Source organism: Gymnoscopelus braueri (genome assembly GCF_963280865.1).
Source record: "Gymnoscopelus braueri genome assembly, chromosome: 9".
Classification (NCBI taxonomy): Eukaryota; Metazoa; Chordata; class Actinopteri; order Myctophiformes; family Myctophidae; genus Gymnoscopelus; species Gymnoscopelus braueri.
In genome coordinates, this window is record NC_137610.1 from 19,243,994 (window position 1) to 19,365,889 (window position 121,896).

At 41.9% G+C, this 121,896-nt stretch overlaps 5 protein-coding genes across 9 annotated transcripts in view; all 5 read right to left on the minus strand.

The window, feature by feature from the left end:
• LOC308092562 (inositol 1,4,5-trisphosphate-gated calcium channel ITPR2-like) overlaps nucleotides 1-19,218 on the minus strand; it is a 79,663-nt gene extending 60,445 nt beyond the window's left edge. Inside the window, exons 1-17 of the mRNA XM_080438528.1 lie at nucleotides 19,031-19,218; nucleotides 11,234-11,304; nucleotides 10,455-10,570; nucleotides 10,267-10,359; nucleotides 8,854-9,012; nucleotides 7,813-7,911; nucleotides 7,603-7,686; nucleotides 7,280-7,438; nucleotides 6,977-7,072; nucleotides 4,240-4,394; nucleotides 3,013-3,115; nucleotides 2,744-2,895; nucleotides 2,497-2,647; nucleotides 1,823-1,981; nucleotides 1,427-1,602; nucleotides 520-639; nucleotides 86-238 (exon numbers count right to left, since the gene is read on the minus strand). Of these exons, the coding sequence (XP_080294654.1) occupies nucleotides 86-238; nucleotides 520-639; nucleotides 1,427-1,602; nucleotides 1,823-1,981; nucleotides 2,497-2,647; nucleotides 2,744-2,895; nucleotides 3,013-3,115; nucleotides 4,240-4,394; nucleotides 6,977-7,072; nucleotides 7,280-7,438; nucleotides 7,603-7,686; nucleotides 7,813-7,911; nucleotides 8,854-9,012; nucleotides 10,267-10,359; nucleotides 10,455-10,570; nucleotides 11,234-11,304; nucleotides 19,031-19,122 (2,138 nt within the window). The 5' untranslated portion in view covers nucleotides 19,123-19,218. The remainder of the gene's footprint in view (nucleotides 1-85; nucleotides 239-519; nucleotides 640-1,426; nucleotides 1,603-1,822; nucleotides 1,982-2,496; nucleotides 2,648-2,743; nucleotides 2,896-3,012; nucleotides 3,116-4,239; nucleotides 4,395-6,976; nucleotides 7,073-7,279; nucleotides 7,439-7,602; nucleotides 7,687-7,812; nucleotides 7,912-8,853; nucleotides 9,013-10,266; nucleotides 10,360-10,454; nucleotides 10,571-11,233; nucleotides 11,305-19,030) is intronic.
• A 12,961-nt stretch (nucleotides 19,219-32,179) lies between these two features.
• Nucleotides 32,180-40,605, minus strand: LOC308092560 (cocaine esterase-like). 4 transcript variants are annotated; one of them, XR_013933796.1, is made up of 14 exons: nucleotides 40,437-40,605; nucleotides 37,991-38,180; nucleotides 37,417-37,570; nucleotides 37,197-37,330; nucleotides 36,940-37,093; nucleotides 36,721-36,825; nucleotides 36,160-36,258; nucleotides 35,149-35,292; nucleotides 34,939-35,016; nucleotides 34,699-34,846; nucleotides 34,443-34,592; nucleotides 34,119-34,191; nucleotides 32,709-33,802; nucleotides 32,180-32,670 (listed from the first exon to the last, which is right to left on the minus strand). XR_013933796.1 is itself a non-coding variant. In XM_080438524.1 (13 exons), the coding sequence occupies exons 1-13, from the start codon at nucleotides 40,516-40,518 to the stop codon at nucleotides 33,625-33,627; spliced, it is 1,689 nt and encodes a 562-aa protein (XP_080294650.1). In that variant the 5' UTR covers nucleotides 40,519-40,605; the 3' UTR covers nucleotides 32,180-33,624. The 4 variants fall into 4 exon arrangements, 3 of the variants coding, with proteins under 3 accessions (XP_080294650.1, XP_080294651.1, XP_080294652.1); XM_080438524.1 differs by having other exon boundaries at nucleotides 32,180-33,802; XM_080438525.1 differs by lacking the exon at nucleotides 40,437-40,605 and adding an exon at nucleotides 39,948-40,012 and having other exon boundaries at nucleotides 32,180-33,802.
• A 6,067-nt stretch (nucleotides 40,606-46,672) lies between these two features.
• ces2b (carboxylesterase 2b) lies at nucleotides 46,673-121,662 on the minus strand. Of its 2 annotated transcripts, XM_080438522.1 has the most exons (61): nucleotides 121,572-121,662; nucleotides 119,516-119,705; nucleotides 119,252-119,390; nucleotides 118,679-118,812; nucleotides 118,442-118,595; nucleotides 118,011-118,115; nucleotides 117,391-117,492; nucleotides 117,006-117,149; nucleotides 115,905-115,985; nucleotides 114,504-114,651; nucleotides 113,505-113,654; nucleotides 113,354-113,426; nucleotides 111,801-111,974; nucleotides 111,516-111,716; nucleotides 99,622-99,760; nucleotides 98,998-99,131; nucleotides 98,755-98,908; nucleotides 98,392-98,496; nucleotides 98,077-98,178; nucleotides 97,627-97,773; nucleotides 96,352-96,432; nucleotides 95,694-95,841; nucleotides 94,572-94,721; nucleotides 94,419-94,491; nucleotides 87,144-87,317; nucleotides 85,164-85,364; nucleotides 75,174-75,303; nucleotides 73,838-73,971; nucleotides 73,600-73,753; nucleotides 70,937-71,041; nucleotides 70,753-70,854; nucleotides 70,483-70,629; nucleotides 69,996-70,076; nucleotides 66,840-66,987; nucleotides 59,128-59,277; nucleotides 58,963-59,035; nucleotides 58,116-58,295; nucleotides 57,822-58,022; nucleotides 57,561-57,690; nucleotides 56,897-57,030; nucleotides 56,569-56,722; nucleotides 56,181-56,285; nucleotides 55,989-56,090; nucleotides 55,735-55,875; nucleotides 55,525-55,602; nucleotides 53,607-53,754; nucleotides 53,040-53,189; nucleotides 52,872-52,944; nucleotides 51,203-51,382; nucleotides 50,902-51,102; nucleotides 50,675-50,816; nucleotides 50,455-50,588; nucleotides 50,200-50,353; nucleotides 49,948-50,055; nucleotides 49,434-49,532; nucleotides 49,116-49,259; nucleotides 48,917-49,000; nucleotides 48,700-48,832; nucleotides 48,451-48,600; nucleotides 48,198-48,270; nucleotides 46,673-48,080 (listed from the first exon to the last, which is right to left on the minus strand). In XM_080438522.1, exons 1-61 carry the CDS (start codon nucleotides 121,648-121,650, stop codon nucleotides 47,897-47,899), a joined length of 8,088 nt encoding a protein of 2,695 aa, XP_080294648.1. In that variant the 5' UTR covers nucleotides 121,651-121,662; the 3' UTR covers nucleotides 46,673-47,896. The 2 variants fall into 2 exon arrangements, with proteins under 2 accessions (XP_080294648.1, XP_080294649.1); XM_080438523.1 differs by lacking the exons at nucleotides 111,516-111,716; nucleotides 111,801-111,974; nucleotides 113,354-113,426; ... (9 more) ...; nucleotides 119,516-119,705; nucleotides 121,572-121,662 and adding exons at nucleotides 99,886-100,075; nucleotides 101,576-101,710 and having other exon boundaries at nucleotides 55,525-55,598; nucleotides 55,731-55,875.
• LOC308092561 (carboxylesterase 5A-like) lies at nucleotides 80,582-84,085 on the minus strand. The gene is made up of 7 exons (XM_080438527.1): nucleotides 83,988-84,085; nucleotides 83,682-83,868; nucleotides 83,208-83,285; nucleotides 82,834-82,981; nucleotides 82,588-82,737; nucleotides 82,403-82,475; nucleotides 80,582-82,213 (listed from the first exon to the last, which is right to left on the minus strand). Exons 2-7 carry the CDS (start codon nucleotides 83,829-83,831, stop codon nucleotides 82,030-82,032), a joined length of 783 nt encoding a protein of 260 aa, XP_080294653.1. The 5' UTR covers nucleotides 83,832-83,868; nucleotides 83,988-84,085; the 3' UTR covers nucleotides 80,582-82,029.
• On the minus strand, nucleotides 108,310-111,144 carry LOC308091558 (carboxylesterase 5A-like; the record flags this gene model as incomplete). The annotated part of the gene is made up of 7 exons (XM_080437223.1): nucleotides 108,310-108,591; nucleotides 108,719-108,791; nucleotides 108,903-109,052; nucleotides 109,159-109,228; nucleotides 109,530-109,607; nucleotides 110,747-110,900; nucleotides 111,014-111,144. 7 exons carry the CDS (start codon nucleotides 111,142-111,144, stop codon nucleotides 108,408-108,410), a joined length of 840 nt encoding a protein of 279 aa, XP_080293349.1. The 3' UTR covers nucleotides 108,310-108,407.
• Nucleotides 121,663-121,896: the final 234 nt, after the last annotated feature.

Below are 121,896 nucleotides of genomic sequence, written 5' to 3' on the forward strand. Positions count from 1 at the left end.
ATGTATGCAATGTTTAGGTCGTAGGATTTGAACGTGTACTGCTACATTGAAGACACACAGGAAATAATAGAAAACCTCCACACACCTGTAGTAGGTAATGTTCTCATCATCCATGTTGCGGATGGATTTGCCATGGGTCTTATTGTTGCTGTCAGTCCAGGAAAGCCAAACCTCCTTCTCATCCAACTCCTCCTGCAGCACGGACGACTCCTGGGTGTTCTCCATATTGGAGTTTACTCTGGAGAAGTGACAGAGAGAGCATGATGGGGAGATAGAGAGAGAGATTTAGCATTAATTCCTAAAATCCTTACTCAAAAGAGAATATATATTTTGTGATGCACAGAAAATATATAGGAGAATACAGTCACAGATTATATACACAAGCTTTTAACAAGCTGGAACATTTAATAAAATATGACCAGCTTCCTATGGGTGACACAAAATAAAAAAACAATTAAAAAGGGGAGGGGGTAGGATTAATCATGTTTTAAAATGTGTAAATAATACTATATGACTCACCTGGTCTGTATGAGGATGTCTGCGTTGGTGGGATTGAGCATGATTTTACAGATGAGCTCCTGAGTGACTTTGATGGCCGTGTTGTTGGACACACAGAGATCAGAAAGGTAGCCCAGGATTCTGAGAGGGTACATTCACCACATTAAATAAATCCATCACCAAATCGTCATGCAGTACCATCATCAGTGTTTGTGTATGGGTGGGTGCGTATTTATCCTCCTGTGTTTAGGTTCTGTACCCATCTCTTCACATGATCTATACAGTATGTGTGCTGTTCTTTGCTTTTTCCATTTAATTTAAACACCGGACAAATTATACAGCTTGACTTTACAAAATTACATAATCTAATCTAAAATGTGATACATATTTTATGCTTATACTTGAAATATTTGTAATCATCATGTGAATGTATATAAATCCATGATATGAATTCAGATGACAAATGCATACAAGATTGGATATATAGTATATATACATATATATAGTACATATGATTTAAAAAAAGTTAAAGCTCTATATTTTTATGGTAAACTTTTTCTATAGAGTGTTCAATAACAGGGTCTCCCCTTCTCTCCAGCTCTTTAATAAACAGAAAATATTTGTTCAGGTGGGTTGCCGATTTTACAGAGAGAGTACCCAATGTATGAGCTTTTATGAGCAATTTTGTAGAGTTACAATTCCAATTTTGACTGCTCACTTCTTTGTGTCATCACTTCCAATTTCACTTGTCATCCTGTAACCTGTATGAGTTCTCCTGATTGGATAAAATTGGTATCCTGACCTGATACTGCTTTTTCTGCTTACTAAAGAGCTAAAGAGATAGTCACTTACTGCACCTTTAATATCTTGCTTTCAAATATTATATAAATTAATATTAATAATTGCAATGTTTCCATTCCAGTCTGACCTGTGCTCTCTGTTCCGTCTGAGCAGGCTGACAAAGGTCTCTATCTCCACATTGGTGATGTGTTCCTCCAACAGCTTGCGGTTGTTGTGCAGCAAGGCTGTGAAGGTGTCCTCAGCAAAGATACCAAAGCCAATCTGTTTCAGTATTTTGGCTATATACGTTTTGGCTATATACTCCTGTGAAGCGCAACGATGACATGTGGTTATGAACAGTTCAGGTGTTAACTGCACAAGAGGAATAACTTAAGAGTTTGAACCTTAAATATTTGTTGACTTTCACCACCACCTATATACATTCTGGGTTTCCAAATCAGAAACCATCAAAAACCCACTGGTGACAACTGTTGACCAGGTCTTGTGTATGGATGAATATGGATGGTTATACGCTTGTACATGCCTGGTTCTTACGGTAGTCCTGTTGGGAATGCCGTAGCACCCTGTAGCAGAGACTCAGCATGTACTTGAAGTGAGCATTGCGCTGGTCCTTCAGGTCCTCTAGCTTAAGCATAGGACCCTTCCCATGGTCTTTGAATGGGGCCTCTAGGATGTCAAATATCTGCAACGACACAGCAGGCCCACAGACGGAAATAAGAAACCACATTACCCTGTAAGGTAGGCAGCCATGGCCTACCTTACAGGGTACGGTCACTGGTAATCAGAAGCTCGCTGGTTAGCCCCCCACTAGCCCAATCTATGTGTCGAAGTGTCCCTGAGCGGTTACCCCTAACTGCCCCCCGGGTGCTGTATTAAAATGGCACTTCCCCCACTCCTCCTAAAAGTTAGGATGGGTAAAATGCAGAAGATAAATCTCATACCGGTATATACAGTAAAAACAAAAACAAAAGGTTATTTTAATTTTCTGTAGACATATGCAGAAACCAGAAATGTTACCAATTACAATTCCTAAAATAAGTGTGCGGTACAATACCTAATACCGCCCTAATAGTAACATTACTGTTCAATCGATTCACCTGCGTTTGTCCTTGCATGATGTAAGTAAAAAACAATAAGCTGAGAGAAAATATTATGTGCATGTGTGCAGGCACAAACATATACCACATGTGTACTGGCCTGGTCAAGGACGTCCTGCTCTCTCATGAGTTTCTGCCTATCTCTGTGGGGATTGGAGGTTTCCACCTTTAGAACATCTTGACCAGTGTTTGTTACTGCACACACAAAGAAAAGCAGGTCTTCCAGGACCTTGGTCAGAATGGTCACACACCTGTCAAAATATGAAGGGGGCAAATAAATCATACTTTAGTTTTGTCCATGCTTCTATTCACGTAAACATGTACTATATCCACACTCTGTACCGTACCTCGTCTCTTTCTGACCATCTTGTAGCTTTTGCACAGAATACTCTAGAGCCTTGCTGGCATCAGTAGCAAAGTCCAAGTCCCTGACCTCAGACAGGGGAACGGATAGGATAGCAAATGCCTCTTTGTCCTCTTTTTTGTCGCAGGTGACAATCTGTAATGAATACCACATAATAACATATATTTAGTCTAGTTTATATCAACCCATCTTTAGCTGGTGTTCAGTAACTGCGAGTGTGTGTATGTATGCGTGTAATGTGTATACATTCACCTTGACCATGACAGGTCGCTCCTCCTCTTTGTCAATGAATTGAATGTTGGTGCTGGTCACCCAAGTACCTGTGGACTTGTGTTTCAGCCTCACATAGGAGTTTCTGAGGAAGCATGCCACATTGCTATTTATTACTTACAGCACAAACACAGTGCAAAATTTAACTGCAATCATATTACTTTAATGTTTAAGCCCAATTCATTATCTCTGCCAGGCCAGAGACGGAGATCTTAACTACTATACCGATCAGCGCAAAATATTTTGTTCATGCTGCCAGTAGGCCAAGGAACTCACAAATTTGTCAAATTATATCAATTCAAAATAAAAAAATGATCAATGGATCATGACGCAACTCCCTATATAGGCAACGCCCATTAATATCTTGCATTTTCTTCACAACACTCTTTAGCTACTCAAATTGCTAAACGTTAGCTCTGGAGTCATGTGATAAATATCTATCATACAGATTTTTGATATTTCATACTGATAGACAACAAATGGCTTCCAAAGGTTGTGGCAGGAAACTATTTTATAAAAAGATTCAGACATGGGAAAGCATTGTCCAATCAATCCAAAATGTTAATCACATATTGAGGGGCCTCTAGAATGCAGAGCCAAAAGCCATTAGACCTATATGGGGCCCCACAAATTCAACACAAGTCACTGTTTGGTTCATAAACATGATTTTCTTTTTTACCAATATTCACAAAATTAGATGAAAATGATCTCAATGTGACAATGAGTGTCAGCTTTTAGATATTGTAAACTGTTTGTCTATAATTGGCTTCCAAAACTGGGAGGGGCTTTTTTTACCCAACATATAATACAACATCCAATCAACCCTGAATTGGAATCGGATATTGAGGGGTTTCTGTAGAGAGCACCTCCAAATAAGCTTTCACTACTGATCATAGGATGCGCCACAAATGCGAGAAAAAATTGTGATTCATTGAATTTACCAACAAGGTGGAATTTCAAGCATAAAACTGTAGCTCTTCCTCAGTCTGAGGAACAGATCTGCACGCCTGCCAGGCTGCCACAGACATGCAACTTGAACCTTAGTAGCTTGCTGTGTTTTAGAGTCATTTTATGTTTTTCATGATTGTATGTTCGGGAGCCCCTGACCAAAGACAATTTTCTATCACTACGTGATGGATTTCTTTACATCTCGAATCTTGAAACTAGATGTCAAAGTGTTAAAGTGTTGTCCTGATGTGACTGACTGACCTGGGGACCAAGCCGTCATCTCTCTGCAGAGTGGTGGCATCCAGTTCAAACAGAGAGGAGTCATCTCCAAAGGGAACAGACACCAGGGTGTGAGCAATCTTCTGTGATGCTTGAGGGTTCATGTTGGAGTGGCCAGTGTCCTCATTCTGCAGCAACTACACATGCACAGCAAATGTACAGGTACACATTTGGAACAAAGGTCTAACATTGTATATCCTATACTAAAATTTGGTCAAGGGAGGACCGGCCGGCGGACCATGTCATCACGCTCATGTCACTCTGACTAAGCTATAAGGAGTTCCCAAAGCAGCTACAGTACGCCCAAATATGTTGTGTGTTATCTAACAGTTAATATAGCTCCATATATGGGCACAAAAGGGGACATGCCATATGGGCATATACAGATGACATCAGCGATCTCCATATATGGGCATAAAAGGGACAAGGACTGACAGATAGAGATCTCCACATATGGGCATATTGGTCGGATCAGCGGTGCGAAGTAGGGTGTGAGGGCCGCATAGCGGCCCTCACACCCAATCTCTAGTATATGCCTAGATTCTGCAGTACGTATATTGTTTTAGCCTATGCAGATGAGGCAGATAATTGCCAAGCACACAGAGGGTTAATTTCTCCCATTGTTTTCTGCATGTCAACAGGAGACTCCCCAGGCAGGGCTGCTTCCACGGCTGAGTCTCTCTCTCTCTCTCTTCCCACTCTCCTCTCTTCTTCTCGTCTGGTGACTCACCCCACCAGCTTAGCACAGCCGAGCAGACAGCACGTCTGCCCCCCCTCCCTCCCCTCATGCCACACACACACACACACACACACACACACACACACACACACACGCACACACGCACACACACGCGCACACACGCACGCACGCACGCACGCACGTTATGTAAGGGGCCCCCTGTGTGTCTGTGATACGGCATTGTGTGCGAGCGCTCGCGTTGAGAGGAGTTTGCGTGTGTTCGTTGCAGAGGCAGAATACAAATGTGGAAGGTAGCTAGGAGCTGCGAGAAATGTCTGGATATAGACTCGGGAGTTGAAAGAGTTTGGTAGAACTGTTTGTGAGTGTGCTCGTGTACGGTGTGTTACGTGTGCGTGTGTGTGTGTGCGTGAGTGTGTGTGTGTGTGTGTGTGTGTATGCGTTCATGCGTGCGTTCGTGTGCATGTGTGCGTGTGTGTGTGTGTGTGTGTGAAAGATGGGATTGCATAACCATAGCAGAGGGAGAGAAAAAGGGGCCCAGAACTGAACTCAGACAAGAGTACAGAAACTCTTTCAACTGCTCACTCATGCACTCTTTCATGTCTAACACTTTCTCTCCCTCAATCTAGAGAGATCATGATTAGTCAGTTAAGTCAGTTAAAGGTAGGGTAAGTGATTTGCGTTGGTTAAAATAATTGTTAAATAGCTCTATATTCTGATAGTACTCATTGCTATAGAGTGTTTGTTCAGTAAAAGGAGTCTCCTTGTCTCTCCACCTCTTTATTAAACAGAAAATGCATTTTCGTTTCAGTTTCAGTTTCATTTCCAATTTTATCCAACCAGGATAGAGAACTCAATCAGGATACAGATTAAACAAGTGAAATTGGAAGTGATGACACTAAGAAATGAGCATGCAAAATTGGAACTGGAACACTATACAAATTAAGCTTAAAAATGGGTACTTTCTCCTGATTGGCTGAGATTTCGACACCTACCGAAAAATGTATTTTCTGTTTATTAAAGAGCTGGAGAGACAGGGAGACATCTGTTACTGAAAAAACACTCTATATCAATGATTACTATCAGAATATAGTATTTTAACCTTTTAACAAAATACTTTTTGTTTTAACCAAAAAATATCACTTACCCTACCTTTAAGGGAGTACAACAAAATGTTGTACTCCCCAGAGCAGCAGACGTTTCAAATTATAGACACCAGATATATGACAAGTTCACAACATACAACACTAACATGTCTATAAACAGTTGCAACTGTTGTGTACTGTGTATTGTATAAGATAAGATAAGATAAGAGTCAAGAACCAAACCAAGATAAATAAGAATCAAAATAAATCTCCTTTAGATTCCACAATAACGTCACTGGAATCAGGGATAGCCTAAAGGAGAATGAAATGGTCAATGATTTGAAATACAGGTTAACCTACAGGAGGTTGAAATGGTCAGTGATTTGAAATCAGGCTTAGACTACACGAGAATTAAATTATCAGTGATTCTAAATCAGGGTTAGTCTACAGGAGAATGAAGGGGTCAGTAAGCCAGTTTACTCTTTGATTGCTACAAAAGGTAAATGATATTTGGTCCTGTCATGTCCTCTAATACAAAAAGATGGGTGATGATGTTCATATCAGTGGGAATGCTGCCACCTACAGCATATCAAGTGAAACTCTCCTTCAAATAATTGCAATTGATGTTTTGTTGTTGTTTTGTTAAAGTTATTTACTGTAAACCCCTATTCAACACTAACGTAATGACCCTGCATTGAGTTGAGTGTGCTCAAATCTTTAAAACCTATGATCAACTAAGGAAAATTGGGTAGTTTTATAAGTTCTAGTTTGGGTACACATAATTTTATGACCAGTCAGCCACCAGTTATAAACCTCAACAGAGTGTTGTAAGTAGCACACCACACAATTTCCAATGATCCTCTTGCACAAAATGTATCTCCATTCACCGACCACATAAAAATAAGAAGCATGACAGAGTTTAAAGAGTTATATATACCTCAACAGCCAGGTAGTTCCCTGTAGCTAGGTGTTTAAAGCGAAACGTACTGTTCCATTGTCCAGCACCTCCTCTAAAGGGATCTTCATACACAACCTGGTGTAAAAAAAATTGTTGTAGAATTGTATAATTTTGTCCACATGCCCTTCAGCCAATGTGTTTGCAACTCAGCCTAATTTATGCTTTGTCGGTGACACATTGCTCAACAAAGGTAACATAAAAAATTATGAAACAATAAAAAAAAGAAATCGTTATCAGTGAGAGGCAGTTTGGGTCCCCTTTGTTTTACATCATATGTTGTACCTGGACCTCCCACAGTGCTTTGGGGCTGGTAGCATGCTTAGCACACTGGCGCAGGGTGCTCCTGAGGAATACATGCTGGCGCTGCTGCTCCTTGTTCTTGTTCGGAACACTGGTCAGGTACTTCTCCTGCTCGGCGTGAAACAGCCTCACCACATCTCCCTGGCAGAGGACACGCATTAAACTGCTATGCTAAATGTAAGCTGCTTGGCCTAGAAATATGCAGCAATACACACCCAAAACACACAGAATTGTATGAGTTGTATTATAAGTAATAATAATAAAAAAAGGACAGCAAACCATTTAAACACTGCATGTTCACATACCTCTTTCAGTACATCTTTTCTGTAGTCACTATACATCATGAATAAGATGACCTTCCAGCTGGTCTTGCAGTTGACAGCATTGACCTACAGCACCAACCACAGATGGTTGATACAATATGGTTATGAAGACAAGTACTTAAGTCATGCAAAGTGTTCTTCCCAATGAATTCAACATAAGATGAAAGGCACTAATGAGCTAGGGAGCCCCACCTCCTTGCAGCCTGGTTTGTCGGAAAGCTCAGTGGTACTGGCGTGAAGAGGCTGCCCTGCATTCACTGGCATCAGGACCACCTTGTCTCCAGTCACCACCTAGAAGCCAGAGAGAAATGCAAACACTTACACTCTGGGAGGAGATGCAGGCTCAGACATGGCGTGAGAGTAGCTGGAAAGGCAAGAGTCTTCAAAAACTGCAAGGAGTTCAGCATACATAACTTCGTAGAAAAAAACCTCTAAACTCTAAACTAAATTGTGTACTACTGAACTGTATGTGCAACAACAGTAGGGTGGGACACACTATGTATGTATGTTTACATCAGTGCTTGAGATTGCTTAAAGCAAAAAAGGTTTATTCAAAGAACGTGTATTAGCAATCCAGTTAGTAGTGATAAATCTAACACTTTAATTGCCCTTTGCAAATTCCATTCTCTCCAATGCAGTGTGTGTAAATAAAGAAAAACTACTACATCTCCTGTATAACATTACACATCAACCATATGTACACAAGCACACTGCAATTTCTTTAAAGGTTGTCCGATACAGTTAGAGCACTGCTCTAATCTGACAGAAACCTTTAACTAACTGCAGTTACTATCACAGAGATGTATATTCAAATTAACAACTGACTGTACATGCACTGGAAAAGGCTTTTCAGTCTTCAGTGTCTAATATAAAAACACACAAACATGCACAATCAAGAGTAATACATTCAACCAAAGGACACTAAAGTACGAGGGGGTAAGGACAAAACCAGAGCCATTACATAAGTAGAAAAAACATAAATGTAAATGATGTCAAACCAAAATGTGGCCTACAAACCAAATGCTAAACATAACAAAGGTATATTAGGTACACGATGAAAAGTGTTGCATGAAGCAACTTTAGGCTTCTTTGTAGCACTTAATTGTTTTGCACGCTATTTACATGACCATTTACCCTATCTTTGTTGCCAATTACTGCGATTTTGCATTTTGTAAATTTCTCTGGGTAAGAGGGTCTGCTAAATGCGTGAATTTAGATTGTACGTTATCTTACGTTATCTCCTTCACTACGGAGCTTCCAGAAGGGCAGAATGTAGAACCAGGATCCCTCATTCCCATCCTGGTCCAGAGACACCTGCATCGCATTCTTCTCAAGCAAGGCAGGAAGACGCTTGTTCACAGTCAAGTACTTGTTGCTCTTTATGTGCAGAAGCTGAAACAAGAGCAGTTGGGCCATTTCAGTACTAGCAAGAGTGTAGATAGAGTCTGTTCACCTGAAAAAGACTCTATCATGGTTATGATTAGTTACTGTGTCCAGGTGTTTTTTTTTAGATACATTCAAAGTTGATCTATATTGATAAATAGACTAAGTTTGTTACAATTGTATAATCTGAAAGCAACTACTTAACTCAAATACCTTGTGTACTAAAGTTGTATGAGTGACTTTAGCAGTGGCAAGCACAGTCCTTAAACATAACGTATTCTCCAACATATCCCACCCTGGGTGCCATCTCTCTACCTTCTCTGGCACTTATTGATTATACTTGTGAATGCTCACAGTGCAGCATGAAAAGGCCCTGAATGACGTCTACACAAGAATGCTACGAAGAGCACTTGATGAGAAAACATCAGAAAAGCCTCTACAGGGGCCTTTCGCGGGTCACGGAAAAGGTCAGGGAGAGATGGATGAAGCTGGCTAGGTACTGTGTCAGGCACCCAACTGTGACTGTAACGTTTTAATCATGTCTGTACAATTATACTTACAGCATAAGCAATAATCATAACACATTATATGTAAAGCAATTTATAATTACATAAGGTCAATATCATAATACTTCATAATTGCTGAACACTCATGGAACATTTTTGCAAGGACCATAATGTATTATAATTCCAATAGTTGCATTACATTATGATACTTGTATAATGCATTAAAGTGTGATCATAAATCATTTTAAGTGGCCATTGTGTGCTTTAAGTAATGTCATTCATTCCAAGTATACTGTAGGTAGACACATTTTGTGTTGTTTTAATGAGATTTACAGCTGTGTACTGTACAGTAACACCCCCGGGTCATATGGGACACAATTGCAAAGTTTGAGGCTGTACGTACGGTCGGACGGACGGACGGAGCCAGCGTTATGCCCTGGATACACAGACATATGGTACATACACATCCAGGTTTTGTGAAATAATAGATAGATTATGATACTTGACCTTATATGTAATTATAAATTGCTTTATAATGTGTTATGATTACTGTTATAAAGTATTATAAGTACATATGAGTACTTTAACAGTGTTGTAATGCATTAAAGACATGGGCTTCATATGCGTGCTATTCATTCAGTCTGTAAAGCTGCACACCAACCTCAGGTACTGAAGGACAGCACTGCAACCGTGGCATGAAAACATGAGCAATGCTCTGGAGGCAAGAAAATCTAATAGCAACTGAGTACCGTTGTACCTGGATGACTTGACTCTCACTGTATTTGACAACTTCTCCCAGGAGCTTATTGTTCTCTGACTCGTTCTGCTTCTGCTCCTGTATTGCTGCATGCTGGGTGATACATTAAAAACATTGTGAGACACTGGTATGAATTAAAGAATGCATCACAAGTGGTGTAAGGTCATCAGCTATGCGACAGATTCTACCTGTAACTTCTTGAACAGCTCTCCCTGTGTGTTATTTCCTTGTTTGCCCTGTTTTGCTTTCCAGAACTGCTTCTGGGCTGAGTATGCATTCTTGGGACACACCTTGAAGAGGCAGTCTAAGGAGATAAGAGTCACTTTAGATGTCTTTATTCACAAATACGGTATGTTTGTGGAGAAGCTGGTTAGACACATTAAAACCATTCCAAACCTACAGTGTGGTTAAATCAACTCTGGTCAACCATGGGATTATCCAAATGAGTGTCTGTGGATTGTGGAACCAGATACCAGTATTGCCTAATATATACTTTGTAGCAAGATATAGTCGCTCGCCAAAAATAACAGATTTTTAAGCTAAAATCGTGTGGCATCTATCTATACATTCACGGAATCTGTGTGTGTGTGTGTGTGTGTGTGTGTGTGTGTGTGTGTGTGTGTGTGTGTGTGTGTGTGTGTGTGTGTGTGTGTGTGTGTGTGTGTGTGTGTGTGTGTGTTTGTCCTGGGCAAAATGTTGATGCCGTCCGACTGATTGACCTCAAACTTGGCATGTGTGTCCCGGGTGACCAGTGCAGTGCAGAGCGGCACCAACTGTTTCCGGGAACTGAAAAACCACGGATATCTGTGTCTGATTGCCAGTGGGTATGTCGAGGACGCAGCAAATCTCTGTGTGTTTGGGGGGTTGGGCACCGACTTAGCTGACTGGCCAACCCAACCCATTGGCTCCACTGACGGGAACTGGCCTAGTTGTATGAATTAGGCTTAACTGCCATTGTCACTCTCACCTCTGAACTTTGTGGGTGGAGTGGACAGGCCCCCTTTGTCGGGGTGCACAACACACCGGTCATCAACAAGCCTAGGGAGAGAAAAATATGTTTTTTTAATCTTTTTGGCATTTTTATGATGTATTAAGAGAGTGTAGAGAGCCAGGAAACCTAGAGCAGAGGGAGGGAAGACATGACGGGGATCGGATTCAAACTCAGACTTCTTGCGAGTCCTCACAACTCGGAAGGTGCTTACTGTATGGGCACATTGGTTGATGCACTAACTGGCTGAGCTACCACGCACCGTGAGCAGAGTAACATTTAAATGAAAATACTTCTACTTATGTCAGTACTTGGTGTGCGTACGTCATGTTGAAATTCTGGTGACCTATGTGCATACTGTGAGTTGATCTTGAAATCTCATTCACTAGTGTTGGAAAGCACTGAGAGTGAGTGTTTTGTATCAGAACATGAAAGCTCCCACCGACCTTTAGGCACAGTGCTGGGCATGGGCACAGCAGCAGCCTAATGTCTCTCTAGGAAAGCATGTGGCTTTTAGGTGTGTTTGATAAGACGTTGGATCCGCTGTCATCTTGTTTTCCACACACACATTGTCTTGGACCTTTATGGATCAATTTGCACACTTCAGAGTTACATTAGCACTCAGAGTTAAAGGGGTATTTCACTTCTTTTTTTTAATTGGGACATTTTATTGTCTACTCAGGCTTTTGTGAGCCCCCCAGACAGTTTTTAAGTTGCTTGATTCAGTATTTAGATATTTGATATTCATTTTATCAGACACGCCGCCAAACCCATTATAACTTCAAACTCCATTTTTAACATGTTAGATCCATCAAAAACACCCGTCCTTGGTCCTGGTGACTCATCCTGCCCTCCTAATACGTGAGGGGCCGTGTTTTGTTTATTACTTTTTTCATTTATTTAATTTCTTTTTTTTATTGTATGTAACTTTTTTAATTTTCCCCCAAAAATATTAAAAATAAATGAAACCAGTAATTTCACGTTTTAGAAGGACAATATGAGTCACCAGAACCAAGGACGGTTGTTTCTGATGAATCTATCATGGTTAAAATTGAGTTTGAAGTTACAATGGGTTTGTATAGGAAGGGGGCGTGTCTGATAAAATGAATATCAAATATCTAAATACTGAATCAAGCAACTTAAAAACTGTCCGGGGTGCTCCCAAAAGCCTGAGTAGACGATAAAATTATCCAAATTTGTTTTGAAAGTGAAATATCCTTTTAAGTGCTAGAAGGATAATTATACTGTAAGACTCCACTTTATCATCAGCTCCATTTGACACAGTGTGCATTTATCTACAAAGCCAGTCAGTTTACACTATGCCATCTGGAACTATTCAAAAGCATCAGTTCTGCAACATCTGTGAGCCTGAATGAATATTGGTATAAGAAGTGACAATATCTGAGATCACTTTTTGAGTTGACAAAGACCTTCATTATTGCCTTACAGTTATTACTGCTGATTTTATACCATACACATTACCATAACATTTTTGGACAATATTGCTCTGACCAGTGGATTGGAGATTCAAATGAATCTCAGACAGGCATTGCTACGAAGATACGTGTCTAACTACGTCTTAAGGTTTAGCTGTGCAGAGATATAGAGTGTTTCGGATTACAGAGCGGTGGTGTAGTAGTTGAGGGTAAAAGAAGGTTCTTCTTTTTCAGTGGGCATTGCTCAACAAAAAGGTTTTAGTGTTGTCACACCGTTGACAAGTGAGAGACAGCCCTGTATCTCACTTACAGTGCTGTACTCAGCTCTCCTCACTTCACTTGTCTTGTTTACTCCACAAATTAGCTGTGTGTAACAGTGTTATAGTTTGCGGGTGTTAACTTGTTAAAGATGACAAGTGTACAGAGCCTCTGCAAATGCTTTTGAGTGACAAATATAAGGCGCTCCGGACAAAAGTCATATGATCTCTCCCTAACATGATATATGGCTTAATTTGTGTTCAGAACACCCACAAAACAGCATGAGTGCTGTATGGAAATACAAATGAACAAGGAAAGCCTGCTAACATAACAAATGTAGCACATTTGTTGGTGTACCATTTTGAACCAAGAGTATGATCACGATGATGACGATGATGATAGGCCTGCTAAAAAAACATCGGGCAGTGAGGAGGAATTGTGGTAGAATTATACCGTATGTTGTTATATTGTTTGCCTTATATGTTCTGACCATCTGAATATCAAGTCAAGACTGCATGGCACAGGCCTGGTATCTGTTGTTTAGGGCAGGGGTCTTCAACAGGGGGTCCTGGGACCCCTAGGGCGTCCTCAGAGTTACTAAAGGGGGGGCGCCAAATCTTTGTGTGACAGGACTTTTTTTTCTACATTAACCACTTGAACCCCAGCATCCCTATTCTGAGGAGAACTTTAGCCAAAAATAGCCGATCTACAAGCTCGTAGATCGGCTATTTTTGGCAAAGAGGTTTGGTGAAGTGGGAAAAAAAGAGTGAAAGTCAACTTAATAGTGTTGACTGTTTAAGTGGTTAAATGTATGAAAATACACATTAGCATCAAGCCAACACTATGATAGTGCTGTCTAACAAGTCTATAAAACTATCTATGAAATCTATGAAAAGGTTTAATCTGCAACACAGACACAGTTTTATACAATATATGTAGTGGGGGTCCCTGCTTCATCTGTCTCTCAGCTAAGGGGTCCTTGGCCTGAAAAACTTTGAAGACCCCTGGTTTAGGGTACAGCTTATTCCCGTGACGCAAGCAGTTGGACTCTCTTACCTTTGTATATACAGTAGATAACTAGGCTCTCTCTCCCTACTTTCCCCGAGAACTACTGTACACCACCACCCTATGTTTAATGTACTTCTCCCAGGAGCTCATGTATTAAACTTCTATCCTAACGTGAAGTGTCCGATTCCGTTTTGCCTCAACAATCAGTATCATCATCATGCCTCAAGACAACTATGCAATACTTTATTTCCTGTAATGATATATCAGACATACCTATTAGTGCTAATTCGCACATTTTTGGCTGTTCTGAACAAAAGTTAAGCCAAATCATGCTAGGGAGAGATGGAAAGAGGAAGTACATATTTCGCTTCATATTTGTCACTCAAAAGCTTTGCTGAGGCTCTTCGCACTTATCATCTTTAGCAAGCAACAGTAACAGCCGCAAACTATAACGCTGTGACAGCTATTTGCACAATATGAGAAGAGCTGAGTACAACACTGTGAGTGAGAGGTGGGGCTGCTAGCCTGCTACAGTACATGTGGGCAACAGTGTGTGTGTGTGTGTGTGTGTGTGTGGATGCGTGCGTGCGTGTGGTCTATGAGAAAATGCAGATTGTTTTCTTGCATTTTCCACTAGGCAGAAACAAGAAGAGAATGCCAGTACTGAAACGGCTTCTCTCACTCTCACACACACACACACACACACACACACACACACACACACACACACACACACACACACACACACACACACACACACACACACACACACACACACACACACACACACACACACACACACACACACACACACACACACACACACACACACACACACACACACACACACACACACTAGCCCCGCCTCTCATTCACAGTGTTGCACTCTTTAATCACTTGACTCATCTCCTTTGCTCCACTTGAAAATAGATGTAACAGCGTTATAGTTTGCGGGTGTTACTGTAGCTTGCTAAAGATGACAAGTGCGAAGAGCCTCAGCAAATGCTTCAAAGTTTATCTTGTAGATTACACAAGGTAGTCATAATGTGGCTAGTCCAACAACATGTGAATCAATGCTAACGTTAAAAACAAACAATAAAGTTACGATGTGTAAGTGTAGCTGAACTGCTTGGATGGGACACATACAGCTGGTGAAACATTAGTGAGAACAGTTTTAATATTTTTTAATAATTCAAAGGAAATGTAGGTAGAGTAATCCACCATTATTAGTTTGTTAAATTGTACTCTGGGCTATGACCAATTTATTCTCTTCTTACAATTAGTTGTCCTTGTTTATTATTGCTGCAATTTTTTTCTTTCTTTATACAGTTGCTGCTACAAAGTTGAGTTGAGGAACCAATAACTAAAACATTTTGAAGCTGTGAAGTCAGACACACCCTCAACAGTAATATAAAAACAGTTAAACTATAATAATTGAGGGGGCACGGTGGCACAGTCGGTAGTGCTGTCGCCTCACAGCTAGAAGGTCCTGGGTTCGATTCCCGCAGGGGACGCTGTGGGCGCTGGGGGCGTGTTCTCTCCTCCGTGTCATCAGTGCCCATACCCTAGGTGGGGTTGGCGAAAGGGCCTTTCTGTGTGGAGTTTGCATGTTCTCCCCGTGTCTCCTAGGGTAGGTACCCTCACAAAAACATGCAGTAATCCTGGTCACTATACTGCCTCCCCCTGGCCAGCCGGGGCGCCTGATGGAGGGGAAGGGAACTGGTTGGAATAACGTGTTCCTTCCACGCGCTACGTCCAACCAGGGAAACTCTCCCCTGTCAGGTGACAAGAAGGTCAGTTGGCTCTCATGCATTGAAGGAGGCATGAGCTCGGCCCTGGCCTCCCTAGGTTGGCAGAGGGAAGGTAGTGCCCAGGATTACATAGACAATTGGCACTGGGTGTAAAAAAATAGGGTTACAAAATCGCGGGATAAAAAAAAAAAAAAAAAAAAAAAACTATAATAATTGTGCTAATGTATTATTCTTTTCTTTTTTTTAAATGAAACATAATTAAAAATTTACCAATACCATGTATAATTTTGCGCAAGTGAAAATGGCAAGTAGAACATGATCAAAGGGCAAGTGCATTTAAGACCTTGACACTCGGCCGAGTCATATCAAAGACTATTCAAAAAGAAATGGAACCCTGCTTGGCACTCAGCATCAAGGGTTGGATTGGGGGTAAGTGTAGTAAGTCCCTGTCACATACTACAGGTAGTGTGATATGTCCAGGAGGTGTACTTGTACATCAAGCTGCCTCACACTACAGAAACAGGAGGTAGGCTGGGCTCGGGAGCAATTTGGTTCCCAAAGGCTACTTATAATCACACTATAATGCATTAGAACAGTGTTTATGATGTATTATTAAATTATATTGTAAATACTCTGATCCTGGCCAAAGACAAAGTCTGTGAGTGTCTTTACATCAAGGGTAACAAACAAACAACTCCAACTCATTTCAACATTACTGAGCTTTCTTACCAGGTGCACGGTCTGGAAAAGTTACTTTACAATAAATCTCTAAAAGAGAATACCAGCACTCACGGAACTGTCCTTTAGGCACTTTTTATTTATATATATATATATAAGTTGGCATGGTATACTGCAGAGCAGACAGAACAACGAACGCGTTTCAGCGCCAATCCTTCATCAGCGTTGGTATTCTCTTTTTGAGATTTATTGTAAAGTCTGTGAGTGACCAGCAATTATTAAGTATTACGACCATATAAGTCATTATACAATTATTTATAATGTTATGATTGTTTTAAAGCATTACGAATATTTATGAGTACTATAATTATTGTATATACAGTGTTGTAATTTGATTATAATGCATTATAGACATGCCTCACAGAAAGCATAATTGTATTGCTGCGTGTGGACAGTGTGAGAAATGTGTCCTTTGTACCAATTCCCAATCAACACCAAACTACTGGAAGTAGTTCAACCTGCAGTTTAACAAACAAAGGTAAGGATGGGGAACAATATGTAGGCATATGGTCACTGGTTTCTTGCACACCAGTGTTAATTTTGTCGACTAAGACTAAGACTAAAAAACTAAGACTTAAGGTTTTTATATTCGACTAGACTAGACTAAGACTAAACAATTTTCAGAAGACTAAAATAGGACTAAAACTAAATGGTGTGTTATTCAAAAGACTAAGACTAAAGGCGGTTACACACCGGCGAATATGCGAATATACGCAAAATTTGGACTCGTTCCGAATAATTAAAAGACGCTTTTTTCGCTCCGCGAAACTGGTGTGGAAGCTTGCATAAGGTTTAAAAAAAACGTATTATTCGCATGAAAAAAATCGCCCCGGTGTGTAAGGACCTTTAGACTAAACAATTTTCAGAAGACTAAAATAGGACTAAAACTAAATGGTGTGTTATTCAAAAGACTAAAGGTCCTTACACACGGGGCGATTTTTTCGTGCGAATAATACGCTTTTTTTTAAAACCTTATAAAGTCAATGCAAGCGTACATGGCGCGAAAAAGCGGAAAAGCGAAGCGAAAAAGCGTCTATTAATTATTCGGAACGAGTCCGAATTTTGCGTATATTCGCCACATTCGCCGGTGTGTAAGGACCTTAAGACTATGACTAAATCAGAATATGCTGCAGTGTAATTGTTTTTGACTAAGACTAAAGGTCCTTACACACCGGGGCGATTTTTTTCATGCGAATAATACGTTTTTTTTTAAAACCTTATAAAGTCAATGCAAGCTTCCACACCAGTTTCGCGGAGCGAAAAAAGCGTCTTTTAATTATTCGGAACGAGTCCGAATTTTGCGTATATTCGCATATTCGCCGGTGTGTAACCGCCTTTAGACTAAAAGACTTAAGGTCCTTACACACCGGGGCGATTTTTTTCATGCGAATAATACGTTTTTTTTTTAAACCTTATAAAGTCAATGCAAGCTTCCACACCAGTTTCACGGAGCGAAAAAGGCGTCTTTTAATTATTCGGAACGAGTCCGAATTTTGCGTATATTCGCCGGTGTGTAACCGCCTTTAGACTAAAAGACTTAAGGTCCTTACACACCGGGGCGATTTTTTTCATGCGAATAATACGTTTTTTTTTAAAACCTTATAAAGTCAATGCAAGCTTCCACACCAGTTTCGCGGAGCGAAAAAGGCGTCTTTTAATTATTCGGAACGAGTCAGAATTTTGCGTATATTCGCATATTCGCCGGTGTGTAACCGCCTTTAAGGTTTTGATATTTAGTCGACTAGACTAGACTAAGACTAAACAATTTTCAGAAGACTAAAATAGGACTAAAACTAAATGGTGTGTTATTCAAAAGACTAAGACTAAACCATTTTCAGAAGACTAAAATAGGACTAAAACTAAATGGTGTGTTATTCAAAAGACTAAGATAAGACTAAATCAAATTTGCTGTCAAAATTAACACTGTTGCACACTGGTTTCTGATTTTGTGAGACAGATGTTACCTGTATGATTAATCCAATTTAAACTGTAATATACTTTACAGAAATGTTAATAATCTGATTAAGGCAGTGATCACATACATTAATTTAACAAGGATTTTGACAGCTTAAAACTTTGCCATTTTATATGATACAAGTTTGTCAGTGTTTTGGAAATTGGATTATCTGCTGCAACATTCCTTCTGTGATCAGTGAATGAGAGTACATGATAATATAGATAAAGATAGAAGATAGATAAAGATAATAAAGAAAGAACAAACCAATCATAATAGCAGCTGCACATTATGCACCTCATAAAACGTATGCTAGAATTTATAGTTTTAAAATCTAAGTCTTTGAATATTATGTCAAATGTTATGCAGATGTCATCACTTATACGCCAACATCTGTATTCTCGAAAACTTTCGCAGAAAAAAGCAGATCGACAACTTAAGCTCACGTGTCAAGAGTGAAAACAGAAAATACACTAGTATAGAGCCCTGAGGGACTCCGCTCAACAATGTGAAACTTAAACACTTGATGGGGTTTAAGTGGTTAAGTTATGGTGTTAATGACAATGTATACGAAACCATTCAATTCAAATAAACTTCCCAGATAGCACCTAAGACAGGACGAGGAACATACCCCAAAGTGCTGATGAAGCCATGAACCGAGCCTTCCGCGTAAAGAGACACAATGTCTCCAATGTGAAGGAAACTGGATCTGTGTTCTGACATTTCTCTGAAAGCTCAGTAATCGTTTCCCATTTGAAAGACTGGTGGTTCTTTGATGAAGTAATCCACACGTTACAGTGTATCCGTCTTGGCAACTATCTTAAGATTCACTCTGCCTCCAACTGTGAAAAACAGTGTAAGCACACAGACAACGACATCCTTCTTTTATTGCAGATCGGTTAAGAAAAAATGAAATCTAAGCAACAAAACTGATGGTGTTTCAAAAAAGAGATGTGTTTTACACTTAGTCAACTTCTTCCTGTGTCATATTGCTCCTCACATCTACTTTGAGGGAAGGGACTAGGGCTGTCAGGGTTAATTCCTTTCAATGACATTATGTTTTTGTATAGGGACTGCCATTGTTGGTTATACTTATACCTCACCACCTACATTATGAAACTAATTTAATAAAATAATTATAGGGTTAGGGTTAACTATTAACCATTGGTTACTTGTGTAGATCATGTAATGTTTTGCAGGCTTTGTTTGCGTGTGTGTGTGTGTGTGTGTGTGTGTGTGTGTGTGTGTGTGTGTGTGTGTGTGTGTGTGTGTGTGTGTGTGTGTGTGTGTGTGTAACAAAGAAAGGGGAGGGAGCTGTGCATGCTTGTTGACTGAATTTGTGTATGCCATCTGAAGGGTATATTCAATTGCATATTTGTTTCTGACTGCAGATAATACACACTTTTTTTTAAAAGCACTTAATGAGCTGAGGGCCAACAAGGCAATTTGAAAAGCCAAAATGCTCTTTCATATTTAATCTAGGCCTACAAATTAATAGGAAGAGACAGGCAGACAGATAGCTGAATAGTGTGGGGGCGAACACGAGCACAATTTCTAGGGCCTTGAGAAAGTGCACGCGGTAGAGATGAGAAAAGGGAAGCTAGAGACGGTCCAAACAGATGTGGGACATCAGATAACAGATAATAAGCAGAATACAGTAGGCCAAGGGTTAGAAACAATAGGAAAGAATGAAGGCACCAGGGCCTAAGAATCTCAGGGGAGACAGGACAACATGTGTTGGGGATGAAGGGGAGAAGTGAGATAACAATAAGGTGAGGTAAGGTGAGGGTCCCTCGACACGATTACGACATGGTTACGGGAAAGAGTACAGGAAAGAGTACAGGAAGTGTAATCAAGCAGGTTGTGTTCTCCTATGTGTACGTGAGAACACAACACAGTGACCACCGTAAACTAAATCCAGGTGAGAGGTGAGACATGAGGTCACCTAAAGGAAGAAGGGGGATCACAAGGGGAATCACAAATTAGATTTTGAGGGAGAGCTCAGGGAGATTTTGAGGGAGAGCTCAGGGAGATTTGAGGGAGAGGGGACATTGTAGGGAGAGAGAGTTGAGAGATATTCACGTCGACATTGCTGTAACGCTTACGCTGGCTGACTTGCTGTAATAAACCATTTCTGATATAACCTACTTCAGGTTTGAGAGTGCTTCATTCTACCAGTCCATCCTAAGTTAAGGACCACACGTAGTTTCCTCACATAGTTGGCGTCACGTTGTACAGGAGTTTTTTACAAAGGTTTTGTGGTTTTGACCTACGCCTCGGGCGGCGCTGCTGGAGCAACCGGGGACCGGACCAGGCTCGGGCTTCGCCTATCGACAGAACTCAAGGCGGCCGCCAGATAAAAGGTAAAAACTTGAGCGTTTGTTCAGTGCCTTTTGTGGGGTTCTCTCGCTGGGGGGAGACGGAGGGGGTTCGGCCCGGGGCTGTGGGGCGCTGGACGGGCGGGGGGAGAAATCACGTAACTGAAAAACAAAAGGATTCTGTGCGAGGAAAGGGGAAAAAGTTAATGTGGTTAAAGAGGATTGGAGGGTGAATGCACGATTAAGCCTAAAAAACTAACAAATAGAAGAAGCATGTTAACATTTTCAGCTTGAAAAGCCTTGCAAAGCAATTTGGGGAAAATCAAATTGAAGTGACCAGATTTGGAATACATGGTCAAGAGACGAACCGGTTCAAGAGACAGGCAGGCTAAATACCAAATGTCTGCCATAAATGTTACTGAGTACATTCAATTACAAAAGAGATTTAAAGGGATGAAATCTGAATAAATTCAGGTTAAAGATTGCAACGTAGGAAACGCTGTAATAAAGATTGAATAAAAGAGAGATTATCTATACAGCAAAAGCACCATACGGCCAGAGCTGTAAAAGAGATTTAAGAATCTGACAAAGTCAGAGAAATGCAGTCCAGATAGAGACAATATAAAAGAAAAGAGAGAAAGAGATAAAGCACAAAGCCAATCTGACGATAAAGTCATAGAGGAATTGATGTAAAAGAGATTTAAGAATCTGACAAAGTCAGAGAAATGCAGTCCAGATAGAGACAATATAAAAGAAAAGAGAGAAAGAGATAAAGCACAAAGCCAATCTGACGATAAAGTCAAAGAGGAATTGATGTAAAAGAGATTTAAGAATCTGACAAAGTCAGAGAAAAGCAGTCCAGATAGAGACAATATAAAAGAAAAGAGAGAAAGAGATAAAGCACGAAGCCAATCTGACGATAAAGTCAGAGAGGAATTGATGTAAAAGAGACCAAAGAGAAAATAAAGAGACAAAAGCGGCGCAAGAGAGATTTATCTGAATTCAGTCAACAAATAAAAGAGGGAGAGGAAAAGAGACGAGAGTAACAGTTACATAGAAAGAGTGTGAATGGTGGGCCCCACATGACAGTTTAAAGGAAAAGACAAGAGATTTAACCAGAAAAACAAAGACTAAAAATATTCTGAAATGTGACTGTGAAAGCATCCTTTTCCTGGTAAGAAACTGAAAGCATCTAAGAACCACTGCATTCAAGCAGAAGGCATAATGATAGATATATATATATAACAACCACTGCCATCAAAATTTGGATGGTTTTAGAGAGCTGTAATGAATTAAGGGTTACCTCCGTAACCCCGGTTTTGTGAATTGAGAACGAGTGTGCACATACAGCCACTGCCATCAAAATTTGGATGGTTTTAGAAGGCATTAATGAACCGTAATAACCACTGGTATCAAAATCTAGACGATTTAGAAGAACGGTAATGAAACATTTAGAAACCAGTGCAGTTAATTTAATAGTATAAATAGGAACAGTGGATATAAGAGAGCAATGGCAGTGTGTGGATTACATGGCTGGTTTAATCACAGGTTGAGATAACTAGGTGCAATGTTGGTGAGTGTGATGACCGTGATTGATGGTAAAGATGGGTTAAATGGGACAATTTTACAGTGATTGAAAGAAGTATGTAGAATGCATAGAAATAGAGTCATTTGGATGGTTTGCAATGTGGATTTGAAATAGCGCATGATGGCTTAAATGGGACAATTTTACAGTGATTGAAAGAAGAATTTAGAATGCATAGAAATAGAGTCATTTGGATGGTTTGAATGTGTGGATTTGAAATAGCGCATGATGGGTTAAATGGGACAATTGTACAGTGATTGAAAGAAGTAAGGCCTGCATGCAAATAGAGGATTTGAACGCGGTAAATTAATGAAAATTAATAAGCACCTAGTTGTAATTAAAACCGAGGAAAATAAGAAAATAATAAATATAGCTGCAAGCAGCAATAAGCGGTTTCGAGGGATAAGACAGAGGCAGGCAGAGAGAGAGAGATAAGAGAGAGGCAGAGAGATAAGAGAGAGGCAGAGAGAGAGAGAGAGAGAGGCAGAGAGAGAGAGAGAGAGGCAGAGAGAGAGAGAGAGAGAGGCAGAGAGAGAGAGAGAGAGAGGCAGAGAGAGAGAGAGAGAGAGAGAGAGAGAGAGAGAGAGAGAGAGAGAGAGAGGCAGTAAGAGAGAAAGAGAAGCAGTGAGAGAGAGAGAGAGACAGACAGACAGAGAGACAGGGGCAGAGAGATAGACAGAGACAGAGTGAGAGAGAGGCAGACAGGCAGGCAGACAGACAGACAGAAGTGGACAGACAGACAGACAGACAGACATTGAAGATAAACGGAACAATAAGGATAAATGCATGCAGTAGACAGCACTAGTTGAAAGAGAATCAGTCTTACATTAAGGAATTGCATGAAAAAGTGAAGGGCGAGTAATGATTGAGATACATAATGTCTACAACGGACTTAACTAACTCAAAGAGCCCAAAATACTGTAACACATAACACACACACACACACACACACATTACACACTCTGCTAAAACGGAGACATGACACACACACACACACACATTACACACTCTGCTAAAACAGAGACATGACACACACACACACACACTACACACTATCTGCTAAAACAGAGACATGACACACACACACACACATTACACACTATCTGCTAAAACAGAGACATGACACACACACACACACACACACACACACACACACACACACACACACACACACACACACACACACACACACACACACACACACACACACACACACACACACACACACACACACACACACACACACACTTTAGAGAAGAAGAGAAAAACACACACACACACACCCTTGTAAGAGATGGATTTCTATCCCTCCGAAGTTGTAAGGGACCATTTAGGGCCCAGGATGCAAAAAGGGGGCGGGATTATCACCAGAGGCATTTGTTTTGTTTTTGTATTTGCCCCTCAGAAATGCAGGTCCCACATAGAGTTTCCAGACTAAAATGTGTGCAGTGCCAGTGATATTAGTCTGGCCATGCTATGCCGTAATAGCTAGGAAGAATAGACATGATATTGTAATGCATGGACGTATTTAAGCCCAAACTCACCTTAGCAGGTGAAGGGGAGAGCACAGTGTTGGCTCAATGCCAAAAGGTGGGGGCAGACTTGGCACAGTGCCAAAGTATCGATTATTTCTTGGCACCCAGCCAAATAAATATTGGCTCAATGCCAAAGGGAGATAGGTCGGGCATCAGGGGTGGCCATCAAACTGGTACATTTTAGGGGATAGAATATTGGGGGCATGATTATGATAAGTACGGGACGTGTAACTGTGAATAAGGAAAAATAATAATAATAATAATAATAAATCTAATCTACCGCAAATATTAGAAATGCTGCTAACACACACACAACCACACACAACCACACACACACACACACACATTACACACTCTGCTAAAACAGAGACATGACACACACACACACACACACACCAAACCACAACACAAACTATCACCAGAATCGAACTGGTTAAGTGTGATAGGGAAGGTTGAGAAAAATAGATAACACACATACACGCACAAAGACACTTTACCCAGGTACCTGCAAAAGATACATACACTGCTGCTAAAGAAAATGGCAGAAAAAATACAGGGAAAATGTTAAAAAAAAAAAAAAAGTTGACATAACCCTAAAACGTTGTTTTTTTTTGTGTCCACATGGCCGAGGTCAAAGATCAGGAGGGCAAGGACGAATCCAGAAGGAGAAACAGGCATGATGCAGAGCAACAGAGAGGGACAGACCAGGGAAAAAAAGGTTTGGGCTATGAATGATGTGAAAATGAGGGGGTACGGGAATGAATGAAGTGTATTTTAATCTTGATAGAATGAATGAGAGACTGGAGAAGATAGGGGAAGACAGGAGAAGAAAAGGAGAGGGCAGGCAGAGAAGGGGACATGGCATACGTTTATTTTTACGATTTTTGGGAAAAACTAGAGACATGGGAGATGTTTATTTTCACGCTTTTTGGGAAAAGCTAAAGACATGGCATACGTTTATTTTTACGATTTTTGGGAAAAACTAGAGACATGGGAGATGTTTATTTTCACGCTTTTTGGGAAAAGCTAAAGACATGGCATACGTTTATTTTTACGATTTTTGGGAAAAACTAGAGACATGGGAGATGTTTATTTTCACGCTTTTTGGGAAAAGTTAGAGACATGGCATACGTTTATTTTTACGTATTCACGATTTTTCTCTTTTTGAATTTTGTTTTATTTTTTAATATTGTTTTTTTAAGAGAATGGACAAGCAACCAGAGAAAAAGAAGTTAGCATGGTCATTAAAGACAAAGAAGAAAACAAGTTTGGAGAACAAGAAAAATGGTTCCGTGATTAAAGGCAAAGAAGATGGGTCAGTGGTCCAGAGAACGGCTCAGGCAATACTGACAGGAGACTAATAACAAATGGGCGAAGAGAACAAAATAAAAGGCCACAATCTGGCCACCAGAGGGAACGTTTGACAACAATGTGTGCAAACAAATGCACACGTTAATCAGAAATCACAAGATGGAAAAGAACGGGAAGAAAAGAGAAGAGAAGAGGGTGAAAGAACTTGCGATCCTTAAAATATACCAGAAGAAAGGACAGGAGCTCGCTGACAATCTCCTAGCGTGCAGAAGAACGGCCATGAAGGAAAATGCAAGCGCACCACCGGAATATCAAGTTCAAGCTCCAGTCTTTGAGAAAATCACAATGTACGGAAACTATGAATATGAGAGGGAGGATGAAGAATCAAATGCTCCATCAAGAAGAACACTGAGATCAGGCACGCTGTATCCAGACACGGATACAAGCCCAAAGAAAAGGAAGCAAGGAGGATTTGAACAGGCTGTGATGGAGAAACTCAGACAAGCAGAAGGAGCCGAAGATGAGGATACCGGTCGGCAGAAGATGGAGAGGATGTCACTAGAACACAACAGAGGGGGTGCGGCCAGAAAACACCATCAAGAGGGCAGAGACATGACATCACCACAAAGAGAAAACCACCATGACAATATGAGGACAGCACTCCAAAAATTCAGACAGTTTGAGAAACAGCATCAAGGGAAGCCCAGAGCCCCAAGACAGGAACAGCATCGAAGGGAGTCCAGAAGCCAAGGTACGGAAGACCACAGAGGGACAGTTTTTGTGTTAGAGAGCAGCACAGATGTCAGCCTCAATGAACCAAACCAAGGAGACCAGCAACCCCCATTCATCATACCAATAGCAACGATGGAAATATCAGGAAGGATGGAAAAGAGAGATAACATCACCCAAAAAGCAGCGATGGTACAACCAGACCCAACCAAGCCACAACAAGGGAGCCAGATGATGGGACCAGTGATAATCAAAGGAGAGCGTTTCGATTACACACCATTTTCCGCTGGAGACATGGACAGTCTGCTATCAAAAATCCCAAACATATTCGAAGGAGCCCACAAATTCATACAAGAATTTGAGGAACGGACCGTACAATACATCTTGAGTGTCGGCGACATAAAATGTGTTCTTTGTCGCGCTCTAGGACGGCATGAGATGGAAGATTTACTTCAGGAGACGACGATGTGTCACACGATTGATACACAAGCAAGAGACGCAGATCTGTTCAACAACTATCGACACTCTCTGTGGCAAGAAATGAAGAGAAGATACCCTGCTCGGATAAGACCAGGAATGCTGGCAGGACAAAAGATAAAGGATGAAGAGACAGCAGGGGTCTACATCCAGAGAATACAGAAAGACTGGAGACTGTAGAAACCTTTCGAAGATATTCACATTCCAATAAGTCCAAGTCAAATGAAGAGTGAAGAACAGGAGTTCAACGAAATATTTGGGCAACTCAACAGTGTCCACAGTCAGTTCCCTGGGAGGAAGAGAAAAAAAAGTGGAGAAAGAAGAGCATATGACACAAGAGAGTAAAGCCACAGACGAAGGAGAAACACCAGGGAGCAGTCAAGGAGAAAGCAACAGATGCAACGACACTACCGAGGGAAGAACAACAATCGATGAGACTCCAGATAAGCAACCATCGATGACCAGTGTTCCAGAGAATCCAACCATGTCCCAGGCGCCATGGAGAGGGAGAGGCGGAAGCAGAACCAGAGGGGCCAGAGACCACGAGGACAGGAGAGGCGGAAGCAGAACCAGAGGGGCCAGAGATCACGAGGACAGGAGAGGCAGACCCAGGGGGGCCAGAGACCAATATCACATAAAATGGTAAGAAAGGAGGAAGAGAGATATATAAAACACACATGCAATAAAAATAAATAAAAATAATAATAAACATAAAACAATAAACAATAAACATAATAATACAAAGACTGTTGAATGATTCTTTTGGAGCATAGGTGATTCCCAACTCAGACTGCTTGGTCAGCTGTTTCAACAGGAATTTGTTGTTTTGTGTTTGTTATTTTAGTTTTTTGTGGGGTCCGAATCCTGGGAGAGACCGCTTGTGGTTTGAGCCAGAAAGGACTCTGAAGACAGATTAGGGGACCGGAAATAGAGAAAGAATCAGAATGTAGAATCAGAATGTGTTTAAATAAAAGACAGATAGAAAATGTTGTAACACAATATGTAAGGTGTTCCAAACATATTACTAAGACATGTTATTTCTCTCTTTTCATGTCCATGATGGCGGAGTTCCGGCTGGAACCATCTCCCGCAGAAAATGGACAACTTGGCTGTGTGTTTTCTAAGCACAATTGGACAGTGACAGTGCCAAAGCAGGCTGTGTGTTTTCTAAGCACAATTGGACAGTGACAGTGCCAAAGCAGGAAATTGCAACTTATAGAGTTGCAGAGGAAGGATTTGGGTACGATCGGTACCAGAAAGAACTGTCACTGTGAAAGTTTTCGAACTATCGCGCTTTTTGCATTATGATTTTTGAAATGGAGTATGGAAGACCACGCAGCATTGCAAGCCACAGAAAATGTGTTTAATGTGAAAAATTGGTATTCATTGTTTTATTATACATGATATTAACCATTACAGTCATTATACAGGCAGTATACAGTTATTACACAAAATAATAATCACAGGATATATTACATTAGTGATTACAGTAGAATTGGTTACAAGAAGACAACCATGATTAGCTCACAGTGTGGAAGAATTGATAATTGCAATGGTAACGGAATTAATTGATAGAAATGTTTAGAAATGTTTAGAACTAACTTAGAGCTAAGTCCTTCCTGGATACCTTATACAGTAGCAGGGAAAGTAATAGTATAAAAACTTATGACAGCAATTGTGAATGTTCAATGTAACAAGAAATGGAGTATGCATGAATTGTGACATGAACTGTGACCACATGGCGGTCAGAGGAAGGATTATGTGGGGGCAAACACGAGCACAATTGCTAGGGCCTTGAGAAAGTGCACGCGGCAGAGATGAGAAAAGGGAAGCTAGAGACGGTCCAAACAGATGTGGGACATCAGATAACAGATAATAAGCAGAATACAGTAGGCCAAGGGTTAGAAACAAGAGGAAGAATTAGGGCACCAGGGCCTAAGAATCTCAGGGGAGACAGGACAACATGTGTTGGGGATGATACAGATAAGAGAAGGGAGATAATAAGGTGAGGTAAGGTGAGGGTCCCTCGACACGATTACGACATGGTTACGGGAAAGAGTACAGAAAAGAGTACAGGAAGTGTAATCAAGCAGGTTGTGTTCTCCTATGTGTACGTGAGAACACAACACAGTGACCACCGTAAACTAAATCAAGGTGAGAGGTGAGACATGAGGTCACCTAAAGGAAGCAGGGAGAATCACAAGGGGGTCACAAATTATATATACGGGGGGGAAAGAGAGAAGAGGTCAGAGATTTTGAGGGAGAGCTCAGGGAGATTGTAGGGAGAGAGAGCTGAGAGATATTCACGTTGACATTGCTGTAACGCTTACGCTGGCTGACTTGCTGTAATAAACCATTTCTGATATAACCTACTTCAGGTTTGAGAGTGCTTCATTCTACCAGTCCATCCTAAGTTAAGGACCACACGTAATTTCCTCACAAGCGCCAATCCTTCATCAGCGTTGGTATTCTCTTTTTGAGATTTATTGTAAAGTCTGCGAGTGACCAGCAATTATTAAGTATTACGACCATATAAGTCATTATACAATTATTTATAATGTTATGATTGTTTTAAAGCATTATGAATATTTATGAGTACTATAATTATTGTATATACAGTGTTGTAATTTGATTATAATGCATTATAGACATGCCTCACAGAAAGCATAATTGTATTGCTGCGTGTGGACAGTGTGGGAAATGTGTCCTTTGTACCAATTACCAATCAACACCAAACTACTGGAAGTAGTTCAACCAGCAGTTTAACAAACAAAGGTAAGGATGGGGAACAATATGTAGGCATATGGTCACTGGTTTCTTGCACACTGGTTTCTGATTTTGTGAGACAGATGTTACCTGTATGATTATTCCAATTTAAACTGCAATATACTTTACAGAAATGTTAATCTGATTAAGGCTGATTGATCACATACATTAATTAATAAGGATTTTGACAGCTTAAAACTTTGCCATCTTATATGATACATGAAGTTTGTCAGTGTTTTGGAAATTGGATTATCTGCTGCAACATTCCTTCTGTGATCAGTGAATGAGAGTACATGATAATATAGATAAAGATAGAAGATAGATAAAGATAATAAAGAAAGAACAAACCAATCATAATAGCAGCTGCACATTTTGCACCTCATAAAACGTATGCTAGAATTTATAGTTTTAAAATCTAAGTCTTTGAATATTATGTCAAATGTTATGCAGATGTCATCACTTAAACGCCAACATCTGTATTCTCGAAAACTTTCGCAGAAAAAAGCAGATCGACAACTTAAGCTCACAACGTGTCACGAGTGAAAACAGAAAATACACTAGTATAGAGCCCTGAGGGACTCTGCTCAACAATGTGAAACTTAAACACTTGATGGGGTTTAAGTGGTTAAGTTATGGTGTTAATGACAATGTATACGAAACCATTCAATTCAAATAAACTTCCCAGATAGCACTTAAGACAGGACGAGGAACATACCCCAAAGTACTGATGAAGCCCTGAAGCGAGCCTTCCGCGTAAAGAGACACAATGTCTCCAATGTGAAGGAAACTGGATCTGTGGTCTGACATTTCTCTAGAAAGCTCAGTAATCGTTTCCCATTTGAAAGACTGGTGGTTCACCGGAAGTAATCCACACGTTACAGTGTATCCGTCTTGGCAACTATCTTAAGATTCACTCTGCCTCCAACTGTGAAAAACAGTGTAAGCACACAGACAACGACATCCTTCTTTTATTGCAGATCGGTTAAGAAAAAATAAAATCTAAGCAACAAAACTGATGGTTTTTCAAAAAAGAGATGTGTTTTACACTTAGTCATTCTTCCTGTGTCATATTGCTCCTCACATCTACTTTGAGGGAAGGGACTAGTGGTGCTGTCAGGGTTAATTCCTTTCAATGACATTATGTTTTTGTATAGGGACTGCCACTGTTGGTTATACTTATACCTCACCACCTACATTATGAAACTAATTTAATAAAACAATTATAGGGTTAGGGTTAACTATTAACCATTGGTTACTTGTGTAGATCATGTAATGTTTTGCAGGCTTTGTTTGCGTGCGCGTGTGTGTGTGCGTGCGTGTAACAAAGAAAGGGGGAGGGAGAGCTGTGCATGCTTGTTGACTGAATTTGTGTATGCCATTTGAAGGGTATATTCAATTGCATATTTGTTTCTGACTGCAGATAATACACACTTTATTTTTAAAGCACTTAATGAGCTGAGGGCCAACAAGGCAATTTGAAAAGCCAAAATGCTCTTTCATATTTAATCTAGGCCTACAAATTAATAGGAAGAGACAGGCAGACAGATAGCTGAATAGCCAATACAGTGGTGTGATAAAGTAATCAAGTCAAAGATAATAGCCGCCTCAACACTGTTACACTGGCTCTCACTACACAAGATCAATGTTTTGATCACCTACTGTATCTTCATCAGCATAAACTTTAGTTTTATGTGTGTCTTTGCCTTTGTCTCTTTTAGGCTTTTGGAAACCTAAATCTCATTTCAAGACTAGTGATCGTTAAATATGACAGTGTAAAATTATGCTTGGGCATGACTTTTCCAACACAAAGTAAGAAAAACATAATTTCCTTACAGTACAGTATATGTATGGAAAAAGTAACTATGCATTCCTAGCACCCTGTTTCTACTGTTGAAGCAGGTGCACCAACTGGTCCACCATGCAAATGACTGGAGCATCATTAAAGGATGTAACGTGGATGTCCCTGGCCACTGGAAATCTCTTCAGGCTGTCTGACCAAGTTCAACCCAAGTGCTGACAAGTGCTTAGACAAGTCTCTAAGAATGCTACGAAACATAAAATGAGCTGTATCTCTTTATTCCACATCCAACCTGAGTGTGGACTAAACGTTTTTGTTTTGGCCAAGGGCCTTTTTCAAGACAGAGTAAGGAATCACATATTATACCGTAACAGGCCTTTTTCAAGAGAGAGTAAAGGCTTGGGAACCCCTGGTTAGACTTATGATCACTTGATGTTTCTGTGGGTACCAAGTGCTGTAAAGATGTTTATGATGATGACAGTAATGATGTTAAAGATGATGATTATGATTAACACCATTTGTAATACCTTGTGCAGACACCAGATGCTATCTGAAAGGAGGCACAGGGACAGATCATGCAAATGGCTGTCTGCTTCTATATGATTAATGGGAAAACTTTAAAACAGAGGGCTGGCCCAAATTCCTGCATAAGTCTTAAGGAGGAGGAAGTTATTGTTGATGCTGGTGATGATCATGACAACGACAACATTATGTAATTATACAATGTAAGAACACAAGACACCATTGGAGGAAGCGCTATGACATGCAGTTCAACTGCACTGTCATCATTCGCTGTACAATCTTCCAATCTCTGGCCTATACCGCCATCTAGTGCCAAAATGCTTTAAAGCTGAGGTCCGGGACATATAATGATAAAACGTCTGCATGGTACAGTATTGTGGTAATACAATATAACTAACACATCTGCAGTGGTTGGAGGTGGTCTCCCATACTCTTATTGAGACATTTCTACCCCAGTGTTGGGGTAGAAAGTGAGGTCAACAAAACACAATGTGGACTATATTCTCTCACACACACAAAGCTGTCCAGATCTGACCTGCAGTTTCAGATGTTCAGGAGGATATGTCCCTAGATTTTGTCCTGCTGGGCCTCCTCTTCTTCTCTTTTAACTGGTGTGGTAAAGCGTCCTGATGAGATAAAACATTTATCCAGCTATACTGTATATGCAGAGTTGATCACATTACGCTTTCATTTTTTTCCCAGTAGCTATGTGAGACAATATACTGTAGCTACAATGGTCAAACATCCAATTATTTTTATTAGAAGTTTCACAGTTTATTCACATTTCTCATTACTTATCTGCAGTGATAAACAATGATGATCCTGAATAGTCAATATACATCTCCTCAGATGTACTGTTTATTTTACTAAAGCTGGACATATTAACATTAATTAAATCATCCAGCAATTTCAGCATCAATTGTTTCAGATCAGATGAGGAGCACAAAGGGATCTTTGATATCAATGGTAGATATCAAAGAAAAAAGGTCCCATTGGAACTGATGTTTGTCCTAGTAAAGGTGTATGACCAAAACGTAAACTGAATAAAGTTTTTGCAAGTTCCAGACAGTGTGCAGGACGTTTTTCTTTTATATTATATCTATCATAAAAGGTCTCTTTGTGAACATTTGGACCTTCCTTTTTGTCCTACGCACCTGTGACCTGTCATTAACCTTTGAGGTGTACATCAGCCTTCTTTTCAAGATCAGATGGAGGAAAATATTGTTGATGCTGGTGATGATGATGATCATGACAACATTATGTAATACAGTATAGTTAATCATCAGATTTGTTTTGTTCATGTACACTTGTCAAAGCCTAAGTCCCTCTGTCTCTATCTGTGTCCTATCATTTGGAGAAGGCACATTTAGTCTTAACTCAGGATATTTGTGTGTTCAAAATCTGCCCTTCAGTTGGTATAACAAACATTTAATACAGTGCTCTACATTCAGTGAAATACTCATATTGTCACATTCTCAGTTTTAAAAATGTATTCAACAAACCCAGAACATTTTAAAATCTGTTGCTTTATGTTCATTTACTATGTCCTATGTTTGGAGTGTGTTTACGTGTGCCTGCATGCAACTTAAGCAAGTGCATGTCACTGTCAGCACGTATATTCTGATTCTATTGGTATAACTATACAGGGCTTTTCATTAGGGCCAGAGCACTGCACCAGTGCAAAGCCCTATTGAAATGCAATGAATTATTATTCAAAGTAAGTCACATTTTGAAGGCCTAAACATACTCAAAAAGATGCACAACTTTGCACACACAATACAAGTGGTGAAAGATTACCATTAGACCATAGCAACCACCTGTTTTACAATAGCAACTGCATATTAGACCCTAGCAACTGCCTATTAGTCCTTAGCAACCACCTTGCAACCACCTTGCAACCACCTTTTTACCCAGTAACCACGTGTGTTAAGCTCTAAACCCTGTTTTACCCTAGCAACAACCTATTAGACCATAGCAACCACTGATTTACCTTAGCGACCATCTGTTTTAATCATGGTTATTAACTGAAATATTTGTGACAACATTCAACTACTGGGATTTTCCCTTCCAGCCTTTTCTTATTAATCATATCACTCTGATAATAATGTGCCTGTACTTGCGGTTGATTGTAACCTGCAAGTCATTTTATAGGCGAGTGGAATGGAGAGAGGAGTGCTGTCCATCCTACAGTTCACTGTGCTCTACATTCTCTTGGTGAATCTTCTCAGGAACGGTTTGAGTCAGGAAGGTGTAGCGGTCCTTCTTCAGGTGCTGAGCAGGTACCTGTTCCAGCCCAATGGACAGGTAGTGTTCATCAGCACCGTACTGGGGCCAATGTACCAGGCCGGCTCCATTAGGTGACCTATATACACAGTTGTTTGTTTTTTATTAGGAAGATTAATGAGAGTATGTTTATAGAGACTAAAAGGTCAATACATGCTCCTTCCTACGTTGGAAAGATCAGTTTCGGACGGGCTTTCCAAACTAGTTTGGACAGTCAGGAGGACACCTGGGGTGCAGGAGCGTCGGAAAAAAAATGATATCAGCAGTTCTGAATGACTGTTGACCTCACTTTCCGGAAAAAACATTTCTGACGTCGGCAGGTGCATGTATTGCGCTTTACACTTGTATCATCTATTATAAGATACCGGTACTGTGTATTGTGAGTTTAATCCTACCCCGTCCGAGCAAAGTTGCCCCAATAGCTCATCATGGTTCTGCTAAGCTGTTCCTCTTCTTCTGTGCATGATACTGTAGAGTGATTAAGAAAAATGGTTTAGTAAAGCTTCTGATATACACTTTCAAAAAGGTATTAATTATTGGAAAGCCAGAGACAAATGAATATGTATTATGTTCCATTCATTAATTATTTTTGAATATTGCCCCCAGAGCCAAATTTATATTTATTATGTTCCATTCATTAATTATTTTTGAATATTGCACCCAGAGCCAAATGTATATTTATTATGTTCCATTCATTAACATTTTTCTTTTGCACTTACTCCCAAATTCAGCATAGGAAGTGATGAAGCAGAATCCCAATACAGTGATGATTTCATCACCATGGTCTGCTCCAACCAAGCTTGGTCTTCTCTCCTGAAGGAATTTGGGTGGATACTGGTACTCATACAGGTATACAGGGGCATCTGCATCTGGTTGTAGACAAAATGAGGTATGCGAGTTTCAACTCCAATGTTCAAGGCAAAACAGGATAAGAATTACCATTCGTGAGATTACATTATTTTATCCTACAGTTACCTCTGTGGGAATTTGCAGTCTTAATGGCTGGAATGAAAAAGAGAGTGTCCCCAAGCAGCTCTGTAAATCCATCTCTAATTTTCAGTCGATCTCCAGAGGTTCCTAGATATTCATCTGCCACAAGCTCTTTCACTGGGCCATCTTTCAGCTTGAGGAAGAGAGAAATCATAAAGACTATAATAAAAGAAAAACATGGGAAGATCAGGCCATGAAATGAATGCAAAACAGCGTTTGTCTTACACTGGGAAAGAACATGGATAGAAGAGGCATGACATGTTCCCGGTCCATTCCCTCTGTCCAGTTAGGAGGAGCTAAGAACTAAAAAAGCAAGAAGGTTTTTGTTTTGAACAACAAAAACAGAATCAAAACAATATATTTCAGAAAGACCTATGAGTAAAGTAAGTACACTTATCAAAATAATCAAAGATAATGTCACATTATACTACTTACCATAGGGAGTAGCCAGCCCCCTTCATGATTATTAATGCCAGTTAAGAAAGGTATTTTAAGAAGTTCATGGTTTTGGTACAGTTCATCCACATGTTTTGTCAAGAAATGTCCATCAACGTTGACAGGGTATCTTATCATGTTGTCCTTGAGGGAAAAGCAAACGAGATTTTTGAAGGAAGAGTTATTGAAATGAAAATCATTGTCAAACATCAGCACAACAAAAAACATTCACTGAAATCTAATCAAATATTCTATATATGATCAACTTGATGTCAGCAGATGATATCTAATACATCAGTTATGCAAGGGATAATGTACGGGGAGGTGGTCATTATTGAAAATTGAAGCCCGACAGGGTGATAATCACGTGAAAGGGGGTCCATTATCCCGCTTATTACACAGCTAATTAATAAATAAATAAATAAATACATTGACCCAAAAGTAACAACAAAACGATTTCCTTGCTTACGGTAATGAAAGTATTCCATAAGTATTGGGCTGGGCGGAGAAGTTCGCCTCGAAAAACAAATGACAGTAGTCCATAAGGTAACCGGAAGACTCGCCCCAAAACACACATGCCCCCAGTCTACATACCGCCGGATTTGCCTATAATACCGCCGGATTTGCCCCGGGCGACTGCGTTTTGGGACGAGTGTTTTGGTATTCTTGCGTTGTTGCGCCACGATAAACAAGGAAGTGTAGTGGATCAAATAGAATCACTTTTTTGTTATTGCATCGTCTATTTCTCACTTCAAATGTTTTCAAAAACATTCCTGAGAGCAATGTTTAGTGGTAAATTACATTGTTTGTTTGTTTACATGGCTGTCATGTTGGATTACAGCATAAAACCAAGCAGCCCAGGTTAACATGAGCAAGTGCTCTGAGTCTTTGATTAGACAGCGGCCTGTTATAGAGCTCATCGGTCATTATCAAGAAATAGCAGGCTGCTGAATTCAGTGATTGACCAATCAGAATCAAGCATTCAACCAAGCCGTGTAATAAATGTCTAACCTTTTCAAAAGTCAGCATAGCATCAATGTCCATGGATCTCAAGCAGTCAGCAGTCATTTTTGTGCTTGTGATGTCACAGCCTGATACATTGGCTAAAAGCTGGCAATAAGAAATATACAATTTTAAAGAAGAACATATAGAACTCTTGTTGGCATCATGTACTACATATTGTGTATTTTACGGTATTCATTTTTAACACAAACATTTAATCTCAGGATCCATTTGGGAATGACGTGGCTCCAATGCGGATATCGGAGTTCATGTGGCCAGCCTGTGGCATTAGTTATTTATGACATGTCTATGGTGTATGACAACTCATTTGGGCAAGATTTCAGCCCAATCAGAGCCTCATTGACTTCAAATATAAAACTTAAAGGTAAGTGAATATTGCAAAAAGTATAAGTAGGAAAATGTTTGTTTTTTCTGTGGCCTACTGATATTGTGCACAAGAAATCTGGCACTGATGGGTCCAGTGGTTTACAAGATCAGCTACGGACACACAGAGTTAGACTTCTGCACTTTAATGCATGCCATAAAAATTAAGTAAAACCGCTAAATAACCTGTGCTATAGGCAAAGGATTTTCCGTGAATAGATAATCCATTGCAGCAGTGCCACTCTCAGCAATTCCACGGTGAAACAGGCCATCAGACAATGGAGACAGAGCCTGATAATTCAAGAAACAAAAAACATGGAATAAATGAAAATATTCCTCTATGAATTAATTCTTTGTCTCTGTCATTGAGTTTCAGAGAATACTTTTGTGTGGATTGTACTGTACCAGGAGGGACACGCTCACTCCACCAGCGGACTCCCCAAATATGGTGACTGAACCTGGATCTCCTCCAAAGTTATGGATGTGCTCCTGGACCCATCGCAAAGCTGCCACCTGGTCCAGGAAACCAAAGTTTCCTGAAATCTGTTCATCTCCAGTACTGAAAAGAGCACACGATCAGGAATCGCTAAAACAAGTTAGGCACAGTTCTTCCTCAAAAGTTCCAGGACATCATCATTATGCTCATCATACTTCATCCTCACCTGAGAAATCCCAGTCCTCCTAAGCGATATTGGACCAGAACCACAACTACGTTCTGGTAAGCAGCTAGGGCGGAACCATCGTATATTGAGGCGGAGCCCATTGATAGCCCTCCACCATGGATCCAGACCATGACCTAGGGAGTAGAACAATGATTATCTTTATCTTTTAAAATTTACTAATTGCACTCACCAATTCTATGAGGAAAAACAGGGATCTTACTGGGAGTTTGACATCTTGAGCATCTATTGCTGGAGTGTAAATGTTGAGGTAAAGACAGTCTTCTGAGATGTCAGGGATATCTACTGTCTTATCTTCCGTCTTCACGAATAACATATTTATCAGATCCATGAGAAGCTGTCTATTTTGGACACAGCTGTGAAAACAAACCAAAAAATAATTGCATTTAATATATATATATATCCTCCTATAATTCTACAAACCTCTGTCTGTCTGTACTGTGTGCACAAAAACGCTTGGTTCTCCTCAGTGGCTGGCGCAATTGATCTGAAATTGCACACAGCCATTGACCAATACTATGTGTACGGAACTGTGAAGCCCGTTTTTCGATTTCCCCAACTGTCAGCTGTTTATTTGCGTTTTTATGTAAAAAGAATGTCGCCATGGTTACGGCTGCCCAGCTGTGAGATGGCCCTGCGAACTATGGGATGAATGGCTCCAGGGTTGCCAGATCATGTGCGCATATCCCCCCACGGATGCGTCGACCGGGTATGGACTAGTGGAATAAAACTCTCTCAATCCAATAGATACCTACTGGACTGCATTAATGACTTACATGAATGGTTGTTGGGTGGCATCCCTCACACCTTCCCATCTCTCTGCAGGCTGCGGTGGGGTCAGTCTCAGAGGCCCAACAGGAGGCTTGGCAAAGGGCACTCCCAGGTAGGCATGGACTCCTGTATCTTTCCCCTTTACGCCCAGATACCTGCCTCTCACACTCCCCAGTTTTGTGTGGACTACTGGTGCTATTAACACAGTGAGGCAGAGGCATGTGAGAACTGGACAGACAGGAACCTGCATGATCATTTTTAAAGATAATTCTGTTTGTAGCCCTACTTGTATTTTCCATTCTCATTTCTAGTATTGTTTTACAATACATTACTAAGTTGCTACCAGTAGGCTACTGAGCTAAAAAGCACAGACTGATGGACATGCATGTGGAAAGCTTCTACACTAGCAAGTAGCAACACGAACACAACTTCCCTGTTTGCTTGCCAATGTTGCTTAACCATGACCAGTATGATATTTTGTCTGCGTGTGCGGGGAAATAATTCCTCATGTTTACCATTGCGGGATATTTCACTTTTAAACATGTTTGGGGCCATTTTAATGTCTACTCAGGCTTTTGTGAGCACCCCAGACAGTTTTTAAGTTGCTTGATTCAGTATTTATACATTTGATATTAATTTTATCAGACACGCCCCCTTCCTATACAAACCCATTGCAACTTCAAACTCTATTTTAACCATGATAGATTCATCAAAACACCTCTGTTCTGGTGACTAATATTGTACTTTTAAAACGTGAGGGGTCGTGTTTTTTCAATTCATATTTTCATTTATTTATTTTAGGAAAATTAAAACATTTTTTTATTACATAAAATAAATGAAAAAAGTTAATGAAAAAACAGTCACCCCACGCATTAGAAGGACAATATCAGTCACCAGAACCAAGGACAGGTGTTTTCGATTAATCTATCATGGTTAAAATGGAGTTTGAAGTTACAGTTGGGTTTGTATAGGAAGGGGGCGTGTCAGATAAAATGAATATCAAATATCTGAATACTGAATCAAGCAACTTAAAAACTGTTTGGGGTGCTCACAAAAGCCTGTCAAACACGTTTGAAACCAGGTGGACTGGTCCAAAAACAAACGTATCAGGGAGTGATACCTAGTTTACAGTGATTTACAGATTTGGCACGGCTTCTTGCACGGCCAATCACAACACGGCTGTTGGAAACTACGACCTTTTATTGAGGTAAAGGGTCGTAAATGTTGTTGAATGAGCCCACCGTACGGCTGAACAAAACAGCAGGCCTGCACAATCTTAACAGTAACTTAATAATAGGCAACATATTAATAATGTGAAGGCACAAATGGGGGTTTTGCTATTCCAGGCTTAGCCCAAATTGGAACCTCACCCACCGAGATGAGGTCCCACTGTAGCGGGTACCGGCAGAGGTAGAGTTCATCCAAACGTAGTGTGGATCACCTTTTTCGCCACATCGTATCCAAAAAGTAAAGGTAGTCTCAGACACCTACAGATGTTTGAGGCTTTTCCGGAAAGTAAACTTTTTAGGACGGGGTTGAAAAAAAAAACGCAAATCGCTTATTTAGTAAGCCTGTGCCATGTTTTCCCATTCAACCCGGAAGAACCCCCTACGGCAGGCGCCAGCTACTGCTCCCGTCGGCTACAATGGGAAAACATGGCATAGAGTAGACTGACTAGATAAGCGATTTAAACGTTTTTTGCAACCCCGTCCTAAAAAGTTTACTTTCCAGAAAAGCCTCAAACATCTGTAGGTGTCTGGGACTACCTTTACTTTTTGGATACGATGTGGCGAAAAAGTGTGTGTGTAGCTCCGAGATGAGGTTCCTCGTTTATCTCTGCCGTTTGAGCAGGACATTGTCGCACATTTTCCACTTTACATGTTTCTTACCCCTTTCTGCACATCGTATCCAAAAAGTAAAGCATTTCCGCCATTCTCTCAGATGTTTTAAGTTTTAACGCACCATAAAAGCTATCCAACGAGTTGAAGAAAGTATTTAATTTGCCTCGGTCCTCCTCATCCGGTTACATGTTTTTAAGACATTGCGCAAGAGTTGCGCCCGTAGAGATAACATTACTGATTCCCCTACTGGTCAAATGTTGAATTGTATCTTCTAATGCAAAATATTATGGAACCGGCTGAGGACCGAGGCAAATTAAATACTTTCTTCAACTCGTTGGAAAGCTTTTATGGTGCGTTAAAACTTAAAACATCTGAGAGAATGGCGGAAATGCTTTACTTTTTGGATACCATGTGCAGAAAGGGGTAAGAAACATGTAAAGTGGAAAATGTGCGACAATGTCCTGCTCAAACGGCAGAGATAAACGAGGAACCTCATCTCGGAGCTACACAGCGGAGGGAGAGGTTCCGTCGGAGCTAGGTATGCCTCAAATGTCCATGCCGGGGTCGCAAAGAAAATCACAGCCAAAAATATGAAAGATCGTCTACTTACCATCCAGGTCTGCAGCACACAGAAACCATGTGCATGTTGCTAAGAGGAGCGTGGCGGTGGCTGTCTTTGCAGGACACTTCATGTTTACTTGTGTGTGTGCTGCGATTAGTCTGGGGCCAACAACACCCTCGGAAGTGGTGAACTGCACTTTGGATTTGAACGACTAACCAAGCCCCAACTGCTCCAGACCAGACCTGAAGAATATGGGTTGGGCTAGTGCGACCTCCCCAATTGCTGTCCAGAACTTAACTGTCACAACATAGCATAGCAGTGGTGTAAAGTATAAGTCTACTGAAGTACTGTACTTTTGTAAGTAAAAGAGGTATTTTTTTTACTTTACTGGAGTATTTCCAATTTTCAGTACTTTTACATCTACTCCACTACATCTCGGAGGCAAATGTTATACTTTTACTCCACTACAATTATTTGAAAACTTTAGATACTAGTTACTTTGTAGATTTTGATTATTGTTACAAAACATACATTACCCACTTCAGCCATATAAACATTTCGGACATCACAATCAATGCATCACTATGCATTGATTGTGAGCTTGCAAATCGGCTATTTTCAAAAGATTTTTATACATTTGAAAACTTGTGAAATGAGATATTCTGCATAATGAGTACTTTTGGTACTTTTTTGTACTTTTACTCAAGTAATTTTTGAATTCCGGACTTTTACTTGTAACAGTGCATCTCAACAGTGCAGTATTGATACTTTTACTTAAGTAAAAAAGGTGAGTACTTCTTCCACCACTGCAACATAGCACTGCTGTCAGTGAAATATAAAATTTATTTTATTAAATGTATTTACGAATTTCCGGACATTTATAAAGAAAATGTAGGTAGTCACAGTTCCTAATGATGTCTTTAGTAAGGACAAATGACATTCTGCTGAAACTAACTGTTTTAGCAGAAGATTCACAGTTTATTCACATTTCTATATAGGGAGACAACTGCAGCATTAAACAATAAAACACGTTGAAATCACAAACATCTGTATGATTTTGAATAGCCTTGATGTTATTTCAAAGCTGGACACATTACAGTAAATATCCAGCAAATTCAGCATTAGCCTAATTGTTTAAATTGGATTTGTTTTGTGTTTATCATGTAAATATTGTGTTGGGAGGATTAAGGTTTGTTGGTGTATGTTGGCAAGGTCCCCCTTGATGACATTAAAAGTAAACCAAGAATAGAATGCATGTGCGACTGATATTAGACTTTGTTACCAACCGCTGCCAAATGGTGAGAATGAGCAACATGTGCTGAGTCCTTTACTCCCTGTACACATAGCCACGCACAGCTACCAACGTGCTCAGTACGCTGGCGAGTGGCGACACGACAGTGATATAAGCCGGATCATCAACAACGACGAGTCTGCCTACAGGGATGAGGTGAGAAGAGAACAATCTCGCCCTCAACGTCAACAAGACCAATGAAAGGAAATTCTATAGGGCTGTCAGAATCATATATATATATATTTACACTGCTTTGAGCTCAGCTATCCTGTTCAATTGAGCAAACAGGCTCTGTGTAGCATTAGGAGATGAGGTCATCACCTTTGAGGCCCCTTTTATCTCTCTCACTCCCTTTTAAAGGAATGTCTCACTGAAAATACAGGCACTAGTTGTGCCTCAAAATTAATATTAGGTCATAAAGATAGTAATGTTTTTTGGCCTAAACGATCGTATACTATTATTGTAATACTAACTAGTAATATACTAAAAGCTTTAAATGGATATCAAAATGCCATAAAATTACACAGCAGAATTCAGGGTGTTAGTTCCCAGGAAATAGAAACTCAAAAATGCTAAATGCTTTGGCCAACTTATTTTAGACAATAGTCTCATAGAAGCTTATCAGCACCCAAAAGTTAGGGAGTATAGCCATCCAGATGCCTTTGACGGGAGGCTGTTAAAGCCAAGGCTACGGTCCAGCGTGAGAACAGTAGGAAGCCTGATCAACCATCCTCTGCAACCAACAGCGACATCTATTGATAATGTTTTATGAGAATGTATCGCTGGGATAGGGTGAGGATGCTTTAGTGCAAAAATATCGCCTTGTCTGGAGCATCTACTCTGTGATAGGGAGAGATTTTTGTATCCAGCGCGCTGATTGATGTATTATTGATTGGTATTGTATCTTTTATGTTTGTTTGATAATTCATTCTGATAGTTTCTTAGGCTCATAAATAATTGTAAACTTAGATTAAAGGGTAATAAAATGATTGGATTCAACAATTGTAATTCACCTGTGTAGAGACTTTCATTTAAGGGTGTTTAACGTCTTCCCATTCTACAGAACTTGAACCATGTACCTTGCTTATCTATGATTTACTAAACCTTATCTTTATGCTGTGAAGGTGCTGGAGATTCTAACACCAAGAAGCTGATCATGGACTCCAAGAAGTAGAGGAGAGAGCACACCCCTCTCTTCATCGATGGCGTTGCTATAGACCATATTCACACGGCGGCCATATTGCCATTAAGTCAATGAAATGCCACCCCAGTTGCCACAGCAACGCAATGTTAAATTCCAAAATGGCCGCCGTGTGAATATGGAGTGTGGAAAGGGTAAGAGTCATGTTCCATAGGCGAGCACATTGAGGAGGAGCTCAAGTGGGACACACACACCACTCATGTGAGGAAAGAAGCTCAGCAGAGACTTTACTGGTTTCGTCGCCTGAAGTTATAGAGCGAGCCCCCACATGGCCACATCCTCAGGCTGTACTACTACACCTCCATTGAAACCGCTATGTCAGGCTGTATCATAGCCTGGTATGGGAACTGCACCACTCGCGAACGGAAAAACCTATACATTGGGTGGAGTGGACGGGGGAACACATAATGGGAGGTGCGCTACCTTCACACCAGGAGCTGTACGAGAAACGATGCGTAGTCAATAGCGCACTGAATCATCGAGGACAGTCACCACCCCAGCCACAACCTGTTCATCTCGCTTCTATGATCGTGGCCAGGCAAGGAGGTCTACCACTGATGAGTCTGAGAGGGCCGTGCTCTCTCCTCTGCTTCTTGGTTGACGTTGGTCGTTCTCCTCTCACCTCATCCCTGTAGGCAGACTCATCAGTGGTAATAAGTACCACAGTATCACAGGCAAGACCACCAGATTTCCGAACAGCTTCCACCCGGCTACCATCAGACTGCTGAACAAGGCCTGAACTCCGCCTGTCACCAGGCTGGCTTGGCACTCTGTAACACTTTCCTTTGACGGACTGTTTTTCCTGTGTTGAATTACCTCCTTTGTGTGGATTGTTCCCCTATGAGAACTGCATTATTTACCTGAAGCTTTTTCCTCATGCAGCTACCTTCTTATGTGGACCTGCCTTTGTGTTACCTTTTGCTTTTCTTTCTTCCATGGAAAACAACAAACCTGCTCCCCAACAGGATGCTGCTGCAATACACACACACACACACACACACACACACACACACACACACACACACACACACACACACACACACACACACACACACACACACACACACACACACACACACACACACACACACACACACACACACACACACAGTGTACTGGGTCATTACAAAATCACAGGGGTGTTCAAGAAAGAGGAACTTGACTGTGATGATGCACAGAGTTGCAGATCTAACGCTGGACATGATGAAACTTAGAATGATATGAATAATGTAATTTAATTGGTCATGTATTGATCATGCTGAAGTATGAAATGGACTAAATGATATGTGTACAATATCTGTGATTAAATAGGATATGTATATTTGGTTGTTGTTCGGTTAAATTAATTGGGTCAAGAGTCATTTGGAAATGGGGTCCGGCCAAAAGGTATGACAAACAACAAATGCAGAAGTAACTAGGTTCACTCAGCAGTGATGGGGAAAATGAATCCACCCAATAACGCAATAGTTTGACAAACCGTCACTTCAGTAGGGACATTGGGCTCTCTACCCCAGCGGTCACCCGCCAAAAGGCCTCTTGCACTAATCTTATAAGCAACATTATGAAATGTACAACCATTAAGATCTGCTTCACTCAAATATAACTGTGTTTAACCTATAAATCTAAAGGTGGCCTAACTAGTTGGGGTATTGATTAAAAGGGTTTAGTTAATATTCAAAAAACACCTCCTTTTAACTAATTATCCTGGATACAAAATAAATACTCTGATACCACACCAACAGTCAAATCCAGCAGTGAGCTATAGTTAATCTCAGGTGATCAGGTCTTACTGCATTGGGTCATAGGCAGAGGTCTACATTTAAATTAGGAGGGACTGACGAGAAGGATGTAGTTAGATTTCAGAGCGAGTTGTTGCAAATATACGCTTACAGTTGTCTATGGTTATGCCACAAACTTCTAAAACCTAATAAAATGGATAGCGTAACACAATAGGATCATGTAGGATTAATAACACGAGACATAACTTAATATATACGCAATACGCATTAAGTATTCAAAATGTTACGTTTTAAGGCACATTGTGGGCCATATCTTGCACCCGGAACAAATCACACAAAGTGCAGCGTAGTTGTCATTGATTGAGTGATTGAAGTTTTCACCTGGGGTGACAGGGCCTTCTCAGTGGCCACTGGCCGCCCCCTCACTGTGGAACTCACTCGCAGCTCACATCAGAGCTGCCCTCACCCTCGCCACGTTTAAAACCACACTCAAAACCCACCTTTTCAGACTTGCATTCCCTACATAAATCCCAACACCACTTTGTTTCCTTTCTTTTATTGTTTTTTAACCTTAACTAGTTTTTCCTAATAAAGTAGTTGTCTCCGCCAGGCCGAAAGGCATGGCGAGAGAGTATGTTTTACCCCCTGTCCGTCCGTCCGTCCGTGTGTGTGTCTGTCCGTGTGTGTGTCCGTCTGTGAACAACTAATCTCCCGCACCGTTGGCTTGATCGCAGCGAAACTGTGCACACACACTCCCTGGATGCCAACTCAGAACCTCTGCCCCAATTTTTTCACATGGGCCTGTTATAGCGCCACCAGGAGGCCGATTTGTGCAAAACTTCTTTTTTGACAGTACTCCTACAGATTTTATCCAAACATCACGCAAATCGGTACACAGTATCTCTATAGTCATGTGATCAACACAGATCTGTCTGATTTTCCATATTCCATCCTGATTGGCTAAGGTTGGCTTCCAAAGTTTGCAGGGTTGGTCCGTTTTGAACTAAATGCCTCAAATCATGAACGCAGCTTGCGATTTCCGTGAAATTTCACACGCACATTCCCACTAGGCCGAGGAAGAAATGCCACTTGAAAATGTTCAAATCAGCCTCATGGTGGCGCTATAAAAGGCCGATTTGCGTTTTTAACTATAACTACACCGATCTGCGTGAAACTTTGCACGCATACTCCCTAGAGGCCAAGGAAAAACAACTGCCCTGCATTTTTCACATTAGCCTTTTATAGCGCCACCAGGAGGCCGACTTATGTAAAACTTTTTTTTTATTAAGCCTTCAAATTTAATCCAAATTTCACGCAAATCGGTACACATGATCTCTATAGTCATGTGATCAAGATGGATCTGTTTGATTTTTCATATTCCATCCTGATTGGCTAACATTGACAAGTTTGCAGAAGTAGCCCGTTTTGAACAAAATGCCCCAAATCATGAACGCAGCATCCGATTGCGGTGGAACTTTGCACACACATTCGCGTTGAAGTACAAACGCCACCCTATTAACATTGCCCTATTATAGCGCCACCAGGAGGCTGATGTTTCTTTTTTATATTACTCCTACAAATTCTGTCCAAACATCATGCAAATCAGTACACATTATCTCTATAGTCAAGTGATCCAGATGATTTATATTCCATCCTGATTGGCGAATTCCGAACATTGCTGGCCCACAATAACCTACCTGACCTGGCGGAGACCTGTGCTCCGAGGAGCACTTTTTCTAGTTTTTATTTTGTTTCTGTAAAGCGACTTTGAGTGCCTAGAAAAGCGCTATATAAATTGTAGTATTATTATTATTATTAGTATTATTTATTGACAAGGAGCATAATAGTACATGACCATAATATTTGTACAGATCTGTCAAAAGGATGAACACAAAAAGCTCGAGAGCTTATCTCCATTTTATTCCTGAGTGCCATGTGCTGGGGGTAGGTTTAGCGGAGAAATAGGCCACAGAAACATATAGTCCATATAAGCACAACTCATACAATTTAAACAAGCCTACTAGACAAGTAAATTATCAAAGAACAAGGGTACTGTAAAAGGAACCTGTTACAACTCAACTAATTGATGGTTACAGTAGGCCCAGCTGCTATTTAGCCAGCTCTTTATGGAGGACTTTATGGAGGTCCAACCAATCAACTTCGAACTTGGCGTGTGTGTTGTCAAGAAACCATGGGAGTACAGTCCCCGATGTGAAGTCGGTCGGATCAGAGGTTCTCCAATAATCGTAATGTATTACTTCAAACTCGGCGGGTGTATCACTGAGGACCTGAGGCGCCTAGTGTGAATTTGGTCGGATATGCGGTTCTCCACAAATATCAATAAATAAATACACAAATCCCCATAAATGGAGATCCCTCCATATATAGTACTGAGGGTTTTTTTTTTTTACAGAAACGTGGTCCCACTGTACACCCTTTTTGGTAGCACCTTATGTTGTCTCACTATGGATCATTAAAGAATAATATGTACACAACCTCTGTGGAAATGCCCTTTGTTATGGTGGTGTGCAAGTATTCCTTTTGTCTTGGTCTTTTGTTTGGCTTACACACCTGACTGGAATACACTTTTTGGACAATACAATAAGGGCGATTAGAGCGCAAACCTTTCTCTCATCTTTTTCATAGTACTGACGTCATACACTGGCCTCCAAGTACTATGATAATGAGTAAGTACTTTGACAACGGCTATAGCATTTTTCTTTTCTTAACATAAGTGCTTAATAGCTCTATATTCCTATTGCAAGCATTGCTATAGTTTGTTCAATAACAGTCTCTCAGGACACCATTTTCAACCAATCAGGAGAGGGAACTCATACAGGATATGAGGATAAACAAGTGAAATTGGAGGTGATTCAACAAATAAATGAGCAGACAAAATTGGACCTGTAACACAAGTTGATAAATTATCTTTGTGGGGTACTGTATTCTTTCCTGATTGGATGAAATTTGCAACCCACCTGAACATTTATTTTCTGTTTATTAAAGAGCTGGAGAGACAGGGAGACCCCTGTTACTGGATAATCACTCTATAAAGATCACTATAAGAATATAGATATTAAACTTTTTAACAAAAAATAATAAAATAAATTAAAAGTATGCAAGTCTTTTTATTCTTTTATTTTACATTCAACTACTGGGACTTTCTCTTCCAGCTTTTCTTATTAATAAAATCTCTCTGATATACTGTGGCTGTAGTTGTGGTTGATTGTAAGTAATTTTATAGGTGAGTGGAATGGAGAGAGGAGTGCTGTCGATACTACAGTTCACTGTGATCTACATTCTCTTGACTCTGGTGAATCTTCTCAGGAACGGTTTGAGTCAGGAAGGTGTAGCGGTCCTTCTTCAGGTGCTGAGCAGACATCTGTTCCAGCCCAATGGACAGGTACTGTTCATCAGCACCGTACTGGTGCCAATGTACCAGGCCGGCTCCATTAGGTGACCTACATACGTACACAGTTGTTTGTTTGTTTTTAAGCATAAACAGTAATGATGAAATGTTGATAGAGACTTGCACTTATCTAATTATAAGATACTGTGTATTGTGAGTTTAATCCTACCCCGTCCGAGCAAAGTTGCCCCAATAGCTCATCATGGTTCTGCTAAGCTGTTCCTCTTCTTCTGTACATGATACTGTAGAGTGATTAAGAAAAATGGTTTAGTGAGGCTTCCGATGTACACTTTCAAAAGGTATTCATTCTTGGAAAGCCAGAGACAAATTAATATTTATTATGTTCCATTAATTTATATAAGTTTGATGATATGCATCCTACAGTATAATAATATGATATAATTATAAAATATTGCACTTACTCCCAAATTCGGCATAGGAAGTGATAAAGCAATTTCCTAATACAGTGATGATTTCATCACCATGGTCTGATCCAACAAAGCTTGGTCTTCTCTCCTGCAGGAATTTGGGTGGATGTTGGTACTCATACAGGTATACAGGAGCACCTGCATCTGGTTGTAGACAAAATGAGATGTGTGCGTTTAATGTTCGAGGCAAACCGGGCTAAGAAGAACCATTCTAAAGATTACATTATTTTATTTCACATTTACCTCTGTGGGAATTTGCAGTCTTAATGGCTGGAATGGTAAAAAGCATGTCCCCAAGCAGCTCTGTAAATCCATCTCTAATTTTCAGTCGATCTCCAGAGGTTCCAAGATATTCATCTGCCACAAGCTCTTTCAGCTTGAGGAAGACAGAAAACATTTAAGGTTATATTGACTGAAAACACCTGGCCATTAAATGAATGTTAGGTAGTGTTTCTCTTACATTGGGATTGGGATAGAACATGGCTAGAACATTCATGACATCTTCCCGGTCCATTCCCTCTGTCCAGTCTGGAGGAGCAAAGAACTAAAAGAGAAAGCAGGTTTTTCTTTTTGTTTGTTTTGTAAAATAACAACATGAGCAAACAATATGTTTTATAAAGACGAAGACTTATGAGTAAAGTAATGTCACATGTACTTACCATAGGGAGTAGCCAGCCCCCTTCATGATTATTAATGCCTGTTATGAAAGGTATTTTAAGAAGTTCATGGTTTTTGTACAGTTCATCCACAGGTTTTGTCAGGAAGTGTCCATCAACAATAACAGGGTATCTTAACATGTTGTCCTTGAGAGAAAAGCATACCAATGTGTAAGAGATTTAAGATTTATTGAAATGAAAATCATTGTCAAACATTTCACTGAGCTCTAATCAAAGATTAAAAATGAGAAATTATATACTGTTTGATCAACTTGTTATATCAGCAGATTATGTCTACTACATCACTTGTACATGTCTAACCTTTTCAATAGTCAGCATTGCATCAATGTCCATGGCTCTCAGGCAGGCAGAAATCATTGTTGAACTTGTGATGTCACAGCCTGATACATTGGCTAATAGCTGGCAATAAAGATCAGAGAAATATATAATTGTAAAGAAGAAAACATATCAATATTGTTCGCATAATTTACTACATATTGTGTATTTACTTATTTTATACACTAAAATGTAAACTCAAGTTCCATATAGGAATGACGTGTCTCCAGTGGGGATCTCTGACTGTACGTGGCATAGTCATCTACAGGGTATTATCTATTATGTATGACTACAAATTTGTAGTCAGGGCGTCATCGACTTCCATTATAAGATTTATTTCAAGGTAATTTCTCAAATACCTACTGACATTGTTCATAAGAAATCTGTCACTGATGGCTCCAGCTGTTTACAAGATTAGCTATACGGACAGACAGACATAGAGTTATAGACGGCTTGACTTCTGAAGACTTCTAAAAAATTAAGTAAACTGCTAAATTACCTGGGCGATGGACAAAGGATCTTGCGGAAAGAATAACATATCTAACGCAGCAGTGCCACTCTCAGCGATTCCTCTGTGAAACAGGCCATCAGACAATGGAGACAGAGCCTGATCATTCAAGAAACACAAAACATGGAATAAATGCCTTCAAACTCATTCAAAAAATATTCCTCTGTGTATTCATTCTTAGGCATTTTCCCTCAGTCATTGAGTTTCAGAGAATATTTTTGTGTGGATTGTAGGCTACTGTACCAGGAGGGATACGCTCACTCCACCAGCAGACTCCCCAAATATGGTGACTGAACCTGGATCTCCTCCAAAGTTGTGGATGTGCTCCTGGACCCATCGCAGAGCTGCCACCTGGTCCAGTAAACCAAAGTTTCCTGAAATCTGTTCATCTCCAGTACTGAAAAGAGCACATGATCAGGAATCGCTAAAACAACTCAGACCAAGGCATAACTTTCCACAGGATGTCATCATACTCACATCATACTACACCTTCCTCACCTGAGAAATCCCAGTGCTCCTAAGCGATATTGGACCAGAACCACAACTACATCCTGGTAAGCAGCCAGGGCAGAACCATCGTACAATGAGGCTGAGCCACTTGTTAGCCCTCCACCATGGATCCAGACCATGACCTAGGAAGTGGAACATTGATTATTTTTATCTTTTGAATTTTACCAATTGCACTCACCAATTCTATGAGAAAGAACTGAGATCTTACTGGGAGTTTGACATCTTGAGCAGCTGTTGCTGCAGTGAAAATGTTGAGGTAAAGACAGTCTTCTGAGATGTCAGGGATATCTGCTGTCATCGCGAATAACATATTTATCATATCCAGAAGAACCTGTTTATTTTGGACACAGCTGTGAAAACAAAACAAAAAATAATTGGAATAATGGAATAAAACTCTATCCAATAAACACCTACTGGACTGCATGAAGGACTTACATGAATGGTTGTTGGGTGGCATCCCTCACTCCTTCCCATCCCTCTGCAGGCTGGGGTGGGGTCAGTCTCAGAGGTCCAACAGGAGGCTTGGCAAATGGAACTCCCAGGTAGACATGGACCCCCGTATCCTTCCCCGTTACGCTCACATGCTCTCCTCTCAGACTTCCCAGTTTTGTGTGGACTACAGGCCCTGTCTTTGGTCTGTGAGACAAGTATTATACAGTGATGCTATAGTGAGTTTCAATCCGGACAAAACCTGATTTTTATAGGTATATTTATAGGTATAAGTACAGGATCATACAGTTCACTGTTCTCCATCTTCTCTCTATGTTGTCTGATCTTCTCAGGAAGGGTTTCAATCATGAAGGTGTAACGGTCCTTCTTCAGGTGCTGGCCAGGTACCTGCTTCATCCCAATTGAGAGGTAGTCTCTCTCTGCTCCATACTGTGGCCAGTGTGCCAGGCCGGCTCCATTAGGTGATCTTCAAACACACAAACAAACACACAGTACAGAAGGGAAGGGTGGTGATACAATTTGAACAGCGTAAAGAACATTAAGTCATTGCGTTGGGAAGCTTGCTAAAATTATATAATATATATTTTATATAGATAATTCTTCATCCTACACACCAAGGTTTCCCTCTTTCTCCACTGTTTTTCACGCTTGCCATCAAAACACTGTCAGAGCCCACCCAACAATCCAAAAGCATAACAATAAGTGGCATTTAATCACCTGACTCTATGCAGACATATATTGTTGCTTGAGAAGACTCTGGCTCAATCCCTGTCATCAGATGTTATGGTGAGTTTTCAGGATACAATTTGAATAATCCCAAATCAACTTGGTTCCTAAAAACAATTGGCCAGACTCACTCTCCCTGCTAACACCATTTTTCATACTTCACCACAAGGATTTAGAATAAGAGATTTAGTTCCATTGAATAATGACTCTCAGTTACTGTACATCCATCCATCTATCCATCTTCAACTGCTTATCTGGAGTCAGGTCGTGGGGGAAATTGTTTCAGCAGAGAACTCCATGACTTCCCTTTCCTGAGCAACATTAGCCACTTCCTCCTGGGAAATCCCGAGGCGTTCCCAGGCCAGTGCGGAGATGTAATCCCCCCATCTGGTCTTTGGTCTGCCAAGAGGTCTCCTCCCAGTGGGACGTGCAGCGAGGACCTCCCTAGGGAGACCCTCAGGAGGCATCCGTACTAGATGCCCAAACCACCTGCCACCTTGGATCCTTTCCAAGGGAAGGAGCAGCAGCTCTACTCTGAGTCTCACGCGGGTGTCTGAACTTCTCACCCTATCTCTAAGGGAGATGCCAGCTAGCCTGGTAAACCCTCCCTCCGGAAATCTCATTTCCATTTGATACTCCTGAAATAAAATACAAATGAGATTTCTGGAGGGAGGGTTTACCAGGCTAGATGCCAGCCACCCGTCTGAGAAAACTAATGTCGGACGCTTGTATCCGTATTCTTTCGATCATGACCCCACTCTTCATGACCATATATGTGAGAGTAAGAAGGAAGATTTTGCCTTATAAATAGTAAATAAAAAGTAATACTAATATGTCCACAGTTGTGTATTGAAGGTCTATTTTCTTGCATCCCACTGAAGCACATGACACTCATGCTCATGTCATGATCATTTTAGTGGTTGTATTTGGTTGTCTTGGAAACATTGTCAGTAAAGCATACCTGTAACTGATTAAAACTCTAATTTATAGAAATTATAGAAAGAAAGATGCCTTCTCAAAACTGGTCAACTGTTTTGTATACAAATACGCTGCGATTTTATTGAGTTTAGTTAAATTAACTTGCATAAAAGCTGAATGTGTTGCTTTACCTTATATGAAAAACCCATTTCTCGGTTGAGTTCCCTTATTGTATTACCAAACATTAAAACATTTTATGGTTAGAATAAGAAGGTGATATTGACAGTAAAGACAACAAAAACGGCATTTACCTTGTATGAGCAAAGTTGCTCCAGTATTTCATCATAATTCTGCTTAACTGTTCATCTTCCTCTGTACATGACTCTGGAAGTAAAATAATTACAGAAATTGTGTTCAAAAACACTATGACTAATAGACAGGTACAATAATGATGAACAACAAAACACTGCTAGTTTTACCTGTTAGCATGACTTGATCTTCTGTGAAACACATTCCAAAAACATAAATAAGATCATCCCCATGATCAGAGCCAACGAAGCTGGGCCTCATCTTCTTGAGTATGCTGGGTGTCTCCTCTAACTCATAGAAGTACACTGGAAATCCTGCATCTGTTTGGAGGATTAAAAAAGTCATTCATTTATACCTTTGGTCTCTTGTAGTGTTTCCCCAGGCAACAAGTTAGCATATTCAAGTCAGGCAGGAAGGTGGAGAGACGGTCAATGAGTTTGATAATAGCCAACAATTAGCATAGGCCTATAGGATAAAGTGGTAAATGGTCTGCATTTAGTGCTTTATAATGTGTGTTACTGTACATTAACACCGGCCTGACTGGAACTACAGGAAACACAGACTGATGGAGGAAGAACTTAGATTGAAGTCGATGTGACAGAAGTGGAAATCACGTAATTATTTTTTTAAATCATAAGAGACAGAATCATGTTTGTTATGTCCTCAATTTCTCAACAGAACCAATTCTGCACCAAAATTGATTCTGTTGATAAATATTATCACCTTTGGTTTCTTACCTCTGTGGAAGTTTGCAGCCTTTATGGCAGGAATGGCAAAGATCGCATCTCCAATCACCTCAGTAAACCCATCTCTAACTTTCACACGATCCCCCGAAGTTCCCATGTATTCATCCGCCATCAGCTCTATTATCCATTGGTCTTCAGGCTAAATCATAGACAGAACATTCAGTAAGGCCTTGAGATATAAAACACCTTGGAAGTGGTGCATGGGAGGAGGATGTGGTCCAAATTGTTGGTCCATCCTGCACAATGCTACTCACTGTCAGGTAGCTACAGTATTGCTGGTTTGGTGAACTTTCAGACTCATGCTAATCCACTGTAGTGCCACACAAGCATTTCAGCTAATCATGTGTACCAACAGGAATCTGGCTTTCCATAGTCTCAGTCAATTAGGAGGGTGGTAATGTTCTACCTGAAAATCCAGTCCTATATTGCGCTGATCAGAGCAATGGTCACTGAGTTATGGTCATGGTCATGGTCGTTTGAAATGTTAGACACTGCTGTAACACTGCTGTAGTGTCCCATATGTGTACAATTCAAGGTGTTTTTTTGTTGGTGTGACAATTGTCATGGCAGACTCCTGAACAGCATTTGTGCCAAGTTTGGTGAGGATTGGAGCAATGGTGTGGGGCCACATGTGGCCTCTGGTTTGACTATTATTATCAATTCAATTTAAAATAGTATACAAAAAGCCTCAGATTTCAAACGTGTTTAAAGGTAGCATAGTGCAGGAAAACAATGATTATGGCAGGACCCTGAACAGTGTTTGTGCAAAGTTTGGTGCAGATTGGCACAACAGTGTGCTTGATGCGACCCCTGGGGGCCACGTGTGGCCCCTGGTGTGGCTAATCTGATGGCAGATCCCTGAACAGTTTGTGCCAAGTTTGGTGAGGATTGGAACAGTTTGGAGTCTGTGGCACGGGGCCCATGGGGGTCACACATGGCCCCTGGTGTGGCTATTCTGATCACAGACCCCTGACCGATGTTTGTGCCAAGTTTGGTGCGGATCGGACCAAAGGTGTGCCTTACTAGTCCGCATGTTATGTTTGTGACGTCCACCGTCCGTCCGCCCACCCACCCTCTATGCAATTTTAACATTTATATTAAGAATTGAAAACAATGAGATACAGTTTCAAGATTCGATGAAGAGTTAATTATGCCGTTTATATATGCATTATTAAGCAACTGTTATACACATATAACGCACTCAGCCAATTCGACTACTTGATCAGAACCAACTACTGAGTTCTAGTATGCATCCCCTATAGCTACCAGTATCTACATTCTTTATGAGACATTCTGTTTGCATTTGGGCATAGTGTATAAAAACTGTATACTTGTTCATATCGTGCATATCGTGCATATTTTCAATATTGCACACAATTGTTCATATTTGTGCAGTACTTTATGTAATGGAGATATCTTAAACTTTGTTACAAACACTGTACTATAATTCTTTGAATTTTAATGACAGATTATTATATTTTGTGTAGGTTTAAAATGCGCTAGTTAGTTAAATTAGTTAGCCTGATACTGTTTGCTCGCTTTAGACTCTGGCTGAATCTACTTTGGCTACTAAAACCACCTATATCAGTATTGTGTTGTCTCAATCTAACCAGGGAGGGAAATCCAAGAATAATTATTAAATTGTGTACAGTATCATGTCCATGTTATTGTAAATCATGTTAACTGAGTACTATCTTACTGGTCTTCTGGCAATTGCACAATACCAGAAATTGCTGGAAGAACAGCAGGGCATACACTCATGTTGCCTCATGCTGTTGACGTAACTATTTTGCAGTATGTTGAAAACATTTTGTTAAATCAAATCTATACAGGGCAGGTATGTTTTAGTTTCTGAACATTTTGGCATGATACCAGACATTGATGCAAGAACTGTGGTGTTATTACTTACATTGGGGTAAAACATGGCCATAAGAGGTAGAGCTTCATGCCGGTCCATTCCATCCACCCAACCTTTAGGAGCCACTAACTGTGATGACAGAACACGGAATTATACATAGATATACAACATGGCTTTATCTCTGGAGAAAATAAATACTATAGGACATAATAAATGGGCTAATCAATAATGATAATTGAAAATACCCCTATATCAACTTACGTTTGGGAGGAGCCACCCTGCTTCATCACTATTGACCCCTAACATGAGAGGCACATTGTGCATTTCATGATTTTCTAAAACCTCCATTCCAGACTTGAGCAGGAATTTCCCATCAACAGTCAATCCAAGTTGTAGCATTGTCTGTAACAGACAAATGTATTGTTTGTATTATTGCATAAAATTGTTTGTATTGTATGACTTAATGAAAAGGACTTATCTGTGGACTTTTATGCCCAAGATCCAGGAAATCTCACCTCTTTTTGAATCTTCACTATGTCATCTTTGGTCAGCTTCATCATACATTCAGCAACCTTCTTTGTGGTAGAACTGTCACAGCCAGACATGTTTGCTACAGTCTACAAAGCACAATAAAGGGATTTATTTATTTGTATTTTATTATAGGCCTACCTTTTATTCATTCATCTATTTGTAGTAGCAGAACTAACCTGGGCTACAAGCAGAGGGTTGGCGGAATACATTTGCTCAATCGCTGCAGAGCCACTCTGTGCTATTGCACCATGAAACAAGCCAGCAGACAATGGAGAAAGAAGCTGCCAATAAAAGATAGAGTTTTAGAGAGCTTACAGGTATGAACTGCAGCTTGACCATCCCTAGTTTACATCAACAGAACCACAATGGAAATAGGCTCTCAGATGTTTTTTTTGTGTGTGTGTTTGTTTAGCCTTTGGACCAATATGTGCAAATGCAATCGTATATGTTTGTGCATATGTTTCCCTCAATTAAGTAAAATATTTCCATTCTACTGAAGTAATTTGTATTGTTAAAAAATCATTAGATATCATTTGTTCGGGTTCTGTGTATGTGTGTTCTTACTAATGCAGATACACTCGCTCCCCCAGCAGACTCCCCAAATATGGTGACGGAACCTGGATCTCCTCCAAAGTTGTGGATGTGCTCTTGGACCCATCGCAAGGCTTCCACCTGGTCCAGTAATCCATAGTTTCCTGGTAAATGTTCGTCTCCTGTGCTTTGTGAGAACAGAGACATTTGTAGAACATTAATCTGGGAACCCATTCGGTAAATAAAAGGATATATATATATATATATATATATATATATATATATATATATATATATATATATATATAATATATATATATATATATAGCATTACATGGTTCTGGGGAGGACCCAGTCTTACCTAACGAGTCCCAGGATTCCAACACGATATTGTATCAGAACAACAACCACATCCTGGTAAGCAGCCAGAGCAGAACCATCATATGCTGATGCAGAACCCATGCTAAATCCTCCTCCATGGATCCACACCATGACCTTAATGACCGAATCAAAAACACATGTAAATACTTAATTACTTATCATATTTCATCTGTTGAAGCCGATACAAATCCTAGATGTACTCTGTCTAAGGATATGAACACTACAGGTTTGCAAGAGTTAAAGACTGAAAGGGCTTTTCGCAACCAATGCCATATCACAGCTTTTTTCCTATTGAAACTGGGGCTAGGTGCGTCTCAGCCAATCACAGTGTTGGGGCGTGTTGTTCACTGACTGAATCAGTCTGCACAACATACAGCATACAGTCCCATCCCCTTGGGCTATGGGATCTAAAGTCCTGCAGGCACTCTGGCTGTGCTGAATCAAGTTTATGTTAATGCATTGCCAATTTCTCAAATAAAATCTTTTCAGAAATATATTGTAGTGTACTTTTTTGACTGTGAACTAAAGTTTGTAACGCTCCGCCCGCCATGATGAGGAAAAAAAACTGTTATATTTCAGCTGGTCTTTAATGCTTAAATATAAATGTTCATTAATCTTTATCGAGTATTGAGTTCAATACTCACAGGCAGTTTACGACTCTCAGAAGGGGTGTAAATGTTGAGATAAAGGCAATCCTCAGATATGTCCGGAAATGTTATTTCCATGGATAGATTGACCGTGAGCATAGGTGCAATACTGGGATCTTGAACACACCTGTAAAATATGCATTTAAGTTGCATGGAATTAATTGTGAGGTGTTATGCCATGCACAGGGATATATGTTTTCTATAGATGCAGCTTATAAACTGTCAAAATGTAATTTACACTAATGTTTTGCCTCTTACATGAATGGTTGTTGGGTGGCATCCCTCACTCCTTCCCATCTCTCTGCAGGCTGGGGTGGGGTCAGTCTCAGAGACCCAACAGGTGGCTTGGCAAAGGGCACTCCCAGGTAGGCATGGACTCCTGCATCCTTCCCTTTAACGCCCACAGACTTGCCTCTCACACTCCCCAGTTCTGTGTGGACTACAGGCCCTGTCTTTGGTCTGTGAGACAAGTATCATACAGTGATGCTGTAGTGAGTTAGCCCAGACAAAACCTACTTTAGTGTATTTATAGGTATAAGTACAGGATCATACAGTTCACTGTGCTCCATCTTCTCTCTATGTTGTCTGATCTTCTCAGGAAGGGTTTCAGTCATGAAGGTGTAACGGTCCATTCTTGGGTGCTGACCAGGTACCTGCTCCATCCCAATTGAGAGGTAGTCTCTCTCTGCTCCATACTGTGGCCAGTGTGCCAGGCCGGCTCCATTAGGTGATCTTCAAACACACAAACAAACACACAGTACAGAAGGGAAGGGTGGTGACAATTTAGAACAGCGTAAAGATTGTTAAGTCATTGCATTGGGAAGCTTGTTAAAATTATATTATATCTTTTTAATATAGATAATTCTTCTTCCTACACACCAAGGTTTTGCTCTTTCTCCACTGTTATTCACGCTTACCATCAAAACACTTGCCATTGCTGTCAGAGCCCACCCGACAACCAAGAGGCATCACAATATCTGAAGTATTACCAATATGTCTCCAGTTGTGTATTGAAGGTCAATTTTAACTAAGTAACTAAATGAGCTTACATCCCCCTGCACCACATGCTCATGTCATGATTTTGTGGTTGTATTTGGTTGTCTTGGAAATATTGTCAGTAAAGCATACTGTACCTGTAACTGATTAAAACCCTAATTATATAACTATTTCATATACAAATACGCTGTGAGTTTATTATGTTTAGCTAAATAAACTTGCATAAAAGCTGAATGTGTTGCTTTATATGAAAAACCCATTTCGCAGTTGAGTTCCCTTATTGTATTAACAAACATAAAACATGTTATGGTTAGAATAAGAAGGTAATATTGACAGTAAAGAGTTATGAAGGCCACAGAATGGATCAACAAAAACTTCTGCACATTGAAGAGTAGACATTTACCTTGTATGAGCAAAGTTGCTCCAGTATTTCATCATAATTCTGCTTAACTGTTCATCTTCCTCTGTACATGACTCTGAAAGAGAGAGAATGATAATGGTGCTCAAAAACACAATGACTAATAGACAGGTACAATAATGATGAACTACAAAACACTGCTTGTTTTACCTGTTAGTATGACTTGATCTAGTGTGAAACACATTCCAAAAACTAAAATAAGATCATCGCCATGATCAGAGCCAACAAAGCTGGGCCTCATCTTCTTGAGTATGCTGGGTGTCTCCTCTAACTCATAGAAGTACACTGGAACTCCAGCATCTGTTTGGAGGTAAAGTTATTCATTTATACCTGGTCTTTGGTCTCTTCTAGTGTTTTCTCAGGCAACAAGTTAGAATATTCAAGTCAAGCAGGAAGATGAGCAGGTGGGGAGACAGTCAAAGAGTTTTATAATAGCCAACAATTAGCATATCTCTGCAGAAACCAGCTACTCCAAAATTTCCATTTTTCAGGAAATGACCAAAACAAAACAAAAAGTGGCGTTTTTGTTCATAATTGATAAGACAATTTGATATCTTGATATTTTGATAAGACACATACAGCTAAATGGACCTCTAAGCTCACAATGAGGTTGTAGGTCAAAAGGGGGTGGAGCCTGGAGTCAACAAACCCAGCTAACTCCACCCTCCTTTGGTGGACTTCGCTGGTTTAGCAGAAAGTTTGAGGTTTGAGTTAGCTGGTTTTGTCAGAAGCGCTTTTTGATACTTTTCATTGGTTCAATATTTTTTTAATCAACACACAAAAAGGGTAAAGGGTGTTCAATAGCACTGATTTATGGAAAAAATGCAAAAGCGGAAAGAATGAGTTTCTGCCGGACAGCAACGATATAGGATAAAGTGGTAAATGGTCTGCATTTAGTGCTTTATAATGGGTGTTAGATTAACAATGGTCTGACTGGAACTACAGGAAACACAGACTGTTGTCAACTGTAGTCCAAGAAGAGTTGAGATTGAAGTCCGTGATGTCACAGTTTTGGAAATCACGTTCAAAATAAATAGATAAAAATCATAAAACACAAAAAAATCATGTTCTTCTTCATTTTGAGTCGTGAGGCACTCACTATGGGAAACAGCGCCATCTGGCGATGCAACAGAGCTACACAATACGCTCCCGGGGCCCAAGTATTGGGCAAGAGGGTATGTCACGTGACCGGCCGTCCTTCCCCTTTCTGGAAGGCCCGGTCGTGACGTAATACTTCCTCTTCAGTTCCTCTGTTTGACAGATGCACAAGGCTACACGCTTTTAAAAACTGAAAAGAACATTTATTCAACTCATCTTCGATTTCCTTGGACCACGAGAGAAACCAGCTATAACCCTCAAAGCGGAGATTCGGATTAATCTCCCACGGGTTTTTTCTCGCGTCGGAAAAACAACTTTAATTCAACTTCTTCTTGCCTCGTGGTGAGTTAGCCTGCTAACCGGCTTTAGCTGCTACTTAGCCCCTGTTAGCCGCTAGCTGCTACTAGCTTAGCTGTTCGGCTACAGCCACAGCCACTAGCACCCCTCCCTAAGCTAACTCCCCGTATAGAGCTGTTAGCTTAGCCCCACCACCACACAATGGCCTCCTACAAAGGCGTCTCTCACTACGAGGGCCCTCTGCCAGCGAGAGAATGCGGACTCCCCGACTGCTCCGCCACTATTGCCGGGGATGACCCACACCGTATTTGTATTGGCTGTCTCGGTATAGCTCACGCGTTTAACGCGCTCTCCGACCCCGTTTCCTTCTGCGGAGCCTGCTCTAGCTACTCGGAGAGGTTCCTGAGAGCTCGATACGGCCAGGCCAGGGCCTGTGCAGGGAATGCTGGCGGGGCTAGCGCTATTCTGTTAGCCCCGCAGCAACCCTCACGCACCCCCACCCCAACCTCAGCTGCTGCGAGCGGTGGATCTCAACGCTCACAGCGCTCCGCTGATACTAGCATGCCACCTCCTACCGCCTCGGGCCCTGCGGAGAGCGGAGCTAGCTTCTCACAGGGCCGCGGAAAACAAGCAGCCATTACCGCCATGGGCCCCCACAGCACCAGGCTCTCTCCCCCTCTCCCCCCCCCCACCCGAACTGTTTCTCCCCAGCGGCGAACTCCAGCTGGAGGACGAACACTACGCCATGGAGGGGGACTACAACGAGGAGGAAGAGTACGAGGAGGGCGATTAAAACGAGGAGGAATACGACGATGAGGAGCTCCCTTCTGCTCAGGACTCCTCGGATGTCGCCATGCTTAGCCCGGGACGGGCTGCTTCCAGCACCCCCGTCCCCCCCCTCTTCTCTCCCTCTCTCTCTCCAGGCTCCTACGGACCAGGGTCACCAGGCTAACGAGGCCCCGAGCGCTCCTAAGCTCTCCGTCTATACAGCCTTCGAACGGGCGGCGCTCAGATGCGGCCAGCAGCTCCAGGTAGAGGAACCACGGGCCTCCACCACTGCAGCTACACCCTCGTTCCCGGGCATGGTCGCCCAGGAGCCTCGCCGCCCGCGGACCAGAAAGCTCCCAGTGGCCACAGGCTTCAAGGAAGCTCTTCAGTCCTCCTGGAAGGGCCACACTGACCCATCTGGGCTCAACTTCGACATCGGAGTAGCAGGGGGGGTGGGACTGGGACTCAGTCTCCCCCCCATGGACTCCGTTCTGGCTGAGGTGACACTTGCCCATTTGTTCCTCCCAATGTCAGGCAGGCATAGGAGGAGACACAACACTGCCAGCCGCTCCACCCAGAGCTGCACAGTCAGGCTGGAGGGACGCGGACCCCCCCCATTTTGACGGGGAAGAGACAGGGATCGTTTTTGCATCTCGAGGACAGAGTCATGGACCACTCCTCCACAGCCAAAAAACAAAGAATGTCGCACATTTCTGTGAGGTCTGTAATGCAATACCCTGTAATTGTTCCAATAAATTTGTTAAAAGTTACAAAACCTTGTCTTATTCCAACCCTGCATGTAGACCAGGGAGAGCGGGAGCCGCCTACATGGCGGCCTCCCGTTCTCAGTGGTCTCCCTATGAGCCCACAGTGCTCGGTAAACCCTTTTATCAGTTTTCTGAACACTTGTGGGACAAACCTACTGAATGTATCTACACCAATGCAGAAAATAAAGTCACCAATGCAGGTAATAAAATCAGTATCACCCCTGTCCGCCAGAGGGCGCCTTTGCACCTTGGTACAGGGGTCACGCCGGTTTTGCCTCCCAATCCTCCCATCCGAGAGAGGGCGCCAAAACGCCACTTTAGTGAGAGGTTTCCACAAGATGGCCGCACGGAAGGTAGGCAAGATGACTACAATGACTACAACCTGTCCAGACCGGAGGTTGAGGTCAGGGAGGCATCGCGTGCTAACCTGACTCTGCCAGATGGGGGCGGTATTGAGTAACTAGTTTCTCAAGACAGCATACATCTGAGATCGCTCAGGGGGTTGCGCTAACATCGAACCGCTCCCGTTTCGAACCAATCAGCGTGAGCTAAGGGCAGGATATGTGCGAAAACGGATGTGACGCCATATAAAGGCGGCTGTTGTGTTGTAGTTTTTTCTCTCGTCAACATGGCCGCTACCATAAGCAACACTGATATGACGATAGATGCTGCAATAACATCAGTTATTTCTCAACTGGACAATATTTCTTCGTTGAAAGAAGAGCAAACAATAGCATTGAAGGCTTTTCTGCGTGGAAAAGATGTATTTGCTCTCCTCCCGACTGGCTTCGGCAATAGTTTAATTTACCAACTAGCACCACTGGTAGTGAAAGTACTGGGGACGAAGCCGAAGCCTATATTGATCGTGGTGTCTCCTTTGACTAACCTGACGCTTCCAGATCCAAGAAGCTTTCGTCACACATTTGTTTCTTGAGAAACTAGTTACTCAATACCGCCCCCATCTGGCAGAGTCAGGTTAGGTGAAATACTGGACTACGATGTTGACTTCCTGGTGTCGCGCCTACCATACGTCACGTAGACACGTCAATATGATTGGTTGTGTTTGCACGCCCACACGGTGATAGACAGACGGTCCCATCCAATCATGTATGTTCTTGAAAAAAGTATCTTGAAAAAAAGGAACAGCCCCTTCATCGAATTGGCTCCCGAGAGCCCAGATCCAAATAAGCTGAGAAACAAATGTGTGACGAAAGCTTCTTGGATCTGGAAGCGTCAGGTTAATCGCGTGCGGGGTCACGTGACTTCCTTGAATCTCCCAGTCAGTCATTTAACGCCTATACCGTCTCTAGTGGGCACCACACGTATGGTCCCACCGGAGCGATCGGCCACGTCACTAGTTTCCATGACAACGACCGAACGGTTTGTGGGACAAGTGACAGCAGCACCCCTCCCCCACCCTCTAGCTCGCTGCTTGGCGCAATGGAAAGCTTGTCACCCGTCACCTTGGGTGCTTCGCACCGTACAGAAGGGTTACAAGATACAATTCTCCGCGAAACCTCCTATGTCAGACAAGGTAGGAGCGGCGATAACCTTACGAGAGGAGGTTCTCTCCCTCCTAAGAAAAGGCGCCATCAGAGAATTATCTCCGGATCAGAAACGACTGGGTTTCTACTCGAAATATTTTCTGGTCAAGAAGAAGGGGGGGGGGGGTGTACGACCCATCCTGGATCTGAGAGGTCTCAACAAATTTCTAACGAAATTCAAGTTTCGCATGCTGACGACTGCGACGTTATTACGCACGGTGCGTCAGGGCGACTGGTGGACCAGCATAGACCTGAAGGATGCTTATTTCCACATTCCTGTCTACCCACCGCACAGAAAAGCTCCGTTAAGGAGACAGGGGATACGTCTGTCGACTTACATCGACGACTGGCTCTTGGCAGGAGTCTCCAGCCAAGAGGTGGCGAGACACACAGAGATTGCTATCTCGCATCTGACGTCGTTGGGTTTCACCATAAATTTTCAGAAGAGCGTGCTGATTCCATGTCAACAAACCTCTTTCATAGGGATTTCACTGGATTCAACTACGCTGGTGGCACGCCTATCCAAGGAGAGGATAGACAGTTTCCTAGCCTGTGTGAGGTCTTTTCGAGTAGGAAAGAAAGTCACGTACAGGCTGTGCATGCAGGCAGCAGGTCTCATGGCTTCGGCCATACACCTGGTCCGCCTAGGCAGGCTCCTCATGAGACCTTTTCAGAGGTGGGTGCGGGATCTCAACATCCCGCCCACCATGGGGTCTCGAGGGGTCGTGGTGTCTCCACGTTGCATGGAGGCACTCGAACCGTGGTCACACGCACTTTTTCTGGCAGAGGGTGTCAGTGTGGGTGCGGTGATTTCACGGAAGGTTGTCACGACGGACGCCAGCCTAACAGGCTGGGGCGCCGTTCACGAGGGCCATGCAGCCAGGGGAGTGTGGGACTCAAGGTTCAAGGTTCAAGTTTATTAATGTCCCAGAAGGGCAATTGGGTTTACAGCCAGAGTAGTAGTAGTAGTTTAAAACATACAGACAGTCTACAACTGGCCCACATCAACTACCTGGAGCTGATGGCGGTGCTTCTCGCTCTCAAGTGGTTCGAGGCGCGCATCAGCGGTTGTCATGTCCTGGTCAGGACGGACAACACGACGACCATGTGCTACATCAACAAGCAGGGAGGCTTAGGCTCCCGAGTGTTGGATAACCTGGCGCGCGAGCTGACGATGTGGTGCGACTCGTGCCTGCTGTCGATCCAGGCGGTCCATGTCCCAGGCCTCCTGAACAGCGGGGCAGATCTGCTGTCCAGGGGCAGATATTGGTACACGGATTGGTCACTCAATCCGAAAGTGGCGGACATGATTTGGACCAGGTTCGGCCGACCACAAGTCGATTTGTTTGCCTCAGCAGAGAACGCGAAGTGCTCTCGCTTTTTCTCAGTGAAGGCGACGGACCTCTCGTTGGGGCTGGACGCGTTGGCTCACAGCTGGCCGAGGGGACTGCTGTATGCATTCCCGCCGCTGGAACTGATCCGCCCAACGTTAGAGAGTAGCTCCAGCGTGGGGCGTTTGGAGGTCAGAGATAACTCCTCTCCTTTACGCAGAGCCGTGGCGCCTCCCTCCAATCGAGGACCTGCTGCGACAAGCAGGGAACGAGATCAAGCACCCCAGCCCCCGGGACCTGGACCTGTGGGTCTGGCCCGTGAGAGGGCCAACTTAGACTCGTGTGGTTTCCCCCTGACGTGGTAGCTACCATTCAGGGGTCCAGGGCCGGATCTACGAGGGCTGCCTATGACATTAAATGGAATATTTTTGTGTCATGGTGCCGGGAACAGTCACCGGTGGTGGTGGCTTTTCGGGCTCCGGTGCGCAGCATCCTTATTTTCCTACAAAGCAGGTTAAATCAGGGCTTGGCTTTCTCGACGGTCAAGGTGTACCTGGGGGCCATTTCCGCCTGCCACGAAGGTTTCGATGTCGGGACGGTTGGCAAACATCCCTTGGTGCGACGTTTTATGGGCGGCGCCAGACGGGCCAGACCGACTAACAGGCCTCTGTTTCCGGCCTGGGATTTGGCGGTGGTGCTGAATGCACTTTGCCTCTCTCCTTTTGAGCCTCTCGAGACTGCGAGCCTGAAAATAGTGAGTCTTAAGACGATCCTCCTGGTGGCCCTGTCTACGGCCAAGAGAGTTAGTGACCTGCATGCACTCTCGGTAAGTTCGGAGTGCTTGAGGTTCTCTGGTGATGACAGGAGGGTTCTGTTGAAACCTAACCTGGCATTTGTTACCAAGACCGGGGTGGTAGCACCGGCTCCGGTCGAGTTGGTAGCTTTTCATCCACCTCCTTTCGCTTCGGCGGAGGATGAGCGGTTGCATTGTCTTTGTCCAGTGAGGGCCCTGAGGCTCTACTGTCGGGAGACGGCGGCCAGCAGGTCGTCTACGCAGCTGTTTGTCTCCTATGGCCGCGGTGACCAGCGGAAGGCGGTTGCCAAGCCAACGCTTTCCAGGTGGATAGTTGAGGCTAGAGGGCTTGCCTATACTAGTGGCGGGACCCCAGTACCTGATGGACTGAGGGCTCACTCGACTAGGGGGGTGGCTGCATCCTGGGCCCTCTCTAGGGGGGTTTCGGTCCAGGAGATTTGCACGGCCGCTAACTGTTCGTCACCTTCGACCTTTGCGGCCTTTTACAGCCTGGACGTGGCGGCCTCCTCAGTGGCGCACGCAGTCCTGGGCGTGGCAGCCTCATCTACTTGAGGTGCCTTCTCCTCCTGATGTACTCCTGGGGGCTGACCATCTGTCGGTCTCGGGAGCAGGGGGCCCTGTTCCCTTGTTGAGGGGTTGGTAGGTGACGGACCTTGTTGTCTATTAGCTGAATAAGGCAGACTTCGGTCTGACAGGGCCTCCTTTATTTGTTCCCTTATGCCGCGTCCGGGCCCGATGGGTCTGGGCGCCCCAGAGGTCAGGGCCGGAGGGGGCATGTGCGGTTTTTCTTTCAGGGATTGAACGTTTTTAACGCTTCCGGAGGGTTTATAGATCCCATAGTGAGTGCCTCACGACTCAAAACGAAGAAGAACTAGAGGTTACGTATGTAACCCCGGTTCTTTTAGTTTAGGAGTGAGGCACTCACCAAACACCCCTTTTGTTTCGCCACTGCAAACAGAGGAACTGTGTTAAGAGGAAGTATTACGTCACACCCGGCCCAATATGGCCTTCCGGAAAGGGGAAGGACGGCCGGTCACGTGACATACCCTCTTGCCCAATACTTGGGCCCCGGGAGCGTATTGTGTAGCTCTGTTGCATCGCCAGATGGCGCTGTTTCCCATAGTGAGTGCCTCACTCCTAAACTAAAAGAACCGGGGTTACATACGTAACCTCTAGTTTCTTATGTCCTCAATTTCATTAAAACAGGATTTTGGTGCAAAATCAGTTCTGTTGAAAAACTTACCTCTGTGGAAGTTTGCAACCTTTATGGCAGGAATGGCAAAGATCACATCTCCCATCATCTCAGTAAACCCGTCTCTAACTTTCACACGATCCCCAGTCGTTCCCATGTATTCATCAGCCAACAGCTCTGTTATCCATTGGTCTTCAGGCTAGATCATAGACAGAACATTCAGTAAGGCCTTGACATATAAACAGTAGTGTAAAGTAACTAAGTACATGTACTCAAGTGCTGTACTTAAGTACTATTTTGAGGTATTTTTACTTTACTGGAGTATTTTAAATTTTCAGTACTTTTACTTGTACTCCACTTCTTAGAGAGAAATATTGTACTTTTACTCCAATACAATTCTTTGAAAACTTAATTTTGATTATTATTATAAAACATACATTAACCACTTCAGCCCTATTTACATTTCGGCCATTTGAAAATGGCCATCTACAAGCTCACAATGTGTCGCGATGTAACGCATTGTGAGCTTAGATCTGCTATTTTCAAAAGATTTTTATACATTTGAAAACTGAAATGGGACATTCTGCATGATGAGTACTTTTACTTTTGATACTTTAAGTACATTTTGATGCCAATACTTTTGTACTTTTACTCAAGTAGATTTATAATTCCGGACTTTTACTTAACAGAGTATTTCTACATTGCAGTATTGATACTTTTTCTTAAGTACAAGATTTGAGTACTTTTACCACCACTGCATATAAAACACCTGAGAAGTGTTGAATGGGGGGAGGATATGGATGTGGTCCAAAAACACAATATGTGTGCGTGCGTCTGTGTGTGCGTGTGTGTGTGTGTGTGTGTGTGTCTGTCTGTGAGCAGCTAATTTCGGCACCTGTGGCTTGATCGCAGTGAAACTGTGCGCACACACTCCCTGGATGCCAGAGCAGTACCTCTGCCACAATGTTTTCACATGGGCCTGTTATAGCGCACTAGAAGGCTGATTTTTGCTAAACACATTTTTGGACAGTAGGCTACTCCTACAGATTTTGTCCAAACATCACCCAAATTGGTACACAGTATATCTATAGTCATTCAATGAAATGGGTCTTTCGGATTTTTCATATTCCATCCTGATTGGCTAAGATTGGCTTCCAAAGTTTGCAGGGGTGCTCCGTTATGAACAAAATGCCTCAAATCATGAACACACTGTGAAATTTCCGTGACATTTTGCATGCACATTCCCACTAGGCCGAGGAAGAAATGCCACATTTTCAAATCAGCCTCATGGTGGCGCTGTAACAGGCCGATTTGTATTTTGCACCGATCAGCACCGAACTGCACCGATCTGTGTAAAACTGTGTATGCGAGAGCTGACTGAGCAAGCTCGGTCAGGTTTCGACTGCTGATATCGGGACCCTTTCTTACATGTGGTACATTTATTTTTGTCTGAATACAGCGCATATCCACTATAGGCCCTATTACTGCAGCTCAAAATGCAGACACAAAATGTGGGACTGTGCGCGCACACGTGAGTGTGGTTCGTCTCATTCAAACACCAGCTGAAAATTATGATGATTATGATGATGAAACATTGGATTACTTTGTGGATGCGCAAGGCTTGTGTGGCTATCCTACAGCAGACTACTCGAACAGAAATGACAGGCTTACATTCTTTTCCTAATCATTCTAGCTATTTATTATATTATATTGATCATTAGTTGAAGCTAAATGATATGGCCCTGTGCACATTGCGCTGCCGCCTGACAAGTGTTTATTGTTTTAATTAACATTAAATATGAAAGATATGATACACCAAAATAGTTTAAATACTGATAACCTTCTGCCCATGCCCTAGCACCCTGCAGTGCAGTAGTTATCTTGATAATGTCTCAAATGATTTAAGCATGAACATGTTCACGTGTTTGTTGTTGAAAAACACTTCAAGCCATAGGCTATTTTTAGCACCATATAGTAGCCGTCTGTCGGTGTTGGCTCTCAGGTGCACTGCCAGGTGCAGTTAGCAACTTTTTTTCCCCACACCTTCCAGTCTGTTGTAATCTGTAGTAGTCTGTTTGGTGGAGAGAGCTACCTTAACACATGGCACTCAGCCAATTAGACTGCTTGATCAGAACCAGCTACTGAGTATAGTATGCATCCCCTATATAGCTACCAGTATCTTCATTCTTTGATGAGACATTCTGTTTGCATTTGGGCATAGTGTAAAAAACGTATACTCGTTCATATCGTGCATGCACATATCTCACAATGGACCTTTCAATATTGCACACAATTGTTCATATTCATGCAGTACTGCATGGAGATATCTTAAACTTTGTTACACACACTGTATATGTGTAGGTATTGTATGTAGTTTTCAATGGCAGATACTTATATTTGGTGGAGGTTTAGTATAGTTAGTGTTGCCAAGACGACGATGACGATAGGATAATCGTCCCGATTAAGGACGTAACGCCAGTATGACGTCGCCCTAAGATCATACGACACCATGTCACACCTATAAGTACAGCGGAACGCGGGAGCGGACGCAGACCAGCTTTAGGATAATAACCTGAAGAGTATCTGGAGACTTGAGATAGAGCCATACCTAGGAGAGCCATACCTAGGAGAGCTATACTCAGATAGAGTTGTACCTGGAAGAGTTATTCCCAGAGGAGCTATACCTAGAATCTCATAGTCGGCTGAGCCGCTCGTCTCAGCCCCAGCCAGCCATACTGCCAGCCATACTGCCAGCCAGCCATACTGCGACAGTCACAGCCAATAGTGCCTAAAGATACAGTCCTTAATACCACATTGAAGTCGTAACAGAGTCCTCTGTTACAGTTAGTCTTACTGTTCGCTTTAGTCTCTGGTTGAATCTACTTTGGCTACTAAAACCACATAAGTCAATATTATGTTGTCTCCATCTGAGCAGGGAGAGAAACCCAAGAATAGCGATTAAATTGTGTACAATTCATGTTATTGTAAACTGTGTTAACTGAGTACTGATAACTGGTCTTCTTGCAATTGCACAATACCAGAAATTGCTGGAAGAACAGCAGGGCATACTCATGCTGCCTCATGCTGTATTTTGCAGTATGTTGAAAACATTTTGTTAAATCAATTCTACGGCAGGTATGTTTTAGTTTCTGAACATTTTGGCATGATACCAGACATTGATGCAAGAACTGTGGTGTTATTACTTACATCGGGGTATGCAAACATGGTCATAATCGGTACAGCTTCATGCCGGTCCATTCCATCCACCCAACCTTTAGGAGCCATGAACTGTGATGACAGAACACAGAATTATACATAGATATAGAACATGGCTTTATCTCTGGAAAAAATAAATATATAGGAGATATGGGCTAATCAATAATGATATTTGAAAATACCCCTCGCACTTATAATTTCCTGTATGTTCCTCCATATAGTTAAACTCTCACTCTGAGTTACTGATAAGAAATGCATGAGCATGCCAGGCTTAAGAGCACCATGCGTGCAGTGACGTGTGGCAAGAGACATGAACAACAAAAACAGGACTCCTTCACAAACCCTAAATCAGAAGAATCCTGCTTCTAATGAATCATGCGCTAAATTATTTCAGCCAGTGTGTGTGCGTGCGTGCGAGCGTGCGTGTGTGCGTGCGTATGTGTCCAAATCTGATAGTAAGTAGGTTATATCAACTTACGGATGGGAGGATCCAACCTGCTTCATCGGTATTGAACCCAATCATGAGAGGCACATTGTGCATTTCATGATTTTCTAAAACCTCCATTCCAGACTTGAGCAGGAATTTCCCATCAACAGTCAATCCAAGTTGTAGGATTTCTTCATTCTGTAACAGACAAATGTATTGTTTGTATTAATATATAATATTGTATATTTTTGTTTGTATTGTATGACTTAATGAAAAGGACTTATCTGTTGACTTTTATAGCCAAGATCCAGGACATCTCACCTCTTTCTGAATATTCACTATGTCATCTATGGTCAGCTTCATCATACATTCAGCAACCTTCTCTGTGGTAGAACTGTCACAGCCAGATATGTTTGCTACAGTCTACAAAGCACAATAAAGGGATTTTTTACATTTGTACATTATACCTTTCATTCATTCATCTGTTTGTAATAGCAGAACTAACCTGGGCTACAAGCAGAGGGTTGGCGGAATTGAGAATTTCCATTGCTGCAGTGCCACTCTGTGCTATTGCACCATGAAACAAGCCAGCAGACAATGGAGAAAGAAGCTGCCAATAAAAGAGAGAGTGTTAGAGAGCTTACAGGTATGAACTCCTTGGAAGATGGGGCGGGTATGGGGGTGGGGTGGAGCATTAGTATGGTGGTATCAAGGGCCCAGCATTGGCCTTTGAAATTTAGTCTACTAGAAGTTCAACCCGCTGCGCGGGCCTCACATCTAGTGTGACGTATCGCCCACTTTGTAGCACAGATCGGGCAGATGCACTCATAGACATATAAAGGTAGACGCCTCCTCTGGCTCTGAAGCGCTTCCGCTTCCGGGGCGGCAGCTGGAAATTTCCGCGTGCGTCACAGAAGGGGGCGTTCAGTAGCCTAGGCCAATCAGAGGCAGGTGGGGGCGGGACAACTAGATTCTGACAAGTCCTGGAAAAGACGCGCTGTGGTTGGCCAGTAGTAAACACGCTGTGATTGGCCAGTGGCCGTTCCCCCCGGAAATATGGCGGCCTCCATACCAAACAGGTCGCTCCAACGAACTGCAGAGGCCAATGAGGTATCTAGGTTTCTATATCTATGGATGCACTCTCTCCAAGTAAACGATGTACACGCTCATCACTGTAATATTAGGGGAGCGTGTATTCCATAGCCTCTCTCTCTCCTAGCCTTGAGTAGCCAGACTATATCACTGCGTGGATATGACTCTGGTGCTTCCATGAGGACGTTTTTTTTCCCAAGGGGCGGGATCAAAACAATGGCCCTCGATGCAATTGGTTAGACCTACAACCAACTACCAATTACAGTCTCCCATATACGAATACTGGGCCCTTATTGGTCACTCACGTCTTCTGGAGCAGGAAATGGATTCTCTATGGAGCGGTGCCAGACCCAAATCGCAGAGTGCAATTTCTTTTTGCACTCGCAGATTCGTCTGGTCCCAGGCTATCTCTCTCCCTCCCTCCGTCTCTCTCTGTCTCCCTCCTTCCCGCCGCTCCCTCCCTCCCGCCGTGTTCTCCGTGACATGATGATTAGTTTGTGTGAGAAAATAGAGCTTCTCAAGTCAACGTGTTGTGCGTAGCATGAGTCGTACTGAAAACAACAGTGGAATAAGATTAGATTAGATGTCTTTATCCACAAGGGAAATTTGTTTTGCTCAGGTCAATGCATACATTCAACAAGACAATACACAAATAATCCGTATGAGCGGCCAGCGTGAGTAGGGGTGTGTACACACACACACACACACACACACACACACACACACACACACACACACACACACACACACACACACACACACACAGACACACACACACACACACACACAGCAGAGGTTTGTCGCCCGTGATTGGCTTAGCCTGCGTTGCCAGGTGTGCTTATTGTGTAAGCGATGTTCGGCTTATTTGGGCGTTTATTTTGGGCCCGTTTTCTTGGCCCACGGCAGCGCTTGTTTCTCGCCCGTTTCACAGATGTGGCAACGCTTATTTCTTGCACATGATTGGCTTGTGAAAGTAGTGAGCATTTTGACGTTGCACACATCCAGGAAGTACACTGCGTGCTGAAATATTGCAAAGATTTTATGATTATAAGAAGTGGACACATGTGTAGGTGGAAAATAAAGTAGATGTTCCTGTCAGAAAAGGCATGAGCGATTTTTGTAGCAAGTTGGGAGAGAATTAGAGCACTGCTTTGGCCGTGAGTTGTACCTAAATGTTTGGGTGAAAAACATTTTTGCACCCAAACAAAGAACATTTTTCTTCTTTCTATCATCATGATATGCGTTTTGGTAAATGATGGTCCCATTTATTTTAAATTTGACGATAAAGTAGGGTATGCTCTATAGGCCGGGTTAATTTGATTGACAAGCTACACAAAAAATAGCATTCATTCTCCGCCCCCGCTCTTGATTGACAAGTTACCCAACCAATATTGGTATGGTTGCATTGCGCAGGATATGACGCGATATAGAAAGATGGCTTGCATCACAAAGTGAACGATTCTTCTGAAATATGCAATTAATCTGCTGTACTATTGGAAGATAGGGGGTATGGGGGGTGGGGGAGTGTGTGGGGGGTCGGGGTATGGGGGGGTCTTACAGGTAGGATGGGGCCAAATGCCCGAAGGACACTTTTTCTTGTGGTGAGTAATTGCTACTGTAACACTCGATCTCCACACTGCTCTTAATCAACATGGTAACACCATGGGGAATTGGGGATAAAATCTCTAATAACAATACAATAAATGTAATCATATATTGGTCAACATAACCATGGCTTTAAATCATGACACCCGTCCCTGATGCTAAACACCACTTTGTACATTAGTTATGTTATCTGAGAGAAATACCAAGTGGAAGCAAGAGAGGAGGATAATGCCACCATTTAAATAGGCTCTCAGTTGTTTTTGTGTGTGTTTGTTTATCCTTTGGACTAATATGTGCAATCGTATACTTTTGTGCATAATTATGTTTCCATCATTAAAGTAGTCTGAAAGGCATAGCTCTTGAAAGTATGGAAAAATATTTCCTAAGCCATTCTATTTACTACTGAAGATTCATATTGTTAATACATCATTAGATATCATTTGTTCAGGTTCTGTGTATGTGTGTTCTTACTAATGCAGATACGCTCACTCCACCAGCAGACTCCCCAAATATGGTGACGGAACCTGGATCTCCTCCAAAGTTGTGGATGTGCTCTTGGACCCATCGCAAGGCTTCCACCTGGTCCAGTAATCCAAAGTTTCCTGGTAAATGTTCGTCTCCTGTGCTTTGTGAACAGGGACATTTGCAGAATATAAATACATCCAGTTTGAAACAGCATTACATGGTTCAGGGGAGGACCCAGTCTTACCTAAGGAATCCCAGTATTCCAAGACGATATTGTATCAGAACAACAACCACATCCTGGTAAGCAGCCAGAGCAGAACCATCATATGATGATGCAGAACCCATGCTAAATGCTCCTCCATGGATCCACACCATGACCTTAATGACCAAATCAAAAACACATGACGTGATGTAATTTTTCTGTGTAAATCCTCATTTACTTGTAATATTTCATCTGTTGAAGTCCATACACATGCTAGACTGTCTAAGGTTATGAACACTACAGGTTTGCAAGAGTTAAGGACCATAGCTGAAAGGCCTTTTCGTGTCCATATCGCAGCATTTTTGGGGGATTTTCATTATAGTTTAGTTTTAGTTCGTTTTGACAAAACATTTTCTAATTCAGTTAGTTTTCATTCGGTTTTAGAGCGGGTTTGCTATTTTGTATTATTTATTATTTTTGTGACAAAGCTTAGTTTTAGGTTAGTTTTTATTAGTTTTAGTGTTGGTTTTAGTTTTTTTCATACTTGTGTTATTTGTCAGGTGCAGGATTCAAAAAGGTCAGAGTACGTATTGTGTAATAAGAACTCAACAAAAGATGCCATTCAAAAAATATGTATTCTGTTATTGTTAGTTACTGATAATCAACGAGAAAAACAAAAACGAAGGGCATTTTGTCTATAATTTCAGTTGAGTTAGTTTTGTAAACACACAATACAGTTTAAGTTAGTTATCGTTTTTTTGTCATTATTATTCTAGTTTTTATTTAGTTCAGTTAACGGAAATGTTTTTTCAATTTTAGTTTTCGTTAATTTGTTAGTTTTCGTTAACTATAATTGGTGTGTTGTTCACTGACTGAATTAGTCTGCCCAACATCCAGCATATGGTCCCCTTCCCTTGGGCTATGGGATCTAAAGTCCTGCAGGCACTCTGCAACAAGGCAGTGCTGAATAAAGTTTATGCTCATGCGTTGCCAATTTCTCAACTAAAATCTTTTCAGAAGCTTATTTTAGTGTACTTTTTTAACTGTAAACAAAATGTGTAATTCAATAGAGTAGCACCGCCATCTAGTGTCGAGCATAATGAATCATAGCTCTGTGTGGAAGAGTGACTGATTGTCATCATATTATTGGTTGAATTTGGTTAGGATCTGCCAATGAAATTACGCATTACATTTTTATTCGAGTAAGTCAATTAAGATTGGACTTTTAGGGACTTTTTATATAACAATTTTGGGGGGCATTTTTTAAAATAATATATGACCACATACTCTAAAAGTGTGAGATTTTTTCTTCATTTCAGCTGGTTTTGAATGCTTAAAAAAAAGTTTATTCATCTGAGTTTGTGAGTTCAATACTCACAGGCAGTTTACGACTCTTGGAATTGGTGTAAATGTTGAGATAAAGGCAATCCTCAGATATATCCGGGAATTTGACTTCCATGGATAGATTGGCCGCGAATATAGTTGCAAAACTGGGATCTTGAACACACCTGTAATATGCATTTAAGTTGCATGAATATAGTGTGAGGTGTTATGCCACATGGAATTACATGGAAAGGTAATTTACATTAATGTTTTGCCTCTTACATGAATGGTTGTTGGGTTGCATCCCTCACTCCTTCCCATCTCTCTGCTGGCTGGGGGGGGGTCAGTCTCAGAGACCCAACAGGGGGCTTGGCAAAGGGCACTCCCAGGTAGGCGTGGACTCCTGTATCCTTCCCTTTAACACCCACATACTTGCCTCTCACACTCCCCAGTGTTGTGTGGACTACTGGAGCTATAGCACATTGAGACAGATTTAGGCTATGTCCACACGTACACAGGTATTTTTTTAAAACAGAGATTTTCGTTCATTTTCATTCCTGTCTACATGAGCACGTTTATAAAAAAATCTCCACATTAAAGGTCCTTACACACCGGGGCGAATTCTTCATGCGAATAAATACGTTTTTTTTTAAAACCTTATAAAGTCAATGCAAGCGTCCACATCAGTTTCGCGAAGCGAAAAAGCGTCTTTTAATTATTCGGAACGAGTCCGAATTTTGCGTATATTCGCATATTCGCCGGTGTGTAAGGACCTTAAAGGCGGTTACACACCGGCGAATATACGAATATACGCAAAATTCGGACTCGTTCCGAATAATTAAAAGACGCTTTTTTCGCTCCGCGAAACTGGTGTGGAGGCTTGCATTGACTTTATAAGGTTTTACAAAAAAACGTATTATTCGCATGAAAGAAATCGCCCCGGTGTGTAAGGACCTTTAGACGCAAAAAATGCAGTTGTCATCGCGAGAATGTCTATTGACTGTCAACAACTGCAGTCTTGCGATGACAGGCAGCCATTTTTAACTCTATGCAGGCAGTCCATACCTCAATAAAATAATACAATGTGCACTTCGAAAAACAAGAGATCAGAGAACAATGTGTATTTTGTCTTATTTTATTTTCCCGAGCCGATTATTTGACAAAGTTTTCAATCTTTCAAAAATAGTGTTCATATGCTTGTCCACCCGGTTCTGATTGAATTCAATATTCCATTAGGCCACCAGGTTTGCCTCCCAGTGCGTTAGCTCTCTCCTTCTTTATTGTTACAGTCCACTACCAGTATAAAACCAGTCTTCAATATGGTGGAATAGTAACCTTAAATGTATGTATTGTGCAAAAAGTCCTGTTAGTAATGTTGGAAACAGCACTATTTTATCCATGTCCGCCATTATGTAAACAAAGGAGAGCATACCGTGAAGGCCGAAAACTCAGTTTATCTTGTCTACATGGTCGGCAACACAAAAACTGTGCTTTTAAAAATCTTCACTGTGGCTGCTTTCAGAAAAGTCTATTTTTAGAGGATAAAAACGCAATTGTAGGGGAGACCGGGGGCAATTGTAACAATCTTTGGTTCTGATTTAATTAATCAAGAACCTCAAGCTATTTGGATGCTATTTTTATGTTGGTATCTTGTATCTGTGTTCTATTTGTTGTATCTGTGTTCTATTAGTAAACTGTCTCAACATGTTTTTACAAGCAATATTAGAGCCACAATATTGACTTAAAGATTTGAAGTCTAATATAAAGTTTTCCCCCATGTTCAGGGGCGATTGAAACAGCATATGAGGGCAATTTAATACATGTAATAACACATGTAATACCTTCATATATAAACAAAATACCACAATAAACCCCCAAGAATGTAGATATATTTGAAACAATGTAACATCATTGAACAATACATCCGAATTTAATTAAAACGTATAATTAACGCTATAATTAAGTATAAATGTACTGTATGTAAAAATTCCACAAATCTCTGTATGTCAATCTGTCTGCCCTTTACATAACTTCAGAACCGCTAATCCAATGTTAAATCCACCGGTTCTCCAGAAACCGTTCCGTATGACAGCTACAGACAAACAAATAAGAATAAAAATAGAATAGAATAAAAAAATCTTTATCCCTGGATTCCTTGGGTCATGACGCAACCCCCCATATACGCCACGCCCATTTGCGTCTGGATCGATTTTTTGATATTGATTTATTAGTGCATTAAATTTCCCCATCCACTTTAATGGGAATTGCAAAATCTCCCATTCAAGTATTTTTTTCTCGGAAACCGTAAGGGCTACAGTTACAAGACTTGGAGGGGAGGTTAATTGTTTATTTCAAATTTATTTTAAAAATAATTAAACCAGTCGGCCACATGGTGGCGCTATAACAGCCCACTTTACGTTTTGGCCTATAACTCTTGAACCGTAGGTTGTATAATCAAAAACTATTTACCCCTGGATTTCTTGGGTCATGACGCAACTCCCCATATAGGCCACGGCCATTTGCGTCTGGATCGATTTTCCGCCATTTTGAATTTTCTTCAAAACACACTTTTAGCTCCTCCTCCTACATATTTTGTCCCAATTTCACAAAAATCGATACACATGATCTCTGGAGACATGCGATAAACTGATCCAAACGGCGTTTTGATAGTCCTTACCGTTCGTCCGCAATTGGCTTCCAAAGTTAGTGGGAGGGGCCCGTTTTACAAAGAATGCCAAAAATCACAAACGAAACGTCCAATCAAACCCAAAATTGAATCACATGTCGAGGGTGGTTTACTCAACAAATCCCCAAAAGCATTTCTACTTTGATCCATAGGAGGCGCCACAAATGCGCAAAACGTAACCGTTTGATGCAAAAACATGATTTTTCGGGGGATCAGTTCTCTCAAAAAGAGTGATCTCAGGAATGACATGACGATGTCATTGGCCCGCTACATTTGTGGGAGGGGCCAGTTTATTTAGTGGGAGGGGCCTATTTCCTCAAATCCAAACGGCACGTGTCACGAACGCGGGATCCAATCGGCATCGAATTCGAATCGCACGTCGCGCGGCCTCCGACGGTATTCCTCCAGGCGTATTCCTCGAGTCCAGGCGGCCGCGACCCGCGACGGCGCAACCACACTTTGCAATTTCCCATGGTTACATAGTTTAATTGATATTGATTTATTAGTGCATTAAATTGACCCATCCACTTTAATGGAAAAATGAAAAAACTCCCATTCAAGTATTTTTTTCTCAAAACCTGTAAGCGCTAGAGTTACAAGACTTTAAGGGAAGGTTCATAATATTGTCAAAAATTATTGAAAAAATAATTACACCAGTCGGCCTCATGGTGGCGCTATAACAGTCCCCTTTACGTTTTGGCCTATAACTCTTGAACCGTAGGTCGTAGAATAAAAATCTCCTTTTCCATGGATTTCTTGGGTCATGACGCAACTCCCCATATAGGCCACGCCCATTTGCGTCAGGATAGATTTTCCGCCATTTTGAATTTTCTTCAAAACACACTTTTAGCTCCTCCTCCCACATATTTTGCCCAAATTTCAAAAGAATCGGTACACATGATCTCTGGACCCATGCAATAAACATTTCCAAGCGGAATTTAGATAGTCATTACCGTTCGTCCGTAAATGGCTTCCAAAGTTAGCGGAAGGGGCCCGTTTTACAAATAAGGCCACAAATCACGAACGAAACGTTCAGTCAATCCCAAATTTGAATCACATGTCAAAGGTGGTTTACTCAACAAATCCCCAAAAGCATTTCCACTTTGATCCATAGGGGGCGCCACAAATGCTCAAAATGTAACCGTTTGATGCAAAAACCTTATGTTGGGGGGATCAATCCTTTCAAAATGAAACGCAAGTGATCTCAGGAGTGACGTGACAACGACCAGCGTCGGCGCAACCACACTTTGAAATTTCCCAGAATTGCGACGCGTCTAGTTTGAGTTGAGCCTGCCTGTTTACCGTTGCTATAGGCAACTTAAAGCCAGTGGACTGCTCCACAACGGCTTTGGAGAGATACTTTTACAGGTGATGCAAGGCTTCGAATGCCTGTTGGCCAATCACAATGCATGGCTGGAACTAGCCGTTGCATAATTAATGTGATAGCCACCCTACAAACAATCTCACCTAGGCTCTGGCCCTACAAAACATTAACATTATATAAGCACGTTATTGAGGTAAAAGGTTGCAGATGTGGTTGAACAAGCCCACAGCGAACTCAAACCAGAAACCCTGCAGAACTAGTTTGATAGGCATTGGGCAACAGTAACTTAATGGGCAACAGTGGTTTAGTAAATATTGTGAAGGCTCAAATTTCCATTCCGCAAAGAGAATCACAGAAAACATTATTAAATATTGTCTACTTACCATTCAGGTTTGCAGTGGCACATAGAAACCATGTGCATGTTGCTAAAAGGAGTGTGGCTGCTGCTTTTGCAGGAGACTTCATGCTTCACTTGTGTGCTGCCGACTGTGAGTCTGCTGCAACACAATGCTGAGCGGACTCAAATGACAGGAGTGGTGAACTGGTCACCTGCCTTTAACCTTTGTGCATGAGTTAAGTAATACTTTGTATTGCTCCCTAATGATATGGGTTGGGCTAGCCCAATCTGACTTCCCCCTTCACTGGGTCATAGTGTAACACCCAGGTCTCCCACATGGGAAGGGACACTAAAGCCAAACATCTTAACCACTAACCTTATTTGGTCTTAATATGAGGTGTGGTGTGGTACATTCCTTAGATGGAGTGATTTAAGTCAGAAAGCGGTTCAGCCATAAACCAGTCTAACCTGGTCTAAAGTCCAACAAAGATTATCTACATTGTATATTTGCCATGCTGGGAGGCTAATAAGAACTAGAACTAGAAAAAGTGCTCCTCGGAGCACAGGTCTCCGCCAGGTCAGGTAGGTTATTGTAGGCCAGCGATGTTCGGAATTCAGTCATTATAGAGGTGAGTGGAATGTGTAGAAGTTGAGGGGTTAATGTTGATGAGGTTATTGCACAGACACTCGGACGCTACATTCATGATGTGAGGCATTTTGTTCAAAACAAGCCACTCCTGCCAACTTTAGATGGCAATCTTAGCCAATCAGGATGGACAATAAACAATCTGACAGATCCGTCTTGATCACATTACTAGAGACATAATGTGTACCGATTTGCGTGATGTTTGGACAAAATGTGTAGGAGTAATATTTAAAAAATGATTTGAAAAAATCGGCCTCCTGGTGGAGCTATAATATGCCAATGTGAAAAGGTTGGCATTTCTTCCTCTGCCTTTCACACCAATCGGACACTGCGTTCATGATTTCAGGCATTTTATTCAAAGCGAACCACTCCTTCAGACTTTAGATGCATATGTTAGCCAATCAGGATGGAATTCTGGAGTAATATAAAAAAATGTGTTTTGCAAAAATCGGCCTGCTGGTCGAGCCATAATAGGCCAATGTGAAAATAGTGGCATTTCTTTTTTAACCTAGTGGGAATGTGCGTGCAAAATTTCACGGCAATCAAACGCTGCGTGATTTGAGGCATTTTGTTCAAAATGAGCCACTCCTGCAAACTTTAGGTGCCAATGTTAGCCAATCAGGATGGAATATGAAAAAGTCTTGATTATATGACTATAGAGATGTTTACTGATTTGCGTGATGTTTGGACAACATCTGTAAGAGTAATAGGCCTATCAAAAAAAAAATTTGTAGAAGTCGGCCTCTGGTGGCTCTATAAAAGGCTGATATGAAAAATGCAGGGCAAAGGTTTTTCCTTGGTCTCTAGGGAGGGGAGCAAAGTTTCACACTGATTGGTGCAGTTATAGGTAAAAACGCGAATCGGCTTGTTAAAGCGCCACCATGAGGCTGATTTGAAAAATGTAGGGTGGCATTTCTTCCTTGGCCTTGTGGGAATGTGCAAGCAAAGTTTCACAGCAAACACACAATTTCATGATTTGAGGCATTTTGTTCAAAACTGACCACTCCTGCAAACTTTAGAAGCCAATCTTGGCCAATCAGGAAGGAATGTGAAAAATCTGACAGATCCGCCTTAATCACATGACTATAGAGATACTGTGTACCGATTTGCGTGATCTTTGAACAAAATCTGTAGGAGTAATATCAAATAATGTTTTTTTGCAAAAATGAGCATCCTGGTGGTGCTATAACAGGCCGATCTGAAAAATGTGGGGCAGAGGTCCTGCTCTGGCATCAAGGGAGTGTGTGTGTACAGTGTGACGTCGATTGGGCCAACGGTGCCGAAGATTAGCTGTTCACAGACGGAGAGACGGACGGACGGATAGACACGCGGACGGACAGACAGACAGGCGGAAAAAACATCTGTGACGCCTTCGGCCCGGCGGAGACAATGAAAAGTAGAGACGGGTTGTCTCCATGCAAAGACGCATAGCAACAGCTCAGACAAGGAGAGCGGTAAGGGTAGAGTGAGAGAAATTGGAGTTGGACACGACCCAAGGCATTTGACCCATGCACTTTAGACCATACGGCACATTGCGCCATATTTAATCTAAATAGGGGCCCTTAGTCTTCAGTCAGTATATTTGTGTTCAACATCTGTCCTCTAGTTGATATAACAAATATTTAATACAATACATCGTTCTACATTTTCTAAAAGGATCTGTTAATTTCATACTATTTCATTTGAAATTATTAACACATGCTTAGTTTTAAAGATATATCCAGCAAACCCAGCATCATTGAAAAACATGCAAATTATTCATCAGTTGAGTTTTATGTTCATTCATGATCAGTGAGTGTGTTTGGGTCTGCTTTGCGTGCAACTTAAGAATGTGCAGCATGGATATTGATATTCTATTGGTGCAAGTATGCAGGGCTTTTTATAGGTGAGTGGCATGGAGAGAGGAGTGCTGTCCATTCTACAGTTCACTGTGATCCATATTCTCTTGCCCCTGGTGAATCTTGTCATGAATGGTTTGAGTCAGCAAGGTGTAGCGGTCCTTCTTCAGGTGCTGAGCAGGTACCTGTTCCAGCCCAATGGACAGGTAGTGTTCATCAGCACCGTACTGGTGCCAATGTACCAGGCCGGCTCCATTAGGTGACCTACAGTACATAAACAGTTATTTGTTTCTGTTAACCACTTTGAACTTGTGAAAAAAATTCAAAACATTTTTTCAAGTATAAAAGTGGGTTTAAGTGGTTAATTGTGAACAGTAATGAGAGTAATGACACTAGACTTACACATCACATCATCTAACTGTAAGATACTGTGTATTGTGAGTTTAATCCTACCCTGTCCGAGCAAAGTTGCCCCAATATCTCATCATGGTTCTGCTTAGCTGTTCCTCTTCTTCTGTACATGATACTGTAGAGTGATTAAGAGTGGTTTAGTAAAGCTTCTGATGTACACTTTCAAGATATACAGGTATTTATCTGAAGTTCCATTTATTTATCTTATTTTTTGAATAAACTCTTACTCCCTAATTTGTCATGGGAAGTGATGAAGCAGGATCCCAATATGGTGACGATGTCATCAGTATGGTGAGTTCTAACAAAGCTTGGCCTTCTCTCCTGCAGGAATTTGGGTGGATGCTGGTACTCATACAGGTATACAGGGGCACCTGCATCTGGTTGTAGACAAAATGAGGTGTGTGGGAGATTAAACTGCTATGTTCGAGGCAAAGCAGGCTAAGAAAGATTACATTACTTTATTCTACAGTTACCTCTGTGGGAATTTGCAGTCTTAATGGCTGGAATGGTAAAAAGAATGTCCCCAAGCAGCTCTGTAAATCCATCTCTAATTTTCATTCGATCTCCAGAGGTTTCAAGATATTCATCTGCCACAAGCTTTTTCACTGGGCTATCTTTCAGCTTTAGGAGAGAGAGAGAACATTAACCACTTTCAACCTGGCATCCCTATATTGGGCATGTCATGCTGTAAGCGAAAAGTTTCAAAAACTTTAAACATTCATTTTATTCAGGAAAACAAAAAGCACACAAAAGACATATTGTGATGCAATGTGAGCTTGTAGATCGGCAATTTTTCTTTATTCATCGTACAAAACAAAACAAAAAAACATAGCAGTATTTCTCTTACATTGGGATAGAACATGGCTAGAACATCCATGACATGTTCCCGGTCCATTCCCTCTGCCCAGTTTGGAGGAGCATAGAACTAAGAGAAGAGCAATCAGGTTTGGTTTTTGTTTGTTTTGGAAAACAACCTCTGAAGAAAAACTGTTTTGTCAAGGTTTATGAGTAACGTAAGAAAACTCAAAAGAATCCATTGAATGTTCTAATGCAACAATATCAGTGATAATGTAAATGGTGCATTTGAGCTTTACGACGTGCATTACATTCACCCATTCACGCACACATTCTCACACTGACAACAGAGGAAACCATGCACGGTATGAACCTGCTCATCGGGAGCAGTTAGGGGTTCAGTGTCTTGCTCAAGGACATTTCAACACTAATCCAGGGGGAGCTAAAGGTCGAACCGGGAACCTTCCAATTCCCAAGAGGCCACTCTAGCTCCTGAGCCACTGCCGTCTGCCACATTGGTACTTACCATAGGGAGTAGCCAGCCCCCTTCATGATTATTAATGCCTGTTATGAAAGGTATTTTAAGAAGTTTGTGGTTTTGGTACAGTTCATCCACAGGTTTTGTCAGGAAGTGTCCATCAACATTAACAGGGTATCTTATCTTGTTGTGCTGCATATGAATAGATTTAAGATTGCATGTTATTTGTGGAAGCCTGCCATGTCAAAAATTCAGCACAAAAAAGGTATTTCATGTACATGTATATTTCACAGATTATATCAGAATCAGAATACTTATCATGCCAGCAGATGATATCTAAAACATCAGTTATACCTTTTCAATAGTCAGCATAGCATGAATGTCCATGGATCTCAGGCAGTCAGCAATCATTTTTGTGCTTGTGATGTCACAGCCTGATACATTGGCTAATAGCTGGCAATAAAGATCAGAGAAATATATTATTTTAAAGAAGAAAGAATAAAACTCTTGTTGGCATAATGTACTATATATTGTGTATTTTCTAATTGTTTACACAAAATGTAAGTATCCTGGTAAATAACCTGTGCTATGGGCAAAGGATCTTGCGGCAAGTATAGCGAGTCCATCGCAGCAGTGCCACTTTGAGCGATTCCACGGTGAAACAGGCCATCAGACAATGGAGACAGAGCCTGATAATTCAAGAAACACACAACATGGAATATGCCTTCAAACTAATTAAAAGATATTCCTCTGTGTATTCATTCTCAGCCATTTTGTGAGTTTAAATAATATATTTGTGTGGATTGTACTGTACCAGGAGGGACACGCTCACTCCACCAGCGGATTCCCCAAATATGGTGACTGAACCTGGATCTCCTCCAAAGTTATGGATGTGCTCCTGGACCCATCGCAGAGCTGCCACCTGGTCCAGTAAACCAAAGTTTCCTGAAATCTGTTCATCTCCAGTACTGAAAAGAGCACACAATCAGGAATCGCTAAAACAAGTCCGAAAACAAGCCATAATTCTTCCTCAAAAGTGCCAGGACATCATCATACTTCACCTTCCTCACCTGAGAAATCCCAGTCCTCCTAAGCGATATTGGACCAGAACCACAACTACATCCTGGTAAGCAGCCAGGGCAGAACCATCGTACAATGAGGCTGAGCCATGTTCTAGCCCTCCACCATGGATCCAGACCATGACCTAGGGAACAAAACACAGATTATTTTGGTAGCTTTTTATTTGTATTACTAATTATACTCACACAATTCTATGGGGGAAAACATGGATCTTACTGGGAGTTTGAGATCTTGACCAGCTACTGCTGGTGTGTAAATGTTGAGGTAAAGACAGTCTTCTGAGATATCAGGGATATCAGAGATATCAGTCATCATGAATAACATATTCATCACATGCAGAAGAAATTGTTTATTTTGGACACAGCTGTGAAAACAAAAGAAAAATAATTACAGCTGATATGGATATAAAACTATCCTATAAACACCTACTGGACTGCATGAGTGACTTACATGAATGGTTGTTGGGTGGCATCCCTCACTCCTTCCCATCCCTCTGCAGGTTGGGGTGGGGTCAGTCTCAGAGGTCCAACAGGAGGCTTTGCAAACGGAACTCCCAGGTAGACATGGACCCCTGTATCCTTCCCCTTTACGCTCACATGCTCTCCTCTCAGACTTCCCAGTTTTGTGTGAACTACAGGCCCTGCCTTTGGTCTGTGGGACAAGTATCATACAGTGATGCTAGTGATAAACAAAACGAAGAAATTTGTTTTATAGCGTCACCTTGCTAAAATAATGGCATATATCATTGTTTTTAAGTTTTACAGAAAACCACCTATTTATGTATTTCTTCATAGAACACATCATCATTTGTTTTGACGTCTGCAGACCCCTGTCCAGGACAGGCTTCAGATGCGCCTCCTCAGGAGATTTGGCTCAGATGAATAAACCCATTTGATTTGGCGTTAGGAACCCGTTGCGACCGCATGCCCTTGCTGACGTCGACCCCAGGCCGTAAAAGAACTCTCGAATTTGTACGTTTTAAGTATTTGAAAAACTAAACGTTAGGTGCGCGGCGTGCGCCCCATCAATGCACCCCTCTCTTTCATACGTTTCTGATTTCGCCCAGCCATGTGTATCCCGACTGCTCTGCTTTCAGTTTTGTGTGGCAGAATCTGAGTTAAATTAACTTTGAGGATTTTTACTGTGTTCTACCTTCTCGGTTTTTCACTGTCTGTGGCATCACTGAGGATGTACAGTATAGACAGTTTTCTTCTTTAAAACATTAGTGGGTGTGTACGCATCAGGCCAGGGTGCAAAACCACTTTAAAAGAAACACACACAGCTGAGATCAATAAATGTTCGACTAGAGTCAGCTAGAGCCATGAGCTGCAGTATGTGATGGTGATCACAGTGTCTCAAACTAAAGATATTAAAGGTATCATGACATTCATTTTCACTTTTTTTATTTTCAATGTTTTATTTGGGGTTTTATGACCTCAATTACACCCAAAAAACCTGAACTTAGAACATTCAGTGGATTTTCTGTGGTCTGGGGTTTTCTGAATAATTAGGCTGAAAAGTAATCTGAGCTTGGCCCTTCGACAGTGAGGTCACAGTCGATTAATCCCGCCCACTCTCCTCCTCGCCCCTCCCCTCCCCTATCCTTTCCTTTGGGGGGGGGCGGAGCAGAGGCGATGATTGACAGGCAAAATCCCTCACCAGCGACACCCGCAGGCAAAGATTTCTTTTTTCATTGCAGTTGAAAAGGCTTTAGAAATGTGAGAGAAAAACACCTGCCATGGACCACTGGAATGGAATTTTCACTTAAAACTTTTTGTACACTTTTGAAGGACCAGGACAAAGACTTTGAATGTGGTGTAAAAGTGAATGTCATTAAACCTTTAAGACCTTTGCTAGAATGATGCATTCCAGATAATAATGTACAGAGTGCTGCGTTCATCCCAAACAGAAACCTGTTCATTAATTGCAATGGTACAGTATAACATACTGTACATACATGGGCATGCAGGCACATGCAACAGCCACCCATGTGGATGGCAACAAGCCAACGACATGCACAATACTGTCAGCACAGCACATAAGTCACATTTCTTTGACAAGACTTTCAGAATTCTCCTAACGCTATGGACCAGAGCTAGCTCGCTCTCTCTCTCTCTCTCTCTCTCTCTCTCTCTCTCTCTCTCTCTCTCTCTCTCTCTCTCTCTCTCTCTCTCTCTCTCTCTCTCTCTCTCTCTCAATTCATATCAATTAGTTTAATAGTTTTGTTTTCAATTTGGTTTTTGCATATCTTAGTTAGGCTGTTTGTGAAATAGCCTTATTTTATGCAACATAAAATGGCCTTGGTCACACTCTTGATATAGGCCATTATACTACTGGGGTGGGAACAGCATGATCCTTTCAATAAGGAGACGATTTTACCAGAGGTGGCCAGTGTCACGAAAAGCTGATTTAGGCAAAAATACCTCATACCTGTTCTCCATCTTTTCTCTGTGTTGTCTGATCTTCTCAGGAAGGGTTTCAGTCATGAAGGTGTAACGATCCTTCTTCAGATGCTGACCAGGTACCTGCTCCATCCCAATTGAGAGGTAGTCTCCTTCTGTTCCATACTGTGGCCAGTGTACCAGGCCGGCTCCATTAGGTGATCTACAATGACACACAAACACACAGCATAAATAACATTAAGTCATTGCACTGGGAAACTTGTGAAAATTATAAATATTTAACATAATTTTTTTTTTATCTTCTCTTGTGACAGATTTATTTATGCCTTTGAAGGTATAAATCACAAGACTGAACTTTCACAGCTAATCAAAGAAGATAAAATACTCTTTCTAGACAGCTAATCAGAACTAGAAAGTACCTGAAGAAACAGTGTGGGATCGCTAAGACTGTTGCTGGTATTGAGTATTGATAGTGTTAGTAGTGTTATAGTAGGGTCATAATACAATGACATCAGTATTATCAAGTTCAAGTTTTCAAGTTTCACGTTTATTATGTCCCAAATTGGGCAACTTATGTTACAGCAGATAGTGAGAAAGTAAGAAACTCCAACACACAGTAAACATACATACACAAGACACACATAGACATAGACATAATCACAAGATCCAGATAATAATAGCTACTCATAGCTACCTCCTCCTGCTGCTGTTATTGATGGCACGAATAGAAGTAGGTACAAATGAGAATTTGTACCTATTGTTTTTAGCTACAGGGGTCTTTAACCTTTGGCCGGAAGGCAAGAATTCATATTCAGGATTTAGGGGGTGAGAGCTGTCTGCCATAATAGAAGATGCTTTCTTAAGCACCTGCTGGTCATATATATGACTCAGACAGCTAAATTGTGCCCCCACAATCTTGCTGGCCCCCCTCACAACCCTGTTAAGGGCATTTTTCTGTTTAATGCCAAGGTTTCCATACCAACAAATGGCAGCAAATGAAATAACAGACTCTATGAAAGCTCTGTAGAATAAAATCATCAGTGACTTGTCCACCTGAAATTTGGCTAGCTTCCTTAAACAGAAGAGGCGCTGTTGACCTTTCTTACACACCATTTCAGTATTGAAGTCAAATTTCAGACGATCGTCAATAATGGAGCCGAGATATTTATAAGTGGTTACCAAATCCACTGTCTGGCCATTTATGACACTACTCTGAGGAGCTGGTGGAGATCGTCTAAAATCAATACACATATCTTTAGTCTTTGTGACATTCAGTTGTAGGAATGCATCTTCACACCAAGAAATAAAGTCATCTACAACTGGACCATGACTGGCTTCACTAGCACTCAAAAGACTAACAATCACAGAATCATCTGCAAATTTAACAATGTGTCTATTGTCATGTTGACTCCTACAATCATTTGTATACAGGATGTACAAGAGTGGGGAAAGAACACAACCTTGGGGTGAGCCGGTGGATGATGTTAGTTCTCCAGACAATTTACCATTCACCCGTACCCTCTGGGTTCTATTTGTGAGAAAATCAAGAACCCAACCAATAATACCTGAATCTAAGCCAAAGTTGTTAACTAATTTTTCAACTAGTATGTGTGGCTGAATAGTGTTAAAGGCTGATGAGAAGTCAACAAAAAGCAGCCTAGCATGTGTTTTGCTAACTTCCAGGTGTGAAAATAGAAGGTTCAGTAAGGTGATGGTAGCATCGGACACTCCTCTCTTAGCCCTGTATGCAAATTGCAAGGGGTCCAGGCAACACTCAGTTTTTGCCAAGAGCTCATCCTTAACAAGCCTCTCAAATGACTTCATAACCAAAGAGGTTAAGGCCACAGGCCTGAAGTCACTGAGAGCTTTGGGACGAGGACCCTTGGCAACCGGCACCACAATGGATCGCTTCCATAAAGATGGCACCTTCTGCTGAGTAAGAGACAGCTGAAAAATAAAATAGAAAATAGGGCCTAGCTGTTCTGCACAGACAGTAAGCAGACGGCCACCTATATTGTCTGGGCCTGGACTTTTCTTAGGTTTACACCTTTTAAAACACGTGGTCACACTATGTTCATCAAAGGAGAGGTCATGAACCCTAGATTTCACCAACCCCTTCCTAAGCTCAGAATGTTGCCCTTTGAAATCATGCAAATCAAATCTGGTATAGAACTCATTAAATTCCTCTGCTAGCTGCAGATCTGAATTATAGCCACTAAGCTGTATGTTAGTCCTACTGTAACAGAGGTACTGTTACGTCTTCGATATGTGATAAGGACTGTATTCTTATAGGCGCTATGGGCCCTTATTATGACTGTCGCAGTATAGGCTGGGGCTGAGGCTCAAAGCGGCTCAGCGGACTGTGGGATACTAGGTATGGTCTTATCTTATCTTATCCCAAGTCTCCAGATACTCTTCAGTTCTTACTCAACAGCTGGTCTGGCGCCCGCTCACGCCTCCCGCTGTGCTTAATAGGTGGGACATGGTGTCGTATGATCTTAGGGTGGCGTCATGCTGACGCTACGTCCTTAATCGGGACGATTGCCCGTCGTGATCGTCGCCTTGGTAACAGTCCCCCCGGTGACAGGATAATGTCACCGTTCGACCAAGCGATGATGTCCGTCGTCATTTCCTTTTCTTGACTTTCTTAGTCGGGACTTCCTTCCTGGTGATCGTCGCTTCTCCCGGCAGTTCGGGGAGTCTGATCAACCGCGCCACGGGCCTTGTGTAGGTGCGGTCTTCCACCTGTACTACCGCGGCCCTCACTCGATCGTCTCTTCCCGGTATAACGCTCTTAACTCTCCCTATTGACCAGAACGCTCTGGGAAGCTGGGGGTCGATCACCAGGACGAGGGTGTCGACGGCGATGTTCTCTTTCTCTGTCAGCCACTTCTGCCTGGGCTGTAGAGAGGGGAGGAAGTTCCTTATGTACCGCTTCCAGAATTGGTCAGCTAGGATTTGAGACTGTTTCCATCTTCTCCGACTGAGCATCTCCGTTTCCGGGTAGAGGACTTGGGGCAACGAGGGGTTTGGTCGTCCTATCAGGAGATCGTTGGGTGTCACCGGGTCTAGGTCCGCTACGTTTGACGATACATAGCCCAGAGGCCTTGAGTTCAGAATGGCTTCTATCTCGGTCAGGGCGGTGTAGAGTACTTCTTCGGGGACCACCTGGGTTCCTAGGACTACTCGGAGGATCGTCTTCACGGACCTTACCTCTCTCTCCCACGAGCCTCCGAAGTGAGGGGAAGCCGGGGGGTTGAATATGAAGTCGACCTGTTCGGGGGCCATCCTCGCTCTCAATTCCGGCTTCATGTGCTCATAGGCCTCTCGTAGCTCCCTGTTCCCTCCGATGAAGTTCGTGCCTCGGTCGGACCGGAGCTCGTGAGGCTTCCCCCTGCGAGCTATGAATCGACGGAGTGACATGAGGAAAGAGTCTGCACTCATATTTGTGAGGAGTTCAATGTGGATTGCACGAGTGGTGAGGCATTTGAATATAATCCCCCATCGTTTCTCTGTCCTCCTGCCGATCTTTACGGTCATTGGTCCGAAACAGTCCATTCCGGTGGAGTAGAATGTCGGATCCATCAGTCTCAGGCTGGAGCTTGGGAGGTCGGCCATTTGGGGGATCTCGGCCTCTCCCTTCCATCTCTGACATTGGAAACAGTTAGTTTGGTATTTCTTGACGGCTTCCCTCCCCTTTAGTATCCAGTGGGGGTCCGAATACCGGGCGTCCGGGTACTGGGCGCCCCTCCCAAAATCGGAGGAGTTATGGTGTGGTGCCCGGGGGTCGGCCGGCGCCGGTCCCCCGTGCACGGGCGCCTGTTGAAGCGCAGTACACGTCCCGGCCTCTATCTTCATGCTCCGTAAGGCGTACCTCGATACGAAGGCGGCGAGGTCGCTGAAAGTGACCTTCACGTTATCGTATTCGGCATCTGCTGCGAACCCGAACCATTCCTTCTGCGCCTCCAAGGGCAGTTTCCTGACGATACCATCCAGGCTGGAGGAGCCCGGCCGGAGCTTGTTGCACGTGCCGGTCTCCATCTTCTTATTAACGGTCCGTAGGAACCCGGCGAAACTCTTGTGGTCTCCGGCCGTCCTCAACGCCGGCCAGGTGAGGGCCTTCTCGAGGAGGGCCTCGAGGACGTTCTCGCGGTCCCCGTAGGTGCCGTCGAGCTGTTGTATCGCGGCGTGCAGTGCCCCCGGAGGGTCAAAGTCGCTGCGGTAGTCTTCGACCAGCTGATGGGGTGTTCCTCGCGTGAGGGACGATAGGAGGTCGAATTTCTCGCCGTCGCTCATCCCCGCGGAGCAGGCGTGCATGCTGGCCATGAAGTGTCGGTAGTCGAGGTGGTCGCCTTCGAAGGGTGGAATGGTGGCGGGTGGGAGGCGCCTGTTGATGCGCGCCGAGAGTCCTATCGCGTCCACTAGTTGCTGAGACAGGTCTAGTTGCTGGTGAAGGGTGGGGTGGTGACCATCCTGTTGGGCATGGGGGGGCTGCTCGTGGGAAGGAGTGGTGCCGGAGCCCGGGTGGTGGTTGGGGAAGGCACCGGGGTGTGCAGATGTGCCGTCTGCGCCACCTTCGGCATCGCTGTCGGACAGGTCGAGGTGAAACGAACCTGCCACGGTCGGGCCTCCGGGGGTACTGGTCACCTGGTGGTTGAAGGCGCCGTGGGTGCGACTTTGGCGCAAAAGAGGCCGGCTGGCCCGCGGCGGGTCCTGGGACGGGCCGGGGTGTGTGGCCGAGATGGTGGCCGTGGGGCAGGGGGCCGAGGCACCGGATGGTGGTGCAGGCCCCGTGCCCGCCTGCATGGTGGCGAGCTCCACCCTTCGAAGCTGGGTGACCAGCTGGGCCACCACGGCGGTGAGCCGTGCGTGGCTTGCTGACATGGTCTGGAACGCCGTCTGGAGCATGTCCAATGTCAGCTCTGATGAGGGGTCTGGTGCGCTCCCGTTGTCGGTCATCCCGATTATCGAGCGATCTCTGTAAGCGCGACCGGCGTCGCTTGCAATCAGTCGAGGTGGCAAGGCTCTAAGGGTCGAGGACCAAATGTAACAGAGGTACTGTTACGTCTTCGATATGTGATAAGGACTGTATTCTTATAGGCGCTATGGGCCCTTATTATGACTGTCGCAGTATAGGCTGGGGCTGAGGCTCAAAGCGGCTCAGCGGACTGTGGGATACTAGGTATGGTCTTATCTTATCTTATCCCAAGTCTCCAGATACTCTTCAGTTCTTACTCAACAGCTGGTCTGGCGCCCGCTCACGCCTCCCGCTGTGCTTAATAGGTGGGACATGGTGTCGTATGATCTTAGGGTGGCGTCATGCTGACGCTACGTCCTTAATCGGGACGATTGCCCGTCGTGATCGTCGCCTTGGTAACAGTTTGCTGATGTTCTCCAGACAATTTACCATTCACCCGTACCCTCTGGGTTCTATTTGTGAGAAAATCAAGAACCCAACCAATAATACCTGAATCTAAGCCAAAGTTGTTAACTAATTTTTCAACTAGTATGTGTGGCTGAATAGTGTTAAAGGCTGATGAGAAGTCAACAAAAAGCAGCCTAGCATGTGTTTTGCTAACTTCCAGGTGTGAAAATAGAAGGTTCAGTAAGGTGATGGTAGCATCGGACACTCCTCTCTTAGCCCTGTATGCAAATTGCAAGGGGTCCAGGCAACACTCAGTTTTTGCCAAGAGCTCATCCTTAACAAGCCTCTCAAATGACTTCATAACCAAAGAGGTTAAGGCCACAGGCCTGAAGTCACTGAGAGCTTTGGGACGAGGACCCTTGGCAACCGGCACCACAATGGATCGCTTCCATAAAGATGGCACCTTCTGCTGAGTAAGAGACAGCTGAAAAATAAAATAGAAAATAGGGCCTAGCTGTTCTGCACAGACAGTAAGCAGACGGCCACCTATATTGTCTGGGCCTGGACTTTTCTTAGGTTTACACCTTTTAAAACACGTGGTCACACTATGTTCATCAAAGGAGAGGTCATGAACCCTAGATTTCACCAACCCCTTCCTAAGCTCAGAATGTTGCCCTTTGAAATCATGCAAATCAAATCTGGTATAGAACTCATTAAATTCCTCTGCTAGCTGCAGATCTGAATTATAGCCACTAAGCTGTATGTTAGTCCTACCCTCTTCTTTAAGTCCTACAATAGTTTTCATACTACTCCAGGCAGAACCCAGATTATTCATCCTGAGCTGATTTTCTATTTTGTCTTTATACCTCATTTTTCCAGCCCTGATTTCTCGTTTTATCTCTTTCTCTATATTGTGCATTTCTACAAGGTTCCCTTCTTTAAATGCATTTTCCTTTTTTTGCAATAGCCCTTTAAGTGACTCGGCTTGCTGTTAGGATAAATCTTGACAGTTTTGACAGGGATCACTGTGTTCTCACAATAAGATATCCAGCTACAAATAACATCAGTGAGTTCATCAATGTCATTACACGACTGTTTAAACATGTCCCAATCAGTGCAGTCCAGACAACCCTGTAGAGACAGACAGGCGTCATTATTCCTCCAGTCCTTTACCCGGATTGTCTGTACCTTCTCCCTTTTCAGCACGGTGCGATAAACAGGGATGAGATGCACACAGTTGTGATCAGAAGATCCCAAGGGGTGGAGCGAGATGACGTCACTAGAATGGCATTACCATTCACTAGAATGGCATTATGCATTATGACGTCACTAAATGGCATTTCTCCACTGAAATGACCCAAAGAACGGGGAGAATAATAATAATAATAATAATAATAATAATAATAAATAGTGAAGATAACATTAGTTAGCTAAAGCGATCCCACAATTACAATGATTTGGTAGAGAAGATGGACATCCAAATGGAACACTGACTGCAAATAACCTTCTGAGATAATGAAATAGTCTAGAGCTTACATCCACTTGCAACACATGTCACTCATGCCATGGTCATTTAGTGATTGTATTTGATTGTCTTGGAAACTGATTAGAAGCCTAAGTTAGACATTATTTAAGAAAGATGCCTTCTACCAATTGCTCAAATATACTAATGGATCGTGATTAAATTTTCACAATGTGATTCATGTTGGCACTGCAACAGCATTTATTTTGGCTGGAATAAACTTCCATAAATGATGAATGTGTTATATCATTTACTCAATTTCTCAGTAGATTTTTTTTTTTTTGTATTACCAAACACAAAGATGTTTACACTAAGAGTGAAAATATTAAGGTGATATTGACAGTTAAGAGTTACGGTATGAAGCCACACAGAATGGATCGATAAAAACGTCCGCACATTGAAGAGTAGACTCTTACCGTGTACGAGCAAAGTTGCTCCAGTATTTCATCATAATTCTGCTTAGCTGTTCATCTTCCTCTGTACATGACTCTGGGAGAGAAATAATTATAGACACAAATAATGTGTCTAATAGACAACACGATGAGCTGCTAAACTTGGTCTTGTTTTACCTTGCAATATGACTTGATCTTCTGTGAAACATATTCCCAAAACAAAAATAACTTCATCCCCATGATCAGAGCCAACAAAGCTGGGCCTCTTCGTCTTGAGTATGCTGGGTGTTTCCTCAAACTCATAGAAGTACACTGGAACTCCTGCATCTGTTTGGAGGGTGAAATAAATGGCAGGTTCATTCATGTCTTGCAATATCTGGTCTTTGGTCTCTTCTAGTGTTTTTCCTAGGCATCAAGTTGAACATTCAGTCAGTCAGGCAGGAAGCTGGGCAAGTGGGTACTTGACAAGAGTTGATAATGGCCAACAGATAAGATAAATGGTCTAAAATGGTAAATGGCCCTCATTTATCCAAAGTGCTTTCTAATGTGTGTTATATTTACACATGGTATGGATGTACCACTTTCATTGGGATTCCATGTCTGCAGAGCTTGTTTCAAAAGTGATGAAGTGATCTCAAAATGTAATGGGAAGATTGCCATGCATGAAACTTGCATTTAAGCATCACCAGACAAAGGACTATTACTTTTTCAATGACCCCAAAAGCTCCACGTTAAGGCCAAAATGTCCATATCTCTACATCTTTAAGCACCAAATTATTTTTGAACAATCTGTAGTTAGAAACAAAAACAATAGAAAGGGTTTGATATACTGATATAAGCAAGCTTTCTATGAACTACTAGACAGTTATTTTGACATGAATATATTCAATCAAAAACTTTTTTTTTTTGCTTTGTTTATGTAATATGCTTCTGTGAGAGGACAGCTTTCTTGGTTACATTTATATTAATGATTTACCTGTAAAACACATTTGTTTTATAAAGCTGCAATCCATGACACTTTTTAGTGAATACAATTTTGACTAATCTGTATGGTAGATACAATTGACAAGAGGTATTGCGTGAAGCTCAAAACCCAATGCCTCCTTTGCCCAAATAGGCATTCTACTCAGCAGTAGAACGCTTGGTTTGCGTGATACCAGGGTTGGAACTGGAATAATCGCCTGCCTCTCATTGAAAATTAATTACATAGGCGCGTTGGCCGCTTGCCGTGTGAAAGGACCTATAGGCGTGTTGGCCACTTGCCGTGTGAAAGAACCTTAAGACCTACACTAGACTTACCTCTGTGGAAGTTTGCAGCCTTAATGGCAGGAATGGTAAACATCACATCTCCAAACACCTCAGTAAACCCATCTCTAACTTTCACACGATCCCCCGACGTTCCCATGTATTCATCAGCCAACAGCTCGCTTATCCATTGGTCTTCAGGCTAGATCATAGACAGAACATTCAGTAAGGCCTTGACGTATAAAACACCTTGGAAGTGTTGAATGGGGGAGGATGTGGGTCAAATTGAGCTCCATCCTGGACAATGCTCCTCACTGTCTCTGTAGCTGTAGCTACAGTATGGCTGGTTTGGTGAACCTGAATCCAAACTCATTGGACTTTGAGCTAAGCTTGGTGTGATTACACACCTCTCCACACATTCCCAACCCACAGGTGGAAAATCTAGTTACATGTGTAGTTGCATCATAATCTGAACAACCTATAGTTAAAGTGGTGTACGCCAAAACATAATAGTATAGCACCATTTGTACATTTTCCGGTGAAGTGTCTTCCCTGAACTACGCGTCAGCGTGCACAAAAGGTTTGACACAGATGAGTCCAGCGGCTTACGAGATCAGGCGCATACAGACAGACAGACAGACAGACAGACAGACAGACAGACAGACACACAGACACACACACAAACATCGGGCAGGTATGTTTTAATACTTACAGTGGGGTACGTAAACATGCTCATTATGGTTCTAGCTTCTTGCCGGTCCATTCCATCCACCCAACCTGTAGGAGCCATTAACTTGTGATGACAAAACACAGAATTATACATAGATATATAGAACATGGTTTTATCGCACAGCCAGCTTTGAGATAACATGGGTAATACTGTAGTATAATAGAAGGATAGATGCAGTGATGTGTGGCAGTGAGGAGACATAAATTAGTCATTTACAACAACACAACAGGACTCCTTCACAAACCGTAAACCAGAAGAATCCATCTAATAATTAATCGTGAGCATAATTATTTCAGACATGTGAAAGCAATGTGTGTGTGTGTGTGTGTGTGTGTGTGTGTGTGTGTATGTGTGTGTGTGTGTGTGTGTGTGTGTGTGTGTGTGCGCGCGCGTGCGCATGCTTGTGTGCGTGCGTGTGTGTCGTCCCAAATTTGATTGTAGGTTACTAGACGCCCTGCCCCCTAGCCGTGCACGGGGCTCTAGTGAGGGCTCGCTTATTTTGGGGTTCCAAAATCATGGGATAAAAATTTCCCCCAAAAAAGGTTAAAAAAAATGTTTTAATTTTTAATTACTTTTTTTTTTAATACATTGGGGACCCCCGGGGGGTCCGCGGACCCCTTTGGACCCCCGCGAAACATCGCAGCCACGCATGCAAGAGGTTGCACATGAACTCTGCAGCCTCACTGAGGCGCTCCAACACAAACACTCTGACGCTCCCCTAAATCCACTCCAGGGTTTGAAAATACCCTCTGCAAAAACGGGTGACGTGCATCACCGTTCCAATGACCAAAACTCCACTTCGGGATTTCGCAAAGACCCACAAAAGCGTTAAGTAGTCCGTGTGTGTGTGTGTGTGTGTGTGTGTGTATGGTGAGTGTGTGTTTGTGTGTAGCTCAAGGCTGTTAGCATTAGCTCCCCGTAGGTCACCCACAGTAAGGCTGAAATGCTCTTCCCCAGACTTAAAGGCGTGAATTTACTTGCATTAAGTGGCGTGTGACAACACACAGTTGATGCACGTTTTTTACTCGACAGACACGGGCGCGAGGCTGTCGTGTAGTAGCCTGGCGCGAGGCGTTTTCAATGGCGGGCGCCTCGTTTTCGCTCGACTCTTGTCGGCTGCACTCGGCTCGGTACGGTGGCCAGCAGGACCCGGATGAACGACACAGGCGGCCGAGGCACGGCAGGCGAGGCACGGCAGGCGAGGCACAGGTCGCGCATGCGCACGATTCCCAATTGTAAGATAGGATATAAACTTACATTTGCAAATAGCCAACCGCCTTCATCACTATTGAACCCAATCATGAGAGGCACATTGTGCATCTCATGATTTTGTAAAACCTCCATTCCAGACTTGAGAAGAAAGTGCCCATCAGCAATTAGTTGTCCAAATTGTAGCAATTCATTCTACAAAAGACAAATTGATTACTTCTGGAAGGGTTCAAATAATGCTGCCAACTAAAAGATAAACAGAAAGACAACTAGACACTAATGTTTGCAGAACACAATGATATATATTTAAACAATAAAGTGGCATTCCATCATGAAATGTCAAAATTGACTGATCCATGTAATCTCATACTGTTTGCACATATTATCAATTACATAATGGTTTCATGACTCTATGAGAACAAATATTGCTTGTTTGATCGTATGACTTTAAAAGGCCTTCTCAATTTACTTTTATCCCCAAGATCCAGGAAATCTCACCTCTTTCTGAATCTTCACTATGTCATCTATGGTCAGCTTCATCATACATTCAGCAACCTTCTCTGTGGTAGAACTGTCACAGCCAGACATGTTTGCTATAGTCTACCAAGCACAATAATGTGTCTTATTATGGACATTTTAGGCATTTGTATATTGTTTGGTCAGGTGTGAAAAAATGTCCAAAACAGTTAATTTTCATGAAATAATAAGAGAAGAACCTGTTCCAATGTATCCAATGGCCTTATGAGATTTAGTCACAAGCTCTAATACATGAAGATATCCTGTCATTCATCTACCTACCTTTGCAAAACTAACCTGGGCTATAGGCAGAGGGTTGGAGGAATAGAGAAGTTCCATTGCTGCAGAGCCACTCTGTGCTATTGCACCATGAAACAAGCCAGCAGACAATGGAGAAAGAAGCTGCCAATACATGAGAGGAAAATATATTCAAGATGTGCCGATATTTGGACCCATGATTATAACAATATTTGCTGTGGATTAAACGTGAAATAAAATGGTGTGTTATCAATTGGAGGAGGTAAAAAACAGAGAACAGAGCAGAAACGATTAACAAACAACACAAACTTATACAGTCATAAAACTGAAGACATCCACTCCGTATTACTACTTTTTTGAAGATTTATATTATTTAAATCATTAGATGTCATTTGTTCTTACTAATGCAGATACGCTTGCTCCACCAGCGGACTCCCCAAATATGGTAACGGAACCTGGATCTCCTCCAAAGTTGTGGATGTGCTCTTGGACCCATCGCAAGGCTTCCACCTGGTCCAGTAATCCAAAGTTTCCTGGTACATGCTTGTCTCCTGTGCTTTGTGAACAAAGACATTTGCAGAATATAAATACATCCAGTTTGAAACAGCATTAGGCTACATGGTTCTGGGGAGGACCCAGTCTTACCTAAGGAATCCCAGTATTCCAATGCGATATTGTAACAGAACAACAACCACATCCTGGTAAGCAGTCAGAGCAGAACCATCATATCCTGATGCAGAACCCATGATAAATCCTCCTCCATGGATCCACACCATGACCTTAATGACAAGATGTATTTTTGTAATGTAAATATAATTTCATTTCATCTGCTGAAGTCCATATACATCCTAAATGGAACCTGGTAAGGATATAACCACTACTATTTTGCAAAAGTTAAAGCTGAAATCCATAACCTTTTGTGAGCTTTTTGCAAATAAAGTGTAATTTGGATCCATTTAGAGTATGTTGATACTGATACAATACAATATAAATAACAACTGTGGTGGTTGTAGTTGATCTCCCTGCTCTTCTACTGAGAAAGGTATATCCTGTGGTTGGGTATGACCACTGCTGGCTGGCAAGAGGTATGCATGGAGCTACAGTAAAAAGCAATGTATCTTCTGAATAAACATGTAGGTTTTCTGTATTAGCTCAGCAGTAGAAATGTCAGCGCTTGCATGGAGGACCCTGGTTCGGACTCTGTGTAGGGTAGGACATGAAACATAAAAACAAATGTTTCTTCATCTGAGTTGTGAGTTCAATACTTACAGGACGTTTTCGAATCTCAGATGGTTTGGAAGGGGTGTAAATGTTGAGATAAAGGCAATCCTCAGATATATCCGGGAATTTGACTTCCATGGATAGATTGGCCGCCATCATATTTGTAAAATCGTGGACTTGAACACACCTGTAAAATATGCATTAGGTTGCATTTAATTAAGGATGAGTTCTTAATGCCACATAGATTATCTTTTTCTATACACACAGCTTAAACTGTCAAAATGTAATTTACACTAATGTTTTGCCTCTTACATGAATGGTTGTTGGGTGGCCTCCCTCACACCTTCCCATCTCTCTGCAGGCTGGGGTGGAGTCAGTCTCAGAGGTCCAACAGGTGGCTTGGCAAAGGGCACTCCCAGGTAGCCATGGACTGGTGTATCTTTCCCCTTTACGCTCACATACTTGCCTCTCACACTCCCCAGTTTTGTGTGGACTACTGGTGCTATTAAAACATTGAGACAGATTTAGTTGCATGAGAATTAGACAAACAGGAAGTCACACCGAAGTTCACTTTTACAAGCTGCTCAGTCATTTTAATAGATGCTAATGTTTTTATAGCGCTTTTGTAGCCCTACTTGTTAACAACGCTCTCTCTGGCCCTTAGAAAACATTTTACAAAAGAAACGTTATCCTAGATCCTTGTATATATAGTGTAAGTGATTTTCTTTGGTTAATATTCTCATAGTACTCATTGCTATAGAGTGTTTGTTCAGTAACAGGAGTCTCCATGTCTCTCTAAAAACACATTTTAAACAGAAAATGCATTCAGGATACCAATTTTATCCAATCAGGATAGAGAACTCAGTCAGGATACAGATTAAACAAGTTTAATTGGAAGTGATGACACAAAGGAAGGAGCAGACAAAATTGAACACTATACAAAAGGAAGTGGCTAAATGGGTACTCTCTCCTGATTGGCTGATATTTTGTCACCTACCTGAAAATATATTTCCTGTTTATTAAAGAGCTGGAGAGACAGGGAGACCACTGTCACTATGACTCAGACTCAGACATATAGAGTTCACTATGACACAGATATAAACAGCCCCAGCTGCAGTACCTATGAATAGCCAGCATGTCCAATGTGCTTCAATGCAACCACTGGTTCTGGGGGCTTGGGCTTGGGATAACGTGAAATCAACCAATCAGTCAAACGTCAAATATGGAGTCAATACGTGTAGCCACCATCAAATGCACATATATGGAGATTAACATGCACTGATGTCACATCAAATGCACATAATGGAGATGAACATGCACTGATGTCATACACAACATAAACCAAATACACATGGAGATCAACATGCACTGATGTCATGCACAACAGAAACTGTGTCATACTGTATTATGCACATGTATTATGGAGGTTTTCAACATGCACTGATGTCAGACCTAACAGAAACCATGTAGCCTAATATTAGATGTGTAGTTTTTGATTCATCCAAAAACAATGGTGATGATGATGATGATGATGATGAACAACTCCGACTTGCGCATGTGTTCCCTGGGTGCTTCTGATACGCCCATGGGCATATCTGTGTGACGTAGGTGTGACCTCTAGTTGAGGTAAAAGGTAATACATGTGGTTGAATGAGTGCACACAGCAAACTCAAACCATAAACCCTGCAGCACTATAATAGTTTACTTTGGACAAGAACTGCTGCTGAAAGTGTCTCACACCAAATTCACACCATCACATCAGCGCCACGACGCAAGCGCGTTCTGATTGAGTATTGAGTTGAGTATCAACAAAACAACAACAACACAAAATGGAAATAAGCTCTCGAGCTTTTTTGTGTTTTATCCTATTGGATAAATTGGATTTTGTCTATGAACCTCAATCAATCAATCAATCAGTAGGCAAAAGTGGGTTATGTTGATAATTCGACTTTCATGGCTGCAAATAAAATGACAGCAAAAATGATTAAATATAATTACTTACCATCCAGGTCTGCAGTGGCACATATAAACCATGTACATGTTGCCAAGAGGAAGAAGAGGGCTGCATTTGGAGGTGACTTCATTGTTTACTGTTGTGCTGCGGGTCTGCAACACCCCGCTGACTATACCACTCACTGTGAGAGTGGAAATGACGGCAGTGGTGAATTGCTCACAGGTGTGTCACCTTTGTACAGTTAAGAAACTATCCTTTGTTCATAAGTGTAGTTCTCCCGAAGGATATGGGTTGGGCTAGGTGTGGAGTCATGTCAACTGGGGTCAAGGCCTGCATTCCATAGAAAATGTGTGTTGTTTTAGTTATTTGTAAAAAATGTCTTAGTTATTATGAAATAATAACTATGACATTAAAGACCACCTTAAATGAAAAATTATGTTTTTCACCCTTTTCTGCGGTCATGTTGGGGACATGGCCAGACAATGCAAAAAGAATTAACTTTGTTAAAGATCTGTCTTGCTCAGGGACACCTCGCCACATGGCTGGGGCCGGGAATCGAATCTGGGACCTTCTGTTTTATAGGCGGCCTCTCTACCCATTAAGCTATGGCTGCCCTGGCCATAGCTGGGTGGTATGTTTAAAAACAGAGATGATTATCTTACTAGTTAAGTTGAAGACAATTCCTCAGTTTAGCTCTGGATCAAGTCCAGGGTGTTTTTTGTGGCATGAGCATGAATACTGCATACCAGTGCCTGAGCACTTGATTGCCTTGCCCTTTTTACTCAAGACTGCACCATGGGCCCTTTGTTGGCAGTTGTTTTCTGATCAGGCTGGTTTCAGATGCCTGGCACAGCACGTCTATCCCATGCATGTCATGAACTCTGTTTATTATTCACTTCCGAGTCGGTGGGCTTTTTTGTTACAGTTTATCACTTGTCCCTCAAGTCTGTCCAGTTCTGCTGATCCACCCTCCTGTAGTTCTCATTTGTCTTCCTCCCCAAATGTCCTCCTTTTTTCACTTCTGTTTCTAACTGCCTAACCCTGACCATTAACTGTGCAGCAGCTATGATTTCACTTGTTTCTTTCTCTATTCTTTACTCGTATAACACTTTTTTTGAAACTGCTAAACTTTGGTAGCTTGTACAATTATATATATTTTTGATTAATCCACTATTTTACACCTGTAAACTTGTTATGTGACAATGAAGTTGAAGCTGAACCAGTCTCTGATACAACATCACTCTGCCACAGGCTGATAAGAAGACAGGTTGCATACATGTGTGCGTAAAGATTTGTATGTTGAGTTCAACTAAGTGATTGTGCTAATATACCATGTCGAAAGCAAATACAATAATTTGTAATGTATAATTTAGGCCATAATCTCAAAGAATGTAAACAGATTATAGATGGTGATAGCTCTGAGAATCAGGTAAAATCAGCTCAACTGTCTGTAGCAAAATATTAATTAATTAAGCCAAATGAAGAGAGGAAATTCTTAATGAAACTTAATCGAGGGGTTTATTCCAGAGAAAGTCTCTAACAAGTGTCGAGAAGGTTTCTAAAGTTTACACAGCAAATACAGGCATTTATACACAGATTGTGGTGAAACAGTGAGTTAATTCCTCCTTCTCATAACGTCAGGTCAGCTGGTGAACAGACGTCACAACCTTTATCTTGTTGTCTCCAAGCAACCAGCCATGTCACAGTCACTTATTCCACAACATGCACAAAACAACACAAGGCCATGTGACTGGTGGTGGCGCCACACACCCCCAGGCAGAAATACAGATGAAATACAGATTTATCAGATGGTGGTGTATGTTATATTTTTCTCTTAATAAGTGTGGATTATTATAGCATTAGAAATCATTGCTATAGTCTCCAGCTCTTTAGTAAACAGAAGAGGGGTGACAGACTATTATATGAGTGGGCCACTAATTGAGTCTTGTTACAGGAGAGAAGAAAACTTTACCAAACGAGGTGAAACTGTTTATGGTAAAAAAGAGAAAAAGAGGGGAAGTCCGCACACCGTTTGAGCTCCCAGTGGAAGAGTCTTAGTTTTATTTGTTAGGCTAACAAATTTGCCTAACAAATAAAACTAAGACTCTTCCACTGGGAGCTCAAACGGTGTGCGGACTTCCCCTCTTTTTCTCATGTACGTATTGTTGTCCAGCACCCGATTAACTGCTTTAGGATGTGCGTGCTTACCCCTCGTTCCTATTTGAAACTGTTTATGGTACCTGAAAAAGAAGAACTGGTTTAAATTTTCATTGAAAATGGTGCTGGGAACCTTAATAACGAACCCCTTACAGTTACTGCACCATCTGCTACACAGACGGTGCAGGGGGGAGCAGACTCACCAGAAGGAGACCCCCCTCCAACAACAAATGACATCAACCTACAGCTCGTCCTCGGACACGAAGATTCCTTGAAGTTACCACAAGAGGAGTCTATGCAATTGGTCCCCTATACAGGACCAACGGCGATAGCTATAGCCTCGCAATCAAGCCAGGCTGGGCGAGGCCGTTCCGACATCAACGCCTGACTTCGCAGCAGTGCCTCTTCATCCTCCCTGATGCCATAAGACCAGGAGTGATAATACTACGGCCCTGGTGGGGGATGGGCCCACGAGTCGAGAGAAGGCCCCCCGAACTACCGCGATCAACAACGCAGAGGGCCCTTATAGATTCCACCGGCGCAGTAGGCACGCTACCCACCGTGGCCTCCCTCGAAGTGGAACGAGGCACGGGACTAGAAGGCCCAATCCAGAACGATTTACATCGAGATCAGGTAACAGAATCAAGAGACGTGAACTCGATCGTCACCCTCGGCTTTGCACAGGCTCCTCCTAGGCCAATTCCCCTACAGCTACACCGGGATCACCAGCTGCATAGCACATCCATCCACATCGCTCGGACCCGACGGAGATGCAGAACTTGATTGGTACGAATCTCCTCTTTGGACTAATTACTGGAATGAAGAGGAGAGCGAACTTACCTTGCCCGACATCCGTCAGCACAATAGCGCAGTTCGCCCGCGCGTGACCGAGCTGGCTCTCCTGCCAAAGGAGCTGCTGACGATTCGATATGTCGGAGTCCCCAGCCCGAGGGGAGATGAAGGCCTAGCGCACCGACACGACGGTTCAAATGAATTATTTGACAAAAATACACAAAAAAAAAAAAACTGTCAACTGTATAAACTATTGTGTTTATTTGTCACTGTAAATAATTCGTTTTTGTTTGTGTTTATTTCTTTAAGAAAAAGTTTGATTTAGGGAATACGTACAGTATTACTAGCCTGTTATAGCTGCATGGTGTTGCTATGACCATACTGCTTACTGCAGAAGGCCTGCTTTAAAGCTAAAGCTAATATGTGTGTGCACTGTAAATCCACTGGATAAAGCTACAGTAATATGATCTGGACTGTAAAGATAGTTTATGATGGTATTATTGAGGGTGTCCCTTTTGTGTTATTATTTACTGTATTACTGTTGATATTATTTATTTGATAATATGCTAGTGTTGTTGTGATTTTGATGAATACATGTATTATTTTGGTGCCTAAATTTTGCTGGTTCTTGATTGACTATTGTTGTTGTTAATGCACTGCTTGGGAGTAATGTCCTTGTGAATTAAGATTTTGTATACTTAACTATTGTGAACAAGACACATGAGAAGAAGCCATATCGTATTATCTGACACAAAATGTGTTTTATCATTCTGCATTCCAGAAAACTGTGGCACCATAAACTACAGTATGTGGATTTACCTTTCCTTGTGGAGTGTGGACCATTAGTCCATCCATGGGCCAGACCAGATGTCGGAACCACTCAAGGTGGCAAAGGTTACTTTGCCACGTCCACGTCTGTAGATAATATTTTGGCATGATTACCCTTACTGAGTCACAGCTATATTAGTGTTATCAGCTGTTAAAGTTACCATCCCCCATTGCAGGGCTGCCAACACTCCTGGATCCTGCATGAGTCTCCTGGTTTTTGACCACGTCTCCTGACACTCTCCTGGATCGTCATTTCTTCTGGTTTTGTCCTGGATTTGTTATCAAACTCCCAAATTTCACCAGAAATTCACAGGAAATTACATCTACTATGTTTAAAAGTTTCTGGGGGAGGACCCCCAGACCCCCCGGTTCGGGGGTGTGGTCAGTGCATGCCAGTGCATACAGAGATATTAACTTTTAAGTAATGAATGGTTATTATTAAAGATGGGTCTTACATTGCTTCAGTCATCAAATCAATTTCTGTAGGCCTACTTTTTTATTGGATGAAATTGTACAGTACCCATTATTTTCCAATGCTAGTAAAGCAACTCTGATAAAAGTATCAAACTCACAAAATTCACCAAAACACAGGAAATGACATCTACTCTGTTTTTTTTAAATCGGGGGGAGGACCCCCAGACCCCCCGCTAGCCACGCCCCCAACAAATCTCCTGGATTCTGACAGTCCAATGTTAGCAGCCCTGCCCCATTGAAATATTGCATTTTAGCGGCTGCATATCTTGGTATTGGCTCATGTTCGGGACATATTTCAATCTGCTACATCATTTTTAAGGGGACACTGAGCTTTCAGATATGTGAATATTCATAACAGTGTACAGTACAGTGGTCACTGGAGGTAATCACACACATTTTTCCCTCAAGTACCGCCTAAAATATATATTGTGGCCTGGAGCACTGGCGTAGCGGTCCAGGCACCTAGGCTTAGTGTAGCCCGACAGCGTGTCGCAGGTTCGAGTCCCAATCCCAATGGCCTTTGCTGCATGTCACTCCCCATCTCTCTCTCCCCATTTCCTGTCAGCCTACTGTCCTATAAATAAAGGCATAAAATATATTGTCTTTTTGTCATGACTCATGTGGCATCAGAGACACAAAATACAAAAGCTGGAATAATGATACGACTCTACAGATTCAGGTAATGTATAATTTTTTGGGGGGGGGGGGTGATTTACATAGCCTTAGATAGCCTAAACAAGCAGTTTTAATGTGAAATATACAGGCCTTAATAGGCCTAAGATATCACTTAACCCCCGAAAAAACATTATTCAAAACGTTTTTCAGTTGATTCTGGTACCTCTATGCATGCTCGAGAACATACAAAGAAAATATACAGGAAAATATACGGAATGGTGTCATTTTCAAGATGCCGTCCAGGATGGAGCAATTACAGTTGGACACGCCCCAAGAACCATGCACCATGCACTTTAAAACATGCGGCACATTGCGCTATAGATCATCTAAATCATGGCCCTTTTTTCTTTAAGATTTCTTTTTGAGGCTTTTATGCCTTTATTGACAGGACAGTAGGCTGACAAGAAATGGGGAGAGAGAGATGGAGAGTGACACGCAGCAAAGGCCGCCGGGACCGGGACCCGAACCCGCGACATGCCGCCAGGCTACACTAAGCCTAGGTGCCTGGACTTTTTTCCCTACTATTTATGTTTTTACATCTGGGTATCCAGCTCTGTCCGGGACGTAAATGAACGCACGCATGTGCGCGTCCGTGCGCGTCCATGTCCGTGTGAACTGTCCTATCAGCGTCCTCGCTCAATGTTCTGTGATTGACAGCGAAGGTTGGCCAATCAGGTGGCGAGTTCAAGTGAAACCGAATGGAACCGAGTCTTAACCTGAGTGCACCCGAGCAAAAACGAGCGGCAGCCATCTTGTCTATGCGCTATTTTTTTTCCGGTTTTAAAACTTTAAAACGCTCTCAAACTTCTTTTTTGAAGCACGGAATTTACTTTTAAGATATTGTTTGGATAGAATGTAGTTGTTTAACTTCATTTATGTGGTCAATTAATCATGACAGAGCCTATCTAAAAATGAAAATTCAAAGAACCGGCAGGGGCGGGCAGTGACACGCATTGTATCCGAATAAAGCAACCTATTTTCGGCATGGCCCGTTCAGAAGTCCCCCCTGCGTCACCCCCTGGTGGTCGGGGAAACAAACTGCTGATGAGGAGGGGGGCGGGGGGGAGTGGAGGGGCGGGGCGGTGTTTGACAACAGTTTTTTTTCTTTTTTTGATCTCTGAAGTTGCCTAGAATCCCTTTAATTTTATATTTTTTCAAATGAAATATTTACACATATTCTCAGTTTAAAAAATGTATCCAGCAAACCCAGCATCATTGAAAAACAAATGCAAACTATTCATTCATTTTCATTCATTTTATTTATAAGGTTAATTCATGTTCTAGGTTCAGTGTGGGTTTGCATCTGCTTGCGTGCAACTTAAAGGGGAATTTTGGACTAAAGTTTTCTTACCTTTTCTATGACGTTATGATATCTTAGGATGAATGGTACAGTAGAAAAATTTCATAACTCCACCCCTGAGCCGCCACAGCTTAAAAGGTGCGCGGATAGGCCTTAGGTTAGATCACATATTTTAATAGTTTTTTTTTTAGTTTTTTTTGGTGAGATCTGACGTTCATAGTGACAGAACACTATGCAACCAAAAAAAAAAAAACAGAAGTCTCGCTAGACGAGATTGAAATCTCGAGATTTCAATCTCGTCTAGCGAGACTTCTGTTTTTTTTTATTTTATTTTTTTTGTTGGGGACAGTGTTCTGTCACTATGAACGTCAGATCTCAAAAAAAAAAAAAAAGCTATTAAAATATGTGATCTAACCTAAGGCCTATCCGCGCACCTTTTAAGCTGTGGCGGCTCAGGGGTGGAGTTGTGAAAAATTTCTACTGTACCATTCATCCTAAGATATCATAAAGTCATAGAAAAGGTAAGAAAACTTTAGTCCAAAATTCCCCTTTAAGCATGTGCACGTTGGCATGTATATTCTGATTCTATTGCTACAAGTACAGTATGCAGGGCTCTATTAGGTGAGTGGAATGGAGAGAGGAGTGCTGTCCATCCTACAGTTCACTGTGATCTACATTCTCTTGACCCTGGTGAATCTTCTCAGGAACGGTTTGAGTCAGCAAGGTGTAGCGGTCCTTCTTCAGGTGCTGAGCAGGTACCTGTTCCAGCCCGATGGACAGGTAGTGTTCATCAGCACCGTACTGGTGCCAATGTACCAGGCCGGCTCCATTAGGTGACCTACAGTACATACAGTTATTGTTGTTGGGTCATTGTTCAGGGTAAATGGTTAATTATGAACAGTAATGAGAGTATGGAGACACTCACATCATCTAATTATAAGATACTGCATTGAGTTTAATCCTACCCCGTCCGAGCAAAGTTGCCCCAATAGCTCATCATGGTTCTGCTAAGCTGTTCCTCTTCTTCTGTACATGATACTGTAGAGTGATTAAGAAAAATGGTTTAGTGAAGCTTCTGATGTACACTTTCCAGGTATACAGGTATTTATCTGATGTTACATTTATTACATTTTTTTAATAAACACTTACTCCCTAATTTGTCATGGGAAGTGATGAAGCAGGATCCCAATACAGTGAAGATTTCATCAGTATGGTGAGTTCTAACAAAACTTGGCCTTCTCTCCTGCAGGAATTTGGGTGGATGATGGTACTCATACAGGTATACGGGGGCACCTGCATCTGGTTTTAGACCAAATGTGATTTATTAGGTTCAACACCAATGTTTGAGGCAAAACGAGATAAGAATTACCATTCGTAAGATTACATTATTTTATTCTACAGTTACCTCTGTGGGAATTTGCAGTCTTAATGGCTGGAATGGTAAAAAGAATGTCCCCAAGCAGCTCTGTAAATCTCTAATCTCTAATTTTCATTCGATCTCCAGAGGTTCCTAGATATTCATCTGCCACCAGCTCTTTCACTGGGCCATCTTTCAGCTTGAAAACCTGGTGTCCCTATTTTGGGCATGTCATTATAAAAACAACAAAAATAGCAGATCTACAAGCACATGACGTGTTGCGTCGTGATTTTCTAGATCTACTATTTTTACAATTTGTCATACAACAAAGTAGGGTCTAAGTGGTTAAGGCGGCAGCTATACATAACAAAAATATAGAATCAGGCCATGACATGAATACGAGGCAGTATTTCTCTTACATTGGGATAGAACATGGCTAGAACATCCATGACATCTTCCCGGTCCATTCCCTCTGCCCAGTTTGGAGGAGCATAGAACTAAGAGAAGACCAATCAGGTTTGCTTATTGTTTGTTTTGGAGAACAACTACTGAAGAAAAACAATTTTGTCAAGGATTATGAGTTAGAAAAATCAATTTATTCCATTGAATGTTCTGATGCAACAATATTAGTGATAATGTGAATGGTGCTTTTACATACTGTAGCGCCTTTATCCAAACCGCTTTACATTGTACATTCACCCATTCACACACACATTCACACACCAACAGCGTTGGTATGCAAGGTATCATCCTGCTCAACGGGAGCAGTTAGGGGTTCAGTGTCTTGCTCAACTTTCACAATAACCCAGGGGGAGCTGGAGGTCGAACCGGGAACCTTCCGAACCCCAAGCGGCCACTCTAGCTCAAGAGCCACTGACATCCGCCACATTGGTACTTACCATAGGGAGTAGCCAGCCTCCTTCATGATTATTAATGCCTGTTATGAAAGGAATTTTAAGAAGTTCATGGTTTTGGTACAGTTCATCCACAGGTTTTGTCAGGAAGTGTCCATCAACATTGACAGGGTATATTATCTTGTTGTCCTTGAGAGAAAAGTAAAGAAATGTATACAAGATGAATATGATTGTCAAACATTCAGCACAACATTTCACTGAGATCCAATCAAAGATGTTATATATGATCAACTTGTCATGTCATATCATCAGATGATATCTAATACATCAGTTATACATGTCTAACCTTTTCAATAGTCAGCATAGCATCAATGTCCATGGATCTCAGGCAGTCAGCGATCATTTTTGTGCTTGTGATGTCACAGCCTGATACATTGGCTAATAGCTGGTAGAAAAATAGAACTCTTGTTGGCATATGTATTACATATTGTGTATTTACTCATTTCTTACACAAAAAGTAAGCACATATATATTAAATAACCTGTGCTATGGGCAAAGGATCTTGCGGCAAGTATAGCGAGTCCATCGCAGCAGTGCCACTTTGAGCGATTCCACGGTGAAACAGGCCATCAGACAATGGAGACAGAGCCTGATAATTCAAGTAAGACAAAACATGCAATATGTCTTCAAATTAGGTAAAAAATATTCCTCTATGTATTCATTCTTAGTCATTTAGTCATTTTTCAGTTTCAGAGAATATTTTTGTGTGGATTGTACTGTACCAGGAGGGACACGCTCACTCCACCAGCAGACTCCCCAAATATGGTGACTGAACCTGGATCTCCTCCAAAGTTATGGATGTGCTCCTGGACCCATCGCAGAGCTGCCACCTGGTCGAGTAAACCAAAGTTTCCTGAAATCTGTTCATCCCCGGTACTGAAAAGAGCACACGATCAGGAATCGCTAAAACAAGTCAGAAAACAAGCCATAGTTCTTCCTCAAACATTCCAGGACATCATAATATGCTCATCATACTACTCTTTCCTCACCTGAGAAATCCCAGTCCTCCTAAGCGATACTGGACCAGAACCACAACTACATCCTGGTAAGCAGCCAGGGCAGAGCCATCATAAAATGAGGCTGAGCCATGTTCTAGCCCTCCACCATGGATCCAGACCATAACCTAGGGAACAAATTTGTATTTTGATTACTAATTGCACTTACAGTACCAGTTAAAAAATATATACAACATTTTAAAAATCAGGGGATCTTACTGGGAGTTTGCCAGCTTGAGAAGTTATTGCTGGAGTGTAAATGTTGAGGTAAAGACAGTCTTCTGAGATGTCAGGGATATCAGAGATATCAGTCATCTTAAATAACATACTCATCACATGCAGAAGAAACGGTTTATGTTGGACACAGCTGTGAAAACAAAACAACAAGCTGATATACAGCTTTTTATAGCTTCAGTATATACTGTATTACAGCTGATATAGGTATGGAGTAAAACTCTATCCAATAAACACCTACTGGACTGCATGAATGACTTACATGAATGGTTGTTGGGTGGCATCCCTCACTCCTTCCCATCTCTTTGCAGGCTGGGGTGGGGTCAGTCTCAGAGGTCCAACAGGTGGCTTTGCAAACGGCACTCCAAGGTAGGCATGGACCCCCGTATCCTTCCCCTTTACGCTCACATGCTCTCCTCTCAGACTTCCCAGTTTTGTGTGGACTACAGGCCCTGTCTTTGGTCTGTGAGACAAGTATCATACAGTGATGCTGTAGTGAGATTTATCCAGACAAAATAGTTTTATAGGTATAAGTATAGGATCATACCTTTTCTCCATCTTTTCTATATGTTGTCTGACCTTCTCAGGAAGGGTTTCAGTCATGAAGATGTAACGATCCTTCTTCAGGTGCTTACCAGGTACCTGCTCCATCCCAATTGAGAGGTAGTCTCTCTCTGCTCCATACTGTGGCCAGTGTTCCAGGCCAGCTCCATTAGGTGATCTACAATCACACACAAATACAGTACAGAAGGGAAGGGCTGTGATACTAATACAACAGCGTAACGAATTGCACTGAGGAGCTTGAGAATTCTTCATTCTCCTCTGGTGGCAATGTTCTTTTTTCTTTTGAAGGTTTAAATCACATGACTGAACTTTCAATAAAATGTATTAACTTAAGGCAAGTGAACAGGATACAGGTATACAGGTAAGATAAAGGGAAGATAAAGTATTGTTTCTAGGAAGCTAAAATGGAACTCTGACTACAGTAATAACCTTCTGAGATAATTAAGCAGACTAGAGCTTACATTCAATTGCAACACGTCACTCATGGTCATGCCATGGTCATTTAGTGATTGTATTTGGTTGTCCTGGAAATATTGTTAGTCAAACATACAGTACCTGTAACTAGAACACAAATTTATTTAACAGTCAACGTCCCGATTCATGCATGTGCTTTGGGTGAAATAAACTTGCATAAAAGCTGAATGTGTTATATGTTCATTTACTGTATTATGATAAATCTATTTCTCAGTTGAGTTTCCCTAATAGTCAGGGGATATTAGCAGAAAGATTTCCAATCTTGGAATAAATTCCTTACCAAAAGAAATCTTCACCAATGTGTTTGTAAAGGTGTCTAGTAACACATCTCACAAAGACTGAAATTCAGTTTCCCTAGGAGAATTTTTGACAGCTGCTGAAAGTTGGGGTACCCACCATTTCCCTGCATTTCCATGCAGGGCAAAGAAAATCAAATTTTAATTCTGTTTTAAGTAGCATGTGAGGGGTCAAACTAGGGTGTTTTTATGATTCTAAATCCATTGCAAGCATTTGTTTTGCACCAAAACCACTCCTTGGGCTAAAAACAGCCCAATCTCAATGGGCTTTTTACACAAAAAGTATACCTGGACAAGGATGGCTATGGCCGTTTTTAGCCCAAGGAGTGGTTTTGGTGCAAAACAAATGCTTGCAATGGATTCAGAATCATAAAAACACCCTAGTTTGACCCCTCACATGCTACTTAAAACAGAAATAAAATTAGATTTTTTTTGCCCTGCATGGAAATGCAGGGAAATGGTGGGTACCCCAACTTTCAGCAGCTGTCAAAAATTCTCCTAGGGAAACTGAATTTCAGTCTTTGTGAGATGTGTTACTAGACACCTTTACAAACACATTGGTGAAGATTTTTTTTGGTAAGGAATTTATTCCAAGATTGGAAATCTTTCTGCTAATATCCCCTGACTATAATATATTACCAAACAGCAAACATTTTTACACAAAGAGTTAAATTAAGAAGGTTATATTGACAGTTAAGAGTTATGGTATGAAGCCACACAGAATGGATCGATAAAAACTTCTGCACATTGAGGAGTAGACTCTTACCTTGTACGAGCAAAGTTGCTCCAGTATTTCATCATAATTCTGCTGAGCTGTTCATCTTCCTCTGTACATGACTCTGGGAGAGAAAGAAATATAGACTATGTCTAATAGACATAGACAACATGATGAGCTGCAAAACTTGGTCTTGTTTTACCTTGCACTATGACTTGATCTTCTGTGAAACATATTCCCAAAACAAAAATAACTTCATCCCCATGATCAGAGCCAACAAAGCTGGGCCTCTTCTTCTTGACCATGCTGGGTGTCTCCTCAAACTCATAGAAGTACACTGGAAGTCCTGCATCTGTTTGGAGGGTGAAAGAAATGGGAGGTTCATTCGTGTCATGTCATGCAACACCTGGTCTTTGGTGTCTTCTTCTTCTTAATGATCTATTGCTTGATTGTAAGACCTACGGTTCAAGAGAACAAAACGTAAAGCGGGCTGGTATAGCGGCACCATGACACTTTAAAACATTTGGGGTGGAGTGACATTAACCATTTCAACCCAAAAGTTAATCATGTCATCTGGGCAGTGTACTGATAATTCTCATCACGTTTCATGAAATCTGCCCATCCACTCTTGATTTTGATTTGACCTTGACCTTTGACCCTTTCGACCCAGGGCCATTTGTTCACAAATAATTTTGCCAACAGACAAACATAATGGGGTGAAAAAATAATCCCTGTCCAACTTTGTTTAAAGTTTCTAGCATCTAAATAGGTAAGAAGTACAGATGCTTCTGTGAGAGGACAACTCTCTTGTTTACATTTATATTAGCCAGTACAAACCACATATTTGTATTTTGAATAATGCAATCCATGACATTTGTTTGTGAATAAAACATTATTTTGACCAAATTGTAGTTTGTTATAACAAAATAACTAATATGGTGCGGGGGTTGTCTTTGGTTTACCTGCTCTTCTATTGAGAAATGGTTATCATGTGGTTGGGTAGGACCACTACTGGTTGACAACAGACGCATTGAGCTCAAAACCCAGTTCTTTCTTTGTTCAAATGGGCTTTCTGTATTAGCCAGCAGAATACATTTTGACGCCCACAAGGGGGTACAGGGTTCAAACCCCAGGTAGGACATAGAAGTCAAGGATTACAGCTTTAAATTCTGTTGATAAACATTATCACCATCGATCTTACCTCTGTGGAAGTTTGCAGCCTTAATGGCAGGAATGGTAAACATCACATCTCCAAGCACCTCAGTAAACCCATCTCTAACTTTCGCACGATCCCCCGACGTTCCCATGTATTCATCTGCCAACAGCTCTGTTATCCACCGGTCTTCAGGCTAGATCATAGACAGAACATTCAGTAAGGCCTTGAAAAACGCCTGGGAAGTGGTGAATGGGGGATGATGTGGGTCAAATTGAGCTCGATCGTGGACAATGCTGCTCACTGTAGGTACTGTAGCTAAATTATTTGTACCAACAGGCATCTGGCTTTCCCTACTCTCAGTCAATTATGAGGATGGTAGGGCTCTCTTTGAGTGTTCTTATTTCACATGATACAGACTGCACTTAATTGCTTGTAGCAGAAACAGTACCATACTGGACTTTCCACCTTCTACACGGCTGCATATTTATGCAAGAGACCATGATAGGGAGTGTTGAGGTGGATAACAGCACAGCTGTGATGCTAGTTGCCATAACACATCAACAGTGATCTATTGCTTTTTTTTGGATACATATTTGATCTTATATGGTGAATTGAAAACACTATCATGGTTTGACAAAGAGTTGATTTTGCTGTAAATATGCTTTGCCAAGCAATACCAGCCATTATATTATTGGAAATAACACATGGCTCTCACCCAAATAGATTGCTTAATCAGAACCATCTATTGTATAATTCTATTTAATGTGCTAGTATGCATCCCCTATCCCTACCAGTATCTCCTTTCTGTATGATGGGACATTCTGTGTGCATTTGGGTATAGTTGCACATATCGTGTATGAACATATTTCACAATGGGACTTCCAATATTGCACATTGAATACTGTATATACAGTACAGTATGCAGTACTTGATGGAGATATAAATCTTTTTACACATGTGTAAGTATTACTGTATGTTTTTGTATTGTACTGTATCATTTTGTCGTTTTGATGCCAAATACTCCAGCGGATTGCGAGATTAGTCACAGACACACACACACACACACACACACACACACACACACACACACACACACACACACACACACACACACACACACACACACACACACACACACACACACACACACACACACACACACACACACACACACACACGCGCGCGCGCGCGCGTGCGCGCACACACACGCACACACAGCCTTATCTACAACTTCGGGCCTGCCGGATATAATCAAATAATAAAGTATTCAATCAATCAAGGTATTTCTGAATATTTTGGTACAATAACAGAAATGCCTGCAAGAATAGAAAGGCATACTCACAATACCTCATGCTGTACAAGTAAGTTTTTTTGCAGTAAGTTGTGAAATCAAATATTGGGCAAGTATGTTTTCATTTCTGAACATTTTGGCATGTTATTACTTACAGTGGGGGATGTAAACATGCTCATTATGGCTGTAGCTACTTGCCGGTCCATTCCATCCACCCAACCTGTAGGAGCCATTATCTGTGATGACAAAACACCTATTACATAGATATATAGAACATGGTTTTATCTCTGTGGAATTATAGATGATAAATGGAGCAAAATGTAATAATAAATGTATATTACATTTTTATATAATCAGTGAGGGTTGACATCTTCCCCAAATCGAAACCCTTGCTAATTGCGGCCTCTACAGACCCCCAGATCAAAATGTATTCTTTCTTTTTTTAAATGTTTTTGGGCTTTTTCTGCCTTTATTGATAGTATAGTAGACTGACAGGAAATGGGGAGAGAGAGATGGGGAGTGACACACAGCAAAGGTCGTCGGATGCCCCCATCTTTAAATCATTCAGTAAGTTCTGTCGCCTGTACTGTATATCCTAAAACAGCTGATAACACACCTAATTTTGACATCGGACCAGACCAAGATCTCCAGAAGTGGTGTTAGAGAATTCAAGTGACCACATAATTTTCTGCACCCGTAATAAATCATAAATCAACTGTATTTTCCTCCATACAGGATATCTTTGTTTATCAACAGGAATACACTGAGGACTCTAGTCTGAGCCATCCAAAGCCATTTTGGCATTGGATGCTTGCTAAAAACAAACCTACAGACCTCTCAAAACAAACTTATAAGACTGCTACTAAACCTCAAACCCACTCACCTAATCCCAGCTCACTTTGCTAGAAATGGGATGGCTCAAGGTGGCAGATAGAGTACAGCAACTTGCAATGGGTCTGGTCTTTAAAATGGAGTAAAACTCAGAGGATCAATGCCCATGTAGCTACTAAGTAGTGTGTGTGTGTGTGTGTGTGTGTGTGTGTGTGTGTGTGTGTGTGTGTGTGTGTGTGTGTGTGTGTGTGTGTGTGTGTGTGTGTGTGTGTGTGTGTGTGTGTGTGTGTGTGTGTGTGTGTGTGTTTGTGTGTGTGTGTGTGTGCGCGTGCGTGCGTGCGTGCGTGCGTGCGTGCGTGCGTGCGTGCGCGTGTGCACGTGTGTGTGTTCTTCCAAATTTGATAGTAGGTTATATATTAACTTACGTTTGCTATGAGCCAACCACCTTCATCATTATTGAACCCAGTCAAGAGAGGTACATTGTGCATCTCATGATTTTGTAAAGCCTCCATTCCAAACTTGAGAAGGAACTGTCCATCAACAGTTAGTCCAAATTGTAGCATTTCATTCTGTTACAGACAAATTGAGTAGCAATTACTGTTTGCAAAATGCAAGGGAGAAAATATGAAATATGAAATATGAAATGTCAAGATACATTGATCCATGTCTTTAGATACCATTTACAGTTATGATCAATAATGGTTCCATGACTCTATGAGAAAAAAAAAAAATTGTTTGCATTGTATGACTTTAACTTGTCTTAAAAGGCCTTCTCAGTTTTCTTTTATCCCCAAATACAGGAAATCTCACCTCTTTCTGAATCTTCACTATGTCATCTATGGTCAACTTCATCACACATTCAGCAACCTTCTTTGTGGTAGAACTGTCACAGCCAGAAATGTTTGCTACAGTCTACCAAGCACAATAATGGGTTTCGTTATGGACATTCAAGGCATTTGTATATAATTTCTCTACTTTGTACATAATAGTGTTTTATATTTGTTGATGATATTGAATTTTGGTGTTTTTTATGCTATGTTGATGAATTGAATACATAGGACGACAATGGAAACAAGCCCCCAGGTATTTTTTGTGTTATACCTTTAGGTCAATGTCTGACTGTACCTTGTGCTGTTTACATTTCTGTCTAATAAAGTATTCAATCAATCAATCAATCGTTGTCAAGTGGAAACCTTTTATGTCCAATGAAATGAAAAAAGAAAAACCTGTTCCAATGGATCTAATGGAGTTATGAGATGTTAGTCACAAGCTCTAATACTTTTTGTTGGTTGAATATTTTGTCAAACCCACAGAGAGAAATGAAGTGTAACAAATACATTGATCTAGTAAAACTATGGAGATACGAGGTTTCCACCCAACAGTGATGATATCCTGTCACTCATCTAAGGGTTTGCAATTGCAAAACTAACCTGGGCTACAGGTAAAGGGTTGAAGGAATAGAGATGATAATTTGCTGCAGAGCCACTCTGTGCAATTGCACCATGAAACAAGCCAGCAGACAATGGAGAAAGGAGCTGCCAATAAAAGAGAGGAAAACATATACAAGATATGTCAAGATATTGGCACCTTGGATTCATACTATTTGCTGTGGGTTAAACATGAATTTAAATGGCATGTAACTACTAGTGATATCAGGTGAAAAACAGAGAACAGAGATGAAAATAAGGCCCACGATAATCTTATGAACAAACGTATAAAATCATAAACTGACTTTTTACATGCGTAGCTGTTGAATGTCTGGAAAATATTTAACACACCATTTTATTGACTACTTTTGAAGATTTATATTATTGATTTGATAGCATTTTGTTCATGTTCTGTGTATGTGCGTTCTTCTTACTAATGCAGATACGCTCACTCCTCCAGAAGAATCCCCAAATATGGTGACGGAACCTGGATCTCCTCCAAAGTTGTGGATGTGCTCTTTGACCCATCGCAAGGCTTCCACCTGGTCCAGTAATCCAAAGTTTCCTGGTACATGTTTGTCTCCTGTGCTTTGTGAACAGAGACGTTTGCAGAACATAAATACATCCAGTTTGAACACAGCATTAGGCTACATGGTTCTGGGGAGTCTTACCTAAGGAATCCCAGTATTCCAATGCGATATTGTATCAGAACAACAACCACATCCTGGTAAGCAGCCAGAGCAGAACCATCATATCCTGATGCAGAACCCATGATAAATCCTCCTCCATGGATCCACACCATGACCTTGATGACAGAAAGAATAACATGTCTAGTAATGTAAAAGGTCCTACACATCCTAGATAAAAACCTGATAAGTACATAAACACTACTTGTTTGCAAGGGTTAAAGCTGCAATCCATAACTTTGTTTTGTGAATAAAATGTTATTTTGAACAATCTGTATAGCAGAGTATGGCAATGGCAATAATACTAACACAACTGTGGTGGTTGTACAGTAGGTGGTGGTTGTACAGTAGGTGGTGGTAGGGACATGAAGCTCAAAACGTGAATTATCCTCTGCCCAAATGGGTTTTCTTAGCTCAGCAGTAGACATTTTTGCGTTTGCATGGGGGACCCTGGTTCAGACCCCAGGTAGAATAGGACATAACATGAAAATGACAGATTGCAGCTTTAATACTTACAGACAAATGCTTCTTCATCTGAGTTGTGAGCTCAATACTTACAGGCAGTTTTCGTCTCTCAGATGGTTTGGAAGGGGTGTAAATGTTGAGATAAAGGCAATCCTCCGATATGTTCGGGAATTTGACTTCCATGGATAGATTGGCCGCCATCATATTTATAAAATCAGTGACTTGAACACACCTGTAAAATATGCATTTAGGTTGCATGAAATTGAGTGTGAGGTCTTATGCCACATTGATTATCTTTTTCTCTACACGCAGCTTAAACTGTCAAAGTGTAATTTACACTAATGTTTTGCCTCTTACATGAATGGTTGTTGGGTGGCATCCCTCACTCCTTCCCATCTCTCTGCAGGCTTGGGTGAGGTCAGTCTCAGAGGTCCAACAGGTGGCTTGGCAAAGGGCACTCCCAGGTAGGCATGGACTGGTGTATCCTTCCCCTTTACGCCCACATACGTGCCTCTCACACTCCCCCGTTTTGTGTGGACTACTGGAGCTATTAGCACAGATTTAGATACATGTGAGAACAGGACAAACAGGAAGTTACACCATGTAAGTTACACTGAAAAACATCTGTTTTTGTAGCCCTACTTGCATTTTTCATCTCATTTCTAGTCATTACAAGACATTACTTAGTCACTATTAGACTACCTACTGTAGGTCATCATCATCATAACCTTTATTTCAACTCGGAATACAGTTGAGGGGCAGGCCCTCATTTTCAATGTAGCCGAGATACAACAATAATATCAAAAGAGATAAGGTAAGGACAGACTGATGTACATGCAAGTGCAGAAACAGGCACAAATTCACAACAGAAGTTGGAGGTAGAGCTTGACAATTGTAAGGTTTCTGGTTTGAACCCAGACTCCCCCTGGGTTAGTAATATGCGTGCGCCCCCATAAAAACAGTCCATCATTGATCCAGATTATAGCCACCAGGGGGCCTGCCCTACTGCATGCATGTGCCATCTACAGTGAGCTGCAGGGAGAATCACATCAACAGAGCTGCAGTGGAAAGTGAGCAGCTTCAGGTTCCTCTGGGGGGTTCACATAAGTGAGAGGGAGGACATTAGCTGGTCACATCATGTCACATCATGTGGAAGATCTTCAACTCAAAACTGCAAGCCAAGGCTCTACAGAGGGTGGTTAATTAAAACAGCACAGCACAGCACATCACCAGGACTGAGCTGCCAGCCATGCAGTACCTTCTTTACCTCTAAGATTGTGTCATGATGGCACCATTAACAAAGTCAGGGGCAAGAAAATGAACGAGTTGGCATCTATCTGCCTCAGCCTGTGTTCACTCAGGGCCAGCTCTACATGGCCTTTTCTAGGGGAAAGAGAACCAGTAACTGACAACCGAGCTGCTGTAACTGTCTGTTAGTGATTAATTCAAGCACGTTTTGTTTTGCTAATAAAATGTTGTTCAGCATTTATAACAAATTCTCTACGACTTCTGCCTTTCAGAAACAAAACTATTACGATATACCTCCTACATGTATAAAATACACATGATCAATACAGTGTACACTCAAAGGTGATGGGACCACTGGAGGGCAGTGTGTTTTCAGGTATGGGCAGGGGGGAAATCCCCCCCTGATTGTGGTTATTGGCATGGCTCAGACTGCCTCTTGTCTTGACCATAATTCACAGTTGGAAGTAGCTGTTGTATAATTAATGTTATAGCCCTACTATTCAACAACAATCAATCTCGTCTATGGCCCTTAGAAAACATGTTATTGGCTATAAGCACTGTTATTGAGGTAAAAGGTCATAAATGTGGCTGAATGAACTCAAACCAGCAACCCTGCAGAACAAGAACTGCCACTGAAAATGTCTTTAAGTGGAAGTACAGGAAGTACCATCCGTGTTGAAATCATGTTGATGATGCAGTGCAGATCTGTTTACATGTTGTGATTGGTCAAATAATACAGCTTCTGGGCCTACATACTGTACAACTGAAATCCCACCCTGTAGACACTTTGGGCTGTAGTCATTGTCCAGGTTTTTCTCCTCGTGAGATGAGATAAGGCTGCAAAGTTTACCAGAACTAATAGTTAAGTAACTTAATATGCAACAGTGGGTTAGGTCAACCACTTGAACCCCAGCATCCCTATTTTGGGGGCAACATGCGGCAAAAATAGGAGATCTACAAGCTCACAATGCATCGGATGCGATTGTGAACTTGTAGATCGACTATTTTTGCCAAAGAGATCTGCTGTAGACGGGAAAAGTGGTCCGAGTGCAGATGTAAGGTCCATTTTACTATAGGTTTTAAGTGGTTAATAATGTGATGGCTTAAACTTTCAAGGTTACAAAGAAAATTGAAAATCAAAAAGTATTAAATATTGTCTACTTACCATCCAGGTCTGCAGTGGCACACAGAAACCATGTGCATGTTGCCAAGAGGAGCGCCGCTGCCTTTGCAGGAGACTTCATGCTTCACTTTTGTGCTGCAGGTCTACTGTGACACCCGGCTGATCAGACAGAGAGAGCGGACTCAAATGATGGGAGTGGTGAACTGCTCACAGGTGTTTCAGCTTTGAACAGTAAAGAAACCATCCTTTGTTCCAAAATGTAGTTCTCCCGAAGGATATGGGTTGGGCCAGGTGTGGAGTCATGTCAACTGTGGTCTACATTTTATACACTTTCATACACAATTTATTAAGCTAATATGAAAAGGTT

What these genes read in the sequence shown, in the direction of transcription:
- LOC308092560 (XM_080438524.1), bottom strand. Translation starts at nt 40,518, where the DNA reads ATGAAGTGTCCTGCAAAGACAGCCACCGCCACGCTCCTCTTAGCAACA. An exon ending in GGGGCTGGCTACTCCCTATG is followed by an intron (nt 35,017 to 35,148) that starts GTAAGTAGTATA and finishes TTGCTTTTTTAG; the next exon opens with TTCTTAGCTCCTCCTAACTG. An exon ending in TTCCTATGCTGAATTTGGGA is followed by an intron (nt 34,192 to 34,442) that starts GTAAGTGCAAAA and finishes ATCACTCTACAG; the next exon opens with TATCATGCACAGAAGAAGAG.
- LOC308092561 (XM_080438527.1), bottom strand. Translation starts at nt 83,831, where the DNA reads ATGCAGCACAACAAGATAAGATACCCTGTTAATGTTGATGGACACTTC. An exon ending in GACTGCAAATTCCCACAGAG is followed by an intron (nt 82,738 to 82,833) that starts GTAACTGTAGAA and finishes GTCTACAACCAG; the next exon opens with ATGCAGGTGCCCCTGTATAC. An exon ending in GGCAACTTTGCTCGGACAGG is followed by an intron (nt 82,214 to 82,402) that starts GTAGGATTAAAC and finishes TATGTACTGTAG; the next exon opens with GTCACCTAATGGAGCCGGCC.
- ces2b (XM_080438522.1), bottom strand. Translation starts at nt 121,650, where the DNA reads ATGAAGTCTCCTGCAAAGGCAGCGGCGCTCCTCTTGGCAACATGCACA. An exon ending in GCCACCCAACAACCATTCAT is followed by an intron (nt 99,761 to 111,515) that starts GTAAGTCATTCA and finishes CATATTTTACAG; the next exon opens with GTGTGTTCAAGTCCACGATT. An exon ending in CTGAGATTCGAAAACGTCCT is followed by an intron (nt 99,132 to 99,621) that starts GTAAGTATTGAA and finishes CTTGTCATTAAG; the next exon opens with GTCATGGTGTGGATCCATGG.